We start from the raw sequence: 127,857 nt of genomic DNA on the forward strand, positions 1-127,857 counted from the left end.
TTTTGTGTATATTGATGAATGATGTGTAATGTATGTGTGCTGTTTGTGTATTAGGTATATGTACCGACTTCGGTATGCAATAAACATTATTATTATTATTATTCAGAAAGAGCTGTCAAGCCAATATTGGGTTTTCCGTTAAAGGTCAAATACATCAAATAAGGCCTGCCCCACAAACATTGCATTTTGCTAATTACTCCAATCGCTTCATTACTACACGAAAATTGTGCGGAAATTGGTTTATGTTATTTCATTACGGAACATTGCACAATACAAGTAAACATAGGCAAGTGAGCACAAAAAACGATGATAGTAACAGCTGTACTGAAACACGTACATAACTTAACATTTATAACACCTCACTCATTTTTATGGTGGATTTTCCCAAAGATGCCCGATCGACATTACAATGTAACACCGTTTTTTGTATGTTGTTCCCCGTTTCGTCTTTGTTACCCGGCAACAAAACTTTACACCGGCAACAACTGTTTCTTGCAGAGCAAGAAAAATATCAACAAGGTGTCGGCTTAGACTAGTCCAAGCACAGGGTCTCAGTTCGTTTATTGTTTTGGGCAATGAAGCGTTATTAGTTATTACATCAGCCAAAATCCGGTACACCTGCGATTTTCCCACCGTCTTGGGCATGGGCGAGCCTAAGCGATCACCAACGACCTTCACAACTTCACCCGTCTCGTGTTTATCTATCTCAGTTATTAGCAGTCGTGCCCTTAGCACGAAGGTGTACCCTATTCAGAACATCACGCTTCAGCAGAATCGCTTTCAGTGTGTCAATTAACTTAAAAAGCGGCAATAATGGAGAATTTACAGTTAAAGTGACATGAGAACAACAAGCGTTACTTGAACGACGCCCAGGCCTTTCGTCATGAATTTATTTACACATTAAGATTCATATTTTTCATCAACATTTTTGTTTGCGAATTTGAATTCCGGGCAGAGTTTTGCTGGCTGCTGTCGGAAAGTCGAATTTGTCTCAATCTTTGGTCTTTCCTGGTATGAGTGGTAAGCCTATAATCGGCCCGCCATGTGCGTTTCACTGACGATTATTCAATATTCAATATGTACGCATACAAACACACATACATCCATCCACACATGCATGCACGCGTATTCGCAGGAAAGTAAACTGCAATGCCTGTTGTTACCTGAGCTTATATTTCATGCGTTGAGCTTTGAACTATAACTAAACATAATGTTTTCCAGCTATTCTGTGTGTTTACATAGGACTGCATATATGAAAACACACATCTCTACATCTAGTACCTATGCCAACTACCACGGAGCTAATCATAGCACTTATCTCGCCCTGCCATGCACGCGCCGTGAGCATGCAGTATTGACTGTATGATCATGCTGGGCCCGCGATCTCATATTCGAGACCTCAAAAGCAAGCCTCCGATAATCTGATCGAGTTTCTTGTGGGGGAGACTTACATAATATATTTCACCTATTGTTGCGCTGACCATTGATACGTGCGATCAGACATCAATTACCACTGAAAACATGAAGATTTTGCCATTGAGGAAGTAAACACCGGCATCAATCAGACATCTTTCATTCTTTGAACATGACTGAAACAATCCGATCTTGTAAAACAGGTCATTAGCTGTTGTCGTATTCACGGTCCCTTCGCGTGCACTGCCAACTGAGGAAGTTCCGTGCATCGGCAAAGATGGCCTTGAAGCGATGAGCCGCAAGCTCGCATGGGAAATGACTTGTGCAGGAAAACTCGGTCGCTGCGGCGACTCACTGCGGTGGCGCGCTGACCAGTCGCGCAGTGGTACCGACGAGTCGTCAGTCGAAACATCAGTGCATCGAAGCACCGCTTGGACCATTCACATCACTGAAGAGGCTGGTGGACAAAGAGCATCGTCCGTATCTTCAGAGGCCGCGTTTTCATCCGAGGACTACCCGCGACCGACCTCGTGTGCTTATTGGTGACCACACCTCTGCTTGTCCGTGTAAAGCCCGTGCTCGTGTCCGTGTCCGTGCCGTGACTGGGTCCGTGTCCGTGTTCGCGTCACGGCAGTTCAGTGCCGGCACCATGTCACGGACACTATCACCAGCTCTGCCGCTGCCGGTGGTGCTGTTGCTGGTGGTGGTGCTGCTGCTGCCTCACAGCGCCGGCCAGCTCAACTGTGACGTTACCAGTCCGATCTCGCTGAGCGGGTGCCTGCGACGGCTGCTGGAGAGCTCTCGACACCGGCTGGCTGACAGCCTAGACCCGCTGGAGATGGCCGACCGGTCATCGGGCGACCTACACGCGGCCAACATCACCATCCTGGGCCTGTCGTCGTACCGCGTGCAGTCGACCTCGGCCGAGCTGCTGCCCAGCGGCGGGTTCGGATTGCGCGCGCGCGTCACCTGGCGACGGCTGCACGGTGTGCTGGACGCCACGATGACCCGCTGCCGCTTCCTGCTGGTCGAACTGTGCTACAAGGTGCGCGCGCGGCCTCTGGTCACCTTCCGGCGCGCCGCCGCCGACCTGGCCACCACGCTGAAGCTGGCGTTCGGCCACGACGGGCTGACGTTCGCGCCGCACCTGACCGACGTCCGGCTGGAGCTCGGCAACATCACGGTGCGCGCCAACCTCGACGGAGAGCTGGGCCAGCTGAACAAGGCGCTGGACGACCCGGCCAGCAGGGCGCTCACCCAGTGGGCCGACGAGTGGTGGCGCCAGGACCGGTGGCGGCTGGAGCGGCGCGCCACCGACGCGCTCGACCGGCTCATCAAGGATAAGCTGGCCGGCAGGATCAGGGAGCTGCTGACAGGGTGAAGGGGTCGCGACACCGCGCCGGCGCGGACCGTGCCCAGTACCGCCGCGCTACCGCGAAGTGAAAGTGTTGGGCGCGCGGCGGCGCGAGCGAGTTGAAAACCGGCGGTGTTTCAGTGTGGAAAGATGGACGGTGATCGTATTACGATAATCGTATTTGCCGAGATCCTGGCAGCAGGATTGTGGACGCGTGCGGCCGAGAGTCGCGGTGCTCAGCGGCCCGTGGGAACGGTGTCGGTGGATGCGCGTGCGCGTGCCGCTGGTGGTCCTTTGCAGGCCGTTCCGATCCGGCCGTTACAAGGTGATAGTCTCGTGAACGCGTGGTGGGTGCGTCGATGTGTGTCTGGTGGCACGTGCAAGGGTCAGGAGGTACAGGCGAGTGCGAGAGATGTTGGCGAGAGGGGATGGTGGCGTCTGCACTTTTCTCATCACAAAGTGGTGCGGAGAAACGCGCTGTAGCTGGCATAAAGTGGGCGGCTTGTCTATATGAGAGTTTTCGCCCGGCACAGATGTCGAATGGATCAGTTAAAAAAAAAAAATGCTGTAGTGTTATAGAATTACTTACAGCATGATTTTGAAGGCACTTATGGCTTCCGAAAAGAATTTGCTTTGTTTCTCAATTCATTACTTCGACTATGTAACGCGGGATATTTTGTGACATTTAAATGTTTAATCTAACATTTATTATTAAATGTGAAATGTGATGACTGAAATATTTTTTTAATGGTTATATTTGCCCTTGGTTAAGGAGGTCTTAAAACCATGACTCGACATGAAAAAGCTGTAGGTAATACACGCAAGGCGTACTATACATATTTATCAGCCACTTTGTGTGATATTTGTTTTGGGGGAAAGGGAAGCCAGAAATGGCGATTTTAAGATTGCCGTAACATCAAGTTAAACCATTGGCACGTCAGGATAGTTTAATATCCTTTTCAGCGTAAATGCCTTTATTAATTACATGCAATTTGAGCATTCATTTCCATTATTGAAAATGCATCAATGATTGTTAAATGTTTACCATTGCTTACGTAACGATACGCACCTGGTATTTGCCGTGCCTTGTCAATTCAATTGATCGTGATTAATACATGTATGCTCGTGATTAAGCGTTAACTTAATTGTTATCTACTGTCGTCTGTGTTTTAAATATACATGGGTTTTGTTCATTCTTTTAAAGAGTCCACCACACGCTAGTCAAATCTTGCATCCCGGATTTTGTTGAGCGCATTCTTGAGGCGACGATCCTTCTCTAAACCTGATCCTATCAGACCCTGGCCTGACCTTGACCCGAAGCCTTACTGGCGTGTATATTTTTTATCTTCAGTGACCTAAACGTTGCGGGAGATCCATATGATTTCATTGGTGACGATCTAGTGGGTAGATTGATAGATAATTTGGTGGCACACCCATTGCTGTGTTGTGATTTAAATCCATTGTAGGTATCATTAAATAACAATAAAAATTCATGTAGCAACTAGTATCATTGTTTGAATTTTAACTTTTAATGTCTTTATCCTCACACTATACACGGTGCTTCAATGGTGACTTACACGTGTGCAATGCCCTCGCGAGCGTTCCACTTCTGCCTGCTTGAGCGTGTACATTCAGGTCCACATCGCTAACATGTCGTTGTCATTGTTCTTCCACAAGGACAGAGGAAAGTTGCCCACGAGTATGCGGTGACAGTGCAATGGGCATATCCAGTATATGCTGGATGTCAGTCTTTTATATTGAAGCCGCTGATCACTCATCGCTAAATGCATAAAGCCAACGTCACCACACTAAAGATTCACAGCATTTGAATTGAACACCTATGTTCAGCTAAGGTAAATAAAACAAAATAAAAGCAGCAAACCATAACCGGAGCGAGGCCAAGTAAAACAATGTGGGTGGATCCGACTCTGTCACGAACACAGCATAACTCGCTCACGCTCAGTTTTATTGCATTTTGACCACCATAAAATCGCCTAACGCCCATCATTCCCTTTGCATTCTTTATAACTCCTCAGTGACGTACCCAAGGGGGGGGGCCACGGGGCCAAGGCCCCCCTGAACGCCTTCGGCGCTCAGGGGGCCCCTCAGGCCCCAGGATATTTTTTAAACACTGGATAAAACGTCTTTTACTCGGAAGAAAAATTGATATTAAAGTTTCATTTATGTGCCCTGGGTACCCGAGGGGCCCCTGCAGTCATCCAAGGGCCCCCAGTTTCCTGGGCCCCTGGTCGCCTAGGGGGCCTCTGGTAGCCGGGGGCCTGGTCTCATGGGGGCCCTGATAGCCTGTGGCCCCTAGTCGCCTAGGGGGCCCTGGTCGCATGGGGGGCCTCTGGTCGCATGAGGCCCCTGATCGACTGGGGGCCCCTAGTTGCCTAGGGGGCCCTGATAGCCGGGGGCCTGGTCGTATGGGCCCCTGACAGTCTGTGGCCCCTAGTCGCCTAGGGGGCCCTAGTCGCATGGGGGGCCTCTGGTTGCATGATATTGAGGCCCCTGATCGCCTGGGGGTACCTAGTCGCCCAGGGGGCCCCTGGTAGCCGGGGGCCTGGTCGCATGGGGCCCCTGGTTGCCTGGGGCCCCCGGTCGCCCCTAGTCGCCTGGGGGACCCTGGTCGCCTTGGGCCCCTGGTAGCCTGGGATCCCCTGGTCGCCTGGGGGCCCCTGATCGCCTGAAGGCCGCTGGTCACCTAGAGGGCCCCTGGTCGCCTGGGGGCCCCTGGTAGCCGGGGGCCTGGTCGCATGGGACCCCCTGGTCGCATGGGGGCCCCTGATCGCCTGGGGGCCCCTGATCGCTTTGGGGACCTGATCGCATTGGCTCTTGGTCGCCTGGAGGGCCCTGGTCGCCTGGGGCAGTGGGGCCCCTAGTCATCTGGAGGACCTGGTCGCCTGGGAACCCCTGGTCGACTGGGGGCCCCTGGTCGTCTGAAAGTACGCTTATCACCTGATTGATCCCAAATCATCTGAGTGGCTACTGGCTACTGGATATAAGTAGTGACTGGAGTAGGCACTCATCTGAAGGAGCCAATATCTTTCACAGTGCCGGAGATATCACAGAAAAACAAAAAGGCTAAACTGAATACCCCCCAACCTTGGCCCCAAAGGCGTCATTGGCTAACACAGGGATGTGGGTCGATTTGCAATCGCATTTCCTCCTAAGTCCTATTCCTGCAATTAATACAGAGTGTCCCAGAATTACCCAAACATTTATTTTCTGGCTAAAAGTACAATTGCGCTCGTTTCCTAGTGAAACATATAATAACCCCGTTTACATAGGGCTATATAGTTGCCAGATAGTGGAATTCCGATAAAGAGACATTTATTCCCCACTATTATATTATATACCTACATATCCGGAATTGGAGGATGTTCAGTAATTGAGGCGCTCGCTCATAAAATGCCGTGCGTTTCATGCACACTCCTCAAGCAAAAATATTTTTACTTTCCAATTTTCCACATTTTCTCAAGGCTTAGACCGTTACAGAGACCGTTTTAATTGACTTTGATGAAGTTGAACGCGAGAAATCACAACCAAATGCTACATTAGGTTGTAAAGAACTGAATTGCGTTTTCCCACACACGTGGCGTTTTCTCACCTACGTCTGCAGGAGATACCGGACCCACTATGCCCCCCCCCCCCCACCATCGAAAGGTTCTTCATGACTCCCGGGGGCCCCCGGGGAACCTGGGGGGCCCTATACACTGTGGGGGCCCCTTCGAAAGCAGGTGGCCCCCTCCTGGGCGAAATCCTGGGTACGTGCCTGTAACTCCTTGTAAGTTAACCTATGCTGCGACTTTCACTTCGTGCGCAAACAAACATACAGCACCATGACCATAAGTGAATTATATATTATTTGTACTGGCTGTTCACTTCTGTTGTATGTTTTATCCTATACACACCTAAGTGGAATGACAAACTTGGACAATTTAGCCCTCGCATATGTGCGGCGTTTGCCAGCTTCTAACGTGTGTGTGTGGGGGGGGGGGGCGGTTAGACCCCCTCCCTTGCCGTTTGGCCCTTAAGGGCCAAATTGATCGAGCTAGAGCTTCGCGGAAAAAAATGACCGTGCTGCCCGTGACGAGTGGAAGCCGATGATACCCAATTTTAAGGTCCTAGGTCATTGGTTGACCTTTCAGGTCAGGTCAATGACAAAAAATTGGGAAAATCAGGACCTTTTAGAAAGTCGTAAAGTGTGGCTGCTATGGTTTTTTCGGGGTGTTGATCACGAATATCGTGTTGGTTTTGATCACAGATGATGTCTTAAAGCATTTAGACCAAGTCGGGTCAGGTCAGGTCAGGTCAACCAGAAGGAGTCGTGACGAGTATTCGTAGTACGTGTCAACCGCCTCTGACAGTTTCGTAACATGTTACGAAGGCACCAAAACAACTTCGTAAATGTTCAAATGGTTTCTAAATTCGAATTCAGCTAAAAAAAAAAAAACTAGCCTAGAAACATGTAAAACTCGAAAAAGTGAACCGAAGTCACCAAAGGTCAATGACCTGACCTGACCTTCAGGTGACCTTGACATCCACCCTATTGCATGGGAGCAACACCAAATCACATGTTTGAACGTTTGAAACCACGAAAAGCTTGCAAACGCGCGGCTAATGCAAGCCGACACACGCCGAATCGCGATTCCGGCCAAACATGGCCCCGAGAAATAGGTTACAGGTCAAAGGTCATTTGGGTCAGGGTCATGAAATTTTCAGAGTATATAGGTGTAAAATTGATCAACTCGAGAGTACTGAAAATTTCGTCGCGATCGGCCGCTTTTTGCGCGAGTTATTTGCGAAAACCATGGGGGGTCCATCCGACCCTCCCCCCCCCCCTACACATGCGATGGTAAACGTAAATCGGATCAATCAAATGCGTGTCACATGCCAGACACTTCCTGACATGCTATGGGTGGAGTTCATCCCATATTCGAAATGAGAGGGAGGCGCCACGAAGGTCAACCCGTATGTCAACATGTTATTTAATTCCAATTCTAAGAAACGAAAGTCAGCTGCCTTAGCCTTAGGCTAGCCCATGACATTTACAGCATAGATGAACACTGGGGTCCCGCCCTGTAGGCAATCGTGATTTGTAGTCTGTTTGCATTGCACAAATGGTCCACCGTATGGCGAATGGTGTAACATTGAACACACACAATAGTTTTTTATGATGACACGCCGATTCATTCAGAACAGTTCACATTTTATTTAACCCGCGCCGTGCTGGGGGGGCGTTTTTACGCCTCCCCCCCTCAGGTTTTTCGCGAATATCTCAAAAACGGCGGCGCGCAGCGCCGCCGTTTTTGGTACACGTGTTCCTACATCATTTCCGCACATGTTGTGAAAATTTCAGACCTAGGCCGTTCAAGGTCAGGTCACCAGGTCACGTCAAGTGACCTTACCTCAGAAAAAGTTCAAAGGCTCGCTATAGCTACACCGACTGAACGATCACTTTGAAACTTTCAGCGATTGATATGAGTAACAGTATGTATAAAATGTATATCTCGGATTTTTGATATCTGTGACCTAAGGTCAGGTCAATTTTGCGACCTCTCCATTATAAGTCAATGGGAGAAAATTGAAATGCGCCTCTTTTGGACGAATATCGTTCAAAACGCTCTCAAACATCGGTCCATAGGTAAACATGACACACTGAATAGGAAAAATGCACCTGTGACCCCTCTGTGTGCCCCTGAGGTCATCTCAGGTCATGAACGGTCGCCAGCAGTTTTTTGGCTATAACTTTTGATAGAGACGTGCTAGAGCGGTGAAAACACGTCAGATGTGCTCAGCTCGACGATACGGATCGACTGATATGCAACATGACCCTTTTCGGTCAGGTCATGACCTTGACCTGAGGTCAAATTTTCAAAATGACCTTTCAAGGTCAACAAATAGTTCATTCGACGCGTCTCGACGAGAGGAACACGATGCTGGCAAAAGTAATGTTATGGCGCTTATGAGTCAAAAGTTATTGACGAAAAAACGTTTTTCGTAAAAACGGCTATTTTTGGAGTTTTTGCCCTCTGGAGGCTAAACCGTTGACCTGAGGTCAAATCTGAGAACATTACTCAGAAAGGTCTGTAAAAGGGCTATCGAATGCGCTTTTCCGCGGCGCTGTAGCTCTATCGGTTCCCGAGATAGCCGTTGGCAGTTTCCAAAATGTTGAAATAGTCAACATTTTACCTTTGGTGACCTCTGGTGACCTGACCTTTGACCTGACCCAAAAAATGACCGAAGTGTTTTCGTCCTTATTTTTGACGCTCTTTCGATTGCCGCTTACTGCGTGTCGCTATGTGGCCCAGGAGCCGAGTTAGACGGGGGGGCGTGAAAACGCCCCCCCCCCCCCAGCACTCGGCGGAAAGTTCAGGCCACCAGCACGGCGCGGGTTAAGCGTATCTGAGATGGATCCGTTTCAGCTTTTCCTCGTAAACACTTATTTCGTTGTAATAGGCATGTAAGTACATACACACATACATACACACATAATTCCGTAATCGCATAATTCTTTTGTACAGACAGGCGACCTGCCTACATTTGTTCACCTTAAAAATACTCACAGTGCGGAAAAGACAAACATATTATGTAACCGTATCATGCTTGCAGAGGCCCATGCAAACTTGTAGGTATGTACTTCAAAGGAATTGCAATTGCATCGGGACGATTTCTGTTTATCGTTCAAAGTTGGTGGTGGCATGAGTACTTCAGTAATCAGTTATTGTTGTTGACCAAACTTAAACTATATAGCCACTTCGCAAGCGTGTTTGGTTCAATATTTTATGAATGCTTTGCGGCTTACGATCATATATTTCATGCACTGGCGAATCGGGAGGGGGCATTTGGAGCGCCCTGCAGCGCCTGCAGCGCCCTTGCCACCTGCAGCGCCAGAAACCGACGAAAGTTTACGGTTAGAATACATATAACGAGAACTAAACAGCTTTTGCGTGGGAAGTTTCTTTTAAACTGCACAGTGTAAGGAATCGAAATCCAATGGGCTTTTGATTTCGGGGGGGGGGGGGGGGTTATTCCCCGGCAGCGTCCAAGACCGTCTTTCTGGATCCACCAGTGATTTTGTGAGCCTTCCGTTTGTATCTGAATGCCTGATCTACGGTAACTAAATCGAATACGAATTCAATCCACTTCATATTGAAACAGGCTTACGTCTCTGACAATGCCAAGACACGTCCCTTAGCTAATCAACAGGCATTAGTTTGATAGCATCCTGTTTTGACGTTCTTTTGCAGAAGTTTAGCTTCACAATCATCGTTAATTTGCCAGCGTCGGATCCAGTTGCGTAGTTTTTGGTGCGCACAAACAAACGTCACTGTTCGGGAAATACTCGACTAAGGCATCTGGCGGCAGCATCTCTGCCGAGTGCCGGATGCCTCTTCTGGTACGTTCCGTAACTCCCGTGCCCGTCTGAATCAGGTGCGACTGGCGCGGCGGGGTCTGCCGATTACGTCACAAGGGTACCGGTCCGGTCCGGTCTGGTCCTGTGGTCAGTCGGTCCGTCTGCCCGCCGTCACCGGGCTGCTGTTACACCACCTGCGTCGAAACCGAACGGCCTCGGCCAGCGCTTCCTGCGCGGCACTGCCCGTGCGGCTCTCCCCGCGGCTGACCCACAGGTTTCGACCGCACGCGCCGTCACTGAGTGACACCGTCACTCTGTCACTCTAACCCCCACCCCACCCCGCGTCACGGTCACAGCCGAGTCCTCTCGGTAGGGCCGTTCTTATCACACGAACGACGGATTAACACACGAGTCTCTCCGTCCTCGGTCCTCCGACACGAAGACGTGGAACGGTCCTTAGCCGGCCGCGTCTCAACATCAATAATCTCACACCGCGCTGCCGAAGATTGCGCGAAGGGCAGCTTTCGCTACAAGAGTAGACAGACAACATTCCTGTGACGAAAGGTGTTCATACCGAGTCCGGTACCGCTGTGCACTTCCACCGGAATGTAGCGCATAATTTTCACATTGCAACACATAATACATAATTTTCACGGGAAGATCCATGCAATGATGTCCCCTGAAAAGTGTGTAATCGCTTAACCTCCAGCGACCCACCGTATAGATATCTATACACAACTTTGCAAATTTTTAGCGACAAGAAAACTTTTAGCATTGACCTTAATCCCGGGCGTATGGGTTTCTTTACCATTTGTTAGCCACCTGGCGAGAAATTTTGGCACTAGTACTTCGCAAACGTCCGCAATTTTCCTTTTTGTGAACTATGGCGACCGGCGGAAGAAGTACAGGTTAGTTAAACGCTGTTTTCAAATGTTTTTACTAATTGCTGAGAATAATTTCATGTAGCATTACTTAAAACTAACCATTACGGTTTATTTGGTGTCTTGTCTGTGTGTTTAAATTAATTGGCTTGCTTCCTATACTGTCATCAATCACAATGTCAAGGTGTCTATACGTTGGGTCTGAATGCTGTCTTTAGGGGGTTATATTTGATCTCTCTCTCTCTCTCTCTCTCTCTCTCTCTCTCTCTCTCTCTCTCTCTCTCTCTCTCTCTCTCTCTCTCTCTCTCTCTCTCTCTCTCTCTCTCTCTCGCTATTTCCTCTCTTTCTTCCTCTCTTCTATCTCTCCGTTCGTTCGTTCGTTCGTTTGTTCGTTCGTTCGTTCGTTCGTTCGTTCGTTCGTTCGTTCGTTCGTTCGTCCGTCCGTCCGTCCGTCCGTTCGCTCGTTCGTTCGTCCGTCCGCCCGTGCATCGTCCATCCCTACGACCCCCATCCCTACGTCCCTCCCTCCCTCCCTCCCTCCCTCCCTGCCTCCGTTCAGGGGAAGTCGAAGCTGATCAGCATGCTCACTGATGCCAGACCTGGGGTAGGCCTTGGAGAAGCTGTGGTGCTTCGGCTGTCGGAGACTCTTCCGGTAGAAAGCAAGGTTTACTTCGATCGGTTCTTCACATCACTTCCGCTGCTTGATGCTCTAAGCGACAGGAACCTCAAAGCAACTGGCACTATCATGAAAAACAGAATCCCAAAGCCGGTAAAGATTCCGACTCAGAAGGACCTGGGAACTCGCGGCACGTCTCAGTGCTCTGTCCGCCAAGACCCAGCAAAAGGACCTCTGGGAATAACCACATGGCTGGACAACAAACCCATGATCCTTGCATCCAACCACGAAGGAATCCACCCGGAGGACGAGTGTAGGAGATGGAGCAAACGAGATCGGAAGTTCATCGCAGTCAGTCGGCCTGCAGTCGTGCGGTTGTACAATAGGAGCATGGGAGGGGTAGACCTGCTGGACCGGATGGTGTCCTTCTATCGGACGTCAGCTCGGACGAAGAAGTGGACGGTGCGCGTGATACTCCACATGCTCGATGTGACAGCCACCAACTGCTGGATCGAGTACAAGAATGAGCTGGAAAGAACTGGTCATGGCGAGCGTAAGTACATGCTGCAGATGATGGACTTCAAGCTGAGACTGGCAGAACAGCTGATTGAAGAGGGATCGAGACTAGATCGTGACATGGACAGGACGATGCCAGAAGACGCTGACAACACAGCCACTCTCCATGAAGCTGACAACCAGTCGTGCTCTCGTGTTCCTGTTCCTCCCGTAAAAAGGCGGCACGAGGAGGCCAGGCACATGCCTGAGATGGATTCAGGGAAGGCCTCTTACCACAGGTGCAGACTGCCAGGATGTTCAAAACTGGCCAGAGTAAAATGTTCGTCATGTCGTGTTTACTTGTGTCTGACGTCTGACAGGAACTGCTTCATGAAGTTCCACCGGTAGCAATGGAAGGGAGATGACGTTTCTGGAGGATTTGACGTGCGAATCCAGACGAAATAGTACCTACTGGTATCTTCTTGATAAGCATTGCAGTAAAAGCACTGCAACTGATTGTTAGCTGTGAGAGCATTTTAAGTTCGCCTGCTAGTGATGAAAGATACTCACCTGTTCTGTGGCAATAAACGTGGTTGGCAGTCACCAATATATTTGTGAAAGTAGGTAAATCGAACGGCTCAAATCAACGAACTGAGACCCAACGTATAGATGTGTATACATGGCATATTTTGAAAAATGTTTTTCAAATAATTTTTTGAAGACCATTTTTGGTCTATTTACATCTCCCTTGATATCCTTTTAAGTTTTTGTCGTTGTAGCTTTCTCACTTAGTGCATGGGTCGCTAGAGCTAGTCATTCTGAAGATAGGGACTATCCCACCTTTAACATGGGGTTTGAGTTGAGATAGCCAAGTTTGCGGCGAGGTTCAGAAACCACTATCTCAGGTTGGAACCCCCGCGGCCTCTTGGTGTTGAAGAAATTCGTTCCCTTCATTTGAAAATGGGCCTTGTACAAGGCCCTATCTTCAACATGGAGCGACCGTTAGTGTGACGTCACCTCGTTTAGTCATTCTGATTTAAATGGGTTTGTCCGTTTACGTTGCAAAATCGCTTAAAACTTGGTCTGAACTTTGTTGTGGTGCCTACAGAGTAAAAAGAATCAGCTTTATGACAGTAATGTGGCCTGGGGAAGGAGGTAATTTTAGGCTGTGACGTCACATATTTGAAAGTTTGTGTTTGGAATATGGGAAGCCTAAGATGTTTAATGAAAAATAAATGCCAGAACCGTGTTCCTGGTCATCCAATCTATAAAGTCGGGCACAATTTAACTGGTTTTAACAACATTTTAGAAGGTGGGATAGTCCCTTTAACAGATCTCTTTATCAAATCTATTGTTTAGTGTTTTTTTACCACATTCTTTTTATCTTTTAAAAGTTTAAACGCAAAGATGTACCTACCTATACCTACCTAGTACCTATATTAATATTTTGGGACACAATCCTCCACACAGGCTAGCAATAACCAAGTGTCAATATGCCAGGATTCTGCTTCAAAGGAAATTTAAAATGTGCTGAACTAATATTGCAAGGAAGATCACGGACTAATAAGATTGCTTATATCCGTCTTACTACCTGTTTTATTTACAAGGAAGCATTACCTACCTATTCTCTTAGTTACAATGCAGCAACGGTCATGGTAAATTCAGGATGAAGCAGCACCCAAGGCCATCTATAGACAGCACCCGTATAGAAGGAACAGTGCATAATGAATGGAACAATACTACATCTACCGTAAAGCGGAGGTGTAGAATCGTTTGGATGTTAGCTGCTGGCTGGCGTGGTACTGGTGGCCGTTATAGGCCACCGTCATGGTACGGCTTATGGCTTCTCATGTGCAGTCGTGTTCGAGCGAAGATGACAAACTAATCCTCATGTGTGTTGTGTCGCTGGCCTCCAAAATCCATATATATTCATTGCCCACCCTCTGCAGGAATTGCGAATGATTACAAAGATATTGCAAAGGCCTTTGAAGCATGCTTTAGTTGAAATAGTGTTATAGCATAGTACACTCGTCCAGCAACTTCACCAGGCATATCTAAGCACTTCATTGTTTGCAGTTCTTGGATAATACTGTTTTCAATTTGCTTGGAATCTATTGTCTTATTCACTGCTGCTTCTCTTTGCCTATAAATAGAGGCATAGGTGTATCACCTCAACAGGTTGGCATGTAGTTATCTATTACAACATCACTGCAAAACATTTTAACTGCGTAACGACAAATAGGCAACGCAATAGTGACGTCATTTCCAGCCAATGAGGTGCTAGTAGTAGCAGGATACCAAACCGGAATTTACCAAAGAAGTCGTTGTTGGCTCTTATCAAAGATATCCACTCGTTTAGCTTGCTTGGCCTATGTTTTGAGTGTTTTGAGTCGCGCACTTGCTGTCTCTCATCATCATTTATAGCTGATAGCTCGTTGCTCAAGACATGTTGAACGACTACGCCACATTTGGAATATCTAGCTAGGCAGACGACAGTTAGTATTTACCTTAGCTGTGACCACTGCCAGGCAGTGGCCAAGCTTTTAGCATTCATTGAGATGTGCTGACGAAATCAACAATGACGATTAATAAACACAAATAAAAATATGCTAGGGTTGAAGATTGATCTTGGCGCGCCTATTCTCAGGGCATAATTACGGAGCGAGCGAAGCGAGCGGAGTCTTACGTAGAATAACGGAAATTTCTGAGTATGAGCGGCCGGCCGGCCGGCCGGCCGGCCGTGCGGACGCTTTTGCGAGGCTTATATCTCAGCAACCACTTGACCGATTTACACGCGGTAATTTTTATAGGGTAGCTTCATTCCTTCTACCAAGTATTGGACTATTCCCGATGCATGTGAGTGACCCCTTATGCACGTGCCACGTGCAAAACGAAGAGGTGTCAGTTTTGCAATTGTTGCAATATTTCGGTAACTACTTGGCCGATTGCGCTGAAAGTTGGCAAGTAGGTAGGCACCCACTAGGCACTGCATATCCATGTGCCAGAGTTGGGGTGCTGCTGCACGTGCGCACGTGCAGGGGTCGTTTCCAGATCTCGAGAACGGCTGGACCGATTGCGCTCAAATTTGGTACACAGTTAGGGACCGGTTAGTAGGGTGCCGTGCAAAAGCCAGTCGGGACCCATTTTGCACGTGCGCACGTGCAGGGTGCCGCTTCCAGATCTCGAGAATGGCTGGGCCGATTGTGCTCAAATTTGGCACATCGCTAGAGACCGGTTAGTAGGGTGCCGTGCACAAGTCAGTTGGAGGTACCCCCTCGAAATTTCGCACGTGCAAGACTCACCCCCTCGCTCGCTCCGTTAGTCGCCCCAAAAGGCGCTATACTGGTGTAAGGGAACAACGGTTGTGGATTTCCTATATAAATTAATGAAGACATGCATCGAGCATTTGATTACGATTTTGGATTATCGTCTTCCAAATTCACATTGTCAATGGGGAGCTCTCCGCGAAACCTCCCTTACCTGTGCAGTTTTTTTTTTGCGAGAGGATAGGTAAAGAAAGTTGACTAAAAAAGATAGGTAAAGAAAAGTTGACTGATAAAGATAGGTCTATGGCTTATGTTCGGCATACAGAGACATGGAGTCAATAATAGTCGTTTTCAAGACGTTTGGCGGATGCACCTATTACCTAATTTGACCAAATCTGCACCAAACCTGTTTAAAATTAATACAGTAGAATCCGCTTAGCAAATCCTCGGATAATAAATCCAGCCGCTTATTGAAGCCGCTTGAGCTGTTCACGGATTTTCTGCATAGATACTTCATAGTTAACAAATCCGCTTAATAAATCCACGGACTCCGCTTAATGACATCCTGCCCGCTTCCAAAGAATCGCACTGCAGTAGCGGTCTGCAGCAGCTGTTCGAAGGAGTTCAGGTCTATCACGAGCTCAATCACCATGATCTCAAATAAATGTCCCGGCAAAGCACGCTCGACTGTTACGTTGGCATAGCGGGCATGACAAAGAGTAATTGTGGATGAATATGTTGTCTTAATCGCTGCGACAGCTTTAAGCAGTGTACGCTGGTCACTTTCAGGGGCTCCACTACGGTCGTAGGTTTGGGGGAGTGTTCAACCCTAAAACGCACGCCTTTATACATTAGAGTGCATTACGAAAGCCAAATTATTGGGGGTCCGGACCCCCGCGACCCCACCGGTGGCGGAGCCCCTGGTCACTTTCATTGGAATAAGTAAGGCAATGAGGATTGTTAGCTCATACCCTTGTATATGCAGGCCGGGGAACGGAATTACGTGCAGCTGCGATACATGATTTGTTAACGAAAATAACTAACTCCGGTTAATAAAGCCACCGCTTAATAAATCCAAAACACCTTGTCACCATGGTGGATTGATTAAGCGGATTCCACTGTTATTTATGTCATGAATTTATTTCAGTATTTTACTCGAAAATAATGTCAAATAAATTGACAAATGAGGTATAAAAGCATCTGCGCAACCTAAACTGATAACTTTTATGAAACTTTTTGAACCTAATTTGACCAAATCTGCACTTAATGCGCACCAAATGTGTACCAGATAGCAGTCGTGAAAATGGCTAAAAATATGGGTTTTCTAAAACATTTAGGAATTTGTGCAACTATGTAGGGGAGAGCGGGCCCAATTGAAACACGGGGTCAGATGAAACATGGCTTTATTTTCAACAGTATGCAACATATGGCGTTGCCGACACCACTGCACATCCGCGCTCGACCACTTCATTTGTCAACGGCGTTTGGGCGGCAAACGGACGGTAATTTTGATTTGACACTTGTTTTTGTGTTTTTGAGGGGCGTTTGGGAGAAATCGTTATTATGAATATTTTGTGATATCTCATATACCTTTGTTTGCTGAAAGAAGAACTCCTGGCTCCGGAATAACACCTTATTTGGCCCTTCATTCAGCATGATGCCGTCGCTCCAGCTCGTTTGACATGTGCTTTACGGCGCGTGCGAGATGGCGGGAGCGGATGGGGTCAATTGAAACGCTTCTCTGAGGGTCAGTTGAAACAGGGCCACAGGCCGTTTCAATGGACCCCGGTGACCTTTGCAATGGTTATTGTTCAGGGGCTGTAAACATTAAAGGAAATAGTCCACCTTTGAAATGAGCTTTTAAGCTGAAATAGTAGTCTAATAGAGCTCAATTTTTGACCCCTTTTTCTCCAGCCTTTTGCTTGAAAGCACACTATAGCCTGAGATATTTCTCATTTTTCTCATCCGCCCATTTTACCATAGTCTATGTATGTACTTTATGTCACCTATTATGAGGAACTTTGCACTTTTAGCTTTCCAACGACCTATTGAATGTAGCATTTGGAAAAGTAAACCGGACAAAATATCTCCTTAAGAAAGTGGCCGTAAAGAGGAAAACATCCCATTGTTAAGGATAGGTGCAACTGACCCCATGGGCTGGATCAATTGACCCTCGCATCGGGGTCATTTGAAACAGGCGTAGAGCTGTTTTATAAGCATGCGTTTGGCAGCAAAATATGTTTGAAACATAATTTTACATATCTTGAAATAAAGCCAAAAGAGCATATTTTTTCATGGCATTGTGCATTTTTCGATATGACAACTAGATCTCGCCGTGCATGTCAATATATAAAAAGTGGTTCAACTGGCCCCGCTCTCCCCTATTAACAACTACCGTTCTTGAGGTTTTCCCAAATCTTTGAAGCAACATGTGTACGCCGTTTATCGAGTTCACACACATACAGTCAGACAGACATGATAAGTGATGTCGGCTCGCATTCGGCATTAGCCGCGCGTTTGCTAGCTTTTCGTGGTTTCAAACGCTCATAGTTACATGTGATTCGATGTTGCTCCCATGCATTAGGGTGGATGTCAAGGTCACCTGAAGGTCAGGTCAGGTCATTGGCCTTTGGTGACCTCGGTTCACTTTTTCGAGTTTTACGTGTTTCTAGGCTAGTTTTTGGAGCTGAATTCGAATTAAAAAAAAACATTTGAACATTTACGAAGAAGTTTTGGTGCCTTCGTAACATGTTACGAAGCTGTCAGAGGCGGTTGACAGTTGACACCTACTACGAATACCTACCCGTCACGATCCCTACTGGTTGACCTGATCTGACCTGACCCGACCTGGTCTAAATGCTTAAAGACATCACCTGTGATCAAAACTAACACGATATTCGTGATCAGCACCCCGAAAAACCTTATAGCAGCCACACTTTACAGTTTACGACTTTCAAACAGGTCCCGATTTTCCCGACTTTTGGGTCATTGACCTGACCTGGAAGGTCAACTAATGACCTAGGAACTTAAAATTGGGTATCATCGGAAATGGCTTCTTCTCGTGACGGGTAACACGCTCGTTTTTTTCCGCGAAGCTCTAGCTCCATCAGGGGCAAACGGCAAGGGGGGTCCAACCGACGTAGTGAAAAAACACGTTAGAAGCTGGCAAACGCCACACACATGCGAGGGTTAATGCACAATGTTCATACAAGTAAACATATTGACGTACTCGACGTAGGCTTTCCCGGTCACGGTCGTAACAGCCTTGGTTTTCCCTTGGCAGCGAGAATCAGCATTAAACGTTTTCTTGCAGCAAAATAAAGTATAAGCTTTTCCATATATGGCGCAGAAGTTCTCATCAGTTGCGCGACGTTTGTCAAGCGAATATTTCAATGTATATAGGGCCTTGATTTCAATTTGTTTTGGTTTTTAATGAAGTGTGGTGAGATAGCAGCTTTTTGTGGCTTTTTGTGTGTGGTAAATTAAATAATTGTTAAAAGCTTTATTCTTTGAAATGGGCAAAGCAGAAAAAGGAACACCTAAGTGGATTGCTAATAGAGCAAAAGCAAAGGGACTGCAGAAACTAAGATGGTACTGCCAAATGTGTCAAAAACAATGCAGAGATGAAAATGGATTCAAGTGTCACACAAGTTCAGAAACTCATCAGCGACAATTGTTGCTCTTTGCTGAAAATGCAAATGAATATTTGGACAGCTTTTCAAAGTGAGTAAAAGTGGTGCTTGCGTAAGAGGCACGGTTGATGGTGGACATCTCGAGTTGTATTTCTAATTTCAATATTTGAAGTGGGGTAGTGAAAATGGTGGCTATGGATGTGCATTTTGTTTTCTAATGACTAAGTCAACTAGGTAGGTAGTAGGTACTCTAATCTTTAATGTTAACACTTGCTCCTCAGCCCACAAATTTCGTCTACATATCATGTTTTAAACCTGGTCAAATGAAACGATAATAAAACTTGGGGCTGTTGGACAGTTTCACGGTAAGTACTACCTACCTGTATTCTTGCCAATGTGACAGTTACCTGCTACTCCAGGAAGTACCACAGAGGAATTGCATGGGATATGAAAGTAGGTACCCTGTTGTCTTTTTATTGGGGCCGTTGGACAGTTTCACGGAAAGTATCTACCTACCTGTATTCTTGCCAATGTGACAGTTACCTGCTACTCCAGGAAGTACCACAGAGGAATTGCATGGGATATGAAAGTAGGTAGGTACCCTGTTGTCTTTTTCTAGTGCAAGCTGTGTTCACCCCTATGTTGTATCTGACATAACTTCCCACAGATGAATATATCAAATTAATATATTTGATGTTATTTTATTGTGCACATACTGAACCTAGCATACAAGCTGCAAAATATTGAAGGGCCAACTAGGGGATGTTTTAATTAATGTTATAAGTGCCATCAAGATAATTTATCCCTATCTAAACAAGGCTATCCATGAATAAAAAGTCAGATATGTTGTCAATTCTATGAAAGTGCAACATTTTGTGCTATGTTTGCTGGTTGTGGTGGCAACTGGTATGGAACTCACCTGATAATTAAAATTGTCCCTAAACATCAAATATTGATAATAAAAATGAATGTATTTGGAATAGGAAACTGGAATAGTTGTCACATTCTAGCCCATAGTTGTGTAATTATGTTAAACATTTCAAAATTCAAGACCACATTAAGAAATCTTGTAACCTAACATGCCTGTGAATGAATGGTCACCAACACTAACCATTGGGTCTTGGTGCTGAAAAGTAGCACCAAGAGTTGTAACCTTTGGTTTTGTAGGTCTGAAAGAAAAGTGATAGTAATTTCCCAGGAATTCATATATTTCAAATTTTTATTCCAACTTTGATGAGATTCAAAAGACCTTAAACACACAGCCTTGCATGGCTGCCTTATAGTAAAACAATGCAGCTGCTGTTTTGTGCTTTATTGTTCAGTGCTTTTTACTAGAAGCTTTTGTATCTCTTATGAGCCAAACATAAAAGTGTTCATTTTCAGCATGAGGCTGGCTATGAGCTAACTAAGATTTGTTGATAAAAAGTTCTTGTTTTTGTTTATGGAAGTCAAATTAATCTATTGAGGTTTGCATTAACTATTATTGCTAGATCCATGATTTTCACACCATTTGACTAAAATACAGTATTTTTAGTGTTGCTGTTAGGCATGGAGATACTTTTGCAGCTGCATATGTTAGAATTATATTTGATGCATATAATGCACTAGGGCGTGACCAGGCCAAGCATAAGAAGCCCACATCATGCTCAATACAAGATGGTACTAATTTTCAAATTACGCCTATGTTCTGTCTAGGTTTTATTTATATTAAACTTTTTTAGCAGTATGCCATTTTAATTGACCTTATGTAGATATTTGTGGCGCCTGTTGCTTTTTACGATGATGACAGACACACCTCGCCTGCGTTCCAGGGAGTTTGAGGAAGGCTACCTGGAGCTGCTTCGCCGCCAGTTCGGCACTAAGCGCGTTAACGCTAACAATGTGTACCAGGAGTACATCGCGTTCAAGGAGCACCTGCACATGAACGCCACTCAGTGGGAGACGCTCACTGAGTTCGTCAAGTACCTCGGCAGGGAGGGCAAGTGCACCGTCGACGAGACCGAGAAGGGATGGTTCGTCACCTACATCGACAGGTGAGTTTGATACTCTCATTGTCGGAGAAAAACAACATGAGAAACATGCTATTTTCGCAATAATGAATGAAAATCATTCTCGTTTGCTCTGATCCAGTTTCATCTTTGACGGGTTTGCCTTACAATACACTGACTGGTAACTGCGCACGTGTGATGTGTAATCTTGTTTGTCTTGGTCTGCACTCTACAGCTTTGTGTTTTGTTTGTGGAAACTTATCCCATGGCAACCAACGTGTGACCGTGTCCGTTCTCAGGGACCCGGAGACGCTGGCTCGCCAGGAGGCGCTGGCCAAGAAGGAGAAGATGGACAAAGACGATCAGGAGCGGATGCTGGAGTTCATTGAGCGACAGGTGAGCCTCCCACCTGCCGCTTAATGTCTGATTAGGATCTTCGAACGAGATCAGCTATTCTATACCGATGTGGGCATGCAGCGGTATCGCATATTCGACGTGCTTTTACGGGCATTGTGCAATTTTATCGGCTTTTTATGAATGGTTGAAACAAAATACAAAACATTGCAAAAATATAGATGAGCAGATGGGCACATGACTGCCGATCTGCAATATCCCAGTTGACATTTATTGATATACGACTCTACGTCATCTTTATTGAACTGCCGGGCTCACTATAATCTTCCACATGCGTTAGTTTGCTGTGATATTCTGACGACGGACCCTGTTGGCCTGCAGGTGGAAAAGGCCAAGGAGCAGGCCCGGGACACGCCCGCCGTCGAGTACACCGAGCTGCGACGGGATGACGGTAAGGAACCCATCAAACTCGGGCTCTCCCTCGCCGCCAAGAAGCCGGACTTCAAGCCGCCCAAACCGGTGAAGAACCTGTTGGCAAAGGACACGGCAAAGCCCAGCAGCAGCGGTAGCGGAAAGGAGGCAGACAAGAGCGGGAAGCGCAAACTGAGCGCCCTGGATGAGATCAAGCTGCTGGAGGAGCAGAAGAAGGAGAAGATGAACAGGAAGGACTACTGGTTGACTGAGGTGAGAACATACACAATACACATTGTTTTGTAGACGGGTATGACCTAGGTGACATATAATTGCAAGTATAAGTAGTTTAGTGGTAAGTTGCGAGTACAGAGTAGTGACGGTCATCTGCTGCAGTGCTCATATGTACCAGGCTTAGAATTTACTCTTGATTACTAAATGTTCAGCTGGCCGTTAGGGAGGTGTGATGATCATTGATCAGTAGACTTCCCGATCACCCACGATCTATGCGGTCGCCTCGACACGGGCTCGCAGTCGGGGCGACTGCGGTGCCAGATAATGCATGCATGTCAAATCGGCGCGCACGAATCCAGACCGAGATAGGGCGCGAGCGCAGCGGAAAGCCCGGCGATTGCTGCTGTCGATAAGGCATGGGCTGGCCTCCAGAATGCGGCGAACATTGCGTGATGAGCCCCGGATCGCCGAGCACGAACCGCGAGCAGCTGCGTCAAGGTCACTCGGCACACTCACGTTCGGTTATCAGTGGTTCGTCAGTGTTATTTACCGGCCTGCATGGGTGTCTTAGTGCCTTTGGGCGTTGTTGAGGCTAATGATACATAATGTTACGGCCCTGCTGTGTTCATGGTAGGCGTTGTATTAAAAATCGTTATCTAGAAGTGGGTGTTGAATATTAACCACGAAGCTTGAAATCCCGTGGACGTTCATAACGACGATATTGCAGAGTGATGAACAGTTAACAGGTTTCTTTTTTTCTCGCCCAAGTCGTTAAACAGGTTCCTAATGCTGTTAAACTTGATAACAAAAGTCAACATTTTTTGTTGTTGGAATGTCGAATGGTTTCTTTCATAGCGCCACTATTCACATCGCTCATATTCACTTGCACTCCATATTCCTGTTAAAGTGTTTCATGATGTTTTTGCACACGAGCTGCTTTCGATGAGCCACAGATTAAAGCGAGTTTTTGTTACTTACCTCTCTGAATCGAGCGATAACCCCTCTCCCCTCTGCGCTCGCTCGTCAGGGTATCGTGGTGAAGGTGATCACCAAGGACCTGGGCTCCAAGTTCTACAAGCAGAAGGGCTACATACAGGAGGTACTCGACAAGTACCGGGCGCTGGTGCGACTGCTCGATAGCGGACAGAAGCTGAAGCTCGACCAGCAGCACCTGGAGACGGTGGTGCCGGCAGTCGGTGAGTCACGCGGGATGGCGTTCGTCCTGTAACGTGCCGTTCCTCCCGGTCCCGTCCCATTATACTGTCTGTCGCATTCTCCCGTCTCTAGTATGACATGTCTAGTTCTCTTTGCCTCACTTCGTTTGATGCCGTTCGGTCCCCTTTCGTTTCGTCCCATCCCGCCCTGCTCTTGTCGAGCCGGGCCCGGCTCGTATCTTGTTTCGTCTCGTCTCGCCTCGTCTCGTCTCGTATGGTCCTTTCACCATCCTGAGCGTCCTCCGACCGTGAGACGGTGGGGGGGGGGGGAGTGCCGGTAGTGCGGGGAACTTCGGGATTATTCCCATGAGCTGGCGTGCGTGGATGACGTGTCTAACTAGGAGCTTATGGCTTGCACGGTGCAGTTTGGGAAGACTCGGGGAATTTTGTGTGATTGTATTGGGATTTTGTGATCCCGTGGTCTGCTCGAACTGGTATAACTGACTTGTGGTGAAAACTTTTGTGGCATGATTATTGGCTTTAAACTGGGCTTAATTGGTTTGCTGGTGCGCAAGGACTAAGGGATTACACGTCTGTGTTTTTGTTTTATTATTTGGACGCTGATACTGTCATCGGTTGCTGGATGTGCTGCTGGAGCATGTCACCTAATGAACATGCCAGTCTTCTTGTTTGTAAATGCTCGAGTCTACACATCCGCTGATTTAACTGAGTAGAAGTGGCCGCTGCTTCCTACCAATGAGCCTGAAGCTTGTATCGTGGTTAATGGCTGGGTCTATTGTAAAAGCTATATTTATCAAAATATTTTTGAACCCTTTATGTACTCTTGCCATGTCAATTTAAGTTGAAGTCTCAAGTTTACCCGTTTCAGGTCGGAAGGTGAAGATTGTGAACGGCGCTTATCGTGGCAGCTTGGCGAAACTCGACGCCATAAAAGAGAGCAAATTCTGTGCTACGCTCACCATCGCAGAGGTAAGCTGGTGGATCTTGGCTAGGGTTCAAATAAACTAAACGACTTGGGATAAGTTTTTTTATGTTTTTCAGGGATCAATCAAGACCATGACGTCTTATTTTCTTGTGTTAGTACTTTGGGCTTTATTTGAACTGTGATCAAACTGTGCAAACATATGTATTACGTATATATCTGAGCCGGTTTTCACTTTTTTATCAGCTCATTTTATCTCACTTTATCTTACAATCAGCTGATGTCTACATCAAGTGTCCCTGCTTATCCAAAGTATATTGATGTGCGTCCGTCACAAGCCGCTCCGGTCCCTACCTCACCGTGTCCGTGTGACCGCCGCCAGGGTCCGCTGAAGGGCCGCCAGCTCACCGCCGTAGCGTACGAGGACTTCAGCAAGCTGTACGTGGACTCGTGACCTGCCGCGCCGGGTGAGTCGACTCTGACTTTGTCTCCTCTCCGTGACGATGGCGGGCTACTCTGAAAGCTATGGCTATCGTGCGTTTATTTCCGGGCCTCCCAGTGAAGAGAGCGGCGCCGCGGTGCCCTCCGTAGTGCCGAGTGGCGCCCCCTGTCCGAAGAGCACCGCCGTAACTCAATGGAAGCCGACTGGTGGTGCAATGTGAACCACCATTCGCTGAGTGTGGTGTGGGCTAGTGAGGCGCCCTCTGTATGGCTGATATTGGAGAGGTCCTGCCGCGCCACATCGCTGTGGAACTGAAGAAACCAATGCCGAAATCGTGTGGTCAAGCATTGGTTCTCATCTCGGTTTTATGTGTATTTATACTTGAGACTGTTCAAGCTGTCGAGTTAAATAGTTGAAATTCAACTGGTCGTTTCGTGGATTTGTGCGAAACTCGTGTAATGGAAAAGACTATCGTGCATGTTCACTGTGCGTAAATGAACGCATGGTTAGTGACAGTGTGATGAGTGTCAAAATGTAATGCAACGTCGGATAAGTTGATTGCCGATATTACAAAAGATACGGTTTGGAGTCGTGGCTCTGACGGTCCATTGCTCATTCCTGGCCGTCATTTTGAGCTCTCCACTTGGTAGTGTGTATATAACCGATGTCATGTGAAATATCATCCATATCCATCACTCATTCTGACAGAAAATAAACTGGAAACGTCCAACTGTTGTTACACGCAGTATTCTGATTAAATGGACGGTTCTGCATTACTGTACCACGTCAGATGCATAGTCCGGTGGTGATTCTCCAGCCGTGTATTGACTACAATTGTCTGAACACGGATTTCACAGCTTACGGGGTCCTCCAGCCGCCGCACCAGGTCACATCTCCCCAGCCCCATCCTCCCGCGCGGCCCCCATCCCTCCGATCGCCGGCTACTTGCGCGACCGCGCGGCACTCAGACACGCGACGTACTGGTTCTTGTAGATGAGCGGGCTCTCATGCTCGTTGAGGAAGTTCTGCGCCGGCCGAGTGCTGCGGAAGGGGTTCTTCATGGGCGGCAGCAGGACGTCCACCTTCTGCTCATCCTGAATGCGTGCCACGTCCTGCGGACACTCGAGTAGCGTGTAGGCGGTGAGCACGAGCGGCACGCCGTTACGCACCAGGTACGGGATGGTCTCGCGCCACGTATCGCGTCGCTCGTGGCCCGTGGTGCGGTAGAGGCCGGCGTTGAAGGCGCAGATGGCCTGTGGCGGCCGGAACTGCGGACTGCGGCAGTAGGTGTGGTAGTACGTGCTCGGCTGGAACTCGCACGTGAATCGCTTGCCGGCCTTGCGGCAGGACTCGCAGGTGAAGTCTTCCTCGGTGACTCCCGGCCGGCTGCCGGCGATGTCCAGCTCGGGGCCGACGAAGACGACGTGCAGCCGTCGCAGGCGCGGCAGCACGTTCAGCAGGAAGACGTCCCACTTGGTGACGTTGTCGCACTCTGCGCTGAACTCTGCGCCCACCACGTGCACGGTGAGCTCGGTCAGCTGGCTGATGTGCGACTCCTCCGTGACGGGGATGTTCTGCAGGGCGTACAGCAGCGACAGCGGGTACGACGCCTGCTCCGAGAGCACCGCCAGCTCGATGTTGCCCATGCCGTACGCCTTGACGGGTCCGAGCATGTTGACCACGAGGAACTCGCGGATGTTGCCGGACAGCGGCTCGTACGTCGTGAGCATCTTGTCCGGCAGGAGAGGGTCGCAAACGCCGTATTGGTTCTGGTACGTGTGGATGTCAACCAGGAGACGCAGGTCCTTGCAGAACTTGGAGTGATTCTTCCGCAGATGCTCCTCACAGCAATAGCTGACCGAGTGACAACTGTGGCAGGTGTGAAGCTTTTCTGGCGTCGTCTCGTGACACGTCTCGCAGGCTCTTGGGTACAGGAACATCTCCTTTTCATACGCCTCCATGGGTCTGCCCAGCATCTCTTCACAGACGGTCATGTGCTTGAATCGGATCTGTTTCCACTTCTCGTGACTGCTGACGTTGAGCGCCTCGCGGTAGAGATGGTCCGTGCCCAGTTTCTTCATCTGTTTGGTGATGACCTTGCAGAGGGCCCGGTGGAGAGGCCAGTGAGCGCGCTGGTGCGTGGCTGAGCAGTAGGCCACCAGCCGACAGCTTCCGCATGACTTCAGCCGGCACTGTTTGCCGTGGAGACGCTTACAGACGAAGCAGGCATGTGCCAGAAAGACGGGCCGCGCGGGCAGCATCGTGTCCGCGTCTTGCTGCTGAAGGGAGGCATACTGGCGGCCCGTGTCATCGGGCACAAACCGGGGTCCCTCATGCTCCGGAGAGCTGGTGATGACGTGCTCGGGAGAGCTAGGCTGGCTCTCTGAGCCTGCCGGCGAGCTAGACGAGCTGTCCTTTACCGACGGCTTACCGGGAGAAGTGGCTGCTGTTGTTTCTGGAATGGATGCGTTCGTTGTTATCGCCTGAGCGTGGTTGCTGCCAACTGTGGACGGTGACGTCACCTTATTTGGCTGAACACCGTTTTCGGACGTGTCTCCATTACTGCTGGTCGACTTGGTCTTTTTTCGTCTTTGGTGTTTAGGCTTGTTAGACTTCTGCTGATTTTTGGATTCAGCTCCGTTCTGTGCAGCGTTTATGGGTGTCGTCTTTACAGGAGGCACTTCTTTGTTTTCTTCTGCCTTCTCAGGCGTCGAACCTGGACCAACCGCCTCTGCCACAGCCTCCGGCCGCACGGCTGGTGCAGGCTCTGACTCGCTCTTCCTGTCCGACTCACTAGTGCGATCGCTTCTCCGCCTTCGGCGTCTCTGGCGTTTCTTCCCGGCCTTGTGTGACTCGCTGGGTTCCTCGGGCTCCAGCTCTGGCTCAGTACGTAGACTGTCGAGCTGTTCGCCGGGAGCGAGACGCTCGCTTAGTGGCGCTGCCGTGAAGCCAGGAAGCTCAGCCATCGTAGCCGAGCCTTTTCTGGTGGCCAGCACTACGTCCTCGAAGTACTGTTCCGGTTGTGAGCTGAGAGACATGGGAGGGCTACAGAAATCGAGCGAAGGAGCATCCGGCTCGGGAGCGGCAACGGAAGGAGAGGACTTCACTGGGCTGGCCTGGTGCGGCGGAGGTGGGTGTGAGGAAGAAGAACTGGTGACGGCCGATGTCGTCGCCGGTGGGGAGATGGTGCTGGGCGAAGTCGCGGAACTGGCTACTGCTACGCTACTTTGCGACAAAGAGCTACGGGCATCTTCTACGATACGTTGTGGGCTGCTGGGACTAAGAGGTTGGGGAGCTGGCGTCACCGAAGTTTTTTTTAGTACCCCCTGCTGGTTTTCTGTTTGACCACCTCCCGCGCATATACCCTCGTAGAATCTTGTCTCGGCCGCATCATACACAGCCTTGTCGAACCAGGTGGCGGTGTCGGTTGCCTGAGCAGGCGGATCGCTCTCACTGCAGGTACTCTCTCGTGGTGTTCGACCCTGTTTCGTCTTTTCGCTGTTCTTTCGGCTACGGGGCTTTTTACCCTTTTCCGAGGTCTTCTCAGGCTCTGACACGGAAAGCGGTGATTGGGGAGTTAGCTTTTCTGGCACCATTTCTGGCGTTGACGAGGTCGCCGCGTCCTCGTAAAACTTGGTCTCTGCTGCATCATGTGCGGTCTTGTCAAACCACAAGTCTTCAGCCGCCTCAAAATGCGAAACCACTGGAGCAGCTGGTTCACTCTCACTCTGCCTCGGCGTGCGCCCTTTCGTCTTTTCGCTGTTTTGTCTACTCCGTTGCTTTTTGTTCTTGCGTTGTGCATTATTCACATCCTGAGGCTGTTGCTCTTTGACATCAGCTTCCGGGACCGTAGCTGGGCACTCCTCTTCACCAGACTTTGCTTGAGGCTTCTCTTCATGTTTAACATCAACGACTGGAGCTGACTTTTTGTCAGATTGGGATGTTTTATGTTCTCTCTTGTTACCTTTGGCGGACTTTCCCTTGGACTTTTGTTGACTTTTCGGTTCAACAGCGGCAGGAACCTTTGCAGGCTCTTCAGCGTCATCTTCAAGAGCTTGTTCGAAGCCTTCTTTTAGCCCTTCGTCACCACCCAGCATCAAGTCAAACGCGTCAAGAACCGGGGCAACAGCCTTTGTTTCTTTTTCAGTTTTAACCTCATCCTGCTTTTGCTTGCCCTTATTTTGCTTGTCAGCATGCTTCACAGCTGGCTTGCTTATCTGTGGCGGTTCTTCCTCTTCATCTCCGAACGCTTCTTGAAATCCATCACCCAAGTCATCCGCAGCCGACAGCAGCAGGTCGAATGCGTCAACCGTCGTCTGAGGGGCAGCAGCCGGCTGTGGCGGAGGAGGAGGCGGCACTTCCTCCTCATCCAGGATCTCCTGAAGTCCATCGTGTAGTCCCTCTCCGCCGGACAGTAGCAGGTCAAACGCGTCAGGCTCGGCGGCCGACTCGCTCTTCCTCTCGGACTCGCTCTTGCGCTCAGACTCGCTGGCGCGCTCGCTGCGCCGACGGCGTCTCTTCTCCTTGCGTGTCTCCACGGGCATCCAGTCCTCGGTGACCGGGGAGCACGGGGCCAGCGCCGGCGCCGGTGGTGGAGTGTGCGCCCGGGGCACCGGGTCGTATAAGGGCTCGGGACTCTCCTCGCGGGGCGGCGGAGGGGGAGGCTCCTCATGGGGTGGGCTCGCCGGCGGATGCTTAGCCTTTTCAGCGTAGGAAAGCGTCGTTGGAATGGGTGCAGACGGTGCGGCAGTGGGTGCTGTGGGAAGGGTGGAGAGCGGTGCGCTGGGTGCGGGAGAGGGCTCGTCGGACACCATCTGGTACAGATTGCTGGCGAGAGGCGCCTCCTGTGTGCTGGTAGGAGTTCCTGATTCGGCGGCTGGCTTATCGTCGCTCTCACTGGTACGTCCGCCCTTCTTCTTGCCGCGCTGTGACTTCTTGTTGTCTTGGACAGCCTCTTTTGGTTCGTCGTTCTGCTTAGCAATGGCAGTGTCGACAGGCTTGTTCGGGGGCGTGGACACTTCTACTGGCTTCTTTGTCTGCTGTGTTTCTTCCTTGTCCTTCTTCACGGCCTCCTCAACGGGCTTAACAGTCGCAACTGCAACAGTCTCCGGTCCCTGCTTTTCTGCAGGGGCTGCAGAATTTTGGACACTTGCTGCAGGCTCTTGTTTCTCACTTGGGGACTTGTCCGTTTTGGACTTCGGAGCTTCTTTAGCAGCCTTTCCTTTCTTTTCTGCCGGCTTTACCTCTGCCGGAGGTGTGGTCTTTGTCGGGGCCGCCTGCTTCTTCTGCAGGGCTGGCTTAGCTGCCACCGGTGCCGGTGCCGGGGCTGGGCCTGGTGTAGGCGGCGCTGCAGCAGCAGCCGCCGCCGGCTGGGCTCCCGGTCGACCGACTCCGTACTCGCGCTCGCAGGCCAGTCGGCGGCGCCTCTCCTTGCCGGACTCGACGGAGGCCCAGACGTTCTCCGACATGGCCGCCAGCGTCAGCTCCTCGTTGACGGCGTTCTTGCGGCGCACCATGTCGGACAGGTGATCGGCGCTGTCCGCCGCCTTCCGCCGACCCATGGAGGCTCCTGCGGCATACGAGGGAACGCCACGTCAGCTTCATTTATTGATATACTCATGGGATAGAGACAGTATGTTAAGGGTTGCAGACCCCCTAATCCAATAGGTGGCTGATTGGTTACTTTTAGATAGTGGTGTGAACTGTAAAGCGCTTGGGATATCATAACTCGTTCAATGCAAATATTGAACTGGAGAAGGGATGTGTTGCGTTTGTTATCTCTTAGACAACCATGGAAATCAAGTGTAACAGAAATGAAACACCATGTCTTATTCGGGTCTCTCTCTCTCTCTCTATCTATCTATCTATCTCTCTCCTCTCTCTCTCTCTCTCTCTCTCTCTCTCTCTCTCTCTCTCTCTCTCTCCCTCTCTCTCTCTCTCTCTCTCTCTCTCTCTCTCTCTCTCTCTCTCTCTCTCTCTCTCTCTCTCTCTCTTCTCTGCAGCACAAATGTTTCGGTTTGAGGCGCTATTTTACTAGCTATGCCTCCCTACCGCTGCAAGTCAGGTCAAGTACGGCACCTGGCGTCTAGCATCGTCCGGTTCGTTCTTCACTAGCCCTATGGCTGTTTTCGTCCTCGGTGGCTGACGAAACAGTCATTTGTTCGCGTCGGCAGCCGGTGAGGGCTGTCGGCCGACCGGTTCGCTCAGATGGCGTGTCTGTCGGTGTCGGGTCGGGACTGACGCGCTGTCGGAGGTGTGGCTGCGAGTGTGGGCACTGCGCCAGGCCCGGAGAACGGTGCCATCCCGCCGGTGGAGTCGCGCGGTAGCCAGCCGTCTGCACCATGCCAAAGGACAGAGTCGAGGTGCGAACGGGGACCAGACGTGCGCTTGGTCCGCGTGTGTCGCCTGTTTGTCGGTCTGCGGGCCCTGTTTGTCGGATCGCGGGACTGGCGCCACCCATTGATCGGGCTGGAGCTACTGCTGGCTTCCCCAGCGAGCCGACCGATATGTTTTCAGCAAAAACCGCGGCTACAAAAACCTGCTGGCAACGTTTTCATTTAAAAAGATTCTTCTAAGAAGAAATCAATGATGAATGGGGCGCTATCATCTGATAAGGCCACTTTCATATCTGCATCAATCATGGTCCGATTCGGTCTCAGATCGGCCGCTGATTGGTGACGCTCGGAGTTTGTTTATATTGGCTGCTGAGCAGGTGGCTCGTTTTTCATCGACATTTGTCGTCACCCGGCCGAAGGTCCTCAAATCGACCGTATCACGGGACCAGCAGCCATCTCACCTTTCCAAAGCAAACACGCGCTGATTCGTGCCCCTTGACCTGATCGGAGGAATACCTTCCCCGCGAGTGTTGATTTTGGCACCCGTATCGTCATTCACGAGTGCATTGACGTAAGAGAGGCATGCTGTTCTTGTGACATACAAACATTTTGTGCCTAATGCTTGGTGGTTTGTGCCAAGGTTTGTCGAACTAGTTGGAGCGTTTAAATCCGAGTTGTTAATTCGGCTTCAATGACATTCTCTTCGTCTATATTCTCTCTACCATGCTAACTTTTAGTAAAATATTACTCAAATGAGTCACTGAGGTGCCAGTGACTCACCATCTGAGCTCAGATCGGCCCCCCGTCGCCCATGGCCTGGCGCCGCCCCTGCCGTGCCAGACAGGCGGCGAGCTGGGACAGCCAGCTGTATGTGCTGCTCGGCAGAGCTGCGCAGACTCACCAGCTGACTCTCATTGATCGCCAGCGGCAAGGGCAAGGCTGGCGAGGGGCGCGGCGGGTCACCCGCTCCCAGCCAATGTCTGTGGGAGCAGGCGGGCACCCAGTCCCATCTGTAGCAGCGGGTGGGGCACCCTCTCCCAGCTAACCCTGTGGCAGCGGGCGGCGCGGCGGGTCACCCGCTCCCAGCCAATGTCTGTGGCAGCGGGTGGGGCACCCTCTCCTAGCTAAACCTAGTGGCAGCGGGTGGGCGGGGCGAGGCGGGCACCCATTCCCATCTGTGGCAGCGGTGGGGCACTATCTCCCAGTTCAGCGGGCGAGTCGGGCTGGATGGGCAATCACTCCCACGTAACGTCTGTTATAGCCCTTGGAATGAGCGGGACAGTATTTTCATCGAATATCTGTGGCAGTAGGGGGGGGGGGGAATTACCACTCTCATCTAACTTCTGTGACTGCGGGCGGGACAGCTTTCCATCCCCTTCAATGACGGTTTGATGAGTCACCGCTCACCACGACGTTGGGTTTGGACTGGATCAGATACCTACCTTTTCAGTAGGTGTAAAAATCAGCCATCCAGTGTTCAATAGGCCTCAGCCATATCCAATGTATGATTTTCATTTGGTGTAAGTTGAATTTCCATAAGGAGCAATTTCCATAAAGGAGTGTTTAAAAGAACTAAGCACTCAAACGCTTTTAAATTGATAAGCCTATTGGTCATGTTATCAGAAAATGCACTGGCACTTATTACACATCTAGAAAGGTGGTTTTGACGGGGTGGAGGCATACTCTTGAAAAATTGCTCTTTTAAAAACTAGGAATTCGTTTCCGTGTGCTGCTGTTAAATTGTAACAAACTTGTTCTAGCTTTAACCTGTTCATACCTCTTTCTATGCCAGGTAAATGACCGAATTTCGTCAATTTAGGACGCTGCGAGGGAGCCATATAACCCAAAAGGCCCTGGATCTGCCAATGTGAAGATATGACAGAGAGTTTGACATAAACGCTTTTATTCATATCCCTGGGATAACTCATAATCTTGAATATGCCCACAACATTTACAGTTATACAGTAACATACTGTATCGAGTTTCTGGCCTATACAAGAAGACTGTTACTTAGAAGACGGTACCTAAAATAAAGGCTTAGATTTATGTATTTCACCATAGCTACAGATCTATATAAGGATATCTACGATTTCGCATTCGATGCTTAAAATCTAGTGCATTGCATCTGTACTGCTGTAAACTTTATGCGATTTCGGTTGAAGTGCCGACTTTGGGTGTAAACGAGGGCCGGGTCGGAGTCTCACAGCAACGACTTGGGAGCATGAGTGTGATATATTTGTGTTCATTTGTGGTTAGAAACTAAGGCAACCTGCATGTCATTTGCATGTCATTTAGCATGGTCTGACAGACCACTGCATCAGTTATTCTGAAGACCCGTTTTTAATGGGATTTAAATGGTCGTAGATCGTAGATGACTGGAGCCAGCACCAACATATTCAGCTGAGCTTTTTTTAGGGATGGGCGACTGACCCGACTGTCACGTGTGTTTTTCATCCAGTTTCGCGCCGTTCGCGTTTTTACTTCTGGACGATTTGGGCAGCAGTGAGCAGTTCGCGCCGGGTCCCATTTCTTCAGAGTGCTGTGGTCGCACCAACTCTGGGTTTTCTGCCGACTGCCGTGACAGTTGCTGGCGTATCCGCGACATTCTTGGCGCTGCCCCGGCGTCCAAGAGACAGCGTCGGGCGCCGTGGCCCGCGCCAGTGCCAGTCAAAACAAAACCAGTGGACGGTGCGCCGTCCTCCGCGGTCGCCGCTCCCGCTGTCCTATCGAGCATGCGTAGATATCCCGCGTTGGGTTATAAGTATCATATTGAAGTGTCCAATTTTGACATATTTACCATTATCCGATCGAGTTTTCATCGGCGCGGCGCCCGCAGCACGATTGGCTGGCCAGCCAGTCGGCCAGCCTGCCTGCCTGATATATAGGCTGTTCCGCCGACCACCAATGCCATGCGGGTCAGTCTATATTCAGGTATCGGGATTTCATGGGTGGCTGGCCGCATGGAGAAGGCGCAAACGCGAAAATGTTGGGGTCGGAACGGAACACTTTGGGAAGGATACGATCTACACTCAAACCAAGATGCTTTAGGATTTGATTTGAACAGCCTAGAGGTTCTCGGTGTAGCGGACACAATGTGACCCGAGTAGGCATTTGAACCTTTACCTATATTTACGAGTATTTCTAGTTTTCATTCTGCAATCGCAGATTAACATTTATTACCTACTTTTGTGCTAAATAAAGTTCTGTTCAGTATGGTTAACACAGCAGTATAAAATTCATCTCGTTTTCGGGAACAACTCTCAACACATATTGCAATTAAATAAATGCTGTCTAGTGTCTATGAAACAACGATGTAATATGTATCATGCTGATATCCAGGAATCAGTTTTCAGACTGAAATAACATTTTCTATTTTGGAAATGAGTCCCCGCTATTAACGTTTTTTTTTTGTGCCCGCACTGCATGCCACGGACCTCAATTCACAACTCATTCTCCGTCCGCTTCTCTCGCGGGTGCAACTTTACGGTAAAGACTTGCGGGATTTCCCGGTTGCAGTCTGCAGACAAGTTATCTCTACAGGCTCACGTGTGGAAGCCGAAGTCTGCCCCTGTCCTGTTTGTTGACACTGTAGGGGACGGACATTGGCAGACATTTTGCATGGAACAGCAGCTTTGATAAGCTCAGCGTGCAACTGGACTCTCGAGAGTCATATGTGTCGACTTTGTGTTCAGTGCATTGCATATAAGCACTAGCTTGCGCAGCAATTTTGTAATATGCCTGTATATGTTTCGTAAGAAAGCATCATAAGAGGCATTATGTGCGGTTTTGCTAAGCTCACAATTTTGTGTCACGTATAGTTAGAAAATATCATAAAATGTATTGAACAGGTATTGGACCAGTAAAACGCCTTTTGGGCGACCAACGGAGCGAGCGAGAGGATGGGCCTTGCACGTGGGAAATTGCGAGGGGGTACCTCCAACTAACTTGTGCACTGCACCCTACTAACCGGTCTTTAGCGATGTGCCAAATTTCAGCGCAATCGGCCTAGCCGTTCTCGAGATCTGGAAGCGGCACACTGCACGTGCGCACGTGCAAGCGGGGTCCAAACTGACTTTTGCACGGCACCCTACTAACTGGTCCCCAACCGTGTACCAAATTTGAGCGCAATCGGCCCAGCCGTTCTCGAGATCTGGGAGCGCCCCCTGCACGTGCGCACGTGCTGTAGCACCCCAACCTTAACACATGCAGATGAATTATCTGATGGAGACCTAACTGTGTACCAAGTTTCAATTCAATCGCCCCAACCGTTGTGCCGTTATTGAGGTTGCAATTTTGGGGGTTCTTAAAAAATGTCCAACTTTACCACGCGCCACGTGCGGTGGTTGGCAAGAACGCATGGTGGCCATCACACCACAGAACTTTTACGTCCAAGTGACATTCAGTAAAGAAGACCGCTTGTCAATCGGATGTCCCGTTCCTAAGATATTAGCTTTTGAAGAGCGTCCCCACGGCCGGCCGGCCGGCCGCTCATACTCAGGATTTTCCCTTAATTCAGTATGAGACTCCGCTCGCTTCGCTCGCTCCGTAATCAAATACAAACCCATCTAGACCATTTTTGATTTTTTCAACAAGCCAACAATGGTGTCTTTCTTCAGCCTGGCTCCTGACAGGCAACTCGTAATCTCCGCACTCGTCTGCCTATAGTTCACATCGGATTACCCCCTGGCCCACTTGGTGTGAGTCAGTGCCATGGTGCAGTGTTTCGCACGTGCTCCACAGTGTTATCGAACGAGAGGGGATCGATTTACACGAGTCGCTGCATCACGGTCCGGATCGGAGCCCGGAAGTGCAAAAGAATGTGCGCGTCGTTTTTGTAACATCATAAGCCTCCAATTATACCTATTAGCCTACGTAACGTTACGCAAAAAAATATGACAAACTCCTAATGCCATGTTATTAAAGGGAAATAAAAAGTGTGCAAATGTATCGTGGATCAGCTGCAGCCAGCAATAGTCGCAGCTTCGCACTATTCCCACATGAAAATGAAATGGAATCAGTTTGATGGTTTTTTTTCTGGCATATGGTTTCTTAAGCGTGTCATTACGGCATGGCGGCAACCCGTGTGCTACATTATTCATTAACACATGCCTCATGATACGAATTATAGGGTCTTAAATGGTTATGCTTGCATCATGCAAAACAAATATGAATCAGTGACCGAAATGTTATTATGGAGCCTTCTTACCTAAGAAGGCATAAGTGACATGCTTTTTGTGTTCTTTAGCTAGTGACTGTGCCCATAGTTCAGCCGTAACATGATCGTTTTATCAGCCTCTGTGTGTTTGCGCCGGTTGGAGGCCAGTCGAGGGGGTCGACCCGGTCAATACTGGAGCTGCAGTGGCCCCGCTCTCTACAGTTCAACCGCATATCCTTCTTATACCCGACCTCCTATATCAGTCAGCGCTTCAACACTGGATCTCGTACCAACCACAGGCTCATATTTTTTGTCTGAAACATAGCCTAGCTCTAAAATAAAACCAGGACCGTGTTCGGTATTGTTGGAGACCCACCTCTCTGCAGTGGCTCGACACTGCACTCCTCTGGCCTCTGTTTCTGCCGGCTCGGTGACCGGACGAGCTGTGGCGATCCTCTCTGCGAGCTGCTGTCGCGTCCGGGGCTCACTTGTCACTGACCGGCTCTCCGGACACCAGAATAGCGCCGTCGGCCACGGCGACGCGCTCCGGTCGCTCGAGCGTCGGTGCGTCGGGTGCGACGGCGGTGGCGTCAGCCGGCCGAGGGTGCCCGCCCCGCCCCGCCCCGCCCGACGCACAGTGGGCCGATATGCCATTCTAGCGCGACAGGGCCTGAATCTTCGAACGGAACCCTTGGTTTTTCGCGAGTAATTCGCGTAAAAAACGGCCGATCGCAACGAAACTTTCAGTACCCTCGCGATAACTACTTTTACAGCTAACCTGAAAATTTCAATTCCCTGACCTTAATGATCTTTGACCTGTGACCTTCTTTCGAAACCATGTTTGGCCGGAATCGCGATTCAGCGTATGTCGGCTCGCATTAGCCGCGTGTTTGCAGTCTTTTCTTGGTTTAAAGCTTTCAAACATGGGATATTATGTTGCTCCCATGCATTAGGGTGGGTGTCAAGATCACCAGAAGGTCAGGTAAGGTCATTGACCTTTGCTGACCTTGGTTCACTTTTTCGAGTTTTACATGTTTCTAGGCTAGTTTTTTTAGCTGAATTCGAATCTAGCAACCAATTGAACATTTACTATGCAGCTTTGGTGCCTTCGTAACATGTTACAAAGCTGTCAGAGGTGGTTGCCACCTACTGCAAATACCCGGCAAAACTCTTACTAGTTGACCTGACCTGACCTGACCCGACCTGGCCTAAATGTATGAAGACATCATCTATGATCGTAAATAATATTATATTCGTGATCAGCACCCAAAAAACCCATAGCAGCCACCCTTTACGACGTTCTAACAGGTCCCGATTTTCCCGACTTTTGGGTCATTGACCTGACCTGGAAGGTCAACCGATGACCTAGGACCTTACAATTGGGTATCATCAGCTTCCTCTTGTCACGGGCAACACGCTCGTCTTTTCCGCGAAGCTCTAGCTTGATCAGGAGTGAAACGGCGGGGGGTCCAACGGACCCCTTCTATACGTTCGCGGCTGGAAAAACACCACTAGGAGCGAGGGTTAAGCCAAATCTGAGGGCTTATTTCAGGAAGACCGCTAAAAGAGCAATTGAATGCACTTTTCCGCGACGATGTAGCTCTATTGGTCCCCGAGGTAAGAGCCGGTTTTCGATAAATGTCGATAAATGCAACATTTTACCTTTGATGACCTCTGGTGACGTGACCTTTGACCTGACCTAGAAATGACTAATTACTCCATCTGGAATTTCGGGCGCTCTTTCGAATGCCATTTACTACGTGTTGCTATGTGGCCCAAGAGACGAGTTAGAAGGGGAGTGTTCAATCAACACCTCCCGGCCCGGCGCGTTTGACGCCGAGCACCGGTCCGGCGCGGGTTGATGTTTGGCTGCTTCATCCAAAGTCGCAAAAAGTCGCAAAAAATGACTGTTGGATCTTGTAGTGCAATGAATCATTGACATGTAGCGAGATTTTCGAAGCGGTACTCTGCGGTACTTTTTTTGAAAGTCTATTTGTGTGTGACATCAATTATGTGAAATTATATTTTCGTCTTTAAATCTTTGCGGTGCCAATACATCATAACCAAGTAAGAGTTCGCCATTTTGATGTGGTTATGTGTGTTCTGCAGACCCGGAGCTATCGTTTGATGTATATAAATGTGGAATTCCTCCTCAAATTGTGATTGTTTTCGTGGATCAAAGATACGTTGTCGAAAAGTGCGGGGGACGAGTTCGGTCCAAACGATTCCGAAGTTCGTGTTTAAGCTGAGTTTTCGCCATGAAATAGCAATTGTGTTGGAAAACAAAGACCACAGCAGTGTAGTATGATCATTTTTGAACAAATTGGTATAGGTTTCATTGCACATCCACAAAGTTCGATTTTTTTGCCCATGTCGTGCTAGACCTGGCGGTCGGCCCTGTGTGCGACGGGACATACGAGCCTGCGCGACAGAGTGCGGCTCCCACTCCCCGTCTCGGGGATGGGGGGTTAGGAGGTTTGCATGGGCAGGTTATAATTATATTTGCTTTCGGAATGGCTGAGGGGAGTGGTGGAAGGGTAGAAGCTCACCTCACCTGACGGTGGTAGTAGGTATTGATTCGGGCCGCTCCCCGCCCCAGGAATGGAAGCCGTTATGGCGTCGTTGTCCCCGAAACCGTTACGCCAGCGTTCTGACTACGTAAGGTAAGGCCGGTGGATGGATATTAGCTGTCTCTCTCCTGCGCAGTTGGGGCGTCAGACCATCACCGGGGCTCCATTACCCCTCAGGTGTGTCCTGGTCTGAGCCGGCGCGCTGACCCGACATCTGTGCCTGTTTACCTCTGAAGGTGACCACCTGCGACCCGGTCGGGTCGGCACAGTGGCGTCATGACGTCACCGTTCCGACGGACACAGCTGAAAATCGATGGCGAGCCGGCGTTTCGGCACGGCTGCGCCACAGGTGACGACCTTTGTTCCACCCTTGGGCAGTGTTCCCGGTCACTGCGGCACTCCGTGCGGCGGAATGATGGGGTCAGGATGGTGAAATCGCTCAGCCCTCACCACTCAGATGGATGTCCATCAAGCAGGTTTGTTACGTGCCATGGAGCATTCCAAAGCCTAGTCTGGGGCGTGGGCTGAGCAGTGAGCAGTGAGCACTAACCGGACGGACACAATGCTGTCTTTGACCTCGGGCTTTTGCTGGGTTTTGACCTAACGAATTCGGCTAAATGGTAGGTATATATCCTAAAATGGCGGACCATTTGCACCTTGTCGCCTCTCGTTCGAGAGAGACGTTAAAATGATCATGGTCCGACAGACGTGAGCAGATGGATGATAAAGCATCTTGCTGCCTCAAAACAAGGCGAAATCACTATTATCATATACTCAAACTAGTGTATATTTTGATCGGAATCGTGCTGATTCTTCCGGTTGCCATTCAAATTGAAATACGTGTAGTCCCTTTCTTATTGCCTATATGCACGATGAATAATATTTGGCTTCGTTTTTTTTTTGTCTGTAATATGTTGTTTCGTAAATCGCTTTTTCCGACTCAAGTAATATCCCAGAAAGTTTGGATGAATGTCTGTATTAGCTGTTTCATAATGGAGAGCAGTCCAGCTCTAAGAGGATACGCTATGTGTGGCCTGTGGAAGTACCTACGCATAAGCGCGACTATAGATATTTATGCATATTAGGTATGTAATTTCTGCAAGAACTTATCCGCATATTTTGAGATAAGTTTGAGTCATAGTTCTAAACCAAGTTACAATGGGACCACCGACGGGGTATTATGAAAAGTTTTAGTAATTTTTAAGTGCACTTACTTAGTGCTCTTCGTGCGTCATTGCTAGGATTAGAACACAAGTAGACCGTTTCTCGGAGTTGAAATATACCGTAAGGTGGGGCTATTTGAGACAGTGGGGCTATTTGAGACAGTATTTAAAATTGCTATAACATAAAAACCACTTAAGATTCATGCTTAATTTTTTGCTCAGGTGATTTACTGCTCGATTCCAAACCTCCCTGTGCAAATATATCACACAGAAATCAAACGATCTTCATTTTATATCGATTTTAAATACTGTCTCAAATAACCCCACTGTCTCAAATAGCCCCACTTTACGGTAGTTTGTTTGTTTTCGATACTACTTCACTGCCAACTTTTCCACAATCATGCATAATTCAATTGCCTCATTCCTGTAACATCATGGTTTCTCAACAATAAGACAACTTTTATAAGTTAGATGTTTATTATGAAAGATTCAACGAGCACCTAAGTGACGCTCGCCTGAGAAAACCGGACACCTCACTAGGTGAACATATTGCTGATTCGCACTTTAACGCAAGTAGCACTGAAATCAACTCCGCCTTTACTATTGATATAATCGGTTGGGGACGGGATTCTGCTGAACTAAAAATCACTGAATCCATCAAAATTAGAGACCTAAGGCCCACATTAAACATGATGAAAAGCTCATGGCCCCTCGCTCGTAAACCATAGGTCATAACACACACACACACACGCACACTTCTCTCTCATTCACTCACCCCCTCACTCACTCACACACTCACTCTTTCACTCACTCACTCACAAATTTATACACTCACTCACTCACAAATTTATACACTCACTCACTTATGTCTACCCTTTGTTTCACATGTTTACTCTACCACGCACACGCACACGTACACACATACACACACGCACACACACATGCACCTAACTGACTTGCCCGACTCACGACTGGTTGACTGGAATCGAGCTAAGAACAGCGGCAATGTTTTTCAATATGATTATAATGTCAATGTTTACTGCCCGGGTGTTGATGATGTATGCGGCTGATGTTGAGGTGACAACATCAGTTGACAACCTACCAACCTTATATGTGCTGACGGTGGCACCAGATTTATGGATACCCTTATTTGTTAGGTACTTCACTCCACTTCTCATTTTATTTGAAGCTCATTTAAATTCTTGTATTTAAGTCTGTGTAAACTATTATTTAAAAACCTGATGCTTTTCCATGACTGTAATCTCACTGTTTCCTATGTGTATTTTGTAGTGTGTACTGTGTGCAAATCCAGTATCCTACACTTGTATGCTACAGGCCTTGTTTTGATCTGACTAACTGTTTATATGTTTCAGCTTTAAAGACTAGTATCTTTTGAAATTGAAATTTGCCTCTCAATCTCTCAAGATGCCAAATAGATGTGCAGGATTTGATTGCTGACAAACCAGGGATGAGGCTCAAGAGTCAAGAGATCACCCTGCATTGGCAAGTAAAAGCTACAGACTCTTGATTTTTTATATTGTTACAGGTTATCTGTCACCGAGAGCGATTGCTGTAGTTCAATTTCTTGCATCAAAATTGGCAGAATATGACTTCACTGATCACTCTGACGTCATTTCCGGCCGACCTATGGTAGCTACACAATTTTTATTTCTATAAAATGTTTCAGATTGATGCAGCCGAAGGTACTGCAAGTTTCGTATTGACACGTCTAGTGGTTTAGAAATATTGCAATAAATATATATTTTAATTTTTTTCAATATATAAATGTAAATATTTTATTGCAGAAAACAGGAGAGGGGCTCTGTAGAGACCCACTCTCCAGTCATGCGTGGGTAAAGGCCCATCAGTCACTAAAACCAGAATAAGTGCAAACAATTATTACCAAATGCCCGGAGACTGCTTTACCATTGCCAACATGTGTGTGTGTGTGTGTGTGCGTGTGTGTGTGCGTGTGCGTGTGTGTCAACAATGTGTTAACAACAAATACACCACTTGTGCCTGGCGTATGTTAACACTAAACACTATTAGCCATATTTTATTGATACTAATCGAACCTTCCAGGTGGCTGGAACAACCCCAGTGCCGCACAGTTCTGCGGGATATTCCGGCACCTGCTCCACCGCTGCGGCGTCCGGCCCGGCAGCACAGGGAAAGTGGCAGCCCTCGACCCGACCAGCATCCTGGCAGTCGGTCACACGACCAGCGGACGGGGAGCCAGCCTTACTACCTCGGCCTCCACCACCTCAGACAACGGTGCCACGGCACTCCACATCATCACGGAGCACGACTTCCAGCCTGGGCTGTCGTCTGGTGGGCAACATCGCCACCTACATCGCAGGGTTCGTGGTGAAGAAGGCGCTCGACTCTGTCAGCTGTAGCACCTGTCAGGAGGCCCTGGTGAGCGACATTCAGCCGGACGACATGACACAGCTTTACCACCTCTTCATCATCTCTGCCAGATGAGCTAAGGTGGGGACGGGTTACATGCCTGGGATCTGACTGAGACCCGCTCATACCCTGCCGAAGTGTTGGTGATTTCAGCGGTCAGCTGTCTCTAGCCGGTGTCAGTGAGTCGCGGCCAGCTGCCGCTGGAGTGGGTATCAACCGTCGATAGCTGCTGTGTGGCGGATAGCGTGGATTTGGATGGACACTTCATATTAATGAACAGATCAATGTCTGGCCGATAAAAGACGTATTTTGTCGATGATTGCTTAGTGACTGAGTGGGTCCACTGGCGACCAATGCAGTGGGCGCTGGGTTAACGCCTCGCCTCTTGTGACCGTGTCGATATGTAGCACTGTTAATTGCCGATTCGTTGCCGGCCGTCTCTGCTCCGTGGCTGGCTGATCCGGAACAAACTGGTGTTCGTGGCTGAAGGCGCGGCTACAGTTACACTAGCTCGCCACGTGCCTGTGCGACTATCGTCGGTGCTGTCTGCAAGGGCGATGTCGGTGCCTGTAGGGGGCGCGGATTGATTCAAAGTGAGGAATGGGTCATCGGAGCTCGGGTCAGGTCATGTTCGGCTAAAATAAGCGGATTTTGCGATTTGCCGCATCCGGGTGAATTTCCTTGCCTTCTAGTGCATGTTTATGCATTTTATTATTTTTACATGCGTTTTTTTTTTAGTGTTTATGTCTAGATAACGTGCATTTGCCTCGAGGTCAAGGCTGCGCTTCATATGGGCAGTTTTCGGAGCATCTTGCTCATTTTATTCGTAATCCTTAATTATGTTTGCGGATTTGTGCCCGCAAATCATTTTTTAAAGTAAGATTGACACGGGATTCGAGATCGGCGCCCATAAATACACTTCACATGACCCGCCATGTGTCAAGGCCATCCGAGGTCATCTAAGGTCGCTGACATTGTATGACCTTATGTGACCCGGTTCGCTAGATTTCGAGATGAGGTTGATTGGGAATGATGTAACCCATTTCGCCGACAGTTCACGCGTTTTGGTCGATTTTATAGCGAAAGATCTCAAACTCCAGTGACTTTACTGGTTCGATTTCCAGTGTTTGACCTGACCTCTGAGTTCACCTGTTGACCTAGTACCCTGAAATTTGGTATCACTGGTTTACTCACATCGCGGACAGCATACCTATTTTTTTCCGTTCTTGCTCCGTCGAGGGGCGAACGGCTGGAGTTCACTCCGTTCACCCTGGCTTCCCCTACTCGTAAGACGCTGACAAACTACGAACGGGTGAGGGCTAAAATTGCACTTATTGTCGATCATTGTCCATTGCATACTGCATACATAGATATAAAGTATGGTAGCCATAATGGGAAACGAATTTAATCTTAAATTAGCATGCCAATTGCATCTACCTTCGGTGCCGCATATCCTTTATCAGCGTCTTCAGGGCTATATGTCTAGGGCTGATGTAATTACATTACAATAAATACACATGTTTCTGCCCTTGTTTCACAATCTACTCATTCCAAAGAATGCCATAGGTAAAAAAGATAACCACTTTTTGGTCGAAAAATACCACAAAATCTGTCCCAAACACCCCCCTCCTCCGATAGTGTTCACACAGCGCCGCAGATTCTCGCCCTCACCAACATGGCGGCCGCTGCTACGTATTCGCGAGTCGCTCCCGACATGGGGGTGCCCTATCTAGTCTTTATATCTATGATTTGCAACGTATTGCAATACGTTTAAAAAAGTGAGCTGCTATGAGGATGCCTGGAACAATATGATTGTGCTCTAGCTTTTGAAAATCAAAAACATGTTAATTCATTCAAACTTGATGATGGCGTAATGCCGAAAGCTTGTTTTACTGTTTTAGATATTTATTTTGCCTAAAATAAAAACACTTTGACATGCGTGAGATCATTTCAAGCCTCGTTATATTAATAATAATCATGTCATCCATCCTCGCCCATATAAAAAATATTTGATCAGTGACTGATCAGTGAGTGACAGGGAATGATCAGTAATCAACGATCATATCCCACACCGCTCCGCGCGCTGCAGCTGCTCCGAGCAACGCCTGGTCGGTCCTGGTCCCCCCTCGGACTCTGTAATCAGTGCACTGACCGGTCACGGGCCGCTCACGGACTCTGTAATCAGTGCAGTGGGCCGCTCACGGACTCTGTAATCAGTGCACCGACCGGTCAGGGTCCCCCCTTGGACTCTGTAATCAGTGCACCGACCGGTCAGGGTCCCCCCTTGGACTCTGTAATCAGTGCACTGACCGGCCACGGGCCGCTCACGGACTCTGTAATCAGTGCACTGACCGGCCACGGGCCGCTCATGGACTCTGTAATCAGTGCACTGACCAGCTCACGGACTCTGTAATCAGTGCACTGACCGGCCACGGGCCGCTCACGGACTCTGTAATCAGTGCACTGACCGGCCACGGGCCGCTGACGGACTCTGTAATCAGTGCTCTGACCGGTCCTGGTCCCCCCTCGGACTCTGTAATCAGCGCAGTGCCCAGCCCCGGCCCACGGACTCGTCGTCACAGCAGTGACCAGCACGACCGAAGCACCTCACTGAAAGCCACCGCTCACCGCCGTCCGACGGGCTATTTCGGTCGGCCTGTATCGGAGCGGCCGTCCGACCGACCGCCCCCTGATGAGCCTGACACTGCACCGAGTGTGTGGCCGGCCGGACAGCGTGAGCAGACAGGCCGGACAGCCCTGCGCTGGACAGCGAGCCTGTGGCGCCCGGCCGGACAGTCTAGGACACCGAGCCAGACAGACCCTCCGACCTCTCGTCTAGACACCGAGGGTGAATCACCGAGCCGTACACCACGTCTCATAGACAGACCGGCCGGACAGAGACACTGAACTGAACAGCGTGACCCGGCCAGGAGCAGAGATATAGTCTGGCGGCTGACTTAGTAAGATTGGAATGGTGTCTGGTCAATAACATGACGCGCTAAAGTTTTGAAAGTAAACGAAAACAAAGTGTTGGTAATTGGTATATCTGCTACCCACTGGGAAGGAACCACAACCAGCGATAAATGGTCTCAATGACTAGCTTATAGACGATGTAAACGCTCCATTTGACAGCTCGGTCGAACTTCGAACAAACTCATCGAACATGCTTGTTAACGCCTTCCCTCTGCGATACCCGAGCGCAGTGATCTGCAGCTCGCTCTGGTTATCTCAACACTACGGCTTGTGTTTATCGATCCGGTGATCTCGGACTCATTGCCGCCGACCGCTCTCCGCGCCGCCCACCCGTAACACGTTCCCCAGGGTGTTCGGTTGCTCCTGTGTGGCCCATCAGTGTCGGGGCTTCCCTGGAGGGTGGGCGGTGTTCTAGGTTTATTTCGGCGGCGGTGAGCCGGGGCCGGCCCGCGGCGGGACTGGTGGTGACGCCCCCTCCCCCTGGCAGTGCGCCAGGGAAGTCACTGATGGTCGCGAGAGCGGACCCAGCGAACTCGTGGCCAGCACCTGGGCAGATGCACCTCAGTCTAGGGTAGGTATAGGTACTGCTGACCCTGGATCGGTGCCCGTTGCACAGCTCATATGTCACGGCGGAGATGGTCCTTGGGTGCAATCAATGCAATAATTACGAGAACCTCATGTAACTTTGTCATTCCTACCTCAAAGGCGAATGTATACTCTGTTCCGATGGTTAACTTTTGAATTTGTGTTTCCAATGCTGTCATTCCGTAGTTTATCGAATAGGCAGGTAGGTAGGTATGTACAGTCTGTCTTAAAAGTACCGCGCAAAGTGACGGTGGATCCATCATGCCTGACCGAGGAAGGGCCAACTAAATTTGAGTCACCACTCACCGAAGCAATTCACATCCTCGTCCATTCCCTAGGTCAATTGGTTCGGTGACTTTCAAATTACAGCAGGCCCTACCTCAGTCTGGCTTGATGGATCCACCGTCACTTTGCGCGGTACTTTTAAGACAGACTGTACATACGGCCCTCCAGCAAAAGAGTGGTTGGTTAGCATATGTGCTTTTGGTGTAATAACTTTGAATGACAGAGACACTCCTGTAAAATGACTCAATAGAAATGAGAAGAGGGCTTGTGCACACACTTCGGCAGTGGTTTTCAACAGCCATTAGACGTAACTATTCATCAATGCAGATTGTGATGTTGGCAACCAACCACTAAATACCTGGAGGGCCGTACAGTGTGTCTTAATTAAAAGTACCACGCAAAGTGACAGTGGATCCATCTACCCTGACCGAGGAAGGGCCTGCTATAATTTTGAAAGTCACCGAACCAATTGACCTGGGGAATGGACGAGGATATCCATTGTTTCGGTCACTCAAATTTAGCAGTCCTTCCTCGATCAGGCTAAATGGATCCACCGTTACTTTGCACGGTACTTTTAAGACTTACATACCATACTTATATAGGCTTACATACCTAGTTACTTTCATATCAATCGCATTAGGACTTCTAGTTGTATGGGTGCTTTGCCTTAGTAGGTTTTTTCCTACTTCTACTTCTATTTATTAGTTATTAGTACATCGGTTGCGATGTCACTGCTAACTATCTGGAATATTTCTGAAAATAAGTGTTCCCAATCCCGAGCCTGGCCTGCATGGCGTCAAGCGCCTGGCGGAGTCGAGTGGCGTGAAAGCGCCTGCATGTATACTGTTCCGCATGGCCTCAGTGCCGTGCGGTACAGTCTACCCAGACTAAAGCGCACGATACGGCGGCCGGTCTCTCTCTCTCTCTCTCTCTCTCTCTCTCTCTCTCTCTCTCTCTCTCTCTCTCTCTCTCTCTCTCTCTCTCGCCATAGCTGCCGTTTCATTTGATTTCTCATCATCGTGTTTGTTCCGCTTTCTCTACTTTTATAGTACGTCTTTTGCAATGGATCAGCAGGGAAAACTAGCGTTCGACGTACCCAAAGTGTTTGTAAACGACTGAGCGACTGACATCCCCGCCTACCACGCACCATCCACGTCCAAGGCTGCGACCATCCCGCCCAGTCGTCGCTGCCAGCGGGGCGCGTTCAGGCGGCGGCCGGCTGGGCGCTGGCCACTTGGCTCGTGTCCGAGATCCGAGGGGCGGCGGGCTCGGTCGACAGTGGCACGCACCGGTGTGGCCGCTGACACGCAGTGGGGCGGAGTGGGGAGTCGGGGCGTGGATCCTCGGGGACACAAACAGCGCACAGTGGCACACACTGGGGAAACAAACGGCGCACAGTGGTTCTGAGGGCTACGGAGTTGATGGATTTTTGGTAATTCCGACACATTCAGACTACGGCTTCCAAAAGTCGGCACCGACTTCGATTACCGACTCCGCAGCCTGGGTCGGTGACAGTGAGTGGCCAGTGCGACGTGTCTTGTATCCCAGTTGACAAATGAAATTGAAGTAGCTGGTGTGACTGGTAAAGAGTGCCGAGAGTCATATGGGCGGGATTCATTACCAGAGTTTGATACCGACGGGATTTATCGAAGTTCCGCAGCATGAAGTGCTTGTCGATAAAATGAATAAAATATCACTCAGCTTCTATGGCTTATCTCCACAGTCCGCGCCTTCGGTCGTCCACTCCAAACACTTTTCTGATTCTTTCGCGACGTAATCTGCATACCTAATCGGTCTAACGACGAGCCCCACTACAGAAGCGTAAACCATAACAGCCGTAATTTTCCCGCGATCTAAATCGTCCCCGACTAACGTCTTTGATAACTAATCAAACTGATGTCCCTAACCTCTCCACACACTCGAACCGTTAACATCTCTCCCCTCTTCACTTCCCCAATAAAGTCACTCGACCGCCATTCTCGCCGTACATGCCACAGACGCACTTGAGGCGCCCGCGATCGGCACGTGCGCTCCGACGTGGCGCCGTCACGTGCAGAAGGCGCGTTCCTTGGCCACGTGGGTGCCGGTTTTATCGGCACTCCATCTCCGTACGTCAGACAGCGGTACGGTGGCCGCACTACCGGTATGCGCCCAGGGGTTTTCAGGTCTGGCACGGACCTGGCAATCGCGCACTTTGCGCAAATGGCGCGCAGTGCCATGCGCACTATGGCGATCTTTAAAAATAACAAGGCGTAAATGAAGTTCGTTCCGCTTCGTAGCTATCACAGATGCTATCCAATCGTTTACAAGGGAAGAGAGCTCAGTGAAGTTTAACGTCGCAGCCGCAAACGGGCGTTCAGTGTTTGGTTTTACATTTGTATTGTCGGACACATGATCATGGTGATGATGGTCGCGATAAAACATTTCATGTTTTCTCGCCGGCTGTACCGCGCCCTCCGTCCACTAATATCTATGAATAGCTTGCGAAAGTCCAGCGCGCTCACTCACACCCTGTTAAACACTTCAAAAGACACCCACAGTCCCGCGCGTCCTAAAGCAGCCTCGCACGCGCCCAGGCGGCGCGCGAGGAGGTGAAGATGGAAATGAGGGTGATCCAAGGCCTCTGCGGTGGCGGGCAGCAGCGGCCGCGCCCGGCGGACCGAATACTGCTCGGAATGTGGGGGCGCCCGCGGGCGCAATGACTGTGACCGGTGCGGCGCCCGCGCGCCCACACACTCCCGAGCCGGAGTGGGCGGCTGCGCTCTCTCTCTCTCCCAGTCGAATCTCAGTGCGGCGGCGCCGGCCGCGGTCCAGTCAAACTCACATGGCGCCGAGTCTCAACAAACGAGCACAAAAGTTGCAAAAATAAAATACCGGCGTCGGGACACCGGCAACATGAAACTGTCGTCAGTGCTGAGCTCTGGATCGTTCCGACCAAATCTCAGGCAGACGACCCGACCAGACTGCGACAGAAGGGGAACGGACGAACCGACCGACACACCAGCCTCATAGGAAAAACAAATCACCCAGCGGGTACATTGGTTCCAGTTTTATGTATCAAAGAATATAATCAAAATACATAAATGTCTATTGGATAAGACCTAGACCTGGCGGTTGCAAAACGAACGTTTCAATCGAAAATAAATAGATCAACCAACTAGCTACATGAATGGAAAAATCAACTACAAAAATCACAACAAAACGCGCCGGGCCGCCCATGATTGGTGCCGGCCGGCGCCCACATCACGCTCTCTCGGCTTCTTGCATACCGTCCGCCCTGCGCGAGCGGCACCACTGGCGGCCGCGCGCGCCCACCTCCGGCCGACGGCCTCTGCCGATAAAATCTATCGCTGGCCTTGCTCGTCGGACATAATTTCTTTATAGGCACCCTTGCTCCCTCGAACCGCAGCGCCCCCGGCCAGCCACCATCTGTCCAACGAGCTGACCGAGCCGCCACACCGGGCCGGCTGCCCGACACCAACAGCAACGCACATGTACACTGAACTCGACGCGATATCTACACGCGGCGCGACGCGACGCGACGCACGATGGCATGGGCGATTCTCGATGAACGAACGACCTCGGCGGACGCTGGTTTGTACTGGAAAGATAGAGAGAGAAAGGGAGTGATGCGACTGACGACGACGACGCGGCGCCGGCGCTCACACGGCAAAGTCTGGGTCGCTGCCGCCGTCACTGTCACCGTCCTCGTCGTCACTCGTATCGCGCCGCTTCTTCTTCTTCTTTTTCTTCTTGTGCTTGTCCGACTTTTTGTGTTTGTGCTTGTGGTGTCGCATGACGGCCTCGTCGCCGGGGAAGTGCAGCGGCACGATGGTGAGCTTGGCCACCCGCGGCGGCTCCACCTGAGAAAGGACGGAATAGGCAGCGTCAGACAAGATACGAGACAATACGAAACACGATGAGACCGTGTGATAGCACATGGGACAGGGCGGCACGGTAATTGGGACAGCATGAGACGGCATAAGACGAGACATGGAAAAGGACGGCGTGTAATGGGAAGGGACGACATTGAAAAAGGCACGACACGGCAAAGAACAACAATGTTCACAAACCAACACCTTATCATAGTCAAGACATAGCAGCATTACCTAATCTTTGACCCCGTGTCTAACCTCCCCGCCACCCAGCGTCCCCGGCGAGTACTGACCGCGGCGGGCGGGGTGCGAGGCGCCGTCTGGTGGTGGCGGCCCTCCCTCCTCTCTCGGCCGCTCTCCGCCGCCGAGGCCGCCGCCGCCTGCGACTTCAGCGCGCTCAGCGACAGGATGATGGGCGGCAGCGGCTGCTGCGGCGGCGCCGGCTGCTCGGGCGGCGGCGGCGGCGGCGGCGCGGCGGGCGGCGGCGCGCCGTCCCCGCGCGGGGAGCGGCCCGGCTGCGGTGTGGCCGACACGGACGGGGTTCCGGGGACGGGTCGGAGGGCAGAGCTGCCGGGCGCCGCCGGCCGGTCGTCCTCATCATCCTCGTCGGCCGGGTCGATGTGCAGCATCAGACGCTTAAACTGGCGGCGGGAGGGAACGGCGGCGCGTCAGACGATAGGTTCTACGGTCTAGAAGTTACGCATGGAGACTGGATAACTAAACCCGGCACCCGAACAGCATGGTGGTCCCAGGCGGTCAACATAATTGGCAACAGCCGAAACTGAGTAAAATATGCAGACCGCCTCCTTTTCCAGCTAATCAAGACATACAAACAGCTCTCCCCCCGAATATTGCCTAACCAGACCGGCAGCGATAATACGAACTCACGTTCAGGTACTGGGCGATGAGCTTCCTCTTGGCCTCGTCCTCCTCCGAGTCCTCTTCCTCCTCCTCTTCCTCTCCGTCCTCTTCCCTGACCTTCTGGGCGGCACCCTCGCGCTCCTGGGCCTTGATCGACTTGATGGTGACGGCCGGTTTGAACACCACCGTGGCTCGCCGGTTGACCGCCTTCTCGTAGGCTTTGCCAGACTCGGACGGAGAGTATTGTGATATTTTGCTGTGGACGAAGGGATAACCGCGCGGTCAGGGAAAAGCCACCGACGCAGTGCGACACACGGGACTGTTGGTGTAATAACGAAGCGGCCTACTCTCTTTACACAAAGAAGCCGAAGTTTCGTAAACCACATGCTCCTCTGTTTTATTTCAGCCGTTTTCTACGTAGAGATAATCAATTAAAACGGTGCCTACGCCAAAGTTGAATTACACCGTGCGCACAACTGCCCCACGGAAGTCGCTCACCAGTGTCAATGGAGCTACCAGCTTTGCCAGCTGTCGCATGCAAATTACAAGGCTCAGCCTGCCACCTATTCCGTCCCACCCTGTCTTCCGTCCGCCCGCCACTCCAGCCTCCACCGCCACTCACTTGTCTGTGATACCGTAAAACTCCTTGAGGTGCTGTTTCATGACGAGCAGCAGGTTACAACCCTCAGAGGCGGCTAACGCGTCCTTGATGGGCGTCAGATCGTCGGGAAGCCGCTCCAGCAGCTGTTCGTCGTCATCATCTTCATCCTCGTAAGGTATGGGCTGCCCGGTCTCTGGGTGGTAGCGGACCGGCTGGCCGGCCGGCGGTAGCAGCGCCTCGCGCACCAGTTGCAGGATCGTGCTGCCCGTGACTGAGACCATCACATCCACCTGGCGGGAGAACGGGTGGAAAACGTGGGTTAGAACGGGAGGGGAGACATCTCGCCGATACTAACACACGGACAGGGACATGGGTCAAACGGGTGGGAGAAAACGCACCAACAGCGCAGGGCGAACCAACCAACATAAATACAAGATAACAGCAAACGCAAATCGCCTGGAAGTCCAAGTTCAATTACTGGTTTCTCCTACGACTCTTTCCAAGGGAAAATCACTGCTTGGATCATTGTCTGAGCGACTGACGGCTGCAGAAAAAATTTATGTATTTAAAAATCAGTTTAATAAAAAAAGCTTTGTGTCCGAGTACTGCGCTAACGGCAGGCATGTCACAGCTGAGCCATCAGACGCCGTCGTACGCACCTGGTGGATGATAAACAGCACCTCGTCCGCCACCTGGTAGGGGAAGTAGGCCAGGTTGTCGGCCAGGTACAGTAGCTCTTGGAGCGACTTCCGCTGTAACAACATCAGAACATACGTCAGGAAGACGAACACGACGCACGTCAGGAAGATGGACACGATGCAGAAACGGCTGCAAGTGGGGAGAACCACCGCACACTTCAAGTGGTAAACGCAGCGACCAACATAGACGATGTAAACTCGACCATTTCTGTGTCAGAACTCAGTGTAACTCCCATATCAAATATCCTCCCAGATTTGCAATGGCAGTCTTGCACCCGCTACCACTCCATCCACACCCCACTACAGTTATCCATTTTGTTTGTTTACCGAGGCCTTAGGACGCACCCGACTGCGATGATAACCTTACGTCCAGTTCCTCTCTGCGTTTCACTCACCGCGTGCTCGTCGAAATTCCTTAGGCAGGAGATGGCGATGGCGCGCCGCTGCTGCTTCGACGTCCTCATGATGGAGTAGAGGAAGCCGTTGAGGGCGGCCGGCGGCTCACCTTCCCGCAGCTTCAGACCTCGCGTTACCTGGAGAGGTAGATCGAGCGGGTTAGCGCCACACAAGACAGTACTTAAATTATCATGCTTCAATTATGTGTGGGACTAAAGCATGGATATTAATCTAGCCCACCATATTAATTCCATCTACCTATTCCATCGTCACCCATCCTACATTGTCCTTCTTTAATGCACCATCTAGCAAGTCAAGATATAACCTGAACAGCCCAACTCAAGCCATTCCTTCAACCACACCAGCTGCGCTCCGCCGTGCGTTCAACTACCACCCTACAGCCCGGTCCGTCCGGCGACTGAGAGAAACTGCACGTACCTCGCACTTGGCCTGCAGGATCTTCTGCAGTTCGAACGAGAGCCGGATGCCGGCCGTGGCCTTCATCTGGATGAAGCCCGGGTACTTTTTCTCGATCTCCTGCAGCTGCTTGTCAGCCGTGTGCGAGACGCGCTCGTCCGGGTCGGTCGACATGCAGATGAGGTAGGGCACGATCTGCACCGGGTGCACCAGGCCCTGTGCCAGGATCAGCTGGATCACCTGTGGAAGACGAGGGGGTGGAGCGTCAGAGAAGGCCACCGGCCCACAGGGGAGTGCTCACAGGACCAGCTGGATCATCAGTGTGAGACGTAGGTGGGAGGGAGCACCAACACTGCCTGATCAGCAGCTGGATCATATGTGCCTGACTTCCGAGTGACGTGTTCATGGATCACTAGACTTTCGAATCACTGTACGAAGACGATCAGTCTAAAAATCGTTACAACAGTCCACCCCATTCCCTAAGCCACGACCCATGCCTCCAGCTTCACACACCTACTCCCACAGACTCCAGGAACCACAGGTCCGTCCCTTCTGTCCCCCGTCATTTACCTTGAGCGCCGCGTGCCGGACGGCCACTGACGCATCCAGGAAGGAGCCCAGCACCTGCTTCAGGTACAGCTGGATCACCGTCGACGCCATGCCCGACGACACGTCACCCATCTCCTTCAGGTTCTCCTCCTTGGCGCGCTTCGACCCTGAGGGTGGAAAAGGGCGGGAGCGTCACTCAGTGTACCGGATAACCGGTGGGACGGGAGGATGTATATTGTATAGCGGCAGCGGGGAGCGGGAAACAAGGCGCACAACGGGGGCAGGTGAGTATTAACAGATGGTACAAAGAGCGCTGAGACTTACAGGGATTACAGGGAGGTCTAATGCGTGCATGTCGTGTTTAGCTAAGCATTACACCGACATATGTTAAGCTGAGCGAGCTGATGAGCATTCCAACTTCTGCGGGAATTAAAAATTATGTAGAAGAGCCAAACTTCACCCCTGGACTGGCCGACTGGAAGGCGGCCAGCTGCTTCACCCCCCCCCCCCTCCCCCCAAATCCACTCAAATCCTAGTCGCCCCATCCGCGTCCCAAGTCACCTCACCCTCCCCCCCCCCACACACACACACACCACACCACACCGCAGTTGGGCGCGTGCGACTCACACTCCTCGTCCTGCTGGATCATGCGCCGCTCCTCCTCCACCAGGTAGGTCTCCAGGTTGATGAGCACCTGCGCCTTCAGCTGCTTGCTCACGTCCGGCTGCTGCAGGAAGCCGTGGTACAGCTGCTTCACACGCTCGCTCAGCATCATGTCGTAGTGCCGGATCACGATGAAGCCAAGCGCCTGCAGAGTGAACATCTGCATGTCCGGTGCCGGCTGGTTAACGAAGTACAGCAGCGTCTCCAGCACCTCGTCCACGATGTCGTCCTGCAGGCAGAGGAGGGGATTAGGGAGGTCAGACCGAGCGACGAAGCGCACAGGTAGCACCAGCTGATGTGGAGTGTGACATACTGTACACACGTCCTGCGGTAGTGGAAGTCAGCTTATTTATCTGATACGTCCTGACGAGTACTTTTCCTTTCGAAACAGAGCAAGAGTCCGCGACCGGCATGAGTTAGCTGCAGCAAACTAAAATAAATGCACCCCTGTTATACTCTAGCTTCAAAATAAACTCTCCAATAATTCAATTAAAACAAACACGTCAACTCATAAACAAATAACGAGCCATTGCGCCATTGGCGCGACTCCCTTCCACAAAACCCCCTTTCAGCTCGTCCCTGACTCACGTTGAGGCCCTTCCGGACTTCTTCGTCGCCGAAGTCGAAGTAGCGCAGCAGCAGTCCGACGGTGTAGAGCGCCCGACGGAAGTAGGGCTTGTGCTTCTCCAGCATCGGATTGGTCGGCTGCGACTCGTGCATCAGCTTGTACGACTTGAGGTGACCTGTCGGGGGCGGTGGGACCGTTAGGCAGGGACCGGCGGGCGCGGTGAAGTCGGCGAGGACAGACTAGATTCGTGATTCACGACTCTCTAGTGAGTCATAAAATAGCATTGTTTCGTGAGCCGGAGTTCCAAAACTGTACTAGTGTCTCGTCGAGGTCGTCAAGTACACACAGTGATACTAAGGAACATCTGACTTTAGCCTGTGGTGTTTTTGCATAGTCAACTTGATTTAGCGTGAGTACTGAGCTCCGCCAAAGGAAACACAAAACAAAAAACAAACCAAAAGGTTGTTTGTCGCGGAAAAGCAGTGTCCTTCTAAACCATCTACTCCAAATCCTGTGCCTCCCGCTCACCGTAGTACTTCCTGAAGCAGTCCCGGATGAGTTTAAAGTTTTTCGTCACCCGGTTGACAATGGATCCGAGGCAGGCCAGGCAGCTGGCCACCACCGTCTTGTCGTGCTGCAGGATCAGTTTGACGCTGTCCTCCTCCAGTTCGGCCAGGAACGTGTCGCTCGGGTGCTCGATGAGCGGCACTACCAGCTCCAGCGTGCGCGCCACGTGTGAGATAATCTGGTAGTCGCCGCGCGTCTGACACCTGATGGGGCGACAGCGTGACACACGCAGTCAGAGGTGGCCAGGAACATGGTGGGCGGCTGTCAGCGATCTACATCGCTGCTCCTATTCAAGACCAAAACATAACAACGATCAATCACATTTCGCAGAAAAAACTAGTCATTCGGAACGAGATATTTCTCCTCCCTGTCACCACACGGTCCATGCATCCCATCCACCTACCAACTACACACCACAGTGCGCTGAACACAAACTCACTTGACGGCCAGATAGGGCTGCAGTGTGATGGCGTGCGGCACTAGCAGCTGCGGGCGGATGCGGGCGAACATGTACAGTGTGTTCAGACAGGCCACCAAGCGCTGGGAGCTGCCGCGGCTGACGGCCGCGCCCGTGTCGGCGGCGCGGTCCTGCAGGCCCGACTCCTCGATACGCAGGATGTGCTGCACCAGACAGTCGACGATCTGTCGGCTGGCCGTCAGCAGCGACTTGGGCGGCTCGAACACCACCTTGGTGCTGTCCTCCTTGTCCTCCTTCGGCTTGAACAGCTGCGAAAAGAAAAATAAACGGTTATCTTACTGAGCAAGGCAAACATCAAATCCCTAAGGATCTGTATACCTCAACTGATGCAACTTGCCAGCCCAGACGATAAAGTTACAGCTCCCCTCCCCCACATCCCACGCCCTGCCCCGTGCAATGTCCGGTCCTTTTGCTACCACCGCGCAACGTCCTGAGTCCCACTCCCCTCCCCTTATCCCCGTCCGCCGTCCTGACTGACCGTGTTGAGGAGCTGCTCGAACCAGTCGAGGCCCGTCTCCCGACAGGCCACCACCACGTCGGTGATGTCCATCACCTTCTTCAGCAGCACCGGGTTACTGTCGTCCTGCTGTTCCCGACGGTCGCGCTGCTCCCTCACCGGCGTGAACCACATCAGCTGAAAAACAAAGAACGGGGCGAGAGTCAGTTCACGTCCAACGCCCCACGACATTTATGCTTCAGACCAAAGGCGTTATATCCTTAGATCTCACCACCGATCTATTGACCCTGCCAGTTGTCAATTTTCTGTTTGACAACTTCTATGTGCCAACGAATCTCGTCGACTGGCGAACTTCGACCCTCTTTGGACCGTCGGTCCCGCGCCCGCAGTACTCCTAAATAATCTACTCGTATAACTGATTCCCAGATGCAGCGCTCACCTGAAACACTTCCATGACGAGTTTCCGGATACCCTCCTCATCATTCACGCGCCGAATCATCTTCACGCAGATCTCGGGAATCTTGGGAAAGTCCGGACACTCCACACAAATGTCTTTCATAATCTTTATCACACGCTTTCGCACACTCACACCAGTGTCCTGTAAAGCAGAACGTTCCGGCGTCAGACAAGAGAGCCGCAACAAGCACAATCACAACACAACGCATTCTTAGATATCTACATAGCTTGCGATCTAGAACGTGTGCCCAACAAAGTTGAAAAGCAAGGTAAAACAAGGCTTGTTCTGCATCACGAATGGTTAATAACCTCCAAGACTACATCTTCACAGCACAGATCCATCACCCCACCAGCAATTACATTCCCCCTCCCGCCACTCACCAGTATCCTGGCCGACAGTTTGTCGTAATACTTTTCTATGAGCTCGGGCCGCGACAGGATGAACTTGCCAACCAGATCGACGGCCGCCTCTCGCACGCTGGTGCTGTGGTCTAGGAAGGAGTTGTGCACGCCGATCTGCATATCAGTACGCGCCAGCACGGCCGGGTCGGCCTCCACCACCATGGTCAGACACTTCATGGCCTTGGTGCGCACGGCGATCGCCGACTCGGAGAGCACCCGGATTATCTGAGGGCGGACGGGCGGCGGAGTGATGGCAGACGAAAACGCGAATAATGCAGCGCAACAGTCGAAAGCGTGAGGAAGGACAACATATGAACGGTCAGCCGAGTAGTAAGGCAGGGTGAAACTGAATGTTATTATAACATAATCGCGAAGAATGTTGCGAATGAACAAAGTCAGTTTATTTGATGCAGAATATCTCGGGCACCGGCCGATGTCCACTTGAGTACATGAAGAGTTCAAGTTTTATCCCATCTTTCTTTCATCCCCGGCCGTCCTGTTCGAACAACATGTCTGGACAGTTCAGCGCCGTTCGGCCTCACCTGTTTCAGGTAGACGTCGAAGCTCCTGCTGAACGGCCGCTTGCTAGCCAGGTACTTGCAGAGCAGCTCGGCGTGGTCGTAGTCGAGGTAGGTCTGCAGTGTGCGGATGCCCACCTTGCCGCCCGTCTCCCCGAACGGCGCCACCTTGGTGAGCAGCAGCTGGCGGCGGCCCTCCACCAGCGCGTTCACCTCGCGCTTCATCTCCTCGGTGGCGGCCGTCTCGTCAGCTTCCTCGTCACTCTCCTCACTCTCCTCGTCCGACGAGTCGCTGCCGCGCCGCTTGCGGCGCTTCTTGTGCCGTTTGGTGGGCGAGGCGGTCGGCTGCGGGCCCTGCTTCTGTCGGAGGATCTCCTGCGGCGCCTCCTTGTACCACTGAGCCAGGTAGAAATGGCGGCAGTGCAGCAGTGCCGGGTCGCGCTCGGCGCTCACCGCCAGGTAGTCGAGCAGCACTCGCTGCAGGAACCGCGTCCTCTCCTCCTCGGCGTCAGTGACAGCCAGACTGCCGCCCGGAGACTCAGAGTCGCCGTGCTTCTGCGGGCGGGCACACGGACAGGGAACGGGTGAGACTTCAACCGGCCGGTGTACTGATAATAACGCGTGAATACAGGCACCAGAGCGAGACAGATGGCATGGCGTCTTATAGAAAGCAGCCTCCACCACGGTGGCAACAATGTGTAATCAGAACTCTGCTCACTAACGTTCCTAGTGACAGATGATGCCAAATTAATGTCAAATGAAAAAATATCCCCTTCAGCTGGTCGTTCCGATCAGACTCCCCCAAACAGCAGCCTGCGCTCCCACCATCCAATAATAGGCCCACCTCTCCCGAATTCCTTCACAAGCCAACATCAATCGTTTACCCTGAAACCATATGTCTCTGTATACCGAGGTCAGTGTTCATACCTTTTTCTTTTTCTTCTCCTTCTTGCTCTCGGCGGCGGGCGTCTCCTTTTCGTCCTGCGGGGCGCCCAGGCCGGCGGCCCGCTCTTCGCGCTTCACCTCGCTGATGATTTCCTCAATGAGCTCGGGCCTCGCCGTGGAGGTGACGGCGTCGCGCCGGAGCCGGGCCGCTACCACGCCCAGATAGTCGAGCGACGACACGCGCAGCGCCATCTCCTTGCTCTTGTTACTGAAGTTGGCCACCTGAACGGAGAGACGGAAGGTCAGTGAGGCGCTGGATTGCGTCGGACCTATGGGGACACAAAACAATATGCATAAACTGGCCGTTAATGTCACGCCTCACGATGCAGGAATGTGACTAATTCAATATGGCTGCCATGGTTAGCAAGAAAACAAAATCATGCAACCTACGATCTGTCGTGTCACAGCCGAGTTTGGCCGCTTGAAAAGTAATTTAATTGAATTACTGCTATATTGCTTTGCAGTCCAGCTCCTGCACAGGGCATGTTTTTGTTCCGGGTCCCGCTCAGGCGCTCACCATCGACAATAGACCACAATAAAGGCCGTCGGCACGCCATCACATACCCGACTAATGGCAGCACTGCCAGCGGGTCGATCAGACCCAAAACGGACTCAATTCCGGAGCAGGCGAGTACACCGCTGCGGCCTCACTGAACCGAATGTCCTTAAATACAAACCCCCTAACAGGGCGCTAACAGTAAGAGAAACAGATGTCAAGGCTACGTCAAAAAGAAAAATTTAAAACCACGCTACTGGCCTGGTAGTAGGGTCTAAATTTAAAGCGCAAGCATCACACGAAAGCTGGGTCTTTCAAGAGAGCCCTTGACTGTGAGCTATAACGTCTAAGCATCCGTCCACCAATTCCCACCATCAGCTCCAAGAATGCTCCCAGATAGTCAGTCCCCTTTCCCCTTTGCCACTCACCAGCAGTTTTCCGAGCAGGCTGAGCAGACATTCGGCCGCTGGCCACTCGGGTTTGTTCACCGTGGCCAGCAGGTCCTGGATGAAGTTCTCAAACAGCGGCCGGTAGTCAATCTCCTCGTTTTTGCTGCCGCACTTTTGCAGGAACACCGAGAGGAAGCTGTGTGCCGTACGCATGGCCGTGTCGTAGCGGTCCATGATGAGCACGTCACGGTCGATCTGACAGAGAGACAGGGAGAGATGACCGGACGTCAGAAGGGGTCCGCCAACGAATGAGACTGGAGACGTTACACACAATACAGCCAAGTCAACATGCCAGTGAACGACAAAATTAATCCTGGGAAAGTTACACAGAGGCACCCGCTAGACCTACAAAGTTGAGATCTATTTAAAATTAGGCTTGTGTTTGTTGAACGCGTGAAAATAAAACCACGACCCAGGAAACCCTCAAGCAATGATCATTGTTTAGCTTACTTTGAGGGTGAGCGATGAAGGTAAAGTAAAACGGCAATCTCCGACAACACCCTCTCGAGCGTCGATCCCTTCTACTGAACGTCGAGGTTTCCTCCTCCTCCCCTCCGGCAGTCAGTACTTACCTCGATCTCCTTCTCTTCATCGCCGTGCTCCTGGTCACCGGCGGGCGCCACGGCCGTCTTGGCCAGGTAGTTGGGTAGCACGACGACACACTGAATCAGCTGCAGCACCAGCGCCGTCAGCATCTGGATGTGAACGTCCGCCTCGCCCGGGCCCGACGAGTTGAGTTTGTAGGTGCGCAGCGACCGCTTGCTGCTGGGCAGGCGTGCGATCGAGGCGAGGATGTCGTCCAGCAGTAGTCGACGGTGCTTCTGGTACTTGGAGAAAATCTGGACGGGAGAGAGCACACGCAAAGGAGGGAGACGTCAGATAGATGGAGACAGTATGCTGATATGTTGATCGGTGTAACTGACGCCCACACAAACATAAATCATCGGTGTTCGAACAACCAAGCATCGCACACCGAATGAGAAACAAGTCAAATAGGGCAAAATCTTGAGCGAAACAAACGTGAATATTTCCCGCGACTTTTCATTGCAAGAACGTTCTAATACAGCACCACGACCTTTTCGACGAATATGCCTCTTCGTGTAGTAAAATAAACAAATAATAAAATAACACGTAGAAACCTTTTGGTACTTGGCGTTCTACGGGAAATGACCGTTTCATGAGGAAGAATTTCATACATTCCACCGAAACTGACAGTAAGCATCTCTGACTCATCCATGAAAGCTGTATTCCGGCACGCATAGGTATTCCAGCTCAACATGGCCTAAATATTGAAAATTCTCACGACCGAGTCAGCGTTTCACAGTTAACGTTCATCGTAGGTATATCATGAGCAGCTCGGTACCAGTCATTTATTTTTGGGCCGGTGGCGCCCGTTACTTTCCGTCGCCCCGACGACACCCCTCCCTCCCCTCCCCCGGCCGGCGCCAAACAGGTTGGCGGCGGCGGTGCGCGCCGGCTGAGGTTTGAGAACCGCTGACCGGCGGCCGGGCGCGGCGGCAGAGGGAACAAAAACACCGCATACAGAGCCCGCCTGCGCCGGTCCACTGCCACTGACGGGTGGGGGAACGGCAGACGGCTGCAGGGGCACACACCGGTTGGAGGTGCAAGAGATCGTCGTCGCCTGGCTCGGGCAAAATTATCCAAAGATCATCTAAGTCGAAGCCGCATGACATCAAGCAATTGGGTAAAGGCACAGTTTTTACGCACACGTCATATTTTTCTCTCGCACATACCTCAATTTGAAGCGTCTAGTCTCAGTCCCGTCCCACAGACTGCAATAACTCCAGACCAGTCTCCCAACCCTGCCCGTCCGTTCCCGACCCAGCGCGGCCGGTCCGCGGTGCAGTCTGGGCCCATCCACTCGATGATGACGCAACCCGGGCGCCAGCCTGTCCCGGCCGCTGAACGCCTCGCATATCGTCACCACCCCGATCATCAGACTGGTCCTCCGTGCAGTGCCGTCCAACCCGTCCTACTCTTCCCAATCGTAACAAAGACACCACGCCTGCACCAGCCCTGCAGAGGCAGAGCAGGCTACCGGGACGGTTCCCCGCCGCCGGTCCGCCCGGTTTGAGGACCACTGGTCGAGCGGGCTCTCCGCTTCAAGACGGCGCAATGGGCGGCGCGTCGCCCCGTGCCGCGCCGAGAGCACGAGGAATGTGTAGCCATCGTGAACGAGCCGTGAAATCACGGTCGGCGGTCGTGCCGGGAATTTCACCGGACTAATTACTGCCGACACGGTGATGGCGCAGGCTTATACCTACACCAATTCCACCTTATCGTTGTCCAGGGAAAAAATTATCTAAATTTGATGATGATGAGTCTCGAACTTCAGCTATTTTAATGTACCCAGAGCCATATATTTTGCGATGGCAATAACATTACTTTATAGGGTTCGCCAACCAACTTCGTTTGTTAACTACATGCAGCCTCACTCCTCATTGTGATATTTCATCCAAGGACCTGCACTGATGTTGCAGAATCAAACCACCCCACCCTCAAGCCGCCACCATTCCCGTCCGACCCCTCCCGCCGTCCCGTCCCGTCCCACCACCCCTGTGACTGACCGTGGTGACCAGTTTGAGCGCCGACAGCTGCAGCTCGCTGATGTTCTCCACGAAGAAGGGCGCCACGCCCAGGCTGGAGACCTGCAGCACCGTCGTGTCGGTCAGCACCTGGATGTTGAGCAGCTCGGCCGTCAGTGCCACCAGCTCGCGCAGCTTGTTGTACAGCGACAGGATGCTGCGGTCGCGCACGTCCTTGGCGTGGGCGCGCTTCTTCTTGGCGCTGCTGCTGCCGCCGCCTGCCGGGAAGAATTGCGTTTAAGAAATATGCCAACTGGGGAAAGGTTCGCCTGTGTGGCCGAATAGTTTACATTGATTGCAGCGTTTCATGAATAGCTTCCTTCTGAACTTTTTTTTGTCAATGTTCGAAGATATTCTTCTCGAAGAATTCTTCTAAAAAAAAGTCATATTGCAGTACATCGATTGCAAACGATAGAAGGCTGACAATGGAATATCAGGTAAGTGACCATAATTGGTTTTCCAGGAGAAAAGAGTACGACTAGCCTCAGACCTGCATTTTGGTACCGACGGCTCCATCCAGTCCAGCGCAGCCACCCAAATGCCCCCACCCCGTCCGCCAGCAGCACGTACGCACCTTTCTTAGAGGGCGCCCTGTAGACGGGATCAAACGCCGGGTACACGGTGTTCTGCAGCTGAAACTTCATGAACTTCACCACGCGCTCGATGCAGTCCTCCAGGTAGACGCGTTTCGGCATGCCGGGCGAGGTGAGGATGTACATGATGACCAGCGAGGCGTCGGCGCCGCGCGCCACCCGCTCCATGGCTATTTCCATCCAGAGCCGACTCTCCTCCTCGCCATCATCCGCCTCGCCCAGCGGCGTGATCTGCGCGCCGTCGCGCACGTTCATCTCCAGGATGCCGAGCGCGCGCACCAGCCGCTCGGGTGGCACCGACTCCATGGCTCCCAGCGACTTCAGCTTGGCGGCCTCGCTGACCAGCTCTTGGAGTCGGTACTTTTGGATGAGCGCCTCCTGGGGTACGTCGTCGTCCTCGTCTGGAGACGAGAGGTAGGGGAGACACGGACCGTTTGTGAGTGCGATCGGACGATTGGAGTGGGAGATACAGACAGACTGAATGACCGATAAGACGATATTCGACAGAGACCGCCGTGACAACAGTACGAAAGCCAAGATACTGCTGCTCACTGCTAGTGCTGATAGACCACTGCTCGAATCACACAATAATACCTATGCAAGACATATAGCCCAGAAATTACAAGGCGACTCGACACCTAAAATACTGCGCTAAGCACTTATAAGCCTTACGCGTATAAGTGGCCCAATATCTAGGCACCAAAGGTGAATACAGAACAACCCTCGAGCTTTATGCGACTCAAATTAACACCCAAGTCGCTAATACCACGGTTTTGCAACCGTTGTACCATGAATCTCTACATTCCTAGCATTTTCTTTTTATCTAGCCGCCAAATATTGGTAGTAGCCCTCCCCAGAGCCAGCACCTCTCCTGAGGGGACGTACTTCAGACCCTCCCGGAAACTGTCAGTCCCGGTGGCAGATACTAGACAGTCCCCCGGAAATATTCTTACAGAATAAGACAGCTAGCCCTCTCCCGGAACCTCGCAGCCCCTTTTGACATCTGTATTCCCGATCCAGTCCATACAAACCACCCTCTCCCATCTCAGAGCCGAGTCGGCGGACCGGGCGATCGCCTGGGTCCGCCGTTCGGCGGGCAGTGGTCGTTAAAAGGGGTGGAGACGTCGTGCGCCACTCACCCTGCTCAGCCATGAGATCCAGCTCCTCAGCACCGTCCAGGATCAGCTCCAGCGACTGGTTGAAGCGCTGGTACGTGTTGGTTTCCATCAGCTCCTCAGCACTGAGCTTCTCCAGAGTGGGCACCAGGCGGCGCTCGAAGCGCTTCGAGTTTTTAATACGCTCCACGAGCTCTGTGGAGACGGGACGCGGTGGTCAGAGGCGGTCACGGCGCGACTTTGACATAGAGGCGGCAGGAATGACTATTGACTAGTACCTTATGATGGCCAGGCAATTGTATGCAACGTTATCACCACAACAAACAAACATTGTGAGAAATTACCAAACAGGGTCACATTATTTGCGTGTCATTGTCACAAACTAGGTACGCTACACAAGCTCTAAACATTCTAAGATGATCTGAACATTCTACTTTGAGCAGCCTCTATGTAACAAAATCTAGATTTGGCACCATACGTGACTACATTACCTTCTTCCCGTTTGATGCGTTTGGCTGCACTCTCCGCGTCCTCTTCCTGCTGGTTGTCGCCATCCTGACGCTTTCGTTTCCGCTCCTCTTTCTCTGCAGGTTCGACAGAACAGTGTTTCAATTCCATTTTGTTTGCAAATAATTTAATGTAAGCTTAACAGATTTACTGGTGAAATATTTCGTTGAACATTTATGTGTCGTATTTAATTACTGGCCCCTCCCACCCCAACCTTGACCTATAATCAAGGCCGTATAAGTTAAAACTATAAACAAGGCCTATAATGGCCAATAATGGCCGCAGATTTTGCAGCGAGCACACTGCATTTGTCAGTATAACGCAAGCGTGCCTTATATGTGCGTGTACTTCCGCGTCGATAGCTAAAAATACCACCGGATCTTTTATGCAAAGATAAAAGAAAAAGCGGCGACGTTACAAAACAACGCATAGTTATAGAAGACAATAATTGAACACCAGCTATTTCTTTATTTAATGGGAGCTTTCGAAAGCTATGCAGCTTTCTTCGTCAGCCTTGGTACAAAACACTAAAACAAATCAATGCAACAAACAACTATGCAATCGTCCCAGCTAAATAACAATATTTACAAAAACAACGCAATATACTTTAATATGAACGACGCACATCTGCACACATTTCAACTGAAAGGACAAAAGCGTGCTTCAAAACAATGTCGGTTGAATGTACCAGAAAAGTATAGAAAATTGATCGCTAGTTTTGGAACACGATTTAAATTACGTTGACGCGTTTCTAGAGGATGATTGCTTTGGGTTACGACACACATCTGTTTACGTATCTTTCGTTGGCGCATGTATCTTTTTAAGGGTTACGATTCGTAACTTACGAATGGTTACGAAAATAGTACACTTTAACACACATGCATGAATGTCCCGACTCCCGAGATAAATAAGGAACAATCTAATAAGCAATGTCCAATTGCAACCTGATGATAATTTGAGCGCAACTGAACCAAATAAGACAGACCATAGAGCTCTGAATTCAGAGATCTATGGACAGACCAGTCTGTAAACACAGCTTGTCCCGGACTACCTCGAGGCCCGCGAGGGTGTCTCACCTTTCTTTTTGGCGAGGTCTCGCTCCTTCTCCTTGGCCTTGAAGTACTTGTTGCGTGGTCGGTCCTCCTCTTCGCTCTCACTGCTCACTTCATTGCACTTAAACCGGCGCGCACCCCGGCCGGCCGCGCCGCTCGACTCGCTCTGTTTGACTTTCTTCAGGTCCTCCAAGCACTTTTTCATCAGCGCCTCGTCCTGCGGCGCCCAGGGGAATGATGCCACACGAATGAAGGGGCACATCACGAACAACAGCGGCTAGGTCATATGAACACACAAAGCCGGGACCGACAATGGAACTCGTAAAATATGTTTGCGTGAATGAAGTTCATTCTATAGCCTGATAGATAATATGTCGATGAAAGATAAGAACAGTGTAAGCTAGCGAAATATAGCACCGCTCGTCACATTGCTCGTTCGTTGTTGGCAGCAGAACCATTGCCAATCTCATGAGAAAACTGATGAAGCATGGCGGCGACGACAACAAAACATTAAGTTAATACAAACCAAAATGAGAAGCTTTACACAATATGGATGTTTATCAGCTGAAGTACTTCCTTCCCATCTGTTGGGGAATTCCCACCACGCGCCCACGGCCGGACATGCACCCTGTTCCCTACCTCAGGGTTATTCCTTAGTAGCACCATGGGCTTCCTGGTCTTGGCCTCGTCCTTTGCCGCCGCACTACCACCGAACAATGTCTGTGCCGGCGACGGGCTGGGCTCCGTTTTCACTACAGAGTTCACCGAGCCAGGCGCACTGCCGCCGGAGGGGAGCGGCGACGCCGCCGCCGCGGCCGACGGTGGCTCCTCCTTAACGTCCGCTATCACACCGTTACTAGACACAACGGGCGGCGCAGGGGGCGGCGGCGGCGGCGGCGCGCCCGGGGGCGGCTCGCCCGCCGCCGGCCCATCCACTGTGAGTTTATCCGCCGCCGACTGCTCGGCCGCCACTGTCTTTTCGGCGTGTGCCGGCGGCGCCGCGCCGTCCGCCACACTGGGTACCGTCCTGTCGGCGGCGCTCGCCGGGGAGGCGGTATCGGGCCGCGCCGGTGTCGCGCCGCCCGCCGCCGCCGGCGACTTTGCAGGCGGCGGCGCCGGTGTGCCGGCCGGGCTGGCGGTGGCCGCCGCCGCCGCCGCCACCGCCGGGCTGCCGGTACGCTCCGCCGTGTGGTTGGTCACCGCCGGGTGCGATAGAAGCTGGCTGTCGAGCTGGCGCAGCGCCCGCAGCAGCTCCGGCTCGAGCGCCGGAGAGCTGGCGGTCTCGGCCGGCGGCGGCTCCTTCAGCTCTCTGTCCAAACGGCAGTACATCCAGTTAGCAACGGCAATCGGAGCCAGACTCTTGAGCACAGAATGACGCTAACTGCACATCTCTTTTAAACACCATCGTTTGAAAAATATGCAGTTAAAGTTGACTAGCGCATTACCCCCAAAACATACTTTCCAGCGATACGTTTTTCGCTACATTTTACCGATCCCTGTGCTATGGCACACCCCAGATCTGCCGTATAAAGGCAAAAACATTATGTTCAGGTGACCTCTGACCTGAGAGAATGGCCTCTGACCCGAAATAATGGTTTTTGCCTTTGCACGGCAGAGATATTCTGTCTCCACAGCTAATAACCGCTCAGTACCGGTCCCGTGCCTCACATGTAGGGTCCCCTCCCGTCCCACGGTTCCCCCTCCGCGTCTCGCTCCCCGCGCGTCTCACATGTGCTCGGCGGAGGTGTTGGTGAGCGCCTGCGCCAGCTGCGGCACCAGGCTGCTATCGCGCACCGTCAGCAGCCGGCGCGCCTCCTCGGCCACGCGCGGGTGGAACAGCAGCGACCGGCTGCTGAGCGACGCCTCCATCGGCGTCGGCAGCGGCAGCTCCGGCAGCACTGTGAACACGGGCGAACAGATGGTCAGATGGGCTCGTGGCACCAAACAGATCGCAAAACCGAGCGAGCCATCATGCGACGACTGACAGCTCCTGGTGGCCAGTCAGAGAAAGCCTTTACCACCCAGGGGATTCATGTGTAGCAGTGACCTTAAATGAGCATATCTTGACCTAAATGCATGGATATATTTTGACTACGACTTCTGATGCATGATGAAGTTGCCAATGCCAGTTGCCACTAATTGCCTATGCAAATATAGTCCATAAACATGCAGTCAAAGTACGCAAGCACATTGTTAGCAGGCTTTCAAGTAATCACTGATAACTCTTAACTTTTAAAAACATAAAGCAACTACTTCAGTGGAGACTTTGCAGCCAGACTCACAGTCGGAGAGGCTGAACATGCCAGCCAAGGTGGTGACCGGAGTGTTGGCATTTGGAAGCTCTCCATTCATCCTGGCCGGCGAGGAGCAGACTGCGGAGCCGTCTACAACATCCCTGCAAAAAATAACCCCCATTTTTGAGCATGTTGAACCTACAACTTGCAAATCAAACCATCAGGAAGATAATATGAGCTACTAGCTCTTGACATATACATACCTACTTGAGGAATTGCATAGTAAAGCAACAATAAATACATAAGTAGGCAAGGTTCTACCAAGGTAAACAAAAGTGAGAATGGAGGCATTAAAATGATGCTACTGAAATTTCTTAATTGCTGTTCTAAAACACCATTAGAACAAATACAAAAATGGACATTAAACACAAGGGTGTTACAAAATGAAAACCATAACATGTCTTCCATGGTGAAGATGTTGAATAGCTCTGTTATTCTTATTATTAAGAAGGTAAGGGAACATCTTGAAGAGGAGGTACTGAGGATATGGAATAGACTTGAACTGTTACACAAATAGACTCAAAACATTGCAAATGCATGTTAACTTGTTAATCTGTTTCAACATTGCTTAGGTATCCTACTTGTATCTCAGACTTATCACTGCATCACTGGATTCAGATTGAAATAGAGCAGGAAACAGATAATATGAAATGAAAAAAATTGAGCTATGTTTGAGACAGACTCCTCACTAACTATTCACAATAAATGGTAGCCATACACACTTGTAGACTGATAACACGACACAGGGTGATGAAAATATAACTGGCTTAACTGCTCACTGTCACCTTAAGTTATCATGTCATCATTGATAACAAACACATGAAAGTACACAGGATAGGTAATCAAATAGTTCTTAGTTTCATAGTCCTTACATATTTATTCAACAAGCCATTGCATGTCCTCATTCAACCTAACCTCATGATAAACAAGCCAACATGAAAAACGTGAACTAAAATTGCTTGAATCTGCTATAGAAAGAGCAACAGGACTTAGGATGATCAAGGATATGATCCAGGCTTTTCATTATGGTAAAATGTCTGATTTTTAAGCAATGGGCTTACTGCATTTATTCACACATTTACGATTATGCCGCCAATTGCAATCCATCTTTGGCCAGGTTGAGGTGCACGCCCCAATTTAGTCAAGCGACAACCATTGTAGCCAACATTGTAGCAAACAAGCTACATTAGCACATACTTAGCTGACAAATGCATCTTCCATGCTGAATGTGGATGTTACATCTGCAAAAGAACTGAAGTCAATAATATGAAATGAAATGAAATGAACATGAACAATTCATCACAGTAAACAATCACAAGTTTGAACTCATACTGAGCTCAATATTCTTTGACCTATATTGAGCATTACGTTTCAAGTACATCCTTGCGAAATGTGATGGCTTCTGGCTAGTTACGTTTTCTCGAAAATATTTTGAAAATATCGAAATACTTTCACTTAAATTGTACACACAAAGGTATTTTGATTGCCGTTCCCCGGGAAACTGACGCAGAAACGACGCACAACACAACCGATTTGGAGGCTTATCCGACTCGACGCTAGGGGCGCCTAAGGCCAAAATGCATAATTCCAATGAAAATAAGAATTTTCAGGGTGCATTCCTAACAAGTTATGTTTGTCTTTCTTCAAGATACAAGATTCTTGTTTTTTATCGTGTTTGAAAACCATGAAGTCAATAAAATGCAACATAAATTTTAAAATAAAATGCTGCGATCATATTAGTCTGCACAACCTCTACCGTTTTCACAATCAGCTGTTCACTCAATCCTCTACATCGTGGCGCGCTTTGGGCTCCGCTCAGTTGCTCTTTATCAATAAATCTTCAGGTTATTTGTTGGTTGCTTTCTCAAATTTACTCAAAACAATGCAGGGACTCTCAGCCGCCAGTCTGAAGAGGCATCCAGCGGTAAGCTCGAGGTTAACGTTATAATTTCCATTGTTATCATGCGCCATGATTGCCCTAAGTAATCAATTGCTTTGTTTGCTTTAATATTTATCAAAAAGAGCTTTTTTCCAGCTAACAGTAAATAACTACTTCATTTTTCAAAGTATTCTAAAAAATGAAGTAAGTAGTGCACAGAGATTGTAAGGTAAGAGTGACAGTAATGCTTGTAACCTACCGTAAAACGGGGTGTTAAGGGACAGTTTTGAGGTGTTTTGTTATTTAACTCAAGAAGGGTTGGAGATAGAAGCATCAAATTGTCAGCATTTTATGTGGAATTTGGTGCTTTACATGCCTGCCACATTAAAGTTTTTAAGATTTATACCTGCATATTATTTTTTATTATTTTTCATCACCGTCCCTTAGCACCTCAATGTGGGGTGTTAAGGGACACCTATATTATTCCAAGAAATGGTCATCAAATGCCCACAATTGGGGTGTGGAAGGGCACACAATTTATTTATTGAAATGTTTTGCATATTCTGTCACAAAACAAGTCATTAGTCAGGTTCATTCACCACTAATGACCTTTTTAGCCAATTACGTGTAATGCAGTTTACGCTTGTGGAAAATGTGCTACCGTAAAATGGGGTGTTAAGGGACAGTTTTGAGGTGTTTTGTTATATAACTGAAGAAGGGTTGGAGATAGAAGCATCAAATTGTCAGCATTTTATGTGGAATTTGGTGCTTTACATGCCTGCCACATTAAAGTTTTTAAGATTTTTACCTGCATATCATTTGTTATTATTTTTCATCACTGTCCCTTAGCACCCCAATGTGGGGTGTTAAGGGACACCTATATTATTCCAAGAAATGGTCATCAAATGCCCACAATTGGGGTGTGGAAGGGCACATAATTTATTTATTGAAATGTTATGCATATTTTGTCACAAAACAAGTCAGGTTCATTCACCACTAATGACCTTTTTAGCCAATTACGTGTAATGCAGTTTACGCTTCTGGAAAATGTGCTAATTATAAGGTATGCAGAACCAAAAAGTACCCTTCTGTCATCAATAAAAACCCATGTTGAAGCTAGTCATTTGTCATTATGTTGCTCTCTTTATTTTAGCCTTTTTATGATGACATCACATTTACCTACATCAGTCTCCATTGACCCATCATTGTAAAAGAGAGTGTTGAGATGTTTTGTTATATAACTTAAGATGTGTTAGAGATAAAAGCATGAACTTGCCAGCATTTTATGTGGAATTTGGTGTTTTCCATGCCTACTGAAAGAAGACTTAATGAAATTATATTTATATATTATTTTTTATTTTTTCTTCCCTGTCCCACATCCACCTCAAAATATGCATGTATCCGGAAAAGAGGAAGAGGATGATGAATGAATGGGTGAATTTGCACAAGGTTTTTAGGAAACATGTGCAATACATGTGACAATACACCTATGCATTCATTTTCCCTGTACAGTGTACACCCGCTAGTTTATGTGGTACACACAGAGTTTTGGAGATGTTTCAATTTTGTGAAAATGTAGAATGATTTTCAAATCCATTTTTGAACCAAATCACTTGCATGAAAAACCATACCATTCTGTCCTATGGTCAAGAACAAAACAGTGTCAACTACCACACTGAAGTTTTTATTGAACCTTCTCAAATTAGGAAGTTAATATTACTCAAAGTTTTTCCCATGCAACTGTCCCTTAGCACCCCACTGTCCCTTAACACCCCATTTTACGGTAATTATAAGGTAAACAGAACCAAAAAGTAATCTTCTGTCATCAATAAAAACCCATGTTGAAGCTGGTCACTTGACATTATGTTGCCCTCTTTGTTTTAGTCTTTTTATGATGACATCACATTTACCTACATCAGTCTCCATTGACCCATCATTGTAAAAGAGTGTTTAGATGTTTTGTTACATAACTTAAGATGTGTTAGAGATAAAAGCATGAACTTGCCAGCATTTTATGTGGAATTTGGTGTTTTCCATGCCTACTGAAAGAAAACTTAATGAAATTATATTTAGATATTATTTTTTATTTTTTCTTCCCTATGCCTTAGCACCCCACATCCACCTCAAAATATGCATGTATCCGGAAAAGAGGAAGAGGATGATGAATGAATGAGTGGATTTGCACAAGTTTTTCAGGAAACATGTGCAATACATGTGACAATACACCTATGCATTCATTTTCCCTGTACACCCACTAGTTTATGTGGTACGTACACACAGAGTTTTGGAGATGTTTCAATTTTGTGAAAATGTAGTACGATTTTCAAATCCATTTTTGAACCAAATCACTTGCATGAAAAACCATACCATTTTGTCCTATGGTCAAGAGCAAAACAGTGTCAACTACCACACTGAAGTTTTTATTGAACCTTTTCAAATTAGGAAGTTAATATGACTCAAAGTTTTCCCATGCAACTGTCCCTTAACACCCCACTGTCCCTTAACACTCCATTTTACGGTACCTGCTTTGTTCATCTCATATCTAGGTGTTTATTTTTGCAATGGTGCTGGGTACAGGAGGGTTTATTCTTTAAATAGCAAAAATATCATTTTTAACTTCTATGGTGTTCCTCCTCTTCACAGCTATACTAGATGGGTGGAAAAGATGGTAAATTTGGGGACCTAAAGTAATTAAATACGAGGAGGATAAGGGGAATCCGTTAAAAGGATGTACGGTCAGTGGCAAATATTATTTTCCTATGGTGGTTGCTTAACAAGCTGCTCATTGAGAAAGGTTTAGGCACCACCAACTGGTCATGGGCTACATGAAATGTCTATGTTTTTTTACATGCCAGTCCATATATTTATGCTCCAAAGGTGTCTTAATCAGTTCAGAAAGATGGTGGAATCTGCATTCTGCAAACAGGGCACCTTGGGCGATTTGATCAAGGATCTTGAAATTGTCACGTGACAATTGACCTGTTAGAGGCATTGGATGGGAGAGTACTTCTCAGTAACCAAGTGACTAACATGCCCTCTGGCACCCTGTTTTCAGATTCCACCCAGAAAGACAATTTCTAACATGTCAATACTGCTTTAAGTTAAATATTATCTAATGCTCACTTGATTAGGTGTTGGTTAATGTTATACATCTTGGTACTTACTTAATCTTCTAGTCAGGAAGTTACCTACTCCTTGGTTTAACCCTCGCCCGTAAACGGTGTTTTGCCACCTTCACCCATGCAGGGGGGGTGCGACCCCCCCCCCTGGCGTTTGAAAACGGAGCGTCGTAGAGCTTAGCGGAAAAGACCAACGGATTGCTCTCAACGAGATCTCGCGATTGGTGGTATATTTTTTGGTCCTAGGTCAACATTTGACCTACTTATGACCGGTCAAAGGTCAAATTTTCGGGAAAATATATTTTTCCATATTTCCGCGCCGATTGCGGCAAAACGGTAAGAGATATCGACTTGAAACCTTCACTATCGTGATCCTTGGTCAATTCTCTATCGTTTGGTGTGTATTTCGATGTCATAACTCTAAAAATGATGCGTTGGGAGCATCGGAAGTCTGCAAGGTCATTTGTGCATTGGGTCACGTCAGGCGTGTGACGTCACTGACCTGACCCTGACCCAAAATGGACTACAAGAAACAACCGACGATGCCTGAAATGGATAGCAAATTGGAATTCAGGGCATCAAAATACCTCGAAAAGGCATACAAGTGCAAGAAGTCATTACAGGTCAACCGAGGTCACTGACCTGACCTTGACCTTTAGTAACCTTGAAAAGGTCAACGGACATTGTGCCAATGTCAAATCAGCCAGTTATGATTCTAAAACAATCCATCAGTGTGTCAGGTCAGTCGACGTGTATACCAATGTGAAGCAATCTCCAATTTAGCGTAAATCTGGCCGGAGGTTGTTCCCTTTATGACGTCATAACTCCGTGACCTGACATGACCTTGACAAAAAAAAAATACCAAAAGTTGCGCAAAGGATGCCCCATAGGGTACTGAAAATTTGAGCATTTTACGTCGGCAGCTTGCAGCCAAGCTAAACAATGGTCAATTTATCTAATCAGTGAATTAAGCAACTCTGATCTTTTCGGAAAGGCATTCTAAGAATGTGCGTTAAAATGTTCCACGGTACTGTAAAGAGACACTCAATATGGGCACTTTGTTGCTAAGAAACCACACCTTTTTCAATCCGAATCGGCAACCGTTCATTGGAATACGGCAACGGGCACCTAATTTCGTCAGTCGCTCTAGAACCTTAACACCGGTTCGTCCCTAACATCACCCGCTTCCGGCACACAAGCTGACCTCATTCGAGGTCACCATCCTTGCGTCACTCTGTGACAATGTGGAAGCACTGGCGAATCCAAAGGGCGACGGGGGTCATTCGGGGCCACGCTCCTGGCGAATCCAAAGGTTGACGGGGGTGATTCGGGGCCTCGCTCCTCTCAACGCATCTAAAGTTGACAATGTTTTAGCCGTATTTCTTGCATGAAAAACAAAAATATTGATTTTTTCATTTGTGTCGATCTGTCGACACATTGTGAGTGGCGCTGACCGCCAGCGCGGATGGCTCAGGTCTGCCGTGATGGGAATGGGCGTGTCACCGGAGAGCGGCAACAATGTTTGCAGGACGGCGGTTTGGTCAGTCATGGTCAACTGTATTTCCGGACTAAATAAAACTGCCCTCTGGAAAGGTGGAAACCCTACGGGCTGACCCATCGATCGCTTTGGCTGCTTATCCGTAGCGGGACAGTTTTATACCGGCGTCTTGTCAGCCGCCGCAGCGCACCGGTCACTGGTAGACTCACCCAAATGCTTCCTCCGCATGATCTTCTCATCTCACGACTCTGACATGGCTTGCTAGCCTACTCACCCTCCATTCACAGAAAAAAAACGCTTAGACCTTAAAACCGCGGCCTTGGTGTATTTTTTGTTCCATTAACCAAGGGAAGTCTAACAAAAGGATGAAATGCCATAAATTCAAGTGGTAAGCATTGGAAACACGTCAATATACAAAATGATGTATGAAATTTGCTTGATTTTGCTTGTTATAACGGCAACGAAACTGAATGACCATTGCCATTGTAAAATGAAATTTGCCTTTTTCCAATGCCCGATGTCACAGTCCTATGCCGTGTGCCGAACTCCATTGGCCAGTGTCGAAACCACGCTCATTGTCGAAATTAAATGCCCCATGTCACGCCTCTGCACTATGCCGAGTTTGGAGCGTGGTTTGTCGAAAGCGCACTCCGGCTGACGTTCCTAATGCAGATCTGCCGAAACTAACTGACCGGATGCCGATTCGGATTGAAAAAAGGTGTATACAAAATGATGTATGAAATTTGCTTGATTTTGCTTGTTATAACGGCAACGAAACTGAATGACCATTGCCATTGTAAAATGAAATTTGCCTTTTTCCAATGCCCGATGTCACAGTCCTATGCCGTGTGCCGAACTCCATTGGCCAGTGTCGAAACCACGCTCATTGTCGAAATTAAATGCCCCATGTCACGCCTCTGCACTATGCCGAGTTTGGAGCGTGGTTTGTCGAAAGCGCACTCCGGCTGACGTTCCTAATGCAGATCTGCCGAAACTAACTGACCGGATGCCGATTCGGATTGAAAAAAGGTGTAGTACGGGGACCCGCAGTTGCCACTGTACACGAACCCCAACTTTAGCCGTCTGTCCTGTCCAGTAACAACCGATAACATTGATATCGACTGCCGGTACCTGTACCGGCAGTCGATGAGGTTTTCTGTGCGTGCCCTCTGACAGCTTACCGTTGTTCCCTGTGAGGGTGCTGGGACAATTTACTCAGGGTCGCTGTACAGTAGCAACTGCGGGTCCCCGTACCACAAATGATAAATGCACCAAGTGGCCCAACAACTCATCAATGACTATTTTGATGATAATCAATGAACCTAACCCAACCTAACTAAACGCCTACCTAGCACGCCCTGCAGCTTACAAAGGCATCTTAACCCTCGCCGGACCGATTGATTTTCTACATACGCGCCGGCCGAGGGGGGGGGGCGGGTACGACACCCTCCCCTCGCCGTTTTGCCCCTGGTGGAGCTAGCGCGTCGCGGAAAAAACGAGCGTGTGCGCCGTTACGAGACGCAGAGATTAGTACCCGATTTTAAGGTCCTAGGTCAACTGGTGACCTCTGAGGTCAGGTCAAGTGCCCCAAGGTACGGTTCAGTTTTTGGTGAGTAACTTCGCAAAAAACGGCCGCAGAGCCGCGATTTTGGCAGCATCGTGTTCGCCTCGCTCAGGCGCGTCGAATGATATACTTTTTGTTCGGGTCAGGTCAACTTAGGGTGTTGACCTTAGGTCAAGGTTAGGTCAGTACCCCCAGGTCAAGAAGTTGGTCGAAAGAGGTCATGTCGCATATCATTCGATTCGGCAGGTCTTCCTGAGTCCATTGGTGGCTTTCTTGATTCGCTAGCTCAATTTGATCAAGAGTTATTTACGAAAAACTAATATGACCTTGATGACGTCATAAAGGACGTCACGCAAGGTCAACATTGCAAAAGTGACGCATCTAACCTTGCAAGGAGTGCAACAAATCACGATTCTGTGTGCTTGAGATAGTTGGAGATCGTTCCCGGCGCCAGAATAGCAGTTTTCATTTTTCCCCATTGACTTATAATGGTGAGGTCACGAAAATGACCTAACCTCATATGACCTTTAGGAAAAATCCGAGATATACAAGTTGTGAGACTCATAATGTTATACTAGAGTTTCAAGTTTCATTTCCCTGTGACATCTCCTCTGGCAGTGAGGGCGTTGAGAAGTTGCGACATCTGAAGACCGTGCAGAGGTTCACTTATGACGTCATAGGTCAGTGACCTGACATGACCCAAAAATGCGGTTGGTGTCAAAAGATCCGGCTTGAATCAAAGGTCAGGTATGCCAAGTTTCAGCTCTCTATCGCCAGCGTGTTTGGAGCTATCGCGAAAAAAACCTATGGGGGAGGGGGCGGCACCCGCCTTCCCCCCTCGGCCGGCGAGGGTTAACCTGTAAAGGCCTGGCTACACTATGCGTTTTCTGCGTGCGTTTTTTGCGAGTTTGCGTGATTTGCGGAATATTGTTCTTGAAAGAAACGACATTACGTTTTTGTTATGTTTTTCATAGAACCTTTTAATTAACATAAACTTTTTATTAACTTTTATATAAATATTAAAGAAGTTAAAGTAATATTAAACTTTTTTCTAGAACGATATTACGCAACAGACTTGTAAACGATTCAAAAAAATTCAATCAATTCAATCACGACTCACTTGATGAAATGACCGATTCAATCATAACTCAATCAAACAGTCTGATTTTCCAAGCGATTCAATCACGACTCATGGACCTTGTGATTCAACTCAATCACGACTCATCCCGTTATCAGTGATTCAGGGAATGACTCAACTCATGATTTAACTCAACGCGATTCAATCAAGATGTTATATAAAATATATACATATGTGATATCAATTTAAGACATTTTCGGAAACTGATACCAAACAGATACCAACCAAATACACTAGGAAAATACCAAAAAACATAAAAAGTACTAAATCTATGCTTGCTCACAAATGTCCTGATGAAACAGGGTATTGAAAATATAAAGATTAACATGGTATCTAAAACATGTGTGTTGAGCACTGAACTCTATAATGAGTGTGAGGTGTTGAGCAATGTGCGCCTGCTTACTGCTACTGTTAACTTTTTTTTATAAATTTAGTCCGAACCTTTTGATGGGAAGGATTCACAAGGACAGAGCCACCGCTAAGCAAAGCTTGTTGCGATGACCCTGCCCTCTACCCTCCGATCGCGCAATTCCAGTTCTATGGCAGAATTTAGAGTCCAAAGTTTAACGTGCGCACAAAGCCGCGCACGGCCGGTCCCCTCGCTGACTTCGCCTGGCTACGGCCTGCCACCAACCGCAACCATACCTGTCAGGAGGCCCATAAATGTCGAGCGCCCGTCGCGCTCCGAACCCGGACTGTCATAACCGGGAACGCGTGCTCTCACCACGCGGAGTCCAACGCTCTAACCAACTGAGCTACGGGACCGGCTTGATTACTATACTGATTTTAGGGCACTGGAAAGAAACTTTACATTCATTTTTTTCATCTTCATGCATTGACATTTATGTATAATTTTGTGTTTACAGTTTGATTAAAAACTTAAAACAAAATTTTTATGTTTTTTTTCAATACTGATAGCTGTGCGCATTTATAATACTGACAAAATACCTAAAAATTTTGCAGTGCATTGTGTGTGACTATGATGCAAATGCCACATATATTTCCACATAATATAGTACTAAATATGGTCATAACTTCAATTTCCAGCACATGGTGATTGAATCATTTTGTTAATTCAATCAACTTGAATCGATGAGTTGCCGATTCAATCACTTTCAGTTGCCATGTGTGACCGATTCAATCAGGATTCATATTGTGACAAGAGGTGATTCAACCGACTCAATCACAGTGAGTCGGCATTTTCAAGCGATTCATGAGAATCGATTCAATCAGAGTTGAATCGCTTACAAGTCTGTTACGCAAAACACGCAAACTCGCAAAACAACGCACGCAGAAAACGCATAGTGTAGCCAGGCCTTAAGTCAATATACCCTGGGTTAACCCTCGCCCGTATAGGGGGGGGGAGGGTCGAAAGGACCCCCCCCCCTCGGTTTTTCGCGAATAACTCGCGTAATAAGCGGCCGATCGCGACGAAACTTTCAGTACCCTCGCGTTAATCAATTTTACACCTACCCTGAAATTTTCATGACCCTGACCTAATGACCTTTGACCTGTGACCTACTTTTCGAGACCATGTTTGGCCGGAATCGCGATTCGGCGTATGTCGGCTCGCATTAGCCGCGCGTTTGCATTCTTTTCGTGGTTTTAAGCGTTCAAACATGGAATATGATGTTGCTCCCATGCATTAGGGTGGGTGTCAAGGTCGCCTGAAGGTCAGGTCAGGTCATTGACCTTTGATGACCTCGGTTCACTTTTTCGAGTTTTACATGTTCCTAGGCCAGTTTTTGGAGCTGAATTCGAATTTAGCAACCATATGAACATTTACGAAGTAGTTTTGGCCCCTTCGTAACATGTTACGAAGCTGTCAGAGGCGGTTGCCACCTACTACGAATACCCTTACCTACTGGTTGACCTGACCTGACCTGACCCGACCTGGCCTAAATGCATGAAGACATCATCTGTGATCAAAACTAACATGATATACGTGATTAGCACCCCGAAAAACCCCATAGCAGCCACGCTTTACGACTTTCTTAACTGGTCCCGATTTTCCCGACTTTTGGGTCATTGACCTGACCTGGAAGGTCAACCGATGACCTAGGACCTTAAAATTGGGTATCATCGGCCTCCTCTCTTCACGGGCAACACGCTCGTTTTTCCGCGAAGCTCTAGCTCGATCAGGGGCGAAATGGCAAGGGGGGGGGTCCAACGGACCCCCCTTATACGTTCGCGGCCGGAAAAACACCAATAGGGGCGAGGGTTAATTGACGATTAAACCTGAAGAGGTACCTATATGGGTACCCTTACATCCCTACTTAAAGGTAGTGTGCCAGCTTTCCTGGACCGTATGGAGTTAATGGCCCAGATAAGGAGAACCGGATTTTTATAACTTATCCATACTTTCAAAACTCATGGAAACGTCTTAAATTCTTCAAATTTTGAGTACCCCAGTGCGAAATTCGCCCCGACGGGTTGTCGGTCGTACCCCAACCACATTTCACACCACTATGAACAATAAATGCACACACTGAAATCGCTATTACCGATATGCTCATCCAATCAAGTTTCGATAAACCCGTTCATCATCATCTCTTGCGGTTTCGAACACGCCTGTTAGGTGGTGCGGTAGACCGCGCCCAAAGCCAGGGCCCCGGTAACGTGAGGTAGCCGAGTCGGGGCAGCGTGCGCTGACCCAAGCCGGGGCCGCGCGTCCTCCCGGTGTCATGTGATAGCCCGGGGCTGCCCGCGGGGATGCGGTAGACCGCGCCCAAAGCTGCGGCCCCGGCTTGGGTCAGCGCACGCTGCCCCGACTCGGCTACCTCACGTTACCGGGACCCTGGCTTTGGGCGCGGCTTCTGCTCATACTTTGTGGTGCGCACAGTGATGCAAATGGGGTTCACGAGTGGCCATAAATACGAAAAAGGCAAAATTAAAGTTTCAAAATTCAAGTTCACTTAATCGAATAAATCGTAGTATGGTCAGTCAGGCAAATGTTTGGGGTGTCTGAAAAAGTGTGATTTTAATGTTTTTGTCAAAACCGGCCTCGTATAGGATCGTCAGAAGTCGAGACATTTTCGATGTAGTAAAATGACTGTCAGGTACTTGAAATTCAAGTGCCGCTAGCGTGCGTTCATGTCATACAAACTGCAAAAATTATACATGAAAATGATCCCCGAAACCTGCTGCTTCAAATGCCACGTCATAAAAAGCCGTATCTATTTTGGTTTGGCGGTGAGCTAACTATTTGTAATTATGTTGCAACCGCAGCTTTTTACCAAAAATATTTGCTTTCAATTCACCTACAGCACTTCACACAGTGTGTGCCCGTTAGTGCACCATATCATAGCATTCTCTAATCATTTCTGAGTCGCATCGTGAAAGAATTAAGGCGCTAGCACAGGGCTGACCGGCGCTACAGAAGTTTTCGTCCGGCACGGTCGGGTGCCGCGGCGCAGCGGGCGGCCCGGGCGGCCGCGCCGCCGCGCCGCCCGGACGCCGCGCGGCGGCACCCACCCACCCGCTGCGCGCCCACTGCACACAGCCGCTATTTGAGTTCGGAAGTGGCCAAAATGCAATAACTCGTTAACCAGTTGACATTTTGCCAAGGAATTTTTATTGTATGTGAAGTCAACCGTAAGGTCACATATGGGAACGTATGAGCATCCATGCTGATACATCATTGCCGTAAAAAAATATTTTTGCTTGTAATCCGCGGATGACGGGTATATCCCATAACGTGGGTGACTCGGGAGGGGATTCTGCATAGCTTCCCTGCTGTCTTCGAAACTACTCGTTCAATACTAAAAGCTCAAACGGCTTCTGATAGGAATTGCTGACAAACGAAACCTAACTTTGTCACAAAAGGTCATGGAAAGGTCATGGGCCACAAAAGGTCATGGAAAAGGTCATTGAAGGAAATGCATGCATTTTTAAGGTCATGCGACTCATCTTTAATGGTCCATTTCGGCAAAAGCATCTAAAAATGATGTCATCTGGGTCGTCCGATTCGAAACTATTTCCATTCGACAAATGAAGGTCAGGTCACGGCGAGGTCAAAAAGGTCAAATTTTGAAGTTGAACATTCTCAACAACAAAAAAATGTGCATCGGATGCAATTTGAGCTCTGGAACACGATGATGCTATTCGTTTTGGTTTTCGATTGTTTGTTTATTGTTTGTTTACTGTGTCAAAAACGTACTGAAATTGCCTTTGCAATATCGAAAATTGTGATTAACCGACTATGGTGAAATGCGAAAGCCGATAACATTGCCATCTGTGAAGATTTCTGACTGAAACTTTCCAAAAGCAATGCAAATGTTACATACAAAAGCCAATAAGGTTCATTCTGGTCGATGGCTGCTCCCCAAAACTATGAATGCTATCAAACATATCGGACATTCTTACGATGTTCCTTTGGCTGGATGTCTTTTTGCTTTATTGAATTTGATCAGACTACATTCAGTTAAGACGACGTACATTTATTGGTCACCAAAAAGTGTACCTACCCACAAGTCAATCGACAATCGACAACCAACAAATGCAATCGACACGAGCGTCGAGCACCCCTCAGCACAAGCAACTGCCGGGGGAGATTAGACGGACCGCGCTCCTCTCTCGCAGCTGATTGGTCAGCTGCCGAACCGCACGGACGTCAGCTGCGCGGCCGCCGCCCGGCCGACCTGACCAGGGTCGGCCGGGCGGCGACCTAGCGTCACTAGAACTGCAATAACTTTTGCCGGCAGTGTGATGCCGACCTAATTTTTTCAGCAAATGAATCACAATTGTACGGTATATGTTATGGACGTTGTCTCGATGTGAAGCACGCTGTGCGTTTTTTGGTAGGCCTATGTAAATATTGAAATCCTCAAGCCCTTCTGCTTTGTGCAAGTGTGCAACAATTAGCTTACAATAACTGAGTGGGAAGTTTTTTAGATGCAATATTGTTACCAATGGATTCCGCACATTTTCCCCTTCCAGCTGATATCTTACTTACGCATTTTCAAGCAAAGAATATGACAGGAGACTCGTCAACATTTACATGAAAATCGCAGCACAAGGTCGGTCTCACGGAGCAAAACAAAACGGTGTACTTTGGGAGCCCACCAACCTGTGCCAGAATGAGTAATATTTTTTCTGGATGATATTTTATACAGTCTGATCAATTTACGACCAGAAAATGTGAGAAAATTACGCTTTAAAATTTGTCGAAAATTAGGGTATTGGCCACTTCTGAACCCGGATAGCGGCTGTGTGCACTGCGGCGCCCGACCGCCCGGACAAAAACCTCTGTAGCGCCGGTCAGCCCTGTGCTAGCGACTTAATTCTTTCACGATGCGACTCAGAAATGATTAGGGAAGGCTATGGTATGGTGGACTAACGGGCACACACTGTGTTAAAGGTAGTGTGCCACCTTTGAAAGATTTCCCATTTTATTTTTCCTAGGATAAGAAGCTTCTGTTTTTACCTAATATCGCAAAAAAAAAAATCAAAAATGGGCCTGGAATAGTGCCTTTTTCGCCTAAAAGTTTTTCGGTTTTTAGATATGTATAACAACTGTAGTGGGCTCACCTGCAAACAGGCGTCGGGCAACAATCGCGAATGCGGCGCACTTGTGACAATAAGCAAAGGTCATTATAGTGTTACGACCATACGACGTACGGGAATGAGTTATCAGCTGTCTAATCGTAGACAACACAATGTCGAGCCAAACTGTAAGCCCGTATTGGTATTGTTTCTTTTATTTGGCTGTCGAACATTATTTATGGTTTGAAATATGATTTTATGTAAAATAATTGATATGAAAAAGCCGTCTTATAAGTTATGACCCCATTTCACCACACGCAAGTGGCAGAAATGACAATGATCAGCTGACGCATTTTTCTTGGCCGAAGTCAGAGCGCGCGGCCCGACGCACCACGCGTATTTGGAAATTCCGACCTCGACGAGCATCAGAAGCCACCTAACAGGCGTGTTCGAAACCGCAGGAGATGATGATGAACGGGTTTATCGAAACTTGATTGGATGAGCATATCGGTAATAGCGATTTCAGTGTGTGCATTTATTGTTCATAGTGGTGTGAAATGTGGTTGGGGTACGACCGACAACCCGTCGGGGCGAATTTCGCACTGGGGTACTCAAAATTTGAAGAATTTAAGACGTTTCCATGAGTTTTGAAGGTATGGATAAGTTCTAAAAATCCGGTTCTCCTTATCTGGGCCATTAACTCCATACGGTCCAAGAAAGCTGGCACACTACCTTTAAGTGCTGTAGGTGAAACGAGAGCATTTTTTTCTTAGTAAAAAACTGCGATTGCAACATAATGATAAATAGTCAGATTACCGCCAAATCGAATGAGATACGGCTTTTTGTGACCCGGCATTAGAAGCAGAAGGCTTTGGGGATCATTCCAATGCATAATTTTTCAATTTGTACGAAATGAACGCAAACCAGCGGCGTTTGAACTTGCGAGTGTCTGACCGTCATTTTACGACATAGAAAATGTCACGACTTCTGACGATTATGTACGAGCCCGGTTTTGACAAAAACATGAAAACCATGTGATTTCAGATGTCCCAAACATTTTTCTACTCGGCCATATCGCAATTAACTCGATTTGGTAAACTTGACTTTTGGGTATTTATGGCCACTCGTGAGCCCCATTTGCATCACTGTGGTGCGGTGGTGGTGCGTCGGGCCGCGCGCTCTGACTTCGGCCAAGAAAAATGCGTCAGCTGATCATTGTCATTTCTGCCACTTGCGTGTGGTGAAATGGGGTCATAACTTAAGAGACGGCTTTTTCATATCAATTATTTTACATAAAATCATATTTCAAACCATAAATAATGTTCGACAGCCAAATAAAAGAAACAATACCAATACAGGCTTACAGTTTAAGGCTCGACATTGTGTTGTCTACGATTAGACAGCTGATAACTCATTCCCGTACGTCGTAACTCTATAATGACCTTTGCTTATTGTCACATGTGCGCCGCATTCGCGATTGTTGCCGACGCCTGTTTACAAGTCAGCCCACTACAATTGTTATACATATCGAAAAACCGATAAACTTTTAGGCGAAAAAGGCACTATTCCAGGCCCATTTTTGATTTTTTTTGCGATATTAGGTAAAAACAGAAGCTTCTTATCCTAGGAAAAATAAAATGGGAAATCTTTCAAAGGTGGCACACTACCTTTAATGGAAGATCACCGTTCTGTGTCTTTTGTTATGATAAATAATGCACTACCTAATGAAATTTTACAATGGTATTAGTAGATAAGTAACATGAATTCTGCTGTGGTATGAAGTAGCTAATTGGTATATTGAGCTCCTGTCAAAGTAATCATTTTTTCTGTGATTTATTGATCACTATCAGTGACTTCACTATTCTGCAAAGTAACTTTGAAGCATTTGGTAACTCATGCACTTGGAGTTCCCATGTCATTCACTATATGGACTATGAAGATCCATTCAGATCTTCATAGTCATCACTAAGTTATGTGTTCAATCTTCATAGTCATGGTCATAGTTCAATGTGAATTGAACACAAAAGGGGAGCACTTTGCCCCCACCCCCAATCAGTGGCGGGTTAACATGTTATTGTGGGCGTCGGGCACTGATGACAAATGCTGAGGGCTCCGCTAAATTAGTCGTTGATAAACTAATCATCATTATTTTATCTATTGACCTGGATTCACCTGCGATAATTCATCAATGTGACGACAGACTTTGTGACAGCTTGCGGTGTATATGGCTGTGACCGGTGACCATCCTATTCTCTGCCCATCCGGCTGTGCCGCCCATTTAAAGTAACAACTCTCACATCCTCCGCCCCTTACTGAGTGGCCATACTGTCCTCTGTCCATCAGCCTGCGCGTGCCCCGCTGGTCCCATCTGACCGCCCACTCCGTCCTGCCGCAGTTGATGCCGCTGTTCGCCGCCCTCGGGTTCGGTGTCGGCCTGTCGGCCTTCTACACACTGCGGCTGGCCACCCGCAACCCGGACGTCACGTGGCGGCGCTCCACCAACCCCGAGCCCTGGGAGGAGTTCCGGACCGCCCAGTACAAGGTACAGAGTACTCCCCTTAGTCCCCAACCCCGAGCCCTGGGAGGAGTTCCGGACTGCCCAGTACAAGGTACAGAGTCCTCCACCAACCCCGAGCCCTGGGAGGAGTTCCGGACCGCCCAGTACAAGGTACAGAGTCCTCCCCTTATCCCGAGCCCTGGGAGGAGTTCCGGACCGCCCAGTACAAGGTACAGAGTCCTCCCCTTACCCCGAGCCCTGGGAGGAGTTCCGGACCGCCCAGTACAAGGTACAGAGTACTCCCCAATCCCGAGCCCTGGGAGGAGTTCCGGACCGCCCAGTACAAGGTACAGAGTACTCCCCAACCCCGAGGCCTGGGAGGAGTTCCGAACCGCCCAGTACAAGGTACAGAGTACTCCCCAACCCCGAGCCCTGGGAAGGAGTTCCGGACTGCCCAGTACAAGGTACAGAGTACTCCCCAACCCCGAGCCCTGGGAGGAGTTCCGAACCGCCCAGTACAAGGTACAGAGTACTCCCCTTACCCCGAGCCCTGGGAGGAGTTCCGGACCGCCCAGTACAAGGTACAGAGTACTCCCCAACCCCGAGCCCTGGGAAGGAGTTCCGGACTGCCCAGTACAAGGTACAGAGTACTCCCCAACCCCGAGCCCTGGGAGGAGTTCCGGACCGCCCAGTATAAGGTACAGAGCGTATTCAATGATACCGGAAATCGGAACGTCACCGCTCAGGCTGTAGTGACTTATTGCAATAAGATGATAGATGAACTGATAGTAGTCATGGACTTTCATGTAATTGTTCACAATTCACATGTTCTTCATTTAGAAGAGAACCTTTTAATTGTTCACATGTTCTTCATTTAGAAGAGAAGCCTGCTGATCTTTAAAATGATTTTTTTTTTGCTTTTATTTCGTTTCTAGTACGTTCCATTTCGGCGCTTTATCCAACTTCGTGAATTGTTTTTCGTCGTTGTATTTTTACACATGCTCGTTCTATTCACAGTTCATGAACACGGCGAACCACGACTACAGCAAGAGCCCGGCACCCAAGTTCTGAGCCGGCGACTGTGAACTGCGGACGGGTAGACGTGCTGAATTGAACCTGTGTGAACTGGAAGCGGGGCGGGAGACCGGGCCGGGCGCATAGCGCCGCGTGGATCGGTCGATGAGAGACAATATACGGTGTATGTAACATAGCACGGCTGTTTGAGGTGGAGCCGGGCGAGGGGACGGTGGCTGGGAAACGACCTATGGCTTGTGGACTTCGCCTGGAGTTGCATTAGCGTCAGAACAGCGGGTAGAACGATGGGCTTTCCTAGCTGCCGGTCGGGTGTCTGTAGGGCCTTCATGGAACGGGAGGTGTCAGCAGTGTCGAAGTTGCGCTCCTTTCTACAGCGTGGCTCATGTAGCATCGTTACCAGACCTGTCATATCGTCTCAGCAACTGTGGCTATAAGCATACACTGGCCCCGCCTCCCGTTTGGCAGGACGAACGCCTTGCAGGTGGCGGCAGCGTAGCGTTGGTACCGTATCTCATGCAGGTGGCAATAGCAGGGGGGTGACACGGCTATTCGCGCAATGTATTCATTTATGGGCCGCGCGGGGCCTCGCGATGACGCGGCTGGAGGCAACTGCTCAGCGCGCTAGGATACTTCTGGCGGGGCCGGGCGCTGAACGGTGTGCAATGAATGGGTTATGGTCGGGCAGACAGAGATGAGGCATTTAATTTGAATTGACATCAGCAATCGGGTGGGGAAGGAGAACGTTTCTAATCGAGCTTGGGATGGGGAAAGCCGAAAATATCACGATCGGCTCATAGCTCCGACAGGGCCGGGTGCTGTACCATGTGTAGTATATTTAGGCGGGCAGACAGAGATGAGTTATTGGATTTAAATTCACCTTACCATCGGTTTCTGGTGAGGTTTGAAGAAGTCTTTAGTCAAGCTCGGAGTGGGGCAACGGCCACTGGCGGATCCAGGGGAAGGCATTTGGGGCAAATGTCTTCCCCAACAACCAGGGCAGCGCCCGAAATCGATTTTCGAGAATAAATGAAAACTTCACAACTTTTCAGAGGAAATGTTGGCTAATCACACCGCACAGCAGTGCGCAATGAATCGAAATCCGAGTTTTTTTAAATTAATTCCGAGAAACCTTTTTGGGGTAAGCCCCCGCAGTGTCCAATACCGCTTCCTGGATCCGCTAGTTGTGAATAAGTCACGGTCGATACCGAGCTTCGGCGGGACCAGGCGCTGTACACGTTGTTCTTTGAATGAAGAGGTGGACAGACACCTAGCCCCACATCCTACTGCTATGCCCGTGCTTCTGTGGGTGAAGCACTAAAGCATCACGGAATCCCACCCAGAGGACCTGCGAGTCGACGAGGTGGCCGCTTTGGCCGCCGGGTACTGCTGCTCCCTGGAGTTGCCTGGGACCAATGGCAAAACAACAGCTCCGGCGGTGCCCCTATGGGCCGTAGTAGTTAGTGAATTCCCGTAATGTAGAGATCATATCCTCAATGATCTCCATTACCATTTTATATTCCTAAACAATATGACAGACCAATTATGCTTGCCTACGTTCAGGCATTACCTCTGATGGTCATACGCCCAGTGCAACATGTGTTGTCTGTCAAACAACAATCGACGACGGGATCCCTTCTCATCATCTCTTAAGCCATCGGTTGTCAATTCACCCACCCCGTTTCCCTAAAAATAGACGGTCAGATTCGGCCTGGGTCCTTACGACCCCTCTAAATTCGCCAGAGACGGGATCGGATCGCCGTTACTGCACCCGTCTTTAGTGTCTTAAATACTATGACAGCTTCGACCACGGACGTCGGACGGGGTGATCGTTCCACGAATGTACGCACCATCCAGGCCTAGGATGCATCGAGGTTTAAAAGGATGCAGTCTGTAGATCAATCAACAAACAATGGTGGTATGCAACCACTTTAAAATATCTCCCTGGGCTCCCGCAACGTTCCAACGCCCCTCCGTTATGCATTCGCCCTGTGTGTCCGCCGAGCCGGCTTGCCTCCAATGACGTCATCGGCCGGCCGGCGGCGTTCAAGGTCAAACGGCTGGTGTCCTTACCTGGAGTTCTATAGCCTTGGGCAATAGGCAGCATACTGTAACACCACGCCATCTATACAGCAGACGACCGAACCCGAGAGGCCGTGGTCCCGCCAGGGTTTATAGAACTACCAGTAGGCGGCGGGCAGACAGCGTCTCAGAAGTGGGAACTGGTGTCCTTGTAGATGCGAGCTTGATAACCCGTTCAATTTATCTACACGATGCTGTCTCCCCTTGCCGCATGTCGATTAGGCTAACAGTTACCAAGCTATTGCTCCTGATCTGTACCCGTGTTGGTAATTTTGACTATTTCGACCGATTTCGCGTTCCGTTTTTACGCAGAAAGCCTATAACGCAAATCTGCACTTTTTCGGCACGAGTCGCGCGCTCGGTGCCCACCCGATCGAGCTTGAACTCATCGAGGCCCGAGGGCACGCCGGACTTCATTGGACTATGAGATGTGTAAATACCATTCTCACCTACGCTAACCGTTGTGGTGTGGCCTGTAGCGCGACCTACTTAACCCGCGACCTGGTGGGGGGGGGGCTATTTTTTGCCCCCCCCCCCCTCCAGACTTTTCGATATATCTCCAGAACCGCTGCGCCGATCGTCACCAAACTTTCAGTACCCTCCCGGACATCAATTCTACATATTGTGACCAAATATTTTTCCAAATGCTACGATATGTTGGCCGGAAATGACGTCAGAGTGACGTCATGTTCTGCCGTTTTCGACCCAAAAAAGGGTTTCGCGGGAAGAGCTGCCAGGCTTATAGCTTTGCAAATACAGAAAAATGATAAAGACATAAAAGCGGTAGAATCAACAGGGCTATAAAACTGCTATCTCGGATTTTTGAAATTTTTGGATTTGGACCCCCAAAAATCAAAAAATAATTTTTTTGGATATAATAATCGAAAAATCCAAAAAGTTTTTTGAATTTCGCAAAAACCGGAATATATGTGATAGTTCTTACCGCCTTCCATCCACATACCAAATTTGAGATTGATACCTCTTTTTTTGGCGAAGTTATAGCGAAAAAACTGTTCAAAATTGATGACGTCAAATTTTCAAACTCAATTTATAGCAATTCTAGACCCCGTAGCGCAAAACAAAGACCACCATTAGACTCCCCTTGACGAGCTGCATCGAATCAATACCCATTTTATGCAAAACTATCAACTTTAAAATTTGACCTTTTTTGGCCTGACCTTGACCTGACCTTGACCTGAACTTCACCAAAAAGTGACCTAAGCCGTACCTGATAGTCTTATAACCAACACCATTGAGTTGGAAATGAAAAATTGGCCATAAAACATGCATCACACAACTGTCGCGGAGGCGCGAAAGGAGAGACGACTGAGCGGGCCGAGACTTGTATTGCAACTGTGGTTCTGATTCTGATTGGGGTTCGCCAGTGCCTGTGCGTTATATGCAGGGTGGTTGCACAATGAAGGACCGGTCCGCCGACCCGCCGGGTCGGTGGACGGTGCCGACACGTGGGGAAAGTGACGGCTATTTCTATGTAACAAAGCTTGAACGTGTACTCTCTTTATCACGATATGGAAGAAGGGAATCGGTCCCACATTATCTTCCCTCCCCCAGGGAAGCGTAGGGAACCGAAGCGATCATAACAAAGAGAGGAAACGTTTAGCTGACGGAGAAAGAAATTTCCATATGAGCGTATCACAAAATGGTATGAACAGATAAGTAAGTTTCGTGACAATTACACCTACTACCGGGCGATCCCTCCGCACTCTTGGCGGGGACCGTCCCTGGGCATCTCCATGGCCCTCGGCATCTCTGGCCGAATATCAATACAATATAATTTCAGTGAATTGACAACGATTAACGTATTTGAATGTTCATACCGTTCAGAGTATGCTCTTTCTACGTTTACTAGTGTCAAAATGACACGGCAAAGTGCAGGCAAAATTTAAATGCACTTGCAATTTCTCCGTAAATTTTGGGGTGAGCAACCACAATGAAGCGCAACAAACGACAGAACACTGACGAAAACGGATAATGAAACAGTACGGTTTTTGAAACACATCGAAGTTAAAACAAATTTCACAGCACAATTTCATTGTCACTTTTTGACGAAAATACAGCAAAAGTTCATAATGGGTGAATTTTCTTGATTTCGGTGCCAATTTGTCTTGAATTTAGCGTTGAAGTTTTTGTTTTATCTTCTCTCCTCCGATCTTGAGTCCTTCAGCGAGGTGGTGTCCATCACTCGATGATGCTGAGGAGGACGGCGCGGGCTGATGAGCCGTGCGCTGTCGGCGGGCTCCGTAGTAGTCCAGGGTAGCTGATGACGTTGCCGCAGGGCAGATGGTATTGCCGGGCAGAGCTACTCACTGGAGACGGTGATGTCGGACGATGACGAGTCCAGGATGGTCAGCTCCCTAGTCGATGACGTGACGTAGGGGCGATACACCGTCACAGAGCACGGACTAACCAGACTGCGATGTCAGTGCAGATGTAGAGGCTGGGGTCCGTGGTGAGGGGCACAAGTCCCCTCGACCGCCGCTGCCACCATTGTCGCGGAGGCGCGGAAGGAGAGACGACTGAGCGGGCCGAGACTTGTATTGCAACTGTGGTTCTGATTCTGATTCGCCAGTGCCTGTGCGTTATATGCAGGGTGGTTGCACAATGAAGGACCGGTCCGCCGACCCGCCGGGTCGGTGGACGGTGCCGACACGTGGGGAAAGTGACGGCTATTTCTATGTAACAAAGCTTGCACGTGTACTCTCTTTATCATGATATGGAAGAAGGGAATCGGTCCCACACAACCTTAGTAAAGTTGGGCTCATGTGACCTGACCTGTGACCCTTGGTGACCTGACCTGGTATTGTCAGTGACCTCTAATAGCAACATATCTACTAGGCAACTGACGCCCTATCGCTGATTATCGACAAAATGCGTTTTCCTCGGTGTTATAGCGTATTCCCTAGCAGACCCGTGAACGGTGAAACATTTCATCTTTGACCTGACCTGTGACGTCATCGGTGACCCCGAGGTCAATGAAATTTGGTTTCCCTCAACAAATTTGACAGGCCTTTCGAACGCCGTTTGAATTTTGCGGATCCGTCCAGTATTTTCGGAGATACGAGGGGGGGGGGCAAAAAATAGCCCCCCCCCCACCAGGTCGCGTTATAAACAGACCCCACCAGGGCGCGGGTTAACCCTCGCCCGCACATGGGGTGGGGGTGGTTGCCACCCCCCCCCCCCAGGCAGTCTTTCTGCTCTGCACTCAACATTTTTAGAGCTAGAAGGCTGATTTTTCGTATAGCTGCTCGTCTATCCTTTCTTGATGTCCACTGAAAATTTCAAGTTTCTGTGATTTTTTGTTTCGGAGATATGACCTTGTTTTTCAGGTCATGTCATGACCCAAATGGCCAATTCTCAACATCTTGCGTTTGCCATGGGCCTTGTGAGCTTTTGACACCCTGATTTCGGCCTTTTTTTGCCAGTCTTACCTCCCACCTATCACGGAACATGTTGTTCGACGATGTACAGGGGTCAAGGTCAGGGTCAAGGTCAACCTAGGTTATCTAAGATAATTGCGTTTTAGGCAAGCTGAATTTACTTTTTGTGAAGTTTTTTGACTGCATTTTTGGTAAAAGCTTCTCAGATCATGATTTCATGTGATATGGACCCAAAAACAATTGGTGCACACATCAGTATACACACAGACACACACAGACATACAAACACATATAATTGACCTTGACCTAACTTGACCTGAAATGACCTCAGCAGCAAAACTCTGGTCGGATAGTGTGACAAAGTGGTTCTAGCTGGCTTGGCACCAGAAAACAGCATCGTCATCGGTATTTGATAAGCAGCGCACTTGATATCCAACGGTGACCCAAAACAGCAACATTTTTTAGTTTGACCTGACCTGAGAGGTCAATGACTGACCTGAGAAGGTAAAACTGGGCATCATTGGATTCGTCTCTTCCCAAAGAATCTTTTTGGTCTTTACTGCTAAGCTCTATCTCCAACAGGAACGAAATGGCGCGGGGGGGGGGGTGGCAACCACCCCCACCCCCCATGTGCGTTCTAGGATGGGAAAATGGCATGTGCGGGCGAGGGTTAATATTAATGGCTAAAGTTATACCGTGCACAACTATGATTACGAGCGAGCGAGCGCAGCGAGTGAAGCGAAGTCTTTTCAATATAACGGAAAAATCTCAGTATGAGCGGCCCGGCCCGGCCTGTAACGCTTTTGAGAGGCTTATGTCTCAGCAACCGCAGGACCGATTGGCCTGCGGTCTTTTTTGTTGGGTAGCCCCATCCCTTCTACCCCGTAATTGACTACTTTTGATACATCTCAGTGACCGTCGTGGCACGTGCCACGTCATAGGCGTAGGAACAGGGGGGGGCGGGGGGGCCATGGCCCCCCACTTTCGGAGGTGGGGGGGGGGGGCAGCAATGTTAACTGCCCCCCCCCCCACTTTTCGCTGACTTAAGTGTCTGTCTGTACCTACCGCCCGGTAACTTGACAACTATTCAGCTTGCCCTAATGAAGATTCCCTTTTGTTTCTACAGCGTTATTGACCGCAATTTCCTTCACTCAATGAAGGAAACCATATCAGAGACAAGACCGTGAGTCCTGGTGACAGCATTTTGTTGAATACGAGGCGCGGGACAGCGAGCACTGAAAAGGTATAAAACAATACTAGCACGGTGCAGAAGAATGCGCATACAAACGACCAACGCTTGACCGGATCTGCTTGGGGTCGGCATAGTTCGTCAAAGGCGTACTAGCTGGGGGCGGGTGACCATGCCCCCACCTCGGTTCAAACAGGCTGGGGGCCAGCAATGTCTGTATCTGCCCCTCCCCCTTCCACTTTCAGTGCAGTGGCGGTCGCAGAGGGGGGGGGATCAGGGCCATGCCCTTCCCCCTCCAAACGCTAATCAGGGGGCCATCATATCATTGGCCCCCCCCCCCCGCCAAACAACCAATGGTCCCCCATGGGCGTATGGGGCTCTGGCCCTTATTCGATTGTCACGAGGCTCAAGGATCCCACGCTAGCTATTAACAGCTCCCAAATCCCAAACCAGTCTTTGAGGGTCCTACACTGATCTCGGAGGGCCCTTCAGTGGCGGTCAAGCGCCCACATTGAACGCTGAGAACCCACATTGACCTCATTTGAGGGCCCTAAACCGGCCTCAAGGGCCCAGCCGGCGTCTGAGGGCCTCACACTGGCCTCTGGTGGCCTCATTTCTGTCTCTGGGGTCCCAAGACTAACCTTTAGGTGCCTCTGAGGGCCCGCACTGAATTCTGAAGACCCGATGCTGGCCTCTAAGGGTCCGCATCAGCCTCTGAGGGTCCATCTTGGCCTTAAGGGGTCCAACGCCGGCCCATGCCGGTCTTTTAGGGCCCCACACTGACCTCTAAGGGCCCATGCTGGCCTGTAAGGACCCGCATTAGCCTCTGAGGGCCTTGCACTGGCTTCTGAAGACCCGATGCTGGCCTCTGAGGCCCATCTTGGTTTTTTAGGGCCTTCTGCTGGCCTCTGGGGTCCAACACCGGCCCATGCCGGCATTTTAGGGCCCCACACTGACCTCTGAGGGCCCATGCTGGCCTGTAAGGACCCACATTAGCCTCTGATGGCCCAAGTCGGCATCTAAAGGTCTCATCCTGCCATATCTCCGAACACGCCGGCGATAGAGAGCTGAAGCTTGGCATACCTGACCTTTGAATCAAGCCGGATCTTTTGACACCAACCACATTTTCGGGTCAGATCAGGTCACTGACCCATGAGGTCATAAATGAACGTCTTCAGATGTCGCAACTTCGCAACGCCCTCACTGCCAGAGTAGATTTCACAGGGAAATGAACCTTGGAGGACCTAGTATCATTAGGAGTCTCACAACTTGTACATCTCGGATTTTTCCTCAAGGTCACATGAGGTCAGGTCATTTTCGTGACCTCACCATTAGGTATAAGTCAATGGGGATAAACTGAAAACTTTTTTCTGGCGCCGGGAACGATCTCCAACTATCTCAAGCACACCGAATCGTGATTTCATGCACTCCTTGCAAGGTTCGATGCGTCACTTTTGCAATGTTTACCTTGCGCGACGTCATTTATGAAGTTATAAAGGTCATATTAGTTTTTCGTCAATAACTACCGATCAAATTGAGCTATCGAGTCGGGAAAGCCGCCAATGGACTCAGGAAGACCTGCCAAATCGAATGATATGCGACATGACCTCCTTCGACCAATTTCGTGACCTTGGGGCGCTGACCTGACCGTGACCCGAGGTCAACACCCTAAGTTTACCTCAACCAAACAAAAAGTATATCATTCGACGCGCCTGAGAGAGGCGAGCACGATGCTGGCAAAATCACGGCTCTGCGGCCGTTTTTGTGAAGTTATTTACCAAAAACGGAACCGTGCCTTGAGGCACTTGACCTGACCTCAGAGGTCACCGGTTGACCTAGGACCTTAAAATCGGGTATTGATCTTTGCGTCTCGTAACGGCGCACACGCTCGTTTTTTCCGCGACGCGCTAGCTCCACCTGGGGCGAAACAGCGAGGGGGTCGTACCCGCCCCCGCCCCCTCGGCCGGCGCGTATGTATGTAGAAAACCTATAGGTCCGCGCCGTCGAGGGTTAATCTGGCCTCTGAGGGCCCAGACCGGCCTCTAAAAGTCCCCACCGGCCTCTGATAGTCAATCAGCACAGTTGCAGTGGTCGCTGATATAAAACCTCCTAAAAACGTTATAGGCCTGGCCGAGCCTAGCTGGGCCGTTCATGCTTACCTATTTTTATAGGTATATTGAAAAGATTCGCCTTGCACGTTTCACGCTTGCTCGTAATGAAAAAGTTGCTGGATGCCTCTGGCATTTGCATGGGTGCCAACGGCTGCGGAGGACAGGGGAACGCGTCCATCAGTTTGAGTTTATGAACGGGAGTCTCCCTGAAATTTTAACCAATTTTGTTTTTGTTTTTGTCTCGATTTTTTTACCTCTGAGCATGTTTGCGAAAACAAAGTGGCCGAAATCCGAGGAGAAATCGGATTTTGGGGGTAGGTTAGGTTTTGGACCTCTGGGGCCTTGGCCCCCCCCCCCCACTTTCGAAAACGTTCCTACGCCTATGCTGCCACGTGAAAAGTCGAGGGTGTTCAAGCTGTTTTGCAAAAGAAGTGATTTTGAGAGGCTCATATCTCAGCAGCCGCTAGGGCGATTGTCTTGCGGTAATTTTAGTAGGGTAGCTGCATCCCTTCTGCCAAAAATAGGATACTCTCGATGCATGTGGGTCACCCCCAGTGCACGTGCAAAATACAACAATAAGAGGTGTCAAATTTGTTCCCATTTTAATAACTCGGTAATTACTTGGGCGATTTCGCTGAAACTTGGCATACAGGTAGGCACCCACCAGGCAATGCATTCCCATGTGTTGCGGTTCGGGTGCTACTGCACGTGCGCACGTGCAGGGGGCGTTTCCAGATCTCGAAAACGGCTGGGCCGATTGTGCTCAAATTTGGTACACGGCTGGGGACCGGTTAGTAGGGTGCCGTGCAAAAGTCAGTTTGGACCCCGTTTGCACGTGCGCACGTGCAGAATGCCGCTTCCAGATCTCAGGAACGGCTGGGCCGATTGCGTTCAAATTTGGCACACCGCTAGCGACCGTTTAGAAGGGTGCTTTGCACAAGCCCCGTTGAAAGTACCCTCTCGCCCTTCCGCACGTGCAGGGCTCACTATCTCGCTCGCTCGTTCCTCGCCCAAAAGGCGTTTTACTGGTTGTACGATGTCAAAAACGCACTGAAAAATGGATTTGAAAAATGTATAATTACGAGCGAGCGAAGCGAAGTCTTTTCAATATAAGGGAAAAATCTCAGTATGAGCGGCCCGGCCCGGGCCGGCCTGTAACGCTTTTGAGAGGCTTATATCTCAGCAACCGCTGGACCGATTGGCTTGCGGTCTTTTTTATTGGGTAGCCCCATCCCTTCTACCCCGTAATTGACTACGTTTGATACATCTCAGTGACCGTCGTGGCACGTGCCACGTGAAAAGTCAAGGGTGTTCAAGCTGTTTTGCAAAAGTAGTGATTTTGAGAGGCTCATATCTCAGCAGCCGCTAGGGCGATTGTCTTGCGGTAATTTTAGTAGGGTAACTGCATCCCTTCTACCAAAAATAGGATACTCTCGATGCATGTGGGTCACCCCCAGTGCACGTGCAAAATACAACAATAAGAGGTATCAAATTTGTTCCCATTTTAATAACTCGGTAATTACTTGGGCGATTTCGCTGAAACTTGGCATACAGGTAGGCACCCACCAGGCAATGCATTCCCATGTGTTGCGGTTAGGGTGCTACTGCACGTGCGCACGTGCAGGGGGCGTTTCCAGATCTCGAAAACGGCTGGGCCGATTGTGTTTAAATTTGGTACACGGCTGGGGACCGGTTAGTAGGGTGCCGTGCAAAAGTCAGTTTGGACCCCGTTTGCACGTGCGCACGTGCAGAATGCCGCTTCCAGATCTCAGGAACGGCTGGGCCGTTGCGTTCAAATTTGGCACACCGCTAGCGACCGCTTAGAAGGGTGCTTTGCACAAGCCCCGTTGAAAGTACCCTCTCGCCCGTCCGCACGTGCAGGGCTCACTATCTCGCTCGCTCGTTCTTCGCCCAAAAGGCGTTTTACTGGTTGTACGATGTCAAAAACGCACTGAAAAATGGATTTGAAAAATGTATAATTACGAGCGAGCGAGCGCAGCGAGCGAAGCGAAGTCTTTTCAATATAAGGGAAAAATCTCAGTATGAGCGGCTCGGCCCGGCCCGGCCTGTAACGCTTTTGAGAGGCTTATATCTCAGCAACCGCTGGACCGATTGGCCTGCGGTCTTTTTTGTTGGGTAGCCCCATCCCTTCTACCCCGTAATTGACTACTTTTGATACATCTCAGTGACCGTCGTGGCACGTGCCACGTGAAAAGTCAAGGGTGTTCAAGCTGTTTTGCAAAAGTAGTGATTTTGAGAGGCTCATATCTCAGCAGCCGCTTGGGCGATTGTCTTGCGGTAATTTTTGTAGGGTAGCTGCATCCCTACTGCCAAAAATAGGATACTCTCGATGCATGTGGGTCACCCCCAGTGCACGTGCAAAATACAACAATAAGAGGTGTCAAATTTGTTCCCATTTTAATAACTCGGTAATTACTGGGGCGATTTCGCTGAAACTTGGCATACAGGTAGGCACCCACCAGGCAATGCATTCCCATGTGTTGCGGCTTGGGTGCCTCACTGCCACTGCACGTGCGCACGTGCAGGGGGCGTTTCCAGATCTCGAAAACGGCTGGGCCGATTGCGCTCAAATTTGGTACACGGTTTGGGACCGGTTAGTAGGGTGCCGTGCAAAAGTCATTTTGGACCCCGTTTGCACGTGGGCACGTGCAGAATGCCGCTTCCAGATCTCAGGAACGGCTGGGCCGATTGCGTTCAAATTTGTCACACCGCTAGCGACCGGTTAGAAGGATGCTTTGCACTAGCCCGTTTGAAGTACCCTCTCGCCCTTCCGCACGTGCAGGGCTCACTATCTCGCTCGCTCGTTCTTCGCCCAAAAGGCGTTTTACTGGTTATAAATAACTACTAAAACTAATGCTAGTGACCACATACACCAATGAGAGGGTAGACGGATTTACTTCTCACAACTTTGTGGTTTGTTTCCTTTATTCAATAATGAAAAACCTGATTTAAATATCTCCGGAATCCTGCGTAAAGCAGCTACGTACGATGACATATTTACATGAAGGTCAAAACCGTGGTCAAAACGTCTTTGAATCGCACCTTCTAATCATTTTCAGTCCTATTGGTTTTAGATCGAAAGCTGCTACTGATATCTATCCGTTGGCAGACATTGTAGATTGCTCGGGTGTTATCGGCCGCTGTGTGCGGCAGAGCCGGGTAGGGGACATTGGATATATTCTGTTGGTAAAAGTTGCGACTGTGAGCCGCCGCCGCCGGTGGTATCGCCCGCTGGGCGCGCTGCAGAGCCGGGGGCAGAGGTCGGGTCGTTATCGGCACTAGCGCCGTCAGCCGTAACTCCGACATAACTCGGCCCGGGATCGCGCGGGCGGGCGACGCGGCGACAATTTACTGTAAGGAAGGGGGGGCTGTGTAACACAGCGCGTACGGCACGGCGGCGGGCGGCGTCCGGGTCAGAGGCAGACAGAGATCGACGTACTGCCAGTTGGACAATTTGGCGTTCAACATGTCGACAGCTCCCAACAAGAACATCCTAAGTGTCAAATTTTTCGAAATTGAGATTTTTATAGGTACCATTCTTCGACTCAGTTCGTCGAGCTGAGTCGAATGGTATAAAATATCCATCTCGAAAAATTTGACACTTAGGATGTCCTTGCTGGGAACTGTCAAATTGTGACGATGTATCTACTCTTTGCGGCCTGCGGGATGATTAGAGGCCCGTAAGAGGCCAATGTGTGGCGGGCGGAAGCCGGCAAAGGAAGGCCAATATAGGGTTCTGCAGGACGGCCCTGCGTAGGTCCTTATAGGAAGTAGGAACCAGCGCAGGAGCCATCAAAGATCTGTGACCTCCCCGGCCGAGGAGGGTGAGCCCATCTTCTGGCGGTTTTCTCGTGATAGCTCGGAACACGTTGCAAAAAGAGAGCTGAACGTTGGCAATCCCCTGGTCCATAGACCATAAAAAAGAAAAAAATAACCTTTCCACTTACTACTGATTCTTTTCATCGTGTTCATTGGCTCGTTCTACCTTTATATTTTTCCCCGCGTTTTTTTATAGCATGAATAGAAGTCCTCCGGGAGAAATAGTGAATTGCCTTTTGACCCATTGCCATTTCACGCCACCGACAATGACGATACTAGAATGTTCCTCATAACGATGCGGATGGAGACAAAAATACACATGTCGTTACGTGACTGTTGGGTGTTGATCACAAGTAGGTAGCTGAGAATACCTATGTCATTTCTAATTCGTTATTCGAACAAATTATCCAGCCAATGATAATCTCACAGGCTGATAGGGGCTGGCGCATCATGAAAGTTGGCCTAAAGACGTAAAAGACATTCATAACACTCGTGTCAAGCCTGTCGGACCGTTAAGCAGAGGTGATTGAATTACTAAGCCAATTCAATATGTCACCACTTGTCTGAGGCGACTAATCCGGCCACCGGTTCTACAAAGGAGAGGATTCAGTGGAAAAGTTTTTACATTTGACGGCAGCAGATGTCTACGGATCGAAAATCGGAGAAATTAGCGGGGATTATTCAGGTTATATCCTTTGAGCTTTGTACGTTCAACATGCACTTCTCACGTATGGTAATCTATATTTACCTACATGTTGCACATCTCCCTTATGCCAACATCAAAGATCAAATGGCATAATCAATCATCAATGGCATAATGCATCTCTTATTGAACACCTTTCTTCATCATCTATCGCAATATCAGCAGCTAGTCCCCTCGCTTGGCTCCACCACAGGAGACTGCACATGCTCGCGCGGTTGTGTCCGCCGGGGCAGCTGCAGGCTGGCATTTGTCACAGACAGCAGTCGATTCGATGCAGAGAACAGCAGAATGCCGCCGTCATTCCACGTTCACCCCGCACTCACTGTTTTCTGGTCAAAGCTGTGCTGTGCTCGTTTGACTAATTACAGCGTCTATCACACAAATCTCCTGGAATAATGCATCGCAAGCAGTGCCTCCAGCCCAGCCGTCTATGCAATTGTCCGGTGCTGAAGATACGGAGCATCCGATGAAGACATAACAATGCAACGCAGTCAACGGCGAAACACAGCATGTCTACATCGAAAGGAGGCTGGGTGACCGACTCCCCCTTTCCGGGAAACTCGAGTCTATCAGGAGACACAGTGCTTGTGCACATTACCGACAGGGGTTATCTGTCCCGAACCTGGTGGTTGATGCAGGTGGTGTATGTGTGAACACACACTGAATATACAGTGTACAGTGTGTCTTAAAAGCCTACCGCGCAAAGTGACGGTGGATCCATCAACCCTGACCGAGGAAGGGCCTGCTATAATTTGAAAGCCACCGAACCAATTGACCTGGGGAATGGACGAGGATATCCATTGTTTCGGTGACTCAAATTTAGCTGATTTCCTCGTCAGGCTTGATGGATCCACCGTTACTTTGCGCGGTACTTTTAAGACAGACTGTACGTAGACACGAGCTCCGTCGCGGCGACCGATAGCCCAATGACTAACTCAAAAAACGGCGGGGGTGTATGTACCGTCAAAACCCGTAGGCGGACCGGACGCGCTGCCGAGTGGCAGAGCCCCCGGTGCTCTCCAGCCGGGGGGGGGGGGGGGGTCCGGTCAGGGCCACGTCAGCCTCACCGTATCCGTCGCCGATGACCTCAGTGGTCCGGGCGCCCCAAAAATCCCCCTCACGTCATCTGTGGCTATGATTCATCCCCCCTATGGTCAGTAGGGCTGCAGAGTCGGTGGATTTTTGGTGACTCTGACTCCGACCCCAGCTTCCAAAATCGACTCCGACTCCGACTGCGACTTCGGTCCAACCAACTCCGACTCCGCAGCCCTGGTCAGGAGGAACAGTTTCGAGCATGAGGACGAGTGAGGACTCATCGGCCGGTGACAGCCATTATGATTCATGCCCCGATTGGTGGGTTGGGCAGTTCGTAACATAACAATGGAAGGACAGAAACAGACCACCTGTGAGACGAGTGAGGACGAAAGTGACGAGTGTGAGCAAAGCCAAACAGTTAGTCCGTAATAATTTTAGAACTCACATAGGTCAGTCTTCAAACGTCATGGCCAGTAATGACGAACAGCGAAAGAGGATGGACGGGTAGGTAAGCATTTGCAACATTCACATGGACTATCCGACCGTATGCGTCCATAAACTGGTATCCTTCCACAGCACCTACAAAATCATGCATCCCGTCGGCCTTCACTAACAGTCCCAACCGTCTACGAGGGGTTCAACGGGCCCTCCCACCCACACACTAACTAATTTACATTCGGCAAAAATATTGTATGCAGGCTGTCCATTAGAAGTTAGTTGATTATCTACTTGTCATCGATGAAATCTTACGGTTGAGTGTTCACACATCAATCACTCTGCTCAATGACGATGTGGCTGAGATCAACCGCTTCATTTATTTATATGCTGGGTCGCATTCGTTTATGACCGAGCAGAGGTGCCGGCCGTGGCATGAGTTCACATAATTAGCGGTCAAAGGGGTACAGCCCGCGCGGCAGGGCCGGGCCAGTGATCAGATGGGCGTCTCAGTGTTCTGATGTGCATCGTCAGCAAGAGTACCGAATGCCGGCCATCATCGCTCCCCGGAACACTGCAGGCAGGCAGGTATGGATTGCTGAAAGGAAGCCGACACCGGGTGCGACTTTTTGGCCCAATATTTGCAGTGCGACGGTACTGGGTTAAAGGTGACCGTGCGCCGCAAAAGACCGATCCGACCCGACCTGACTTTGACGTCCTACAACGCCTTTTGGGTGTAGTTATGTACATAATTTTGCAGCAATGAACAACGAGTTAAACGCGCTTTCCCTTATGGTTCCGGTTCCTGATCCAATCACTCCCAAGCCTCGGTGGCCTTTAGACGGCGCAGCGCCCAAATCAACTCAAGGCTCAGCATGGGGTATTCGCGTGAAACATTGCTGACACGGATGGTGGGAGGAGTGAGGTTGTTTAAACTCTAAGATTTTCTGAAACAGCGAGGATGATGCGCTTTGCGTAGCTCGATGTAGGATCTTCCAAAAATACTCAAGTCATTTTTTTCAAAGTCACGGAAGCTCACCTAGGGTAAAATTATCACGATTTTCCCGATTTTGATTTTTTTCTTTAAAACAAAGCGGCACAAAAATAGCAAACCAATATAGAGCTAGAGCGCCACGAAAAGCGCATTCGATAGCTCCTTCAAATCTTGTCTATACAATGCTCTCAGATTTGACCTAGAGCCAACAGCTTAGCCCGCGCCCCACTGGGGTCTGCGTATAACACGCCCTACTGGGGGGGGGGGGGCTATTCATAGCCCCCCCCCTCCTAACTCCGAAACTACTGGGCCGATCGTCAAAATTCAAACGGCGTCTGATAGCCCCGGAAAAAATGTCGAGCGCAACCTAATTTCATTGACCTCAAGGTCACCGATGACGTCACAGGTCAGGTCAAAGTAAAAATTATTAGCATTTTGGCTTCGTCACGTTTTGGGCTCTGGCCGCCGTCTTACAAGTCAGATCAGGCTCATTTTGGTTCACACACTCGTGAACAGATGCTCTAGATACTCTGAGGGTACCAAACTTGTACTTTGATTTTCAGGTCAAGGTCAGGTCATCACAGGTCACGAAAATATTGTATCATCCGTCGGTCACGTGACACATGTTTTATGGTCCATTTAGGCCAAACATTTCGAATTTGATGTCGTCTGTGTCATTCGAGGTCATTTTGAGTCAAATTTAGCTTAGGTCAGGTCACTTGTGGGTCAAAAAAGGTCAAATTTTGAAGGTAAATTTTTTCAACAAAAAAGGTGTCTATTGGATGCAGTTTGAGCTCAGAAACACGATGGTGCTATTTATATTGGCGTACGATGTCAAATTCGTGCTGAAAAATTGATTTGAAAAATTAATAATTGTTAATGTTTTGCAATAATTCGTATAACTTGGCCATTTTTGAAAATATTTAGCTAAAACTTGCTAGAGTTAGTCATAATAATGCGTTCTATCACATACATTCCGGTTTTTTCGAAAAGTCAAAAAACTTTTTGAAAAAAAATGTAAAAATATAAATTTTGAATTTTATTATGTTAAATTTTCGAAATTTTCAAAATTTTGAAAATCCGAGATAGCAGTTTGATAGCGCAGTCTATTCTGAGTCCTCTCATGCAAAGAAATTGGATCTCGCTTAAAAACTGAGCTCTTGGGAGCGATTGCCGTGGTTCAATGTTTTGCGTCGAAATCGGCCGAACATGACGTCATTCTGACGTCATTTTCGGCCGACCTATGGTAGGTACGAAGTTCAAATTTTGACACCAGGTGTCAAATTGATGCAGCCGAAGGTACTGAAAGTTTGGCGTCGATACGTCAAGCGGTTTGGAAGTTATTGCAGAAAAACGGGAGGGGGGGGGGCTATAAATAGCCCCCCCCCCCGTGGGGCGCGGGTTAGCCTCCAGACGGCGAAAGCGAAAAATTTGGCATTTTTGCGGAACACGTTTGTCTGCAATAACATTTGACACCAATATTTATTGCGTTGATTTTACCGCTATCGCATTCCTTCCGTCCAGACGAGTTAAATGAACTGTGGGTCGATCCGAAAAGTTCAATATTAGAATTTGGAACGGGTCAATGTCACGGAAAAAGTAACGCTGCATATCAGTTGATTTATATTGTTGAGCTGATCGTATGAAAGGTGTTTTCATCGCTCTAGCATGTTTCTTTCTAAAGATATTGTAAAAAAAACTGCTGGAGACGTTTGATGACCTGAGATGACCTCAGGGGCATAAAGAGGGGTCATGGGTGCACTGTTTCCGAATTCAGTGTGTCATGTTTGCTTGTATCACGAGCACGACGTTTGAGCGTTTTCGTCCAATTGAACAGCAGATCAATTTTCTCCTATTGACTTTAAATGATGAGGTCGCAAAAATTGATTTTACCTTAGGTCATATGTTGAAAATTTTGTGATATACCTACAAATTGTTTGCACTGTTTTTTTTCATGCAATAGTCAGGCTTGATAGCCAGGGTTTTAACCCTCGCCCATATTGGTGATCCAGCCGCGAACATAGGTATAGGGAGGGGAAGGGGGTCCGTTAGACCCCCTTGCCGTTTGGCCCCTGATCGACTAGAGCCTTGCGGATAGAACGAGCGTATTTCCCGTGACATGAGGAATCCGATGCTACCCAATTTTAAGGTCCTAGGTCATTGTTTGACCTGCCAGGTCAGATCAATGACCCATAAGTCGGGAAAATCGGGACTTGTTAGAACATCGTAAAGTGAGGTTGATAAGGGCTTTTCGTGGTGCTGATCACGAGTTTCATGTTTGTTTTGATCACAGATGATGTCTTCATGCATTTAGACCAGGTTAGGTCGGGTCAGGTCAACCAGTAAGGGTCCTGCCAGACCTGTCAACCACCACTGATAGCTTCATACATAGGCGTCGCCAGACATTTTCGGTTGGGGGGGCAAAATCAAGTTTTGTGTTAAATCTTGCCTTTCCCCAGCCGTTACTCACTCGTTTTACATATCATTCGACGCGCAATGGTGCGAGGAATCCGATGGTGACAAAGTTTTCCTTCTAGCTATAGCATGTATTTTTTTACAAAAAAAATCATAATTTTGAAATTTCTGGACAAAAAAAGACCGTTAGAATTACAGTGGCTGCGATTGCCGACGCACTGCAGAGGGCCCCTGTGCAGACTCTTGTCGCTCATGATCATTACCCAGAAGAAGGTGAAAAACGCTCCATTTGAATCGGATCACCTCGCTAAAACCTCCATTCACGCATGCATGCCCAGGTTTTACGTGAAATGCATAGGGCTTATCCCAGCCGCCGATTGTAGCTAAGAATTGGGTATTCGGCGGAGACTGAGCGAGAATGTCGGAAGTGTGAATCGGAAGTACATCATTCATTCTTGCTGCAGTGAGAAGAAGTGTTTTGTTCACTCGAGTGTGAACAAAAAGTTTCTGGTTTTTCGAGTGAAGGGAAGCGCTGCAAACGCGACCAAAAATATTTAACGGAACCAAAAGTTACGCACGGCATAGCGGCAAGGGATCCCTTAGAGATAGGATTGCGACTTCCAGGCCATTTCAGGCCACTGAGGGTCAGTGTGGACTCTCAGAAGCCTGCTTAGGATCCCGGAGATCGGCGTGGGTCACCCCAAATATTTACGTGTATGTGGTGCTTTAGGGCTTTCCGAGCCTAAGGTGGGCCCGGAAAGCCCTTTAGGGCACACGAGCTTTCAGAAGCCAGTGTGGGCGGCGGGCGCTAAGAGACTAGGCCCAGGGTGAGCCTGGAGCCCTCGAATAACAGTGTGAACCACCGGGGTCTGTGTCGAATCCTTAAGGACCCTACGTTGGTAGGGACATAAGAAACATTTTTTTTTTCCTAAGCCGCCGCCCATGATCAGACGACCAGGAGTGTCCACCCACTGACCCACGCGACAACAGCACCTTACGTTAACACCTCCCAAGACAAAAATATGAAGAAAGTCGCGACACTCCCTGCTAAGAAAAAGGAAAGCAAACAAAACAAAGCTAAATACAATACTTAGTAAGTTAGTAAAATGTCATAAGAAGAGGCAAAGAAGTCAAGACTAAATGTAGCTTGACTGGCCGCTACACCATTCCCAAAGAAGATAGTGAGAAGGAGAGAGTGATCCAGGGGTTAGTGGTAATAAGCGCATGCAAAGCTTGCATCATAGAAGAGGGACAGAGCCTAGTCACACCCGGAGGAGTCAGATCCTCACCGAAAAGGGATACCGAGCTAAGCAAGCTTGTTGCTCGGTAAACCCAGTTCGGTGGGAAGTATCGTAGGGCTGATTTACGTATTGTTACGTATCCAGGAGTACTTAAGTGTGACTTGTAAGTACACAAAACAAGACGAGACGACCGGTATACAAATAGCAAGTAATGTAAATAGACAGAAAGCTAGGTCATTGAGCGATGGCGATGATTCAAAGACATACAGTTAGTACTGTACGTACTGTATGATGTTTATAGGGAGAAAAAGCAAAGCTTAACAAAAAGAAAAGGGCAAAACAAAAATGTGGGATAAAAGTTCGAGAAGAAGTAAAAGACAAACAGGGAAAAGACATAAGGACCACTAAATACCACCACCTCTTGTGGCGATCTAGGTACCCAGTTAGAACATACCTACCCAGTTACAGAGATGTACAATTCTCCAAAATTAGGTATGCATAAGTGATATGCATTAAAGACAAATTCTGTAATTGTGTACATATAACTATGTACTGTGCAAGTATGTACCTGTGAGAGAGCGGGTAAAAAATACATTATCAGGTAAATGTACGTACATACCCACAATAAATAAAATGGGGGATCATTTCATTGGCAGGTATTCGTATGTTTACGAACGCAGGTGGAACACAAGAACATAAATGTCAGTGTTGGCAATGGTATCAGTATTGATCGATAAAATACTGCTTTGAGAAATCCTTGATTTCTCTCTTTGTTAGTGGAACTGCTTCCATATCTGTGAACTTAGGACCAATTATTGAGTTCCAAATTCTAGGTGCAGACCACCTAGTAGTGTAGCTGCGATAATTTTTTTCTGAGAAGAACTCGTGGAAATGATGGGTCGAGCGAGTATCTCGAAGCGGTTCGAGTATCGTAAAAAGTCTGTCAATAGATGAAGGCAAAGTTCCTTTCAACTTTCTATGCATTAGCAGAAGCATCTGCTGCTTACCAATGTCTCTCAACTTAAGTATTTTCAGTTTCTTAAAAATTGGTGCTGTGTGTGCGAGTCTATGTTCGCCATCAATCATTCTGACCACACGCTTTTGTAATTTCTCGAGCTTATCTACGTTTGTAATATAAGTGTTGCTGTAAAGCATACAGCAGTAGTTGATATACGGAAGGAAAAGTGCGTTATATAAAAGAAGCAGCTGTTTAGGTACCAATATATACCTAGCTCTGCTTATGAGTCCAACGTTACGAGTCAGCGTTGTAGAAAGGTGTGAAATGTGTGATTTCCATTTCAGATCGTCATCTACGTACATGCCCAAGTACTTAACTGTTTTAACAAATTTAATATGTGCACCAGAGAGCAAAACAGACACATTGACAGCGCGTTTAGAATTATTGTAGAGCTGACAAAAAGTTTTGTCTGTATTTAAAGATAATTGGTTTGCTTGAAACCAAACAGCTATCTTGGGCATTGTGGCGTCGATGACTCTTTGCAAATGGGCTTCATCATTGCCTTCAATGAAAATGGCAGTGTCATCTGCATACAGATATGCAGTTATATCATCAGAAATGGAAGGAAAGTCATTGATGTAAATTAAAAACAGAAAAGGCCCAAGGATGGAGCCCTGGGGAACACCGATATCAACCGAAGCAAGGCTGGAGCGAACATGCTCTACCTCAACACATTGTGTGCGGCCTTCTAAATATGATTTCAGCATCATAAGTGCATTGTCACGTATACCGTAAGCATACAGTTTCTTAAGTAAAATGGTTTGGTTCACAGTGTCAAATGCTTTTCGGAGGTCAAGGTATAAGCCGCAGACAACTTTGCCTGCTTCAAATGCTTGGTTTACCTTTTCTTGAACCAAAAGAAGGGGCATGTAAGTGCTCATGCTTTTTCTAAAACCAAACTGAAATTCGGTGATGATTTTGTTATGTTCAAAGAAATGCTCAAGTCGGGTATGTACTAGTTTTTCTAGTATTTTCGATATAAAAGGCAGTATGCTTATTGGTCTATAGTTTGTAAAACGTTGCTTATCCCCTGCTTTAAAAATTGGTTTTATAACCGCCGTTTTCAAAGGGCGAGGAAACACGTTTTGGCGTAAGCATAAATTCAAGAGAAAGACAAGCTCTCTTAGGACAGTCTGGTAAGTTGCTTTAAAAATACGTGCATTAATGCCGTCTATTCCACCACCAACTTTTTTGGTGCTATTTACTATCTCAGTAACTTCAATGTCATTAGTTTCGGTGAATGATGATAGTGAGTTTCCTAGTCCTCTAGGAAGATTTTCAATAGGGTCGGTGGGACAAGGAGGTATCCGCTCTTTTAAGTCATTGCCAACACTAGCAAAGTATGAGTTAAAAGATTCGGCGATTATTTTTGGGTCATTTTCAACATCATCACCAATCTTAAAAGAAGGTGGACTTTCTTGTTTAATTATGTTTCCTTTCGTTATCTCGTTCAGTAGCCGCCAGGTTTCCCTCGGGCCACAATCTTTTAGTGCATTCTGATAGTAAGTTTGTTTGGCTTTCCTCAGTATATGAGTGAACAAATTCTTATAACGTTTGTAGTTGTTGATATTGAAGGGAGACGGGTGTCTATTCTTTATACGAAAAAGCTCGTTTTTTCTGTTAATGGAAATCAATAAGCCAGGGGTAATCCATGGTTTAATAGGTGTCTTTTTCCGAGTGGGAGTATAGGTGTGGCTGCACCTAGATATCTCGGAAGTGTAGGCTTCTATAAATGTTGTACATGCGTGTTCCGCATCAGTTTCATTACAGAAGTCTCTTAGTTTCAACTGCAAACGAGTTTGCAAGTGAGGAATCATGTTATAGTTAAAAGAAGTGATGGTTTGCCTCATATGTTTATGAGAATTGTCTGTTCTGAGAGTAAGATCGACAAACACTGGGAAATGGTCTGATAAGTCACTCAAAATAAGACCTGGGTCATTCAAGATTGAAAGGTTATTAGAGAATATATTGTCAAGCAGTGATGCACTGTCGACACCAAGTCGTGTAGGTCTAAAAATACATGGAAAGAAACCATTCGTGGTAAACATGTGCAGAAAGTTTTCAACAGAGCTATCTGTTGCAACTTGGAAAAGGTCATAGTTAAAGTCACCGGTGATAATAACATCCTTATGACATATACTTGTGTGTTCAAGTACCTCAGTCATTTGGTCAATAAACTGGGAAGAACATAGACGTGGGGGCCTGTAGACAACACCAAGTACAATTTGTTTGGATTGTACAGTACTTTCAACAAATAAAGATTCTGTCTCATCAATCTTATTGATTTTTAGAGGCGATGTTGAGCTTATGCACTTATTGCATATATACATCGCAACACCTCCACCTGTTTTATTAGGACGACTACTAAAAATTGAAGTATAGCCTGGGAGATGCCTGTACTGCTCTGTGAAAGGATCTAGCCAGGTTTCTGTTAAGCAAATAACACTCCAGTGTTTGCCGGTTGAGAACATGAAAGTTTGAAAATCATCAAACTTTTCATTGGTGAGAATGGATCTAACATTGATGTGCATAATAGAAAGCCCATCACTATGCTCATGGGAAAACAGTTCCGGTTGAAAAGGAGTATAATATTTGCAGTTACGTTTCAGGTGTTCGTATTGCTCATGTAAAAAGGAAAGGTTCGTAGGGCCAACACTTTGAAACGGGTTAAATATTTTGTTATTAAGGAGAGGTGGAAGGGTTTCATGTGGTTGCGCTTGCATATAGTATTATGCAAAGAAGGTTGAGTGAAAGGTGATGAAAGGTACTGGAAGGAAACCCTATCAGCTGATTTAGGGATTGGGTGTAACTAAAATAAGCTATAACAAATTTACCAAACAATGCCTGATATAATTACCAGGACACGTATAATTACCATATAATTACCAATCCCAGCGCAAGAGCGCAGGGATTGTCACCAAGGAACAATGGCACAGTTGTACCAAAATGAAGACGGAGGCACAGACAAATTTATCAGCAGAAAGAAGACGAGAAAACTTAAAGAATTACTACAGAAATCAACAAAATCACTCTAGCACCGGACTAAGGTCACCGGACACAGGTGAGGGCCGCAACACAAACATGTGTTGCGGCCCTCAGAGGGACACGTGAGTTGTGACCCCTCAGATGCCGGGTTGGGGTTTAGTAAAGTCTGTCGCCTCAAAAGTTCGGCTGAACTTTCATAGGCCAGTTGAGGTTTTCAGAAATTTTCGAAGACATCCTCAAAGATTCGTGTGGCCCTTCAGAGGTCTACGTATGTATAATGTCCCCAAAGATCCCTGTATGGGCCCTCTAGAGAACATGGACACCAGTGGGACTCTCAGAGGCCGGTTTGGGCCCTCCGAAAGCTTCTTAGAGCTCAGTGGAGCTCCTTAGGAGCCTGTGTGAAAAGCAGGCTCATGAGCCCTGCGGCACTTGAACGGTACTTGTGCCTGTCGCAGACATTTGACGAGAGTTGAGAAAGGCCCCGAAGATTTCGTGTCACGCTTTGAACGAAAATTATGTGTCAGCACTCCAAAATTTATGAAAATCAGCTACAAAATGTAATACAGAACCAACTAGGAACATGACATGAATCATGGCATTGACATTTCCGAGTCTGGAGTCGGAGTCTTGAAGATTTTGGTGACTGCAACTCTGACTTTGGTTTGAACTGCACGCTCCAACAGAGTCTGACCTCACAGGCATTCTCAGAAAGGTACCCCCATTTTTCCCCGACTCCAAAATCTCATCGGATCTGTATCGATCTCAGGACTCAGGGGGTGCCCGGTCCGAGGTTGGGGGGGGGGGCAGGCTGCTCCGCTTGCCCCCCCGTGGCGACGCTAATGGCTTCATAACATGTTACAAAGGCACCAAACTACTTCGTAAATGTTCAAATGGTTGCTTAATTCGAAATTAGCTAAAAAACTACCCTAAAAACATGTAAATCTCGAAAAAGTAAACCAAGGTCATTAACCCGCGCCCTGGTGGGGTCTGTTAATAACGCGACCTGGTGGGGGGGCTATTTTTTGCCCGCCCTCGTATCTCCGAAACTACTGGACGGATCCGCAAAATTCAAACGGCGTTCGAAAGGCCTGTCAAATTTGTCGAAGGAAACCAAATTTCATTGACCTCGGGGTCACCGATGACGTCACAGGTCAGGTCAAAGATGAAATATTTCACCGTTCACGGGTCTTCTAAGGAATGCGCTATAACACCGAGGAAAACGCATTTTGTCGAGAATCAGCGATAGGGCGTCAGTTACCTAGTAGATATGTTGCTATTAGAGGTCACTAACAATACCAGGTCAGGTCACAGGTCAGGTCACCAAGGGTCACAGGTCAGGTCACATGACCCCAACTTTACTAAGGTTGTGTGATGCATGTTTTATGGCCAATTTTTCATTTCCAACTCAATGGTGTTGGTTATAAGACTATCAGGTACGGCTGAGGTCACCTTCTGGTGAAGTTCAGGTCAAGGTCAGGTCAAGGTCAGGCCAAAAAAGGTCAAATTTTAAAGTTGATAGTTTTGCATAAAATGGGTATTGATTCGATGCAGCTCGTCACGGGGAGTCTAATGGTGGTCTTTGTTTTGCGCTACAGGGTCTAGAATTGCTAAAAATTGAGTTAGAAAATTTGACGTCATCAATTTTGAACAGTTTTTTCGCTACATCTTCGCCAAAAAAAAGAGGTATCAATCTCAAATTTGGTATGTGGATGGAAGGCGGTAATGACTATCATATATATTCCTGTTTTTGCGAAATTCAAAAAACTTTTTGGATTTTTCGATTATTATATCCAAACAATTTATTTCTTTTACTTTTGGGGGTCAAAATCTAAAAATTTCAAAAATCCGAGATAGCAGTTTTGTAGCACTGTCGATTCTACACCTTTTATGTCTTATCATTTTTCTGTATTTGCAAAGCTATAGGCCTGACAGCTCTTCCCGCGAAACCCTTTTTTGGGTCGAAAACGGCAGAACATGACGTCACTCTGACGTCATTTCCGGCCAACCTATCATAGCCTTTGGAAAAATTTTTGGTCACAATGTGTAAAATTGATGTCCGGGAGGGTACTGAAAGTTTGGTGACGATCGGCGCAGCAGTTCTGGAGATATATCGAAAAGTCTGGAGGGGGGGGGGCAAAAGATAGCCCCCCCCCACCAGGTCGCGGGTTAAAGGTCAATGACCTGTCTTGACCTTCACGTGACCTTGACACCCACCGCAATCCATGGGACCAACATCGTTTCACATCCGTTAAAGGTAGTGTGCCAGCTTTCCTGGACCGTATGGAGTTAATAGCCCAGATAAGGAGAACCGGATTTTTAGAACTTATCCATACCTTCAAAACTCATGGAAACGTCTTAAATTCTTCAAATTTTGAGTACCCCAGTGCGAAATTCGCCCCGACGGGTTGTCGGTCGTACTCCAACCACATTTCACACCACTATGAACAATAAATGCACACACTGAAATCGCTATTACCGATAGGCTCATCCAATCAAGTTTCGATAAACCCGTTCATCATCATCTCCTGCGGTTTCGAACACGCCTGTTAGGTGGTGCGGTAGACCGTGCCCAAAGCCAGGGCCCCGGTAACGTGAGGTAGCCGAGTCGGGGCAGCGTGCGCTGACCCAAGCCGGGGCCGCGCGTCCTCCCGGTGTCATGTGATAGCCCGGGGCTGCCCGGGGATGCGGTAGACCGCGCCCAAAGCCGCGGCCCCGGCTTGGGTCAGCGCACGCTGCCCCGACTCGGCTACCTCACGTTACCGGGGCCCTGGCTTTGGGCGCGGCCTACCGCAGGTGGCTTCTGCTCATACTTTGTGGTGCGGTGGTGGTGCGTCGGGCCGCGCGCTCTGACTTCGGCCAAGAAAAATGCGTCAGCTGATCATTGTCATTTCTGCCACTTTCATGTGGTGAGATGGGGTCATAACTTTAGAGACGGCTGTTTCATATGAATTATTTTACATAAAATAATATTTCAAATCATAAATTAATGTTCGACAGCCAAATTAAAGAAACAATTCCAATACAGGCTTACAGTTTAAATTCGACATTGTGTTGTCCACGATTAGGCAGCTGATAACTCATTCCCGTACGTCGTAACTCTATAATGACCTTTGCTTATTGTCACATGTGCGCCGCATTCGCGATTGTTGCCGACGCCTGTTTGCAGGTCAGCCCACTACAGTTGTTATACATATCGAAAAACCGATAAACTTTTAGGCGAAAAAAGCACAATTTTAGGCCCATTTTTGATTTTTTTGCGATATTAGGCAAAAACAGAAGCTTCTTATCCTAGGAAAAATAAAATGGGAAATCATTGGAAGGTGGCACACTACCTTTAACGTTTAAAACCACACAAAAAAATTGCAAACGCGCGGATAATGCGATGCGACATACGCCGAATCGCGATTTCGGTCAAACATGGTCTCGAGAAACAGGTCACAGGTCAAAGATCATTTGGGTCAGGGTCATGAAATTTTCAGGGTGTGTGTAAAATTGATCTAATCGAGGGCATTGAAAGTTTCGTCGCAATCAGCCGCTTCTAATCGAGTTACTTGCGAAAAACCGAGGAAGTCACGTTCGACCCCCTCGTTCGACCCCCAGAAAGTGTGAGGGTTGAATAACCCAAGGCCCTAAAACATAAGGTTGGACGAAGTTTTCTACCAAAAATGTACTAGAATAGCGTACGAGTCAAAGCTATTTCCGTTGTTTCTTTACAAATATGTCGCAAACAAGCTTTTTCTGTAATAAATCATTATTTCGAAGTCAAGTAACCAGTTTCTATAAATTCGATAAGCAAACACTTATTTTTTTATATAAAAGCCTAGCTTATATAGTCCAACTCTAGTTGATTAATCAAGTAGCTACTAACTTTTCCAGATGTGACACATATTGCGCACTTCAGACAAATGCGTTGCTAAGGCGTTGCTAAGGACTCTTTCGCATGTTTTGCTGCGTGGTGTTTGTTATGAAGTGAGGGAAGTGAGATGGACAGGCTTTTTGATATATTTTTTTTTTCTGGTTTTCTAGGACCGTCGCAATTATTTAACTTGACATACTTTTCTTGCTTTTTTATCCGAGACTTTTTTCAATAATTGGTAGATTCTATCGTGGAAATAAAAGGGCCAGCAGGCCACAGGGGTAAATGGAAGTCGACTGATAGTGAAATAAAAAGTAGAAGTGTCTGTTCCATTAGAAATTTAATGTGATGTGATGGAACATGAAGCAACAGCATCAGACGCAAGAACCAAGCAAGAACCACCAATTAAGAACCCAGAACCAGCAAGCGCCATGCCGTCAAGAGCAGCCATGGCAACGTTTGATTAGCTTTAAGAAAACCTTGGAACTAGACGCCATACGGTGAGCAATCAAGAGATCGTACAAGACCAGTAGTTGCTTGAAAACGAGAGCCGCCAGGAAAATCAGTAGATTCTTCAATGGCAACACATTTCAACATCTATCTAGCAATGATTTGCACCAGCGAGGTGCTATCATTGTGTTTTGTGTCTGTATCCCTAACTGCTCAAAAATATTTGTCAATAAATAAACAAACAAATAATGCGTCTTTTTCTACTGAACTGAAAGTAAGTCCTCCAAGTGGCAAGGGATGAATAATAGAAGGTACCTAATTAATTGCCATCTATTCATTCAATGCATAAATCATAGGCAATTGCCAATTCAGGGCAGCGATCGGCAGCGCCCTTACTGCATGGTACTGCGGATCGTCCATGGGTTTCTTGATGACTCTGACTAAGACTTTCAAAAATCAACTCTGACTTTGATTTCAAATGTCGGCTCTGACCGACTCCGGCTCCACAGCCCTAAGCAGGTCTGCGGAGGCAATGGATTTTTGGTGACACCGACTCCAACTCTGGCTTTCAAAATCGACTCTGACTCTGACTCTGGTCAGAACTGTCGACTCCGACCGACTACAACTCCGACTACGGAACCCTGAAAGGTCTGCGGAGGGGGTCGAATTTCGATGACTGACTCAGACTCCAGCTTTTAAAATCGACTCTGACTCCGACTCGACGACTCAGGTCAGAACTGTCAACTCCGACCAACTTCATGACTCCGACTCCGGAGCCCTACTGGCATCTATCACGCCAGGGAGCTGCAAATCATGTGTTCCGTGGCGGTTTATGGCATTAAAGTCGATAATGCGGCTGAATCGCACTATGAAACACCCTTATTGGCTGCAAGAACCACGAAAGTTAGCGCATCACCACTGGAAAACGTGACAAGCTATCGATTAATTGGCCCTGGATTTGGATAAATCAAATGCTGATGCTCATATTAGCACATATTTACATTATCATCTATCTCAAGTTTGCCCTCCAGGCGGATCTAAACTATGGCAATGGCAAACTATGGCAGTCAGTACGAAAAACATCATCTCACGCTCTCAGTCCCAGCGGATAAAAACAACACCTAAAAATATGGCAATTTCCCTATCTTCAACATGTAAATGCCCTCGGGCGTCCTCGTGGTGACGTAGGCATGGGAGTGCCAGGTTGGTAGGAACTAGACTTCGACGCCCCCTGGAATAACCTAACCACAAAACATTGAACTTGCCTTCAGCTACTTAGTTTTTCCGTATGTTTTTGAAGCTGATAGAAATTCACGTGCTGTAAGGGGGACTTATGCCTCACGGAAGTCTTATCGATCACGGAACATTAGTCGCTGAAAACATACAGCCGCTGCAGTAAACACTTAACAGTACTGCGGAGCGGAGCCTCTGTTATCATCACGACACATTAGCAGATTCAACATCCGACATCGGCCGCAGGAAAACAGCGCCCCGTTAAACAGGAACTCTTTGTTATCATGGGTCAATCGCAAAGAGTCAAAATCGAGCTACACATTGCAGGGTGGTGGCCATGAAGCCTCGATGTGCGGTCTCATGGCGCCACTTCAAGAGGGGCAGGAAATATCATCCACTGCGCACATAGCGCCTCAGCAATCAGGGCACCAAGGGTCCATCTAGGTATGTACAGTCAGTCTTAAAAGTACCGCGCAAAGTAACGGTGGACCCATCAAACCTGACCGAGGAAAAGCCTGCTAAATTTGAGTCATCGAAGCAATTGACATTCTCGTCCATTCCCCAGGTCAATTGGTTCGATGACTTTCAAATTAAAGAAGGCCCTTCCTCGGTCAGGCTTGATGGATCCACCGCGTCACTTTGCGCGGTACTTTTAAGACAGACTGTACACTGAGAAGCACTCAGGCCTGCTCGTATCCATAATCCTCGGAGATCATGCGGAGGTCGTCCTGGTCTTGTATATATGAGATCCTCAAATATGACGCTAACTACTACATATGAGATATGATAGAGCTTCCTTAATAAATGTAGTCTGATTGCAGGTAAAATGGATGTGACCATTTAGCATAGTCGTTCGACCATGTTTCCATCTTCATCGACGATGATCAGATTTTATACAATTACAAACACTGCAGAGAGTAAGACATGGTTTATCTGTTTCAGCCGGAGCGGCCTGACAGCAGCGTCGTGCCCCTATCGCTCCTCCTGTCGGCGACAGGCGGCGGATGGCCGTCCTTATCTCGACCGGGACCGATACACTTGCACGAGTGCTAGCTGATTGGGTCAGTCCGCGTGAGACGGTCCCGTTGGTCAGACATGTCGCGTGCGGAGCTATTTGGGGCCAGGAAGAAGGAGCGTGAAAAAAGACTGTTGGGTACGTTACAACCATCGGTGAAGGAATTGGAAAAGAAATGGGGTTCGAAACTGCACTTAGTCCCTGACACCTTACTCCTGGCGGGCGAAGTAGTCGATAATACCGGGCGTGGCTGGATGGGGAACAACGTCAAGAATGAGGCGCATGACGCGCTCACTTGTCTGTTGTGGGAGCCGCTGTTGGCGTCCCTGCAGGACCCGACGATCATCTCCAGCGAGCGGTGTCAGCACTGTCAGCCAGAGCTGCCAGTCAACATCGTCTCGGTCAACAGATCGGGCAGTGGCGCCGAGGGCCTGTCGGACGTCAAAGTCGGGAGAGGGGGGACATCGGACTTCGATGTCATGTTTGAGTTCGGCTGCCCCTTCAACTGGGCAGGAGCAGGGGCGGAGCCAGCCATCATCAGCCCGCAGTCTGCACCACAGCTGTGGGCGAAACCGACCGACAATATCGGCTTTGTGACCTTGTACTGGGTGCCGACAACCGAGTGTCGCCACATGACGGCGCTGGATGCCTTTCCGACCAACTCCCTCCGTTCACTCATGCTCAACATCTGCCAAGTCATGACGAACGGTGAGATAACAATCGCCGGCCCAGCGGTCAATGTTCAGCAGCCATGTGATCCATCGAGTGAAGGCATTGACTACGTAGCCTGCCTACGTGCGCGCGGGTGGTGGCCGGCGGACGACTGGCTGGAAGGCAACCGCCAAAGACGGACTGACTTCCCTCCATCGGCGGTGCGCGACAACATCCGGGAGTTCGGCGTACATCTTGTACCAACCGGCAGAAAGGGCAGCCCCACAGAGCGAAAGGAGTATCGGATTTCCTTATCGCGGGCAGAGATAGTCGCCGCCCGCTTCCTCCATCCGGTGCAGCGGACGGTCATCAAGACTATGAAAGGAATGAAGCAAATTGTGAAGGAGAAATGGGGCAAGGACCTTACAGAAGGCTTGAAATCGTATTTTATTAAAACTTCTATGCTCTGGCTGGCTCAAGACACACCCATGAAATCGTGGACAAACATCACTGATGGTGTCCACAGAGTCCTCGACTGGCTTGAAGAGCACCTTGCCCCCGGCACCACTATGCCATGCTTCTTCTATGCTGCAATCGACGTGGCAGCGGAACTCACCCCGGAACAGCGGCAAAACGCCATCAACGCCGTAAAGCTTATGAGAACACACGCCACCAGACTGATGCTAGAGCTGTGCATGAACGAGAAGAGGGACTTCAGCGTCCTGACCGAGGACGATGCGAAGCCGCCCTCGGAGCGCCAGCTGCGTCGCCGGCTGGCACGGATACTGCTCCGTGATGCGGTCGTCAACGGTACCCTCCATCGGCCTACGGCGCCCTGCTGGGAGAGCTGGGTGAAAAGCGTCATCCCTTCATTGATCCGGGCGGCTCAGACATGCATGCTACAGTGGTGTTTCCACCGCACTTCAGGTACCAACTGGCAGCAGTGTTACATGCTCATGGCATGGAGCGTTCTCGACCGGCAGGACCTGGCGGGAGCGAAGCAGCCGACATCGCCGTCTGACGAAGTCGTGACGTTGGACGCTGCTCCGCTGATGGCTATCCTCACCGCATCCGACCTGGAAGTCATCCTGGGTGACCCAGCCGCAGTGTCTGCCTGGTGTCGCCAGCAGCTGCAGCGGCCGCCAGGGGAGCGGCCAGGCGGCCTGACCGCCGATCTCGACACGCCGCGGGGCCGCGTCGAGTTGCTACTGCAGCCCGAGCTGCTGCTGCAGGCCGTCCGCGAGGCAGTGCCACAGAAGGTGGAGTTCTGGAAGAGTAGAGATGATGCAATGGGGAGGGGGTGGATGGTGAACTATTTTCCACCTCGCACCTACCACGAGCGCCTGTCGATGGTTATACAGCACCTTGACCAGGATCTGAGAGGCACCCTTGGCCGCATACGACCAGATCTGGACGGTACGACACTTGACGCCAAAGCCAAAATCTGGCGCCGCGAACTGGAAGACTTGTGGTCCGGTGGCCGGCTACGAAGGGCGGTGGATGCGGCCAGGAAGTGGCCGGACAACTGGAATCTAGCACAGTTCTACGTGGCAAAAGATACGGGGAAGACACATCAGGTGAGACTTTTTCCACCCACCTTTTAATCTTTCTCACTTTCCGTCTCTCTCTCTCTCTCTCTCTCTCTCTCTCTCTCTCTCTCTCTCTCTCTCTCTCTCTCTCTCTCTCTCTCTCTCTCTCTCTCTCTCTCTCTCTCTCTCTCTCTCTCTCTGCCTCTGCCTCTGCCTCTGCCTCTGCCTCTGCCTCTGCCTCTGCCTCTGCCTCTGCCTCTGCCTCTGTCTCTGTCTCTGTCTCTGTCTCTGTCTCTGTCTCTGTCTCTGTCTCTGTCTCTGTCTCTGTCTCTCTCTTCTCTCTCTCTCTCTCTCTCTCTCTCTCTCTCTCTCTCTCTCTCTCTCTCTCTCTCTCTCTCTCTCTCTCTCTCTCTCTCTCAAGTTTGGGTGGCCTCTGGGCCCTGTTCCAGCGCAAGACGCTACCTGACTCTACTAAGTATTTGCGTTCGGTTTCTATGGGAGCGTAAGCAAGCATTTGAAATTCTTTTTTTAATTATTTTAATTTCTTTTTAATTTTAGCTCGAATGTTTGAATGGACGGATTGACAGAGCCGGAGCTCACGCTAAGCAGAGTTTGTTGCGTAGACCCCGACCCCTACCGTCCGATCGCGCAATTCCGGGTATCGGGAGAATTTAGATGCCAAAGTTTAACGTGCCCTTCAAAGCCGGACACGGCCTGTCCCACTCAACTGATTTCAACTGGCTGCGGCTGCTCCCACCAACCGCAGACCATCCACGTCAGGAGTCTCAAATATCGAGCGCCGGAGCGTCTCGAACCCAGGCTCTCACTACCGGGAGTCCAATGCTCTACCAACTGAGCTACGGGACAGGCAAATTCAAATTCAAATTCGGCAAATTCTGCTTATCGTTTCAATGGAAACCGAGTGCCAATACTGGTAGCGTCAGCCAATACTGGTAGTGTCAATTCGCTGAAACAAGACCCTGGCTTTGAAACAGTCTAAAGCAGCAACCTCAGCTATTGCCACTAGAAGACGGTCTTGTATTTTTTTAATTAGATCACGCCATACAACGCCAAAGAATAACAACTTTAGGTAATTACAATGGTAAATAAATATCATACGAAGTTTTTTTTTGGCACGAGCAACGACATGCGTATAAGGTACATATACCTATCTAAAATATCGATATCATTTGTTTTTGTAACCACTTCGAAAACTAACTGTTTGCATCAATTTTGTTGTCGTTAGCTGCAAGAAATGTCACCACTTGTTTCGCGACGATAAGAAAGTGTTCATACATTTTACTTCTACGGTTCACAAAAAGTATATCTATTTGTGCTGCTTCTTGGTGTCTTCGACGGAAGAAATTATGTAAATGGTAAAGAAACTGTAAAAAGCTCGAAACACATTGAGCAACAGTCAACTAGTTCGATAGAAATATCACATCAACTGTTCATCGGACCGTTAACTTATTTATTTATCAATCTGTGTTTCAGACTCGCTCCGATGCGACGGTGCAGCATCAGCAGCAGTGATAGAAATGGCAGACAGCTGCAGCGGCTGCACGGATGGCAGACAGCTACAGCGGCTGCACGGGCTGTGATAGACAGAGCAGAAACAGCAGCGGATGCACGGGCAGAGATAGAGACAAAGCAGACAGTAGCGGCTGCACGGGCAGAGATTGAGACAAAACAGCCAGCAGCGAATGCACGGGCTGCGACAGAGACATATCAGAGACGCAGCGGCTGCACGGGCAGAGATAGAGACAAAGCAGACAGCAGCGGCTGCACGTGCAGAGATTGAGACAAAGCAGCCAGCAGCGAATGCACGGGCTGAAATAGAGACAAAGCAGACAGCAGCGGATGCACGGGCAGAGATAGAGACAAAGCAGACAGCAGCGGCTGCACGGGCAGAGATTGAGACAAAACAGACAGCAGCGAATGCACGGGCTGTGATAGACATATCAGAGACGCAGCGGCTGCACGGGCAGAGATAGGGACAAAACAAACAGCAGCAAATGCACGGGCTGAAATAGAGACAAAGCAGAGACAGCAGCGGCTACACGGGCTGTGATAGACATATCAGAGACGCAGCGGCTGCACGGGCAGAGATAGAGACATATCAGAGACAGTAGCGGCTGCACGGGCAGAGATAGAGACAAAGCAGACAACAGCGAATGCACGGGCTAAAATAGAGAGATAACAGATAATAGAGACACTAGACTGCGGTGGAGATGGAGCAGCATGAGAGACGGTGGCGGCGACAGCAGTGACAGATACAGCAGGAGAGACAGATATAACAGATAGTGCGTTTGACGGCAGCGGCGACCCAGGCTGCGATGGCGACTCAGGCAGTGATACAGACAGAGGTAGCGACAGTGACACAGACAGCAGCAGCGACAGAGACAGCAACAGAGACAGCGGCGATGACAGCACTGACAGACACAGAGCAGAGATGATGGACAGCAATGGCGGGAGGCACGGTGACAGAGACTGCAATAGTGACAGAGACACAGTACAGGCAGCGGCAGTGATAGATAGAGACCAATAATATATAGTAGTAGCGTAGCAGTGATGGAGACAAAGAAAATAAAGCAGCAGCGGACGGGTGACAGAAGCCGTGGTAACAGCTAAGGGGACCACCCAGCCAGAAGCTGGGGAAAAAAAACAGACCGACAGCAACTGGAGTGCCAGGAACGCGTGTTCAAGAATAGCGGCGATGCGCTGGGAAACCACACTGTTGCCGACAAACTAGGCGAATGTCGCGCCGCCGATGCCAAGCCGAGCCGCCGCCGCGCCGCCCCTCACCCCGCCCGCCGGTCCCGACGCCGAGCCGGGCCGCCGCCCGCCCAGCGGCCACCTGTCGCCGCGCATGGTTTTTCTGAGACAAGCAATGGGCCATATCGACGCCGCGAACGGTGGACTGGCGTCCCCCTGTGACCCTGCGACCCGGCTGACCTGTGGCCTGTTCCGAATGGGGCCGGCGGGGCCCTGGGCCTGGGAACTAGAAGGGTGTGTGAGGGGACGCAGCGTGCCGGCCGCCTTTTTTGTGCTCTGTGTCACGACCCCTGTATCGAGTGACATTTTGGCCACGTATTTGAACCGATACCGGGCTCAGCTCGGTCTCACTTCACTGTTAGTCGCCGACGAGCTCACTTCGCTCTCAAACGCGGACGGCGGCGCTCTGCTGCCGCTCACGTCTAACTTTTCTAACTACTGTGTCTGTGCTGTACTGCTGCCATCTCGCCGTCTTCGGTCAATAGCGAACTCTTCTATTTAGAAGACTGTGTTTAAGTGGTGGTGGTGTGAGTGAAACCGAAGTGGCGAGTGGAGGAAAGGAGAGCGGCGCGCAGCTCACAGTTCTCACGGTGGCCGGGTCTACTCACTATTCCTATCAATCCTCTGTCATCCTACATTATATGCATGCCGCGAGGTGTGCTCCTTATGCGCTCTGAGACGGGCGCTGTCGAACGACCCAACACGCATGCCGCGAGGTGTGCACCTTATGCGCTCTGAGACGTGCGCTGTTGAACGACCCAACATGCATGCCGCGGGGTGTGCTCCTTATGCGCTCTGAGACGGGCGCTGTTGAACAACCCAACATGCATGCCGCGAGGTGTGCTCCTTATGCGCTCTGAGACGGGCGCTGTTGAACCTTTGATCCGTAAATTATTCATCTGTGTTTATTTATTTACTGATTAGATACTTCCCTTCTTCATTATTCGTTCACTGCCTCTAATAATCCTACATCCTCTCACAATTTCCCCCGGCCGCCAACCCGAATGCTGCGTGACGTAACAAACATTATACAGTCCACACAAGAAAGCCAGAGACGTCCGCAACATTCGCTGGTCCTCCGGGCCGGATGGTATCAGCTAAGAAAGTAAGAAGTCTAGAAGAGAATGTACAATAAGTCGATACTGTGCGTGAACAACCGTCCGTGACGTCGATAAGTTCTGCTCCCACCGTGTCAGTCGAATTGAGAAGCATCGTGGACCGATGGAAGACGCGATGGAGACGGAGCACCAGGAGACGACGCCTGAGAATCGCGAGCCTGCAGGGCAAGAGGAGACGGAGACGGAGAACCGGGAGACGATGCCAGAGAACTGCGACCCTGCAGGAGGAGAGGATGGAGATATCACCGCTGAACGGAAAGCATTAACCCTATTCCTGGCGGGCTCCGCCGGGACAAGAAACTGGCGGGGGGGGGGGGGCCGATTCGGCCCCCCCCTGAGATCTCGAGAACGAAGCAAGATAGCGACAAGCGGTAAACGGCATCGGATACGCACGGCCAAGATCTACAATTTTTACAAAGGTCATTTTCAGGTCAGGTCAAAGATGACGTCACAGGGGTCAAAAAAGTCAAAATGGCGGCACTAGATATGGAGAGAGTTTTTCTCGAATAGCTTTCGAATTAGTCAAGATAGGAACAAACTAAGGGCACCATCGTGATCCTCTCGTCAATCCGCATCGAATGATATATATGTTGACCTCGAAAGGTCAAGGTCAAAGGTTGACCTCAGGTCACGTGACCTCGAGGTCATCATGTATATCATTCGATGCGTCTTGACGAGCTGAACACAATGAGACCATCCACGCGTCTGTATCTTGTTCCTGTACGGAGTTATTGGCCAAAAACCTTTGGTGACCTTTGATGACGTCACATGACCTCACAGCTGCCCAACAGCAAAACAGACCTCAAGGCAGTGAAGGTTCATCGTATATGAAGTCATGTATGGTATATGGGGCCATTCCGACCCGTTTTAGTGGTAAAAACAGGGAGTTGATTTTTCCCCCATTGACTTATAATGGGGAGGTCGCGAAATTGACCTGACCTTAGGTCACCGATATCAAAATTCCGAGATATACAAATTGCACATACTGGTACCCTAACTAAACCCTGAAGAGAAGAAATTGATCGGTCAAAAACTCTAGCTCTGGCGTGATTGCAAACTTTTCTGAGGTAGCGTCACCAAACCGCCTCTGGTGACCTGACCTGAGGTCAGATCAACTCAAAATTTTCAGACATGTTGCGTAGAAGCCTTTTAGGAAAAGTCAGAAAATTTGAGCTTCCTAGCTCAACGCGTTTGGGAGATATAACCAAAAAACCTCAGGGGGGGGGGCTCCTGAGGCCCCCCCCCCCGCCAGGAATAGGGTTAAAGCTTCATCGCGGTCGCAAGGCGGCCATGTTCACACGCTCGTGTAACAGGGCTGACGCGCAAATAGCGCGGCGAGCCAGTGAAGAGGAATTGAAGAAGCGGCTCGAGACGCTGCACACAACGCTGGACGCCTTCATGGAGGCAAATGAGGAGTTCGTAGAGAAGTTGCAAGATGTGAGCGAGTTGGAAGAAGCGGAGGAGTACGCCACAAGAATAACAGCACGGCACGCCGAAACGGTCGCAAGAATTGAAGAGGCGATAACTCGCCCATCAGCGAGCCGCTCAGCGTCACGCACAGGAATGCTCCCCCTACCATCGGTGCCACTTGAGGAAGGAAGCAATGTGTGCGGGTCTCACATATCACGAGGCTCAAAGGCTTCAGCCACTTTCAAGGAGGCTGAAATCACCGCGGAATTGAAAGCTCTCGAACTAAAGCATCTCAAAGCAAGGAAAGAAAGAGAACGAGAGATGAGAAAACAGGAAGATATGCTGGAAGAAGCAAGGAAAGAAAGAGAACGAGAGATGAGAAAGCAGGAAGATTTGCTGGAAGAAAGGGCTCTAGAAGAGGAGGTGGAACGTGCAGCTTTGAAGGCGCGTCTCTGGAAGGCAGCTGGCAACGAGTTGGAGTGGGAACGAAGACACGACTTTGAAGATGAGGTCGCTGTGGAAGTGGCGCCTAGTCGTCAAAACAACACCGGATGCGGCCGCGAGAAGGGAAACGAGCAAGAGCAAGAACGCATGGTGAGTGGTTTGGGAGAGCTCCGGCGCGAGCCGCCGCCACCGAAAGCTACTAGTACCTCTCCGATGGCCGACGAGACGCCGAGAACTGCCGACCAGGACCCAACCAGCTGGGTGACAGCGTTGGGTTCCGAGCGGCGATGTGACGTCCCGGGCCCATCAGCATTCGTGAAAAGCATACCACGTCTGACGCTGCCTACCTTCCGAGGCAGCCCTCAAGAGTGGCCTCGCTGGATCGGCCTATTTAAGGCGCTCGTCCACGACCAGCCGTCTCTATCGGACTCAGAGCGAATGGCTCACTTGCAGAACGCCGTAGAAGGGCCGGCAGCCCAAGCTATTGAAGGCATGTTGTTCAATGGCAGCCTCTACCTGGAAGCTCTGAGAACCCTACAAGAAAGATTTGGGAGAGAAGAAGACATCATCCAAAGTCACTTGAGGAAAATCTTCACTTCCAACCCACCAGCTCTCACGGATCTTCCAGCCATGGAAAAGTTCTACGCCATCGTTCATAACACAGTGACCGTCCTACAGAATCTTGGCTATTCAAGCGATATGTCCAGTAGTGAGAACCTTAGGAGGGTGGTGGAGAAACTGCCGAATGAGCTGGCCCGAGAATGGGGTCGTGAAGTGTTTCAGCTACGGCCAGAACGACCCACTCTGAAGACCTTCAGCGAATGGCTTCAGGTGCAAGTCAGCATCCTCAGCTTCTCGGCCGTCCAGTCTGGGATGTCGGAGCGGAAATGTGTAGCCGGCACGCAGCGTGAAGGAGCGGTGCGGAGGACAGCGCTCGCGACTGGAGCGACTCATGAAGCTGGAGAAGTGGAGCCACGTTCACCGCCGCCCTGTCTGGTGTGCAGTGAAAAACACAGGGTGACTGACTGCCCGTCGTTCAAGGGGAAAACATTGGAAGCGCGAATGGAGATGGTGTACGAGAACGGTCTTTGCTTCTCATGTCTGAGGAAGGGCCACTGGACCAGGAGATGCAGATCCTCACGGAAGTGCGGAGTGGAGGGCTGCAAGCTCACTCATCATCCAATGCTACACAAAGGCTCAGGAAACGCGAGACACGAGGAGGGAAGCTCAAGGGAAGAAGACTCTTCGAGCGGATCATCGACGGCTGCGGCACCACAGCCCCAACCTAAAGGCAGGGGAAACTCGCCGTTTGTTGCAGCCTCCCTCAGCAATGAGACCGACACACTGCTGCAGGTCGTTCAGGTTCGCGTCCACGGAACGGCCAAGTCAAAAGACGTCCTGGCGCTGCTAGATACCGGAGCTCAGACGTCACTGTGCAGCGCTGATGTCCTGCAGGAGATGGGCATCACCGGGGACCTTCGCCAGCTCTGCATCCAAAATGTGGAGGGAAGCGGAGCTCAGAAACCATCTGAACGCGTTACCCTGACGGTTAGCGCACTCGGCGATGGTGTGAAGAGAGGGTACATCGAAATCCCTGAAGCCTGGGCTGTACCATCACTGAATGTGACTGCCCCAACGGTATCTCACCGCCAACTCAAGCAATGCGAACATCTCCGTGAACTAAAATTCCCGCAGTATGATGGCGGGGATGTGAAACTGCTGCTCGGAGGGAACGTGCTGGAAGCTGTTCTCCAACAGGAAGTACGAAAGGGTCATTCTAACCAGCCAGCAGCTATAAGAACCGGGTTTGGATGGGCACTAGCTGGTTCCATATCAGCAGTGGAGCCAAGCAGCCTGCGCCAGGTTATGTTCCTGCAACGCAACGCCCAGAGCAGCGACGACGAGCTAGCAACCACCGTGAAGGACTGGTGCACGGAGGCTTTTGGGACCAAGTACGACAAGCCTGTAGAACAGTCCAGGGAGGATGAGCGTGCGCTGTCAAGCCTGAAAGGCAAAACAAAAGGGCCTCCGGACAGGTATGAAACAGGCATGCTGTGGAAGGAAGACCGGGGGGAGCTCCCCGACAACGGACGGATCGCAATGAAACGGCTCGAAGCCACGGAACGAAAACTGAAACGCAACCACGACCTGACCAGAAAGGAGCAGTGCCGCCACGGGTCAGGAACGCTGAATCCTGCAGACTGCTCAGGAGAGCTGACCGCGTCTGAGCTAGCACCAGACTGCAAGCAGCTCCGCGGGCGCGGTCTTCTGTGGCAAGATGAGGAAAACCGGCTATCAAAGCAAGACGCAAGCCCACTCAGACCAGGACAAGAAGCAGTGAAGGAAGAGAACTTCGCGGGACTCACAATCCAACGACAGCCCGTGCTACCAGACGCCATGAAGAGCTCGTGCTGGCTCAAGTACCGTCGAGCGGCGGCCTGTGTGAGATGTTTCACCCACAACACAGCCATATGCGCCTCAGATGATGAAACGCGTCTCAGCGGACCTCTCAGTGCCCAAGAACTCAGGGATGCCGAAGTCTGGATACTCAAACGGGTGCAGAGGACAAGCTATCCGGAGGAAACCCACAGTCGGGCGCTGGGGAACGAGCTACCTGGGAAGAGTGGTCTGCTTCCGCTCTCACCATACCACGACGCAAGGCGAGGGAGACCATCAGTTATCCTCTCCGATAACGTCGCTAACCTCGTGGGAAGCTGTCTCGAGCTAAAGGCGGAGCTGCAAGCCATGGAAAGAGAGATCGCACGAAAGCTCATTGTCTTCGAACTTGACTGGCTCTTCAACCTCCTGGCTGCTAGCCACATGGGGGGAGTCTGGGGGAGAATTGTGCGAACGGTGAAGAACACTCTGAAGAAGGTGGTGGGTCCACAGACGCTCATAGACGAAGCGCTTGTGATGGCACCCACTGAAGTTGAGCACATGGTCGACAATCGACCCCTTATCCACGTCAGCTCGGAGCCGCCAGACCCAGAGTTTCTGACGCAAAATCATTTTCTGCTCGGTGGCGCTGCGAGACATCTCGCGCCGGGGCTCGTGAAAGACAAAGATATGTGCAGCCGACGCAGATGGAAGCATGTCCAAGCTGTGGCGGAACATGTGTGGAAGAGGTGGACAAGAGAGTACGTGCGGACTCTCATCCAGAGGAGCAAGTGGCGCAAGGAGCAGAGAAACCTGCAAGTCGGGGACTTAGTGCTGATGGCAGACCCAAACATGTTTCGGGGCTCATGTCCGTCGGCCCGCATCTGCCGCGTGTTGCCGGCAGCGGGTGGCAGAGTCCGGTCGGCCGAGCTTCAAACGGCTATCGCGAAACTGTACACGCAACCAGCCACCAAGATCTGCTTCTGAGAAGAGGAATGCAAGTGAATCTGCGCAGACGGGGAGGAGGAGGATGTCGAAAACGTGAAGGAAAACGAGGAAGGAAGAAGACGATGAAGAAGAAAGGGGTACAACTACATTGAAGCGGAGAACGGGACGAACCGAGAGGAGAAAGTCAACACATGGCGAGCGAGCGCCGTGTTGGTCGGCCTGGTCTGGCTCGGCTTATTCGCTCGGCAAATGTCTGATGTCCATGTGTGCCGCTTACTAGTGAGTAGTCATAGGAATAGCGTGTGAAAAGTTTGTCGGTCATTTGTGTGTGTTCGGAACGTACGACCGAACACAGGGGGGAGTGATGTTGCCGACAAACTAGGCGAATGTCGCGCCGCCGATGCCAAGCCGAGCCGCCGCCGCGCCGCCCCTCACCCTGCCCGCCGGTCCCGACGCCGAGCCGGGCCGCCGCCCGCCCAGCGGCCACCTGTCGCCGCGCATGGTTTTTCTGAGACAAGCAATGGGTCATATCGACGCCGCGAACGGTGGACTGGCGTCCCCCTGTGACCCTGCGACCCGGCTGACCTGTGGCCTGTTCCGAATGGGGCCGGCGGGGCCCTGGGCCTGGGAACTAGAAGGGTGTGTGAGGGGACGCAGCGTGCCGGCCGCCTTTTTTGTGCTCTGTGTCACGACCCCTGTATCGAGTGACATTTTGGCCACGTATTTGAACCGATACCGGGCTCAGCTCGGTCTCACTTCACTGTTAGTCGCCGACGAGCTCACTTCGCTCTCAAACGCGGACGGCGGCGCTCTG

General features: G+C 49.4%; 5 protein-coding genes across 6 annotated transcripts; 3 read left to right on the forward strand and 2 right to left on the reverse strand.

The window, feature by feature from the left end:
- The first annotated feature begins 18,730 nt into the window (after positions 1-18,730).
- LOC122393923 (DNA/RNA-binding protein KIN17-like) lies at positions 18,731-25,273 on the forward strand. Its single transcript, XM_043390401.1, has 7 exons — positions 18,731-19,108; positions 20,829-21,050; positions 21,305-21,401; positions 21,741-22,043; positions 23,032-23,200; positions 24,048-24,148; positions 24,484-25,273. Exons 1-7 carry the CDS (start codon positions 18,900-18,902, stop codon positions 24,553-24,555), a joined length of 1,173 nt encoding a protein of 390 aa, XP_043246336.1. The 5' UTR covers positions 18,731-18,899; the 3' UTR covers positions 24,556-25,273.
- Positions 25,274-25,349: 76 nt separating this feature from the next.
- LOC122393922 (protein piccolo-like) lies at positions 25,350-36,648 on the reverse strand. Its single transcript, XM_043390400.1, has 2 exons — positions 36,410-36,648; positions 25,350-30,112 (listed from the first exon to the last, which is right to left on the reverse strand). Exon 2 carries the CDS (start codon positions 30,102-30,104, stop codon positions 25,485-25,487), a length of 4,620 nt encoding a protein of 1,539 aa, XP_043246335.1. The 5' UTR covers positions 30,105-30,112; positions 36,410-36,648; the 3' UTR covers positions 25,350-25,484.
- Positions 36,649-49,052: 12,404 nt separating this feature from the next.
- Positions 49,053-69,098, reverse strand: LOC122393913 (nipped-B-like protein B). The gene is made up of 29 exons (XM_043390372.1): positions 69,052-69,098; positions 68,779-68,822; positions 67,570-67,682; positions 67,017-67,185; positions 65,927-66,596; positions 65,312-65,504; positions 64,220-64,312; positions 63,753-63,923; positions 62,595-63,014; positions 62,003-62,238; positions 59,987-60,253; positions 59,394-59,609; positions 58,452-58,691; positions 57,549-58,079; positions 56,986-57,231; positions 56,588-56,746; positions 56,170-56,325; positions 55,653-55,939; positions 55,175-55,416; positions 54,667-54,821; positions 54,043-54,307; positions 53,437-53,582; positions 52,888-53,106; positions 52,449-52,586; positions 52,015-52,107; positions 51,377-51,645; positions 50,782-51,010; positions 50,187-50,534; positions 49,053-49,881 (listed from the first exon to the last, which is right to left on the reverse strand). The coding sequence occupies exons 2-29, from the start codon at positions 68,793-68,795 to the stop codon at positions 49,681-49,683; spliced, it is 6,489 nt and encodes a 2,162-aa protein (XP_043246307.1). The 5' UTR covers positions 68,796-68,822; positions 69,052-69,098; the 3' UTR covers positions 49,053-49,680.
- A 99-nt stretch (positions 69,099-69,197) lies between these two features.
- On the forward strand, positions 69,198-85,970 carry LOC122393914. Its single transcript, XM_043390373.1, has 3 exons — positions 69,198-69,505; positions 84,659-84,805; positions 85,778-85,970. The coding sequence occupies exons 1-3, from the start codon at positions 69,266-69,268 to the stop codon at positions 85,829-85,831; spliced, it is 441 nt and encodes a 146-aa protein (XP_043246308.1). The 5' UTR covers positions 69,198-69,265; the 3' UTR covers positions 85,832-85,970.
- Positions 85,971-101,124: 15,154 nt separating this feature from the next.
- On the forward strand, positions 101,125-121,251 carry LOC122393925. 2 transcript variants are annotated; one of them, XM_043390403.1, is made up of 4 exons: positions 106,522-106,549; positions 107,213-107,389; positions 115,720-118,020; positions 119,467-121,251. In XM_043390403.1, exons 3-4 carry the CDS (start codon positions 115,873-115,875, stop codon positions 119,503-119,505), a joined length of 2,187 nt encoding a protein of 728 aa, XP_043246338.1. In that variant the 5' UTR covers positions 106,522-106,549; positions 107,213-107,389; positions 115,720-115,872; the 3' UTR covers positions 119,506-121,251. The 2 variants fall into 2 exon arrangements, with proteins under 2 accessions (XP_043246340.1, XP_043246338.1); XM_043390405.1 differs by lacking the exons at positions 106,522-106,549; positions 107,213-107,389 and adding an exon at positions 101,125-101,173.
- The last annotated feature ends 6,606 nt before the right edge of the window (positions 121,252-127,857 follow it).

The sequence above is a fragment of the Amphibalanus amphitrite genome, unplaced genomic scaffold (genome assembly GCF_019059575.1).
Source record: "Amphibalanus amphitrite isolate SeventyFive unplaced genomic scaffold, NRLGWU_Aamphi_draft 000562F_arrow, whole genome shotgun sequence".
Lineage (NCBI taxonomy): Eukaryota > Metazoa > Arthropoda > Thecostraca > Balanomorpha > Balanidae > Amphibalanus > Amphibalanus amphitrite.

Bases quoted from the DNA above. Each gene is read 5' to 3' on its own strand.
- LOC122393923 (XM_043390401.1), top strand. From the start codon at position 18,900: ATGGGCAAAGCAGAAAAAGGAACACCTAAGTGGATTGCTAATAGAGCA. The intron at 19,109-20,828 runs GTGAGTAAAAGT...CCTGCGTTCCAG, and splicing joins TATTTGGACAGCTTTTCAAA to GGAGTTTGAGGAAGGCTACC. The intron at 23,201-24,047 runs GTGAGTCACGCG...TACCCGTTTCAG, and splicing joins GACGGTGGTGCCGGCAGTCG to GTCGGAAGGTGAAGATTGTG.
- LOC122393922 (XM_043390400.1), bottom strand. From the start codon at position 30,104: ATGGGTCGGCGGAAGGCGGCGGACAGCGCCGATCACCTGTCCGACATG.
- LOC122393913 (XM_043390372.1), bottom strand. The intron at 67,186-67,569 runs GTGAGTCTGGCT...CCGTGTTCACAG, and splicing joins CATGTTCAGCCTCTCCGACT to TGCTGCCGGAGCTGCCGCTG. The intron at 60,254-62,002 runs GTCAGTCACAGG...TCTCCCGTCCAG, and splicing joins CGCTCAAACTGGTCACCACG to ATTTTCTCCAAGTACCAGAA.
- LOC122393914 (XM_043390373.1), top strand. From the start codon at position 69,266: ATGAAGTCAATAAAATGCAACATAAATTTTAAAATAAAATGCTGCGAT. The intron at 69,506-84,658 runs GTAAGCTCGAGG...GTCCTGCCGCAG, and splicing joins GTCTGAAGAGGCATCCAGCG to TTGATGCCGCTGTTCGCCGC. The intron at 84,806-85,777 runs GTACAGAGTACT...TTCTATTCACAG, and splicing joins TCCGGACCGCCCAGTACAAG to TTCATGAACACGGCGAACCA.
- LOC122393925 (XM_043390405.1), top strand. From the start codon at position 115,873: ATGTCGCGTGCGGAGCTATTTGGGGCCAGGAAGAAGGAGCGTGAAAAA. The intron at 118,021-119,466 runs GTGAGACTTTTT...TCTGTGTTTCAG, and splicing joins ATACGGGGAAGACACATCAG to ACTCGCTCCGATGCGACGGT.